Source organism: Ciconia boyciana, chromosome 1 (assembly GCF_034638445.1).
Source record: "Ciconia boyciana chromosome 1, ASM3463844v1, whole genome shotgun sequence".
Taxonomy (NCBI): domain Eukaryota; kingdom Metazoa; phylum Chordata; class Aves; order Ciconiiformes; family Ciconiidae; genus Ciconia; species Ciconia boyciana.
The window spans coordinates 24795037-24939215 of record NC_132934.1 but is presented as its reverse complement, the minus strand read 5'-3'; the positions used below and the strand labels follow the sequence as shown (position 1 = coordinate 24939215).

Sequence of the window (144179 nt, the reverse complement as noted above, 5' to 3'; positions counted from 1 at the left end):
CTTAATACTGTTGCTCCTTTAAAAGCATTGACAGGGATGTTAGTGGGCACCGTGATGCTCCTTTGAGACACTGCATAAACTTTGGTCATTAGCTCACCAGCTGTTAGTCAATTGTGTCAAAACTCATTTGGGGAACTGAGGCCAGAGAGACAACAGTAAACTCATGAAATGCTCAGCGTAATTGCATCAGTTCTTCTCTCCGTCCCTCCAACATACCCATTCCCCTTTCACAAACTTTAGCAATTACCAAAATGTTCCCAGGCCTTCCCTGGCCTGTCCTACTTCTTCTCCTGGCTGTGGTCCCACAGCTCTTGGCCCTGGCCTCTAGGAGGTGAGCCTCTGGCTGACCAGGGAAGCAGCGCAGATGTAGTACGGTGAGCAATGCCAGTGGAAACAAGCCTCTGAATTCTCTCTCACTAATATCTGCTTGACTAGATAAAGGTAATGAAAACAAAACCAGAAACAAGATCAGAAAAGGTGACTTGGGTGAAAAGGTCAATGAAGACCAAATTCTGTGAGTGAATATAAAAGAGAGGTTGCGTCACTCAGTCCAGTAAGATGAAGACCAAGAAGTAATATTGCTGCTATCTACAAAAAAGTCTATCTTGAGATACAAAAGTTAATTAAGCCAAAGGACAGTGAATATAACAGAATGGGAATCAACCAGCCATGAGCAACTTGAGGCTGGAAATGAGAGGGACCATTAATCATCTCAGGCATCATGTTCTTGAGCACGCCTTCTTATGGAGAAGTGAGTGGAAACAACGTAGACTGAGTTTATATGGAAGAAGATAAAATAAAGGAGTTATAAGAAGTGGCTGCTTCTACCAGCTGAAGCTGGATTTTCTAAGACAGAATATATTTTATGTTGATAACAGAGTTTCTTAAACTACATGGCACTCTTCCTTTGTTACAAGGCAGGATGGATATTTGAAACATTTTCCTGTTGTAATAGGAAAGCTGAACTACAGAAAAGGTTGACAACTACTAGCCAAGCCATCTCAGCTCTCAGTGACACCCTGTAGACTCTTTATATCCATTCCTGTTATATCACATAAACAACTAATTTTTTCCCCCAAGCCATTATAGTCTATCATCTTATTATGCCTGTTCTATATCCACATCAAACTTCATAGCTTTAGAGCATGTTAATGCAACATACCATAGCAGGTCCTGCAGACTTGCCTAAGATAAATAAACAAAGTTAGTACAGACTGCAATACTTTTTTTGTGATACTCTACATTTACAGTACAGAGTCCAGTAATAAGACTGGACTACTGCAAAATAAAAGGTCATCCCATTGCAAACAATTATTTAATTGTTTAAGTTTATCTAGATTTCTGGTTTCTGTTCTTTCAATTACCCCCCCCCAAAAAAAAAAAAAAAAAAAAGATCAGTCATTACTATAAAAGAACAAAAATAAATAAATATAATATCTCTATATTTCTTACATGAAATGCTATTAAACATTAATGGCTTTATGCTTTAAAATAGGTAAGGGTCACTCAGTTAAAACACTACTGTGGTGTGGCAGAAGTAATTCAGTAGCTAGGGAGTACTGCAGCCAGGGTACCCCTCTGACATTAGCAATTAGCTTAAGCATCCTGGATGAAAATCTACGTCACCTTAATTATCTACAAGACAAGATGGTAATTCTGGAAACTACTATCATGGAGATGTCCTACACACATGGAACAACACGGTTGTTCCTGTACAATACGGTTGTTTCCTTTGTAGGACTATCAACATTCATATCAGGGAGACGTAGAGCACATGTGCTTTGTGAGTTTCTTATCCTTCTGTATATCTTAAGAGTAACAGTGTTCAGAATCAGAACCCACTTCCAAGAGCTGCTCTTGAATTGTGTTGGAAGCGAAAGCCAACCAGACTGTCAGGGCACCGGAAATACTCACTGGTACACCACATGCTTATCCAGAGGGCTGGAAAAAAAAAAATCACAAAACACAAATGGATTTAATTTTTGTTCATTTTCCTGTTTGCAATCTACCATGCTAGCATATAAGTAAATTTAATTTACTTTTTTTTTTTTTAATAAAGAAATAAGTGGTGTTCTCCACTGAGGATCAAATTCTCATCACACTACACAAGGGACTCCTGCACTAATTCTTAATATTAACAACATGTAACTGCTGCTAAAAATCTGCGTCTTCCTCCTTTGCAGGAAAAATCCTGTCATATGGAGAAATGACATCCCAGTGCTCAGAGCAGAGTCAATGGTGCCGGGATAGCAGATGCTGCCTTTTCCTCTCCACACATATGTAACTTTAATATTACTGACCCAATTTTAAACCTAGTCTGACACAAATTCATTTCCATGCTGAAATGCCACATGCAAAGTTTAAGCCAAAAGCAAATTTTTATGGACAACTCATAAGCCCCTAAGGACAGGGTTTGCAGAGGAAATAAAGACTGACAGAATAGCCAACATGGCAGCTGCTATCATCATGCCGTTAATACCTAAAGGGCAGAGATATATTAACATTTCTGTTTTAAATAATTATTTATTGCACGATAAGTGCTGAAGATATTCTGCTCAGTAAAAGACACATGTAGCCATTGCCCTAGAAAACCCTCAGTATGAAGCTTTGAAACTGCAGACCTCTCTGAGGATCTTTGTCTACAACCCAGAGGACTTACTGGAGGTTCAGGAGCCTACCTCTGACTAGAGTCAAAGAAGAGACATAAAGAAGATGCCGCACAACAAAAGACACAGAAGAGACAGATAATACACAGCTTTTATAAACTCCCATAAAAAATGTATTTGCTTCCCTGAAGTGAAACTTAAAATAAAGATCTCTTCTGACAGCTTTGGAACAGGCAGAGAACAGCCACTTTCTTTGTGCCTCTCACTTGGCTCTACCAAGTAAAAGAGAGGAAGGGGAAAAAGCCTCACCTCAAATTGCCCTGGAGGGTCAGCTCCAGGGAAAGAGAGCAATTCGTATTCCAGGCCAAATCAATCCTTATGCTTTGCACTAAGAATATTAATTGTGATAGCTTTCCTGAGCTGGAAGTTACCCACCAGAAACAGGAGTGATGCCACAAACTGATTGCCAAAAGCACACGCAGAGACTGGGCATCAGATTTCAGAGGCTTTCACTACCAGCCTGCTCCAGAGTCAAGCCAGTCTCATATGCATGATACGGTCCAGATGAGGACACGGCAAACTTCGTCTTTCTCTTCTTTGTGGGGGGTATGAGAAAGGCAGAGTGGCTCACGTTTATTAGCACTGCGCAGGGCTGAGCACCATCACTGACCTCGGCAACTTCTTGCTCTGCACTGGACTGCACAAGACAGAAAATCAGCCTCTGCAAACCCTCATTCTAGACACTTCCCCTCTTCTAAATCCTTACTCTGCTATAAGTAGCTTTTCTCAGTCTGCCAGCATAGAAAGTGATGTTTACTTCCAACAACCTCTCTCAAATTCATCAAGCTTCTAGTGTAACCTCCAAGAGCAGAATGCACACAACTCAAGCAAGCTTCCTTTTAAAGCCCAAAAGAGAGTTTCTAGGCCTAGTTGACACAATCCATTTGTCATTCTTGAGCAAGCTGCTCTGGGCCTTAAACAACTTACTTAACCTCTTCACTATTGGCTTCCAGCATTAAAATAAAAAACAAAAATGCAGCTTCACAGGACTGTTACATTTAACAGCTGTGAAATATTTAGAAGCACAGTAAAACTACTGGTTTTGTCTACATCTACACTTCTTTCTGTTAAGGCCTAGCATAAATCTATAAGTAGGGGAACTGGAACTAAATTGTTCTGTACTCCTTTTTTTTTCTACTCCTTTTGCTGAAAAGACTGGATCTGCTTAAACAAAAAGAAAAGGGTTCCACATTGGCAGGTCTTGTGGAACAGGAATTAGCCAAAGTCATTGTCTTTGTATTGTCATTTACCCTGTATCTCCTGATTCTGAGCAATACTGAGAAAAGTACGTGGAAGACAACATATACACAGTGTGCAGATAAACACTTCAGACATGCATGCCTAAAGCTAGACTCCTGAACCATCTGCAGAAAAGTAGCAAAATTTTAAGAACAGCTGAACAGAGGATTAAAACTCCAAAGGAGAAGCACATCTCCACACATCCTTATGGGCAGAGTAGCTGCCCCAGTTGTTCTCATTCCCTTCTCATTTCCCTCTCAGTGCATTCCAAACTGCTCCTCCAGGACAGCGCCATGATCAGGGTCAAGTGAAGTTCTTGGTGGAGATAATTTCATCCGCTTCTACTAACCACCTGTCTTTCTAGCTTTGTTCTCTAGCAGTTTTACTCTCATCACCTAAAGACCTCGTGAGAAGCACAGAAGAATTAAATTACTGTTTCTTCCTCAGTCATGTGCACAGCATTCCTTATACAAACATAGCCATGACGTAGTTTTAAAACGTAGTTAGAACTGACCAAACTGTGATACAATATATGGCTGAAATGACTGCTTAACGTATTTGGTCACAGCAGATCTTTATTAGGTATGGGAAAACTGCCCTTTAAATTAAATACTGTGGAGACCTTCCACTGCTAGAAGCTCAACATTTACCTATACAAATGTGCTTGAAGATACCATAAAACATTTTCCCCAGACTGTGTGCATGTGTGTTATCACTGGCAACAGATGCTTTGTTGAAATTCTGCACAATACCCATTAAACAGCACAAATAAAAAACAATTGGCCACAAGAGGCTAAGCTAAGAAAACTCAAGGTTCCTCACTGGGATCACTTGAAACCTTCAAACACAATACAAAGCACACTTGAGTTATGTTAAAATGCTGTGATCACCGTATCACTTGCTCTGGATAATCAGACATCCCCTGTTCCCTAGTTCTGAAAGTACAAGCTGGTATGACAGAGGGCTCAGTCCAATAAGAGTCTTTGATGCTTGAAAGTGAGGTATTTCTGGATCTACAGCTCTGGGTGAGACATGTAGCTCCCTAAACAGCATACGAGGAGAACTGGCTTGCAGAAAAGAGATGCAAAGCATGCAACAGAGACACTTAAAAGAAAAAAAACGCTGGGCTAACTTACAGAAAACACAGACAACAGCTTAAAATTTGTCCATCTTCGGGAAGATGCTTCTATTTGTATTCCATGAAGGTGTGGAAACCTCTCCTGAAGATAGCTGTCTACAGCTTTCCTCTCAAGGAGCTAAGAAGACTTCAACCTTCTCCCACTGTGTGAGAAGGGGATGAGCCTGCCCAGGTGAGTTACAACAAGGGAGAAGACGGTGTCGGTCAGCTGTCGGATGAGTGCACTGCTGTGAACAATCCTGGACAGAGCATGGAGCAGCAGCTGCTCACAGGGCAGATCTCATGACATGCTTCACATCTGCATTGCTCCTGGTGGTGTCAGTGCCACTGTATAATGCCTGTGAGGTCAGAACAACACTTGGAAAGTGGTGAGCCTTTGCTCTGACTTCTCCACCTCAGCAGGGTCAAATCCTGATTTGCAGGACTGTGTCCTTCTTGCCAAGCTCGAGGAAAGCTGTGGAGAGTCACAATCCACTAGTGGTATTCAATATCTGCCAGTCGTGGCTACAGTTTACAGAGGGGGAAATCCAGCCTTCTACTTACTGCTCTCAGGGTGATGAATATACTTTACATACATGAGTATTACATTTAATGACTACTGAATGAAAAATATACAATTCTGGGAGCAACACAGAACCCCAAGGCTATATCTTTTTAGATCTGTACCTTAGATATAAATTAATTAAATTTCCTCAGGGACAAGGAGAACGTTTCACTATTAGACCTCAGTAATAATTAAGCCTAAGACAGGCACCATGCTACTGGTCCACCACGACTGGATTGGTGCCAGTTCTTGAATAAGACTTCAATTCTAGACATCTACAGAATTTTAAAGTGAAAAATAAGGTGTCATTAAAGTATAAAGGGGGAATAGCAGGAGCTGAATGTTTTTTGGGATTACAATTTTGAATTTCAGCAGCTACATTTCAGCTAAACTACCTTCAGTTGGACAAACTCTTTAGTGCCCAAAGCTGCACAGCATAAGCAACTAATTTTGAAGAACAGCGTGGCCATGCAAATCATTTCAATTACTGATCTTTAATTAGAATGAGCATTACAAAGAATTATTTCTCTTTGCTATGTGGATGCACCAAAAAAAGACTAGGAAGTGTGAAATGTCACTATAGAAAAGCCCTGAAAACGCTTAAACTACACTACCTACTTTAATGGAAATGGTTACACTTTAACTGAAACAGTACTATTTATTTTATTGGTTAACACAGTAACCCCAGAACCCAATTCAGAAATTGTAAAGGCTCCTAGTACTATCAGATTCTCAACAAATAGTATTTACTCCTTCATGTCTTCTTAAATGCAAATCAATTAAGTCTACTCTGAGTTTTTCAAATGTAGTGGTATACTACTGGCCTTGAATTCATCTAAGCGTAGCACAGCTCCACCCTTTGACCAATACCACCAGTAATAAAGTGTATCGGATACGAAAGAAGTAATGGCAATTTAGTGGCTACACATACATCTTTATAAGCACATTCTTAAAAATATCAGTTGACAGTTAATTACGCATTACTGTGTACCAATGTGCTGTTGAAAACTGATATTCTGTGCATTAATAACAAGTTTTGTTTTTTTTTTTTTTTTCTTTTTCTTAATGTCTCATTCTTAGGACAAGGGAATCAAAAGTTATTTCCTCAGCTTTCAGTTACAGAATAACGTTGAACATAAGGTTTTGGGCATGCAGCAGAGCCAGCCAGAATTACGGGCTACCACCCTACCAACAAGCCTCAGTGTTCAGTTCCAGTAAATAAATAAAGCGGACAACCTGAACGCTGCCGCAGGACTCTGGCCAGCTGGCTGAGAGCTTCTTTGACAGAGCCTCTGAACAACTGCCAAGAAGCTGCGATTTAAATGGAGCTGGGGTCATTTTTTTTAGAGATAAGCTAAATAAGTAAGTGCGAGATTTGAACGCTTAAGTATAAATTAAGAGCACATACATCCCATTGACGGTCCTTTTTACAATCACCTTCTTACAACCTGTCCCCAGTCACCACCTGCATCCGCTTCCCTGACTCACTTCACTTCAGGACGATGACAAACATAAACCAAAAAACTTGAAATCTAATTCGGAGAGGATTCTTCGCCTTTCAGGATCACAAGGAGCAAGGAAAGTTTGGCAGAACTCGCGCGAGTGGAGGGAAGGCAGAGCTAGACGCGCTCAGCCTGAGGCTACAGAAATCCCGATGCTGCTGGACCTGACGCGGCCACAACCTCCTCTGCCACTGCGGGGCCGGGGCCCCGCTCTGCCTCAGGCGTGCCCGGGAAACCCAGACCGCGCCGCACCTGCACGTCCCCGGGCCGGCAGCAGTGAGCGCGGGCAGCGCCCCGTGGACCCCGCGCAGCTCAGGCCGGCGGCGGGGAAGCGCCGGGAGGGTGCTCGGGGGCCCGCGTCCCCTCGGGCGGGGGCTGCCCGGAGGCGCACGGGCCCGCGCATCCCTACCCACCGCTATTACCTCGATGTACGGGACGATTTTGCAGGAGAAGTCTTCTAGGAGCCACTTCTTGGTGAGCTCCTGGAAGATGACCAGCGGCAGGCAGAAGAAGACGATGAGGAAGTCCCAGAAGGCCAGGTTGGCCAGCAGGGAGTTGGAGATGCTCCGCATGTAGTAGTTGTGGCAGACGATGCACATCACTGCCATGTTGCCCATGATGCCGATGCCGAAGATCACCACGGAGAGGCACATGACGGCGTAGGCGCCGTACGACTCCTCGGTCAGCGGGTAGAAGGGGTTGCGGAGGCGGGCGCGGCGCCCCGTGGCGTTGCCGCGGCCCCCGGCGCTGCCCTCGCCGCCGGCCGAGCCGTTCAGGGGCAGCCAGCGGGGGCCGCCCGCCGCGCCCCTCCCCGCCGCCGCGCCGGCTCCGCGCTCGCTGCTCCGCGCCCGCCGCCGCCCGGCCCCCGCCGCCCCGCGGGACGCGCAGCTGCCGCCCGGCCCCGCCGCGCCGCCGGGCGCGGCGTCGGCCCCGCGGGGGAGCGCTCCGCGCCCGGGGAGAGCCGCGGCCGCCAGCCGGCCCGGGGCGAGGGCCGTCGGGGCTGGCGGCGAGCGGGCGCGCTGCGGGGGCGCCGGCAGCCCGGCGGCCGCGGCGGGGGCCAGGGCGCAGGCAGCCCAGGCGCCCAGCACCTGGCAGAGCAGGGCGAGGGGAGCGCGGAGGGGCTGCATGGCCGGGAGGCGGCGGGGCTCGCCCGCTCCCCTTCAGAGGCGGCGGCCGCCCCGCTCGGCGGGGCTGGGAGCGGGAGACATGCCCGCCCGGCTCCCGGGGACAGCCTGCCTCGCCGGGGCGGGGGCAGCCGCGACGCCGCTGCCGCCGGAGCGCGGCTGCCGCCGGGGTCCGCCGCGGGAAGCGGCCGGCGCTGGGGGCGCGGCGAGCGGAGCAGCGGGGACGCTCTTCTCGCCGCCTCGCAGGGCAGACCCAGAAAGTTGTGTCGCCGTCTCCGACGCGCCGAGTTAATGTAGCAAGTGCAGCGCCGGGAGGACCCCCCGCCGGCGCTCCGCCCTTTCCCGGGACCGCTGCCTCCTCGCCAGCAGTCGCACCGGCCTCGTGCTGCCTATTTACGTCCTCCCGCCGCTGCGGGCAGTTGGCGGCTTTATTGGTGAGGAAAGGTCCCTTGTGGAAAACACCTCCCCTCTCCGGATAATCGCAAACACTAATTCCTCTTCTCCAGCAACCTCGGAGAAAGCAGGTTGCCGCGCGCAGCTTAGGGTGTTTAAGAGCTTTGCAAAACTCTTGCCGGGATTAATCACCGCGCCGCCTAAGCGCTCGCGCCGCCTAAGCGCTCGCGCCGCGGCGGAGAGCGGCGAGAACGGCCGGGGCGGCAAAGTTGCTGCCGGCGCCTGGCGGGCGCAGCCCAGGGACCGACCCCTCGGGGCTGCTCCTGCCTCCCGAGCCGTGCGGGCGGGCAGGGGCTGGGCAGGGAGCAGCGAGGCGGCCTGCGGCGGGCTCCGCTCCTGCTCCCGGCTCCCCGCGCCTCCGGCCCGGCCCGGCTCCGCTCCGCGGCGGCTGCCGGGGGCGCGCGGGGGAGGCGGGCGAGCAGCGCGGCGGCCCGCAGTGCGCAAGCGCCGCCCGGCGGCGCTGCAGGGCCGATCCGCCGCCCGGCCGAGGCACCGCCCGCCCGCCGGGGGAGCCGGGCGGCGGGGCGAGGGGAGGGTGCGGCGGCGGGGCGAGCTCTGCCGTCCCCGCCCGCCCGCCGCAGCCGCTCCGTGCGGGGATGCGCCGGCAGAAGCCGCTTCCCCGCCGCCGGCGCCCCCGCAGCCCGGGGCCCGCCGCCCCCGGGCGTCTCTGCAGCCTGCCGGCCCTCCCCACGCTGCTGCCGGCGCCCCGGTCTCAGGGCCTGGCTGCCTGCCTCGGCTCGCAGGTGGCAGCGGGGGCCGCGGGAGCGGTAGGCGAGCGAGGCGCCTTGCTGCGGTACCGCGAGTCTCGCACCCCGGCACGAATCCCGGGCGATGGGACCTGAGGGTGAGAGGCGATGGGGAAGCTGTCGGCATCTGGGTGGAGGAGGAAGAGAGGCTTTGCCAGCCCCCGGGGGCACCTTGCTGTAGGGGCAGAGGGCACAGTCGGGGGGAGAAAGGGGTGTTCCCAGAGGAGAGCGCAAAATGAGGCACAAGGGTGAAGGTGCTGTTGAAGGAGATGTGTTGAAAGCATCACCCCCGCAGCTGAACGGCATCAGAAGCGTCTCCACGTATTTTCAATGCCTGGAGAGGCAGGTCTACGTTTCTTTCCTGTTCTGAACGTTTGTGTGTGGTTTTGTTTCTTGGCTTTGTATAGTCAGATAAACTTCACAGCTCTTTCTCCTTGTTTCTCTGATTATTAGTTAACTCGGGTGACTTCTTAGCTTGCTAAAGTTGGATACAATAAATATTTCACTGTAAATAGCCTTAAGGATCTCTGTCGCCCCTGTTTCCATCTTTAAGAGTTTAGTGTAGCTTATTCCCAACAGGTTTAAAAGTTTAAAACTTTTCCCATAAAGCAATTTGAGAAGCATTCTTCCCCCGAAACTCAACTCATTTGATGTAAAGATCAGAAATTTAGTCAAAGCTACCAGAGCTCCCCATTTTAGGGACTGAAATCAGGACTGTGGATCTAATAGTCCTGTAAATTCTTTTATTGCGGGCCAGTTTTTAACATATTGAGATCCCAAGTACATAGGATGTGCTTGCAGGCTGGGGCCCCGTCTTTTTGTGTTAAAGAACACCATGTAAATCTACAGTAATAGAAAACACACATCACATACACGCATAAAACCAGTCTATCAGCTGCAATAACAGAGACAAGATCAGTACCACTTTTTCTCAAAGGGGTTGAATCAAACTGTAGTGTCAAAAGTATCCTTTGGTATGAATTGTTAATTATTGTTTATATGTAAAAACACAGCTACACAAATTCACCTAGCTGGTGGAAAGGTAGGCTTTACATGAAGGTACTCACTAGGCTGACCTTGCTATCAACAGAGAGAGAAAAGTGCCTTCCTGAGGTCATTTATCTGATATTAATGTCCGATGTGCATGGTATAAATTGCTGTCTGGAGGTGCTGCTCGCACACGTCTACCCTAGAAGGAGCTTAGAAAATTATTTTGGATGAAAAATGTGACCAAAAAATGGCTAAAACTAGTGAGTCCTGTCCTGTCCCATTCAAACCTAGGTGTAGTGCCGTTCCCCTGGCCATGATGGTTACCCAGAAAACACACAAACAAGACAAACGGAAAGCTTTTCCTTTTCCTGAAACCATTCTCTCACCCATGTAGGTGAGGTGTGATTGTGGGAAGGTTAAGGTGTTTCTAAGCTTATGACAACAACTGTAATAAGTTAGGCACTGCTGTGTTGAATGTCCCTTAATATAAGTCAAGCCATTTTATTCTTCTTCTTCCTTAGCAATCTAAGTGTCATCTCATGGAGTTAAATGATCAAGCTAATTTTAAGACTTCCTAATAAATAATAAGTTTTATCTAATAAAGGTATCTATGAATGGAAAATAAAAAACCCTAAACCTACCAGAAAAAGAAGAGAACAGTAAATATATTTTACCTTTTTATTCCTTGTATTTTTCTCCTATTTGTTTCTTCTGAGCTCAGCTGGTGTATAAAAGGAATTAATGATGATAATGAGCTTACATTTACTGCGCCTTTCTTCCTGAAGAGTCCCAAAGGGCATTACAAACAGATATGATAAATTCACTGCTTGTTCTTAAAGGATACTGAGGAATATTGCTTCTGGCTTTTATGTGGAAGGAGCAGACAGCAGTTAGCAGACATATTGCCCTTCTGCATACTTCTGCAAGAAATATGGATCACGAAGAAGAAGGTTAAGCAGTGTTTGGTTTACGTCACTGATCCTTTAATGGTGAGATAAGAACCAAGTCGTGCATAGGTTTTCCAGTGTCAGCATTCCACCTGCTTTGTAATAGAGAAAATTGATTTCTAAACACAAAAATTATCGTAAAGTATTATTCTCTGCTTGTCTTTTGTCACATTTCTCTTACTTCATTAAGTATTTAGCTTGCTGCAAAGAAGAGCACATGCAAAAAAAAAGGATTTTGTAGCTTGTAGCCATATAACCACCCTTCTTGGAATGGAGGAGCTTGTTGTATTTATATAGGCATGATGGAAATGTTCTTCTGCGCTTTTGTCTTGTTGAAACATTTACATCAAAGGGAATCAGAGGAATGATATTTCCTAGAGGTTTCTTATCTCATCGAGATGTAGTTTTGTGTAGAGTTAGGTGTATCTGCACCTCACCATAATTACCTAATTCTGCCAGTCTAAAAAGGCCCTCTTTTGCTGGCTTTAAAAACAGTTAATTTGCCATTATGATAGTCCCCTGTTTACTATTGCTGCCCTGTCAGATGCTGAAAGTTAGTGTCTGAAGGTTGCGTTTTTCCAGTTTCTTTGGTGTCAAACATTTAGTTGAAATTTTGCTGCAGTTCATATAATTTCTGAGTTGATTTTTTTTGGGGGGAGCAGAGGTTGTTGGTTTGTTGTGGGGTTTTTTTTGGGGGGTGGTGCATATGTCGTGTGTCTTTCAAATAATTTGGTGATATCATAAATCTTATGATAAGATCTTCCTTTAGGATAAAGCTCCTACTCTGTCATATTCTGATACAGCCTCCAGTTCAGTCAGGCTTTCACAACTCATAGTGTGCTTCTTTTCTAAAGAGGTTGCACATGTTGTGACAGTCTTTCTACCAATTCATGCATCAGCCTAGAAATAGTCTCACAAACCACAAGCAGACATTTATATTTATAACACATTAAAAAAAAAAAAGGCATTTTTCTCATTTTTTCTCCTTTTTTCTCCTTTTCTCCCTCGTTAGATGAGGGAACTAAAATTCAGAGATGTTTTTGCAGCCAAAATCTATAAAAGGAAAACCAATAAACATGTTCCTACATGAAAAAAACCCCACAATTATGGAATTTGAAAGGTTTCCAAATACATTCATTCTTTTTTGTTGGTGTTCTACGACATTTCAACTATGATAAAGAAATCAATAGGCTTTCAATGCCTGCAATGTTGTTTTTTTGACATCTCCTATATTTGTTATCTGAGTAAGTGATACTCTTAGCCTGAACATGTTACTGTGTTGCAGCAAGAAGGGATTATTGCTGCCCTTTTTACCTCTCCTCAGGGTTCATATTCAACAGTTTGTCAATGAAGAAGAAAAAGAGTATATTTCCCAAAATAACTTCTGTTCTTTTTTGGTTATAAATTATGGCGTGCTCAGCTACCTTATACTCCATTCTCCTTCCTTGTTTAGGCAAATTTAATAGGACAACTTTTTTCCTATAGAAAAAAGACTGATTTGTTTATGCTGTCTTCTTACATCTCACTGGGTTTTGATGTGTATTACCTTGTCATAAAAATCTGAGTTCAGAGAGAACATAATTTCTGTGATGTGGTATAATCGGGATTTTTATTTCAGACTGACCAAAATCTCCTAATCAATGATAGGACTTTTGTTATTGAATTCAGTTCCTCATATGGCTGGTTCAGGCTCTGTACTAATAAATAAATGTTGAAAAGTTTGAAATTGAAATTCAAAAAGGAATTCAAAGTTTAATGATAATATTGGGAATTTCTTGTAATTACTATTCTGATTCTGCATTTATTGACATCCATTAGGAAAGCTTATGGTGACTCCTGATTATAGATTGCTATTCCTGTCTAGTTTCACATTTTAAATTATAATACTTTTCCTTTTAACCATTCTCTTTCGCTGGAGTTTGAGTTCTGTTTTAAGGGTAGGCATCAGTGCTCGTATCAAATAGTCCAAATAGATTTGTTGTTTATGTTTTCCTTGTTTTGAAAGATAAGTACCAGCAACCCTTCTATTACTATTAGTAATAAAAAGACAAGTGATCTATATTACATGGAAAACTAAAATGTGTTTGATACTTGCATTGCTGCTTTTCTGTCCTATTTTATCCAAAAGGCAGAACGATATATAGACTATCTAACAACATCAATCATTGGAGAGAGAAGTCAATACTTTTTTTAAGGTGAATTACTTGGGGAATAAGTTATATTTATATAATGTGGAGCTGTGGAAAAGAGTATCTATTATTAGTGAGTATCCTTGATAGACCATAGATTAAGACAATGAGGGTTAAGTGCTCAAACAGATAAAAGGTCTCAATAATCTACAATACTAGAGGTGAGATGCAAAGACTTTTTTTTTTTTTTTTTCTTTGCCTGGCTATGGATTTCAGATCAGGGAAAAAAATAATAAAACCTTTCCTTTTTAAAAGTTTATCCAAGATTTTCACTCTGTAATCAGTAAGAAATGTAGAAGGGCAATAAGAGTCTTATGGACACAGGTTAAACCTTTACAGGCTTTTGAAATGGTAGCTGGTGTCACCTTTCAACCTAACAGTGATTTTTCGAAAGTGTCCACCATGGTGAAATTCTTTTGATCATTGCATTTCAGAGAATTCTTAGATTTTTTTTGGTTGGTTGGTTGGTATTTTTGTTTTGCTTTTTTGCTAGCTGCTTTATACAAAATATTTTTTCCTGGATGTACTGTATGTACCAGAGTCCTTTTACTTTCCCCATGCAGAAAAATGGCCATGATCCTTCTCACTTTCTTGATCTCCAAGTTTGACTATTTCAACTCATTTGGATTGGAGCCATAAACCCTAAAAAGTACAAACTAGTATTCAGAGCTTCAAGTCAGTCTGCCCTTGTGATACAGATAATCTCCAGAAACATTGTTCCAGTTACTCACTACTTGCCCTAGTTTGTTATTTAATGCAAAACTTAAGTTCAAGGGAAATTAAGACCTGAACCGTAGTGACTTCTAAGCTGTGGTCCATGAACTAAGGAAGATCTGTGAGGCCATAGCAAAGGTTTCACAGCTGGTGTGGAGAACTTGATGGAAGAATGAAAGTCCCACCATTTCCAGTTGAAACTGTGCTGAGAAATTCCAAAGAATTGGCAGTAGTTCATAGATCCAAAAGGTTTTGGAAGCACTGCTGTCCTTGGGATGGCCCAGATTGCCCAGCATAGCAGCACCTCCTCCAACCCCACCTGCAGTCCAGCCTAGACTGGGTGATAACATATATCTCAGACTGGCAGAAGCAGTCGAACGACATCTCAGCTGTTGGGTTTAAGCAGCCAGTGCGGTTAGAAAGAGAAATGAAGAAAATGACAGGAAGGGGAGCTGAGAAAGAGTCTGTGAAGGACAAAGAGGGAGAGGAGTCAAGAAGGCTGACCGAAAAAAACAGTCCTGAGTGAGGAAGAAGGGATTCTCTTGAGAGAATATGAGGAAAAGAACAGCTTAAGGAGTAAAATGGAGAGGGAGAGCCTACGGTGTAGAGGCTGCCTCGCCCCTTGACAGCATGGAGCAGACAACTTGAGATTATTTGTCCCTAGCCCCTGTTGTTATCTCCCAGTGTTGTGGTCTCTGTCTCTCCCTCCTGTGTGCACCTCAAGATTTTTCTCTAGTTTGGAATGCTAAAATGTATTTATTTGTAAACACTTAAAACCTTGTGTTTCCTCCATGCACAGGGGATTTTCTCCCTTCCTGTGCCACATTAAACTACTAAATATGGAGCCCAAACATACACTGGCTTTTGTGTCGGATGAGTGCACTCCAAACCCTCATATGTATGCTGCTCTTCATTCCTAAGGATAAGTGTAGGCCATTGCTTTGCCTATACAAAATATTTGTTTTTCTGCTGTGGGCTGTCCCTTCTCCAATGCAGTAGCTTGCTGCTCTCTTTTTACTTTTTTTTTTAAAGTTAGACCTTGGTTTGTTATTTTCTGCCACTTTAATGTTACTCCCAACTGTAGTTTCATCTGCAGAGCTCATTTACATGCTGTTTACCTTTTCTTCCATCTTATTAATGAAGTTATTAAACCAAGAAACAACTTTATACCTTGCAGTAGACCCACTGCATACTTCCCCACAACTTAGTGCAATCTGCTGCCATTTCTCATCAGCCAGTGTTTGTGATCCTTCAACCTGTTTTCAATTTACATGACAGTGCTTACGTCCAAAGCAATTTGAATTCATTTGGGGAGATTTAGTGAGACACTGTATTAAATCCTTTATTAAAATCATACTGTGTATCTTTCATCCAGGATTTCTGCAGTTCTATCAAGAAAGCAGTCACGTTTCCTTGGCACATGTTCCTTATGAACCCATGCTGCTTATTGCTTATCGTTCCATTATCCTTTGAATGTTTAGAGGAGTGTTTTGGGGTTGGGCTTTTTTCTGTTTATTTTCTTTCCCCCCTCAGCAATTGTTCTGTTCTTTTGCATTACAGAATATGCTTGAAATTAGACTCCTTGTTTAATAAACCACTCTTCTTCCCTTGATTGATGTTTAAGGCTATACTTGGTATGCTATATGACTTTTCAGAAATAATTTTTGAGGGCTTAATATTTTCAGTGTGTACTCAGGGATGCCTTTAACCTGGACTAATTGGCTGGATACAACTGTTTTTCTTACTTGTGTGCTATCAATAGCAATTTTTTATTTCTTGTTTTCTGTCAAACCTTCTGCTTTCAATAAGAACAAATAATAAATACATGTATCTGGAAATCATATGTTTTGCCCACCTCTCTCCTACCAAAGTAGCCCTACTTTTGGACTATGTTTGCATTTATTTTATATCTTTTGACAATCTCCTTTGGTATCATTAACTTGTTCTTGGCTTTATCCTGAAAGCCATTGAGCACTTCGACCATGGTTTAATGAAATCGTAAGAATATATTTACTTTTCATTGCTGAAGTCATCATGCAGCTTTTTGGGGGAATATTCATACACTTAGGTTAAGCACAAGATTTTATGCTTTGCTGTTGCTCATACAAGTTGTCTTCTACGGTTTATCTTTTCCCTGAATACTAGCCCACTCTGTATTTGTTTGCTTTCTTCTTCATAAGTAAATACATCACCCTGGGGAGAAGAGTTATTTAAAACTATATGAAACATTTCATACACATGCTCCCTTTCATGTTATCTTTGTTCTCAGTTAAGCCCAGATCGGGAGTGTGTTAAAGTTGGTGAGAATATTCCAATTCACTGCAATGAATCTGGATTACACCCTTAGTTGTCAAATCTCATATTTTGTTTTAGTTTGGGGTCCTCTTTTCTATTTTTTGTTTTGTTTTGCTTTTTCCTTCTCTTTTATTTTTTTCCTCTCTCCCACTTCTGTATCCCATGATAAATTGATAACTTCTGAAGGTTAACAATGAATAGGGAGATCTACTAACTGCATCTCAGCAGCTGGAGGGTTCTTTTTTGTGCATTTTTGTGTGATGCCCTTGTGAGGGACATATCTGTTATGTCTTTTAGATGTGGCTTGCTTTTCCATATTAGCATAATTTTCCATATTTGTTTTAAAGACTGAAATTCTTGCTTTCTATAGCATTGTTCCAATTTGCCAGCATCTCTTAATGAGGACATAGTATAAAGTCACTTGTAATGTCAGCAGGTCACTGAGGAGAAGAGGCAGTCAGGGGATGCCAGCTCTTTTGTCACTGGTCACAGATGTCCTGGACCACACAAGGCTTCTGAGGGCATTGGTAAAAGCTGCTTGTGGTCATGTTGTATTAGGCTGTGCTTTTTCTACCTAAATAGCATCAGCACTCATGTCTGTTTAGGTGGAAACCTCAGCTTGCTGAATGAGCTAGTATATTCTTCCCTTAAAATCATCGGTGAATACCCTAATTTAAGCAAGCACCATTACTACCAGAATGTCCCTATCAAATGAAATATCATGAAGAGGCACTTGTTAGCCATGCCCATTAATAAATTCTAGGATGCTTTTTACAAGACTGAGGATATCTTGACATTGAGAGTGCAGTCATTTCCCGTACCAGAAATGTCTCCACGGGAGTGGTGGGTGAATGACTTGTAGAGCAGGACAAATTTTTGGCTGTGGCTGTTCTTTGCTAATCAGGCCAGCAAAGATACAGGGACAGAGTTAAAGTAAATTGCCTTTTAGCTACTTTCATTCTAAAGCTTCTAAAAACTGCTTTGGGGTTCAGGAATGCTCACAGAAATAGTGCTCTGGACTGTTATCTGCAGCCATCTTTCCTCCACAGAGCCATCCTAGATGGCGTTTGGCAATCAGGAAAGTCTCACTTGCCTTGTTTTAGCTGATTTTTAATATGTGTACTTCATAGCATAAAGAGACCAGGAAAAAAGGCCAAGGATCCAGTTTGGTCTCTGTAAAGAGCTTTAGAAATGTGTTATTGACCTCTCAAAGAACTTAATTCTATGGGACCCTGAAAAACAGAGAAAGCTACATGTTTTCCAGAAGGAAAATATATTACTGTCTGGAAGAGGTGTTTAAAATTATTAAAAAAAAAGAAAAAAATTCAAAATCCACCAAATAATCTATAATACCTTTTTAAATAACTAAGGTTTGAAAGAAAGCTAATGACATTTGTTTTTCTCTATTTTTACTTACAGGCCGTAAGTTAAGAGTTATTATAGTCTAATTCATGAAATGAATGTTATCTGTTTTGATATGCTTTTTTTTTTTGCTCTTAGCAGCCACTGTCAAACTGTATTTCATTTGGGTGCTGGCAAAATGTTAGCTTACTGTAGAGTGAAACACATATGCATTTCATGTGAAACACACATGCATCATATAGCCTGAGCCTGGCTGAATTGTACCTCACTGTGAGCTAAGGTTTCTGTCACGTCCCCTCCAACATTAAAAGGTAAGGGACAGCAGGAGTGATTTATGTGAAGAATTTAAAAAATATATTTAATTAATATTTTAAATAGGAAAGGGCTGTGCTTTTCTGTTCGTGAAGATCCTTCATTCTGTTTTTGAGACTGAGCCTCTCTGAAAAGCACTCATAATTTAGCTCGAGTCACCCACTTGAGCATTGCTTAAAATGAGGGGCTGCTCCTTCTAACCACTTGCGGGGAAGGCTTTAGCTGGAGCCAGGAAACAGAGCACCGCCCAAGCTGCCAGCTTGTTAGCGCGAGAATCCTGCCTTCATTGAAGTCTGGATTAATGACTTCAGACAGACAGATGTGAGACTCTGAGGCCATGTGTGGGGGAAGGGGTTTTCCATCCGAGGGCCCTGGAGTGTTCTTGGTGGCAGGAGTGCTTTATTCCCTGAAAAATACAGGGTGGTGACTGCGCAACTGTGAAAGCAGGCTGGCAAAATGGAAGGAAAAATATAAATATTGCAGGTATCTTTGTGCTGGGAAGTAATGCACAACAGCTACTCTGAGTCCATCCAAGAAAACCCCATGCTTTCTTTATGTCCACTGTATCAATCTTAAGCTAAAATGAGTTCCCAACATCTGACTACAGTAATGTTACCAATGCATCGTTGCTAATGGAAGTGATCTGAGTTTCCCATGAGCCATCACTGCAGGAGAACTGATTTCTTTGGGGTAGAAGATTTTACAAAACACCAGATCTGTCATAGCAAATCCATCAAGATTATCCCCTGTACACTAGCTTTCCTGCTATGCTATCAAAAATAAATAATATCAAATAAAATCTAAAGACCTTCATCAAGCACTTATAAATTAGAGGATACCCTCTGGGGCACAAGTCACAGTATGTGCATTTTACAATAAAATATTTACATATTGTGTGACATCTGTATAGTACAAGAGAGTATAATCTTCAATAGCATTTGGAATGCAATTGTGCACACAGAAGAGCAAATAGAAATGTTACACAGTATTTCATAGAGTGCTTATAAAATTATTATGGGAATATCAAAATGCATAACACTGATATCCTGAAATCCATGTAATAGATTTTTTTGTACAGATTGCATAGTCCAATTTAATATTAATGACATTTTTATAATGCTGTATGTTGTAAATGCACATATGCACACGTACTTTTCCACACAAACACACGCTCTGTCATACACTTACTAAAGTGTATATGGCACACTTTCTATTTTGTGCTGTAGGTTAATGTTAAAACCAAGAAGGTAGAGGCATATTTTCAGTCTAAATTCATAACACTGGGAATGGATAAATGGGAACAGATGTGATGTAGAAGGAATTTTATTCTGGAGGGCTGTCATAAGAGAATTAAGCTATCCAGCTGACTTCATATTCAATGGTAGAAACTTTCAACAGAGGGTGGTGTATGAGCACAGAGGCACACCAGTTTAGAGCTCAGTGAGTAGTTCTTAAATATAGCCAAAGTAAAGCCTGGTGAAAGATTTAGAAATAATAAGCAGCAGCTGATGCAAAAAATTTGCTGGGTGGACATAAAGTGTCACAATAGCCCATCACATTGAGATAATGTACAGCTGCAATGACGTCAGCTGCCCTATCAAGAGTCCTGTGACGGGGTCTTGGAATAATGCAACAGAATAAAAATAATAAAAAAGGCTCTGTTAGCATACGCAGCATGCTGATAGGCTGGGGACTTTTGAGTACCCTTTTGAGGTGTGTGACCTCTGCCAAGAACATGGATCTTCTCAGGTTTGGGGATGAATAACTCCTGACTCATTCAGTTAACAGTATCTTTCAAAATTTCCCATGGAGCAGACCCTGCAGCTACAAGGCCAGAAAAATATATCTTGCATCATCAGCATAATGGTAATACTCTGTCCTGTGTTTAGTAATGATCTCGCCCAGAGACTTCGTATTTACAGCATGGGAAATGGGAAAGGAAGAGAGCCTTGAAGGGTGCCACATTTCAAATTCCTTTACTCTGACACATAATTACCTAGCAGAGCCAGTTATGTCCCATTTTTTAGACAGCTGGAAAAGGAAGGATGATCTTATGGGTAAGACCTTGGGAGATACAAGCTCAGTAGCTGGCTCTGAGAGAGCTCTTGAGCAAGTGCTTCAACTGGCCACTATTTGGTACCCCTTATTTACAAGAGGATCTCTATTTCTGGTCTTCTAATTGTCTTTATATTTCTAGGCCCTTGGGGATGTGACTGGGTTGCAGCAAAACACCTGTAAAGTGTCAAACACACGACATTCCAATGCTGTTTGGACCTATGTGCGCTACCAAGCTGCAAATAATGAACAGTGAATACAACTACTGGAGAACAGCTTTAGAAACACCAGCCATTTCCTCTGGTTGCTAAAATGAAATATTATGGATTAGAAGTATTATTTATTTAAAAATTCCAGGAAAATCTAAACAATACTGAACTTTTTTAGGGACAGAACAGGTAATGACACCTGTAATTAATGCTGTTATCAATTTAATTCCAGAGTTTTTCCATTTTCCTAGAAATTGGACTGAGTAAGATTATTTGCTTGAGGCTGAATTTTTAGGCTATTTTCTTGGAAAGTTTCAGGGTAGAGTATTAAGGAAACAATCTATTGTTTTGATCACTATGAAATGCTGACACCTGTTTCCTTTGGAAGCTTTCAAGCAGAAGCTTGAAATGTATTGCAGAAGGGCAGATAAAGAGGAGGTTCTCTTTCATTATTTCCCTGAGATGTTATTCCACTCGAGCTGTTTTTTCTCTCTGCAAGATGCCAGGTGTGCATCCTGTTTTCACTGCAGATGCTCCAGCACTCTGACCAAGCCAGACACATGCCGGCACCAGCGTTTGTGCACTGAACATTCACCATCCCAAGGGAAGAGCACCACCTCAGGACTTTGTAATTGCTCATCCCAATTGCTGGTGCTATGGAGATGTATCTGGCTGCAGAGACAGTGAGTCTCTGGAAGGACATTCCTTCTTCTACCACTCATGTTCTTACTAATCCCCCTGCTCTAATCAGAGATCAGAAAAGAATCAGAAAAGAATCTCAGCATCAGAAAAGAAGGGAAGGAAGACAGGAGTTTTGCAGGAGAGGCACCTAGGGAGTGGGAACTGAGTGGAAAGCGACAGGGGTGAGAATGAGGTTGAGGGAGTCACAACTCATAAGTCTGGAAAAGGGGGAAATGGGGCAGGAGACTGGGAGCTGACAGATGAAAGAGGTGATGGAGAAGGCCTGGATGGAGTGGGAAGAGGCTGGGCAAAAAAACTCTAGAATCTGGAGCTGAGCTTAGGAATCCCAAATTTCAGCAGCCCTTTGCTGTCCAAAACATTGCTTTTAAACCCCCTTTTAGTGGAAAAGCTTTACAGAGGATAACAGCCTTCTCTCACTGCCACCCACCCATCAAAGGCCGGAGGACTGTGCCAGGAGCATAGTTATCTCCCATCAAGTGTCTGTCAGGGGAATTCCCCCTCCCTACTCCAAGCATTTTAGTGTCTTAAACATACTGTGGACAGTATTCGGAGAATTTATAAGTTGCATGCTCAGAAAATATTTGAATGAAGGCTACTTCCCCACTCTTAACCACCTACTGCCTGTGCATTATGGGGCTGCTTAATGTATTTACAGAATAGGGAGCAAAACTAACCTGGCTTATTTTGCCAGCAGCCTTCCACGTTTCTCAAACTCTCTTACCTAGAGATTTGAAAAGACTTTCCAAATTGGATGTACACTTAAATGTGCACTTCCAGAAAAGAGCAAACTACCTAAATGATGACTGCCCATCCATGGGTCTACCTGGCCATATGTTCCAACAGTCCATTTCTTATTGTATGTCACTTCTGGAGCTCAGAAGAAGAACCCTTCTAGAAGAGACCCGCTTTGGATATGAAGCTAGTTTATAGCACTTGCATGGTCTTGCTAAAACTTACAAAACTTTGCCTGGCAGCAGCCACACATGTTCATATATTTCAGACTTTTGAAGCAACATTTGAAATGAACTTGTCTTTTAAGGATGAGGAAGACGGAGCCACGTTTAGCATACCTAGCTTCAGCCACGTTTTGGTCAGGCAAGGACAACATTTCTGATCAGGAAATGATGGGACTGTGCATTTTTAGTCTTGCTTGAATCAAAACCTGTTCAACTGATTTTGCTTCAGCTTTCCAGACTTTCTCATGGAGGCAAACCATGCAGATCTGAAATGCCAAGGGAGCTTGAGATAAAGCTCTGAGCAACGCAGGAGACAAGCTTGAACAAAAGCCACATGTCATCCTTAACAAGAAGAATTGTTACAACATACACAGTATGGTGTAGCACAAATGCAAAGCATAGTGGAGAGGCAAACACACCTATGCTGAATGGGAATATGTTCAGAAGAAAGGTATGGTGGTGTAATGCATCATTTGCCACTCACAGACAAGCAAATCATCAGATGATGACAAAGAATTGGGGCCAGGACATCGCTTTCAGTCACCAACACAGGAAAAGGGAGCTAGGACACCAGGTATAGAAAAGAAGTAAGGAAAGAAAAGAAAAATCTGCTGCAGTCCCGTGCAAAACTTATACCAAACCACAGGAGACAAATAGGAGCTCCTAAGTCTTAACGCGTCCTGTGCCTCTGTGGCAACTCTGCATCCTCACTCTCTATTCAGGTCTCTGAATTGCTCAAGAAAGGCACAAGTATTTATGTTAAAAAGGTTCACACAGCAAATGCTCCACTTAGAAATGATTTCAGCCAAAAATATCAGTTGCAGCCTTCCACAGATACAGAAGTATTCCAGAGGCAAATCTCCTCTTGTTTCGGATTATTTACTATCAGTGTGTCAGTGGCAAGAGCCTGCTCTGGGCTTCTGCTGCACAAAAGGGAAGAGAGGAGCAAGAAGGGCCCTGAGAGCTTGTAGGCCATGAATACCTGCTGCAAGCAGGCAGCAACAGACCCCCCAGGAGCGACTGGCAGCTGTCTCGGAGCACCAGCTATCCCTAGAGGAGCTCAGCAGTGCTGGGCTCTGCTGTCAGTAGAGCTGTGCACACGCTGCAGAGGCAGCCTGGGCTCTTCTCTCTTGCTGGTCTAAGGGCAGGACCTTGAGGCACTGTAGGCTCATGGCACTGTAGGCTCATGGCAGGGCTGCTTTAGGAGTCCTCCCCTCGCACACACACGCACACATACACAGGGACACATGCTGTCTTGGGTATCCTGCCCCTGACGTACCCTGTCAGGAAATTACTCGGTATGTCTGCTGGTAATGGTAGCAAAAGTACCAGTCACCAAAGACAGGCAAGGAGGGGATGCAGGTGAAATCAGAAGAGGTGATGCCAGCGAGCACTGCAGCACTGGTAACGTGTGGGCTGTTCTGTGTACCTTGCTGAAACTGAAGGCTCAATTAGCAGCTTCCCCCAAAGGACTGGCAGCCTCTCTAACCCCGTAGCTGCTGCATACAGTGAATACACACTGAAATGGCTTGTGGGTCATGTGAAATATAAGATCTTGCCCATTCTGAGCAAAATGCCTCTCCATCTCAGCCATATATGCTGCTAAAGATCTTTTTCTTGAGTCTCTATGATTGGTATTCACAAAGTGAAAGAGAGGGGAGTGGTCTTGCCTGTCAGCATGAAGGAGGAGCAGCAGGACCTTGGCTGCAATAAGAGGTGTTTAAAAATCTGAATGCTAACACCTCCTGCAGCACTTCCCTGAAACAATACACTGGATAAAATAACAGGAGCCCTGCTAGTATTTTACAGACCAGCCTGTAAAATGAGTGACCACCCTATCAATAATATATTATTGTGTCTGAGTACCACTTTTTGTTATATTTCTATCCACATGTTCTAGAGTGCCTTTTATATCAGACTGACATGGGCTAATAGCTTGGTAGATTATCAGAGCAAGCAGACAACAATTGAGAAAATTATTGGTCCCTATTAATATGAGAATACTAACTATTATGCTAATTGTGTATTCACAAAAGAGCCAGAGGGCAAATGTTTGGTGCTTCCACATAACAAAGTGTTTCAGCTGATGTTATTACTGGTTAAATTTGCATTCATACTTTTTAGAACACTCGTGCTTTTTTACTTTTGTGCTTGACAGCAAATTTCTAAAAATATATTTGTGATGCATCCTGGTACCACCTGTGCAGGTTCTGCAGTAATTTGTTACCCTAGAGAGTCATTGTCAAGTTGGACAGCCCAACTCATTGTGGCAGGACTTTTAGGAATGGTAATGTCATTTCATTAACATGTGCCCTAGTGCTTTATTTTTTAAGGACACTGCTGACTGCACACAAGTACACACACAGAGTTATAAATGATGCATTGCCCCTGTAGAGATATGTCTATCATATTCTAACTGTGACACTGGTGTCACTCATGGGTGCTGGCACATGGCTCTGTATAACTGAGACACCAAGTTCCTAGTTTTTCTTGCTGGCTTCCCCTGCCACATATAATCACAAGAAGTGTAGAAGCAGCTTTTTTTCTCTCCTGTTACCAGAATATTGCTATTTCTGACATCTTAACATCTAGATATTGTAAAGGAAGACTAGACAAAGCAGTGTTGTCCTAAGCTGCCATGGTGGGATACCAGTATAGCATCCTCTTTTCTAGAGCTGGGGACTGGAGAAAGACTTTCAAAAAACCTCATTCTCCAGCAATGAAGTGAGTTAAATAACGACTGTCTCCAGCAGATATTTGTGTAGCACATTTCTAAAATTCTCCAGCAAAGATCTCCCATCCTCTGTGGGAACAGCCTCAGAAAACACAGGATTTTTGCTTTACATTGAGATGTCAAAGAAACCTGATCTGGATTGATTAAAGGTAAAGACCAAGTAAGGAGAGCAGTCCTGAGAGAACATAATACACCTGCAGAAATCTCTTTCCACCCTACATGCATTTTTTTTCTGAGGCTACAATAAGTTGAAAAGATATGACCTCTCTCTTAACAAGCAATCAAGGATGTTCAAGGGCTCCTGTTGAATTTTTCACCTGGCATGATTTGGCATGATTGAAAAAAGAAGTAAAGAAAGAAAATCTGTCATAAAATTGCTATTAAAATGTGAAAGGGAGGGCAACACATTCTTTCTTTCCCTGGGATCACAGCAATTAATTCACAAGGGTTTTTTAAATCCCACAGCAGCTTAGTCAGAATGAGAGTAAGAGTTTTTAGCCATTTCTGCTGAGATGTGCTTTAAAAAGAGAAATGATGTTTCATGGGATACTTTGGCAGTTCTAAAAAAATATACTCACCTCATTGCAAGACTGATGAAGTTTGAGTACCATTAGCAATAACCATCTCTGAATATCCTCTACGGATGCTACTGTTATTACGATTGAAAACTCAGCAATCCTGCTGTAGCGGCATAAAAATTAAACTGATGAGCTGCAACTTAAGTATTTAACAATAAGATATCAAGCAAACTATTCAAATATGCTGCAGCTTATCAATTCATAGCTGTAACTAACGGAGAATGCAACAACAAGCATTAGAGAGATTAGTGAGAAGCAGGCAGTGTGAATGCTGGGGAGGGCATAATGGATAGCAGAAGAAATGAAGCAGCAAAGGTAGATAATTACTGAAGGGATAAGAGATTTTAGTCACTCTGAAGTTGACAGGTAGTAAAGCATTAAATATCTGATCCAAACCGATTGAAGCTGATGATACTGTAGTAGTAGCAGCCAATTTTTCTGTTATATTCTAATGGTTAAGGTGCTTGGCCAGGAAGATGACTTTTTTCACACCAGTGCAGCTTTTTTCTTCCTTTGTGTAGTCAGGAACGTAGGAGTTACAAGAACAAAAAGGAAGGAAGAAAGAGTGGCTCCAGAACTGAGGGTTAGACACTCATCTTTTGCCTAACAGGTTAGTGACTAGTACCTTCCACGGGGAAATAAGAACCTACATTCAGTTCCCTCCTTGGAGTCATTCAGACACCTATCTCCTGCCTACCTCATGTCCTAGGGCTAGGACTTTCCTGGGAAGCAAGCGAACGCAGCCCCCACCTCTGCTCCCCAGGACATTTCTGCATGTTACATTACCTACTCACTGAGAAGTAATCCCGGGCAGCCAGGTGAAAACCTGTGTGTAGAAGCCTGCTGGTCACTGAGCAGGAGTCGAGCAGCTTGCTGCCTGTCCATCCACTAGCAGGAGGAAGTGCCTCTTGAGCATTATTGGCAACAGAAATCTTAATGAGGATGGAAAAGGAAAGCTATTTGGGATGGATTGTATGAGATACTTTGTCAGCTGCACTCCAAAATGGGGAGCTGCAATCCTGGCAGTCCAGAAACCCTAGGAAACCCAGAAACCAGGAGCTCTGCTGAGCTCCTGGTGTTTTCCTGAGGATCTGAAGGCTCCATTCAAAGATTCAGGTATTTGTTTCTGGCTTGAACTCAGGCCAGTACCTCTTCACTCTAAATGGGCATTTCCCAGAGCCAGAAAAACACACAAAAACAAGAAAAGGATTTGACTGCTCAGACACTTGATCTGACACTTGTTTGTTGTTGATATTATTTTTCATTGCCTCCAGGCTATTTTTCCTGTTTTTGCTCAGGCAAGTAATCATGAGTGAAATCAGAGTCAAGCTGTTCAAATTTAGCCAAAAGGATGGGTTTTTGCAATCATATTTAGTTATTTTTCCAGCTTGTGGAACCCCAAAACTGATGTATGCTTATGATTATTTATCATATTGCAGTTATTGCTTTGACTGACAGGAGGGAATAATTAGAACTTCATACTGAGATCAAATAAAAAGTGTCTAGACATATGTATTAGATGGCTTTAAAGCTCCTGAAACTCCTTTTTCTGAGCCAGTAAAAACTACAATACAAAAGTAAAATGCAGAGGAGTTTGTTACAGTATATTTGTCATAAAACTGAGTGAATAACAGCAATACTTGCAGAAAAATACTGTACCAAGAATGGCACATAAATATCACTTTTAAAATGCAAATATTGATCATGAATCTGTCTTATAAGAATATAACACTTTTTTTAAACTCAGTAAAGACCTTAAAATGTAAGGCTATTTCAATATTATTTGTATATAGGTAATAAATAGTATTAGGCGGTGAACAACATTAGGTTCCAAGGCAGAAGCAAGGGACAGCTATTTCTCTAGCCTGAAGAACCTCTCTGTGTAGCAATGAGCACAATTCTCATGTTTTTCTTCAATTTCAATGTATTTAATATAGACACAAATTGAGCTTTAAAGAGGATTTTGCAGGCAATTTATACTGGTGTTTGTAGCTGTTTTTGTAGGAGGAGAATTTGCACAGAAATAAAAAGTCTATTAACATCTGTAAGTACAATTGCCCAAGAGAGAAAAAGGATAGAGAAGAGGAGGACGTCATTCAAAATTGTGACAATGACTGTAAAAATTGTTCTTTCTCTGTGTTCCATAACAACCATCAGTCAATATGAAAGTGAATCTGTTCTTTATTACAATTCTTTTCCTCCAATTTGTGTCCAAGTTGGCTTGCTGTGATAAACTGGTGGGCTTCTGGCACTCACATTTCCCCTTTGGAAGCTAAAGAGAAAAAAAAAAAAGATTAATTTAGAAACAAAAATTACGTTAACATTACAGAGCAAAAATGAGAACAGAGAAAATTACATTTCAGCCCTACCAGTTTCAACAGTGTCTCCCTAATTTGAAATTACCGTGGTTCTATGAACTTGAGTCATGTTTGGTTTTTTGCTTGACCTTTTTTATGAAGAGGCAGGTGTGAGGGAATATTCAGTCCCCTATTAACATGTTATACTAACGAACACAATCTTAGGAAGGGAAGGCGGGGGGGGGGATGCTATAAACCCTAAGAAGTTATTTTCCATTCCCTTGCCTCCCATCCAGAGGATGTTCAGTGCTTTTCAGAAAGTGTTTAGCCGATACAATCTATCCTATTGTGATTTTCAATTTACAGTGCAAGTGATTGACTGATGTTGCTAGTTAATGTAGTGAATATGTCTCTGTATATGTTTCATCTGTGTGGTTCAGGCTGTGTGGAAATTGCATCAATTTGCAGTGTTAACTGTTACACAGCATAAATAGGGCCTGCACGGAAATTTGAATTGGGAACTAAATGAAAGGAGGCAGAGATAATTCCAGCTGTCACTATTGATATTTCCAAATTTATTTTTTTTTAATGCATACTTCTCCCATTTTAAATACTAGTTTGGGGCTACATATGGATAAAACAGGAAATCATGTTTGACTCAGATTTTGCTCCCCCAGGTACCACACAGGTGGATGAACCGATGTACACACGCACACAGCGCAACGAGCATTGCCCATATTCTGACTTGCACAGAAGGCACTTGCTGCCTGCCCTGCAAGAAACACCTGTAATTTGCCCAAAGAGTTGTGTGCTTCTGATACTACAGATAAAGACATTACCAATATACAGACTGCTTCTCCTTCAGCACTTTGTGACTTTCCAACTCATAGTTTAAGGGCCCTTAGTGCAGCCTCCCTGTTGGGACTGACCAGCTGAGAGGGCACAAAGCTGGGATGGTAGTCTTTTGCCAGATGCCAACAAATAGCCAGGATTTGGTAGAAGAATTATATTTATTTTAACAGTATATTTAATTTATATTAGCAAAAAAAAGATTGTGGCATTAACACCATCAAATGTGTGCAGACACATTTACCTATAAACAGACCAGAAGGCTCAGCTAATATTCCTTCCTCCTAGATGAGGTGGGGATGTAGAGGCAAAGCAAGTGGCTGGAACACACTGTTAAGCTGAAGATCTGTGGGAAAGAGCATTTCCTCTGTTCTTATCATCTCTATTTATCTGTTTTAGTCTTGGAGACAGACCAAAACAATATATGTTTCACAGGCATCCCTAGCCTAGCCTACATAGCTGCACTTGCTGTGTGTTTCTCTTTAGCACACTGAATGATTTTACACATCCACATCCTAAAATACGTAGGGAATAGCTCCCTCCCCTGCAAAATAGAAGGCATTGCTGCAAGCCATAGACGACCAATCTTGTACCTATTCCTTAAGTGTTAAAGGGAAAATCAGCTTGTTTAATTGTATTGCAGTGGTAAACTGCACTTGCTGATCCACTTGTACAGTATTTCCTATATTTAGAGCGTGCAATTTGTGAATTATAGTCAGACATCTAGGTTCTAAGGTCATTTACAAATATAATAAGACTCTTTAAGAAACACAATAGAAACAGGTCATTAAGGAAATTCTTTCCTAAGAATAAACAAACTTTGCATCTCTTAGACTTCGCTTCTCTGGTTGGAGGGCTTATATGTTCTTCCAATAAAAAGAAGATAAAAGAAGCATCTGTTTCATAGTCAGCATGTAGACAGCATAATAGTGTAAGAATACAAACACTACAAGAACTGCAGATGCTGGGTCAGTCCATCTATCATAATATTTTGTCTCAAAAAGTATTTGATGTCCAATGCTTCAAGAACAGTGTAAGACTAGTATATACAGAGAGCAATCTTTTCCTAAAAAAAACCCCAAAGAAAACCCACTTTCCTGCAAGGTCAGGGCTTGATGCTTTAGAGTTCATTTTCATGAATTCTAACACGTCATGTGTTTGCAGGAAAATGTATGAAGTAGTTTAACAGATTATGCATCCTCTGTAAGACGTATGGCCTAAGAACTAAATTAATGGATTTACCAAAGATGAGAAATGTTTTAGATAATATTTTCTGCTTGCATTTGCTTAACTGGTGTTTGGAAATATCCATACTAATTGGGACCCCTGGGTGCAACAGCAATACAAATAATAAATATAATGTGAGCATTGATCAAAGTCCCCTTCTTCCCCTAGTGCTAAGATTAGAAGTATGAAATTACAAGAAACACCAGAATGGATTTAAAAAAAATTAAATAATATCTACAATAATAAACTTCTATGTTGTTTTCCAGCAAATTTGTAAAGGTATTTTAATGCTCAGCAAAAGGTGCCAAGGCAGATTCAGACCAGCAGCTGAGGGGAGGCTATTTTCAGAGGTTTGCCGGTCAGAATCTGGCAATTCTTTTCCTATCTGTCCCTTACGTCACAACATATTTCCGCATCTGGTTTTTTAAGGTACATCCGATCTTGGACTGCTGCTGATGTTAATAAACATAGCATTTAGAGTCCATTTCTCCTCCCACATTGATTACACTGTAAGTAGCCCACAGCTAAATTCAGATCCCTAGCATGCAGTCTGGGGTGGCCAAGAAAGCATTTGTAAGCTACTAGCCAACCACTTACCTAAAACTATTCTAGTTCAGTTGTATTCTTGATCCAGGCTTAGTGCCTCATATTAGAGACCTTCCCAGAATTAAGAAATTAAATGAGAAGACTATAATCTTGAGTGTACTCCACTGATACCTAGGGACATTTTGCCATTAGCTTCAAATAACACCAGGATTAAGATCTTAAACAGACAGAGTCCTGGTATAAATGGGCAGGTCTGGCTGTGTGGCATGAAAGCCTGCTCACCCCAGAATCAAAATTGTCTCCTTCTGGTGTAGAGTGGGTAGAAGGAGTGAGACACTTGGATTTTGAAAATGAATAAAGAATTTTATGTGTTGACCTTAGTTAGAAATTAATATGATATTATAAGTTTGCCAGATCCTATGGATTTTGCAGGCCCACAAGCGTAGAAACGACTATTAACCTTGCTATATAGCACCTACTGAAGAATCCTTTGTTTTTACTCCCACTAACACATTTCTTTTGATTCTGAAAGTATGATTGTAAAGAAGTATTTCTTTACCTTTAGAAATTCAAGCACTGGTTCTCAAAACATCCTCCTCAGAGTTACACAAGTGGGAATTGAGTCTGCTTTATTGAAAACGGTTAATAAATGCCAATTTCAGACCTTTTGCTTTATTTTCTAGAGAATCTTCACAGTGTTTATACACATAATTCTCAACATATGCTTAATAACAAATAATGAGCAACCCACTAGTACTAAAAAGGTAGATCCAGATATATGCTATTTTAATAAGAAGCCATTAAAACTGTCTGTCAAATATGAATGTCAATAATTTTCCAGCATCTGATCTGCAAAATACCAAGGCATGTTTACAGCAGAAAAAAACTGCTAAGCTTCTTGGTTTTGACCATGATATATGGCACAAGAGTCCTTGTGAAATCCTCACTCTTGCAATTGGTAAAACATACACATTTATGGAGAAGTTGGCAGAAGGAAATTGACTGTTTTAAGAACAATAAAAAGATGGTGATGAGCTAACAGGTTTCATCACTATTCTCATTCCCATGAGAATTGGCCACTAGGCAGTGTTCAGGATATAAAGCACTTTAGGTCTCCACCTATCACTGCTGACATGTAACATTCTCTGACTTTTCTTCGCTTCCTGACAAATCTTCCCAGATGACAAAGATGCAATAGGAATTAAGATCTAATCACAGTTATTACCAAATTATTACTGGACTAAGAGAAGTAAACCTGGCAGAATTAGTAACATAGAGTTCTTGATGCACTTTTCTTCATTTCCTTTTATTTTTTCATGCAGCAGATATTTTAAAATCCACAATTACTTTTTGGTGTTGTTGATACTATTTTGGTGGGTTGCACTTCACATTTCTGGATTCTAATTTTTCAGCCACAATAAAGGGCATAACCTTACTGAGATTGATTATGCTGTCCCAGTTTCTTTGAAATGACATGCTGGCCCATAGCTGAGGACAGTATGTAAATATATAAATATATATATAGCTTCCAGTGCTGCATATCTGATCTTTCAAAGATATCCCTTTGGCAAAGAAAAATGGTGAGAATAGTTACTGATACAAGAAGCCAGACCCATTTTATAATACAAAGGAAGGCTTTTTTTAAGAAGATTGAATAGATGGATGGCCATTTAGTTTATTAACTGTTGAATAAATACACTATAGTCCTGTAAAAAAAGGACAGTCATATCTCATCATTAAGAATATTATCTTCTTTCGCATTATAAGACCCAATGGTAAACTATAATGGAATATGCTGAGACTTACAAGGAGCAGCTGAGGTCACTTGGTTTGTTCAGCTTGGAGAAGAGCAGGCTGAGGGGTGACCTTATCACAGTCTACAACTTTCTTAAGGAGGGCAGTGGAGGGGAAGGTGCTGGTGATCAGCGACAGGACATGAGGGAATGGAATGAAGCTGCATCAGTGGAAGTTCAGATTGGACATTAGGAAAAGGTTCTTCACTGAGAGGGTGGTTGGTCAGTGAAACAGGCTCCCCAGGGAAGCGGTCATGGCACCAAGCCTGTGCTGTGCTCTTAGTCATATGATTCAGTTTCAGGTAGTCCTGCGAGGAGCAAGGAGTTGGACTCAGTGATCCTTATGGGTCCCGTCCAACTCGAGATATTCTGTGATTCTATGATTGTAAGCAATGTGAGCTAAAGGAACAGCTGGTACACTCATCACAAAGTTACAAGGGGAATTGCAAACTCCCAAACCTTTTCAGGTTTCCTCCAGATGTAATTGCAAGAGAATTTCAAGTCAATTAACTGTAAAAATCTGATAAGATATAGCCCTGTCTCTCCCATCTGACAAAAGCTGAGGAAAGCTAAGAAACAGGGCTGATGAATAATGTCCTTTGATGTGCCTTAGTGGTTTAGGATGTCCTGTGCCAGAGAGTTCATATTTCTAATTAGTCAAGAATAGCCTGGAAGCAGGAACTGCTAAGCAATTAACTGTGGGCATAAATCCCATCAGGAGTTAAGCACAGGCAAACTTTTGGTGAAATCCAGCCCTTCTTGAAATTGAAAGCAAAACACACCTTTTGATTTCAGTAGCATTATCGGCAATGTATTGACTGCATCATTTACCAGTTCATCAACCATTGTGTCCTCGATCTGTTTGCTTTTCTCATCCTTAATGCATCCAGTGTGAAATTCACCTCCCATTTCATGCTAGAAAGGTAGAGTGACCAGCGGCTTTTTGAATTCACAAGAGCAAAATGTGGAGAGTTTCAAGTGATGGCCTGAAACCTGAAGCCTAAATTCATCTAGCGTCTCCTGCAAGGAGGTGGCATGGTTGCAGTAGGGTAACACCAGCCTTGGCTGCGAAGCAATCTTCATTTCTTGTGGCCTTTGGAACTGAAAAAATTTAAAATCAAATTAACAGGGTGAACTTAAGAACGATGTGACCTCCAGTGCATTGCCTGAGAAATCATTCCCTGTGATACTGTGTAGACTTAAGGACCCTGTGCTGGGAATAAAAGGACTGGTGGGCTTGTGTCATGACTGCATTCAACTAAAAGTTGTTGTCTTCTAGTTGTTTTGTTGATGGCAACATCCAGAAAGTCCCTAAATGTTTAAAGGAAAAGTGAAATGTGTTATAGATTTTTCACAGTCTTTAGGAACTGGAAGAGTTATGTGCAACATTAAGCTTAAATTGATTTTCAGTGTTTGAGCACTAGCCTGGACAGTGGGTCTAATTAGTATCTGCAGTTATTTAAATAACAGTATTGAATGTCTGGGTTGCAACAATTCCCATCTTGGTTCAGAATTATGTTTTGTTATGGAAACTCTTATTGTGCTTCCGAGAGATGAACTTACTGGGAAACTTTAAACATTGAACAAAATTTGCTTTTATTATTTAAGCTGTGATAGTTTTGCCCGAGTACTCAGTTTAGAAACAAGCAACGAAAACAGAAGCTGAGCCACAGAGAAACCTGTCTGCCAAAACCCACATCTCATGGGAACCATAAATCTATATTTATAAAGGGCTTGAATTTGCCACGATCCTTTGTTAATAAACTTGGTCTTTTGATGTCTTTTCCACCAGCTTTGTGCAAAGCAGGCAGAAAACTGGCCTGAGTGGTACCTGTGGATCATCAGGAAATGCAAATCCACTGTAGTCTAAATCACAACACCTTTCTCCATCCTCTGTAAAGAAGGTATTTTGTGACAGAAAAACTGCTAAGATGGGGCCTGGGAGGGCTGTGGGTCACTACTTTATGTTCACCCAAGAAAACAGTCCCATGGGAGCTGGCACATGTTAAATGAACCAGTCAAATCAGAGAAGAAAGACACCTGTCTTACCCTGTGTTGCACTCCTTAGCTATGCTGAGTGTTATTTGGCCACTATTTACATTTAGAAAAAAATTGTGCATGGCTATTACATGCTCATTGTCTTTCAGAGTGAGGAAACAAGACAGCTTTATAACTAAATACGTATGACAGACTTTTCAGCTAATCCTTCAGCTTCTGAGTAGCCTCAGTTCCCACTGAAGGCATGTGAAGTACACCTTGCAAATGCACATAAGAAAGAATATTGAGGTGTTGCGAGTTCAACAGAAGCAGTGACAGAGCTTCGGTACAGGGGTAACACCAGGGATGTCACACGTTTTCCTTATGTTGTGGTTACATTTACTTTCTGAAAGAATCATATTTAGATTTTTTTTTTTTCTCTCCACAAATCATTATGGAATTATAATGGTAGAAAAGTGTAATTTCAGCCTCTATGCTTTGAGCGATGTTCCTCTAATTTGCAATCACTTAATTAAGGTCTGACATGGCTCAGCTATTCTTCACACTTATAGTGGTTGGCCATCTGGGCTTCCCTAATAAATAAGCACTTTAATGGCTGAACTGCTTAATAAACTTTCAGTGAGAGAAGAGGGAAATTAAGTCAATTCTTTCATTATGAAAATATGCTGTGCCATCTAATTGTTCAAAAGCAGATGTCACTCAAATTCAATTAAGCTGTTTAATGACCTGCGTGCTTATTACTAACTTGACTGAAGGTTTGACACAGTTAAAGTAAATACAAATGGCTGGTAAAATTTTAGCTTCTCGCATTTCTGATTTTTGCTGCTTCCCTGAAATATCCACTTCAATCTGTGTTTTTTTCTTCTGACACATGACAAAATTGCACTGTCTGGTCTGAAATCAGCATTTATGCAAATTGTTAACAAACATATTTTTCTTATTTTCGCTTCCAAATGTGTAGTTTTGGTCTCACAAAGAATGTGTCAAATGATTCAAATGTGAGGCAATCATGAATGTTGTTGCTTAGATAGACAGCAAAGCTCCCCAAGCAAGATCTTTGTTTTGTGACATAGATTTTTTGTTAGTGACAGACTGGGAGAGATATTAAGGCTGCTTTTTCTCTGTAAACAATTTCTTAGAATATGCCAAATTTTAGAACATGTTAATGAAATCTATATATAAGTTCCTCCTGGATTATTAGACATGCAATATTCACTGATTATTAAAGTGTTATTCAGCACTTCAGTTTTTATAATGTGCTTCCCTCTTCCTTGTTTCCCCCATCCCCCTGACTTTTTTAATTAGCTAATCACTGCTTAGTGCTTCTTACTTACACAAAATTCAGAATGGATTATCTCTGTTACAAACTTAAATCCATGTTGCAGATTTCATGGCCACGTATGCATTGGGAGGTGGCTCACCCAGTCTTTCCCAACAGAAATATGAAGTTGTGTTGATTAGATGTAGGTCATCCTGGCTATGCAGCACTATAGACTTAAAGAAATTCTGCAGATGCTGTGCCTCCCACAACAACGTGTACATGCTAACTGTTGCCGTGCTGCATAACTTCGCCTCACAGTATTCACTGTCCAAGTGCTTTTATTGACCTTGCCATGGGCAGTAAGGTCAGTTACAGCTGGTCAAAGCAAACATTCATAAGAAAGGACTAGGCATAGCTAGCCCTGCCTGGGGGTGGGAAAAGGACTAGATGGCCTTTTAAAATCTGATTTTCTACTGGATCCTGTGCAAGTATCTATTTATTATAAGCAAATTAAGTTTTTCAGATGTGCTGATAATTCCAAAATGGTGACTTAAAAACAAAAATAAATGCTGAAGTAAACCCTAATGCAGTTGCTGTGGATGGATGGCTTCCTGCTAAGGAGCGAGAAGCCTATCCTTCAGATATTCATCTTAGGTCAAGGCTCTCTTGATTTCCAGACTCCATGATGGGAAGCAGATAACCTGGGAGCCCTGGAGGCCCAGAGCCGTCCACATGGTGATGCAGACCTAGAGCAATAGACCCTGAAAAACAAGGCTCTTCAGCATCTGGTGCTGCCAGGCAGCTGGCGGGCCTCCAGCTAAGCATTGTCTATGTTCCAGCAGAAGGGTTTGAACGGGATGTGTTTCTGCAAAATATTTGTGTTTAGACTTAGTTGTCATTTTCCATTTTACAAAGCAATTTTTAGCCTGCTTTTGCCACATCACAACCCACATTTTTGCTGGGTCAACAACCCACAGCAGCACTTCTGTCCATTTCTCTGTCCTTGTGGGAATATGGGGCTACCTGGAAAGCACTGCTCCACCCTCTAATTCTTAAATGTATTCGTGTCTTTCAGAAAATAGCCAAAGGTACTCTTTGAGTAAGGGCTTTGCCACATGGATTTTGAGGCCACTGCAATTATTTTTTTTTTTAAACTGGCTGTAAACAGTTTGGACTGGAACTCACCTCATTTGTGCTTTCCCATGTTCAGAAGTCATCCATCTGTGTTAGGAAGTAGGTATGTTTATTTCCTTATCAATGTACTAAAAGCAAACTTGTTATTGTGAGGACTTTACAGTTCAAACATGGCTAAAACTTGTGATGTGGAAAATGTTTTAAGTTGCTCTGCAGGAAAATACAGATTTTTTAATTTGGAAACATGAAAGAGCATAGCCAAACCCAACTCACTTGACAACCAAGTGCCAGAGATTTGCTAGAAACCCTTATGAACATCTAGAAAATGCAAAAAAAATCAAGAGCAACAAATCCAGTGACTCCATCACTGTATAACATTTTCCTTCACCTTCTCATCTCTGTTGCTACAGTCATCGGCTGCAATTCACAAGCATTTTTGGAAGATGAATCACAAGCCCGTAAAATATAATGTTGTTCTCTTCTCCTCCATCTCCTCTGTTTTCTCTGTTTTGCACAGTTTATACTTCAGTGAGCTTCTCTGATGTTTAGCCAATACAATCCTATTGGATTATTCTGGGACAGAGATGCTCCTTAAGAAAGTTGCTTTTCTTTCCTCGGTTACATTCTCCTTATATGTACTCATCTGGGTGAAGTCTCACTTATATGGACTCATCTGGGTGAAATCTCTGCCTGCTTCAGAGTTCAATGTAACAAGGGTCTTTTCCTAGGGCAAGGCTACTCACATCTTAAAAAAGACGATGCTCTCTGCACTAAGTAAAAACACTCTGTAATTATTCAGCAGAGGAATCAGTCTTTAGGAATCAGTCATAGGAAAGGTAGACGTGTCCTGCCAGTGCTCAGAGCTGAATGAAATCCATGTTGGCATGGCTAGTACAGTTCTGAGCTTGGTCTGATCATTCACTGTACTAACGTATTCCTGTGGCTTTTGGCCAGCTCAGAGTAAGGGTGGTGTATAGCCTGTGAAGCACTGTAAAACACTGTGTTTTTTCAGTCTGAAGAGAAGGGCTGATATTATCTAAGAATATTATTTTTGAAAACCACTCTGAAATTAACAGAGACAATTTTGGAACTTGAACAGATCTCCAAACTTCCTCCAATACAACAGATTTTAAGAACTAACCAGGAGTTAAAACAGAAAATAAGTACAAATACTTTGTGGTACACTACCCAAGGAATGCCCTGTCTACTTGGTCTTTCTAGCTGTGGTTACATGTCACTATATGCTCATCAGCAAACCCAGTTTGAGAAGTTACCTCCACCATTTCTGTTACTTATTCCCACTCCTTCTTAGTTCTGGTAACCCAACTTTTTGTGTGACTGTTTCCACAGCTGCACTTGTGGAATAACATAGACTAAAGTGATGACTTTCTAACATTTCTTTTTAGGGAAATTTTGGGTTAGGCCAAGACATTTAAAAATTGTTTGGAGAGCTGCCGTGCTCAAATCCAGAGGAGATGATAAACTTTTGGAGAGGGGATGTGGGAGAACACAGCTGGGTACAAAGATAAATCTGGAAGTGGATTTGCTGCCAATAAAATAGCGGCTCGTGTGGAGAGAAAGCTGCTTCCCCCTAACTAGTAATTCACTGCAATTTAAAAATTGAAAATTCTCAGTTAAGCTCTCTTTTTGCCAGGTTTTGATGGAGAAATTCTCAAAATTGAGAAAGAATTTGCAGAACAGGACAGCAAGGAAGAGCTGCCAGGCTCTTAATGGTCTCTGGAAGCAAGAAATAGTCCAGCAGGTTCTGCTGATGAATGGACCCAAGGCTTATTAAAGATGAAACCTCTTTCTCTGCATGTTGTCAGGACAACTCTACCTAAATAAGAGTAGGTAAGGAAAAAAAAGTCACATTTTCTATTCAACAATGAAGGAAAGTGCACAGATCTTCTACGTGCTATTTTGCCCTTCACTATGCAGCAAAGAGAGAAGAGGAAGAGGTAGAAAGAAAGAAGATTCAATATGAAGAAGCTAGAAGTCAGAAGGTGAGAACTAGGCTCAGTAAAGAACTTCAGCCCCTCAAGATTAGCCCTGTATAAACACTTGTATTCCCACAATCTCAACTCAAAATGACTCATGGCGGGTGCAGTGTTTGCAGCCAACCCATGAGAACCAGGTTATATGTGACCTCCCACTCTCCTAGTGCAGGACGAAGAGGGTCCTAATCTCTGTTCTCTGGACTGTTTCTGTTTTTTATGTAATAGTTGTTCAATATAGATGCATGCATACTACTAAACTCATTATTGAACTTAGCTGTAAAATATTTGTGTTCCTGTCTGCAGGTCAACGTCTGAATACAAATGTTTTCTCTGAGATTCAGTATGAGGATGTTGAGGGAGTATCTAGCACAGCTTTACTTTTGGCCTACAAGAGGACTCTCTTTTTGTATTGACCAAATTTTCTCTTTATATTGGTGATGATTTTCAGAAGGCTGTTCTTAAGGTATATTGTATATATCTTAAAACATTGTAGAAATTAATTCAGCAATTTCAGTGCTGAATCTCTTGTGGACATCTGTCATCATCAGGAGAAACACCTTAGCTGGTTATGATGTCATGAATGAGCAGCTGGGACGGTAGTAAAAGGTTTGCTGTAGGTTAAAACATCCTTTGCTTTTGAAAAGTGACTGTAAAACTGGAATCTTGAAGCTGTGTGTGTACTGGGAGAGGACTTTAAGAGCACAGATGGCTTTGCAGGTAGCTGCTAAAGCCATTGCAGGACATGGAGTTACTGTGCAATAGCAAGGACAATGCAAGCAGAGTATTCTCCTGCCTCTTATCCTCCAAAATTTACATTCTTCTCCCTACACCCAGAATTAAATCGATGAGAGAGAGAGAGAGAGAGAGATAATAAAGAAAAGAAAATATCTAAAGTCTGCAGTTGGGAAGCAAAAGCAAGATGAATATAAAGCAGCACAGGAATTGCTCCCTCAGTCTGCAGGGAGACAACCTGAAATAACAATCCTGAGACATGTGAGCTGCACTCATCTTCGCTATGACAAGTTAATGAGAGCAATTTATGGTCATCCTCTTAACAACTTTACTGTTGATCAAATCACACTAAAAAGACAAATCAAGTTGCAAAGATTTGCACATTCCACTGTGAATGGCAAATCTTTCCAGCAGCAAGAGGAGGCAAATCTGAGCGTTTTCAAGGAGCTCTGGAGAGCCAACCGTTAGTACTATTTCTCCTGTTATGGCCCCTGGCTGGACTCAGTTTCATAGGTGTCTTAATTGCTTAAGACCTAAGACAGTAATGCTGCCAAAATGGATGGTTGCCCCCTGCATCTACATAGATAGTTTCCCTCCTTTTCTCTCTCCCTGCAATGATTAGTTTTGAGCTACATCAGGGAGCTGATGAGCCAGGTCATGCAACCCTACTACTACCAGCACAAAGGAGGGCTTGGGAACTTATGACCAGAGACAAATGCAGGACTCCTCTTTTTGGTGGCATCATGGACTTGCTGGGGCTTAAGTTATTTATTAAGTTGCATCTTCAGAAAGAATTGTATCTATGCAAAGCCCACTGATGCATAGGGCCTTCCATAGAGATGTTAGAGAGGTCAGCAATTTTTTTCAGGCTCCAGTGGTGATATTTCAAGATATCAGTGGTGGTGTCTGAGCGCAAAGCAGCAAGCTGGATTCACAAAACCCAGATGAAATTCAGAGGACCTACCATATAACATTGTCCTGGTTTCAGCTGAGGTAGAGTTAATTTTCTTTATAGTAGCTGGTATGGGGCTATGTTTTGGATTTGTGCTGAAAACAGTGTCAATAATACAGAGATGTTTTAGTTGTTGCTGCACTAGTCAAGGACTTTTCCGCTTCCCATGCTCTGCCAGGTGCACAAGAAGTTGGGAGGGGACACAGCTGGGACAGCTGACCCCAGCTGACCAAAGGGGCATTCCATACCATATGGCGTCATGCTCAGCATATAAAGCTGGGGAAGAAGAAGGAAGGGGGGGACATTCGGAGTGATGGCGTTTGCCTTCCCAAGTAACCGTTACGTGTGATGAAGCCCTGCTTTCCTGGAGATGGCTGAACACCTGCCTGCCCATGGGAAGGAGTGAATGAATTCCTTGTTTTGCTTTGCTTGCGTGCGCGGCTTTTGCTTTACCTATTAAACTGTCTTTATCTCAACCCAGGAGTTTTCTCACTTTTGCTCTTCTGATTCTCTCCCCCCATCCCACCAGGGGGGAGTGAGTGAGCGGCTGTGTGGTGCTCAGTTGCTGGCTGGGGTTAAACCACGACAAACATTAAGTGTCAACTAAGCACTGTCAGTGTGGGATCCTTGAACCCAAGCTGTCCTTCCCAGACTGGGAAATGAGTGCTACACTTCCACAAAATGAGTTCTCAGAGTCGGGCAGCATTTCAGAATGCAGTCAGGTAAACCAGACACAGAGGCAGCTCCACAAAGCTTGGTATCAAGGCAGGGCTTTCAGCTCCTCTTGCATTCTGATGCACCGATTCCATCCATTTTCTTTGTTACAGATGAAGCAATTTTAAACGAACTCCTGCAGGAGCGCTAAATCTATTAAATATATACACACAAGCTCTTTTTTCTCAGAAAGGTAGAATGTAATGGATAGCTTATCTGTTAAAAGGATAAGTCTATTAGAGGAATTCTTTTCTATGTACCAGACCAACACATAATAAACTAGAGGATTTGAGATATAATAATTGCTTCCTATATTAGAAAGAATTGAGCTCTAGCCTTTTGCCAATGAAATAAGTTTCAAAGTTCTTTTGCCTGTACTGGTATAATAACTATACTTACTTTCCCTGTACTAGTATAATAACTATACTTACTTTCCCATGATGGTTTTGGTAACTGTGCCACTCTAACAAGATTAACAATCATAATCATGAAAGCTTTTCTGTGTGTTCACATAAAGTTTTGTTTTTAAGGCGAAATGTCTGATTAGCAATCAGCTGGAGCAGTCTGAAGCCAACCGTGAATCTTTGCTATAAAGTGCAGTATGTTTAGGTCTTCATTCCATTACCTAGAAAGAGCCATACATTGGGGAATCTGATTCACATAGTCCAACCTATCTGTAGTGCAACAGCTTTGAAATTGCCATAATTATACAAGGGATGAATAAGGCTTATTGAGTTTAAGAAAGCAACAGGAGGACTCATCTCCATATTTCCAAAGATAAAATGTTAAACATAGTGATCACTCATCAGCATTCAAAGAAGGGCTATGTCAATCTCAGCTCAAACTCTAAGAGTGCTGGCATAAGAAGTTGTTTAACTTGCTTGAAAATGAAAACCAGCACTGGATACATTGGGCAAACTTTCAAAAATTGATTCCTGCCTCACTTGGATGTGCAAAAAGAATGATCATGAAGTTGTAAAGATCCAGTTCTTAGCTGCTTTTCATACCCACACAGCATTATGCACAATATCAAAACTGGTGTATAATCTCAGAAGGTAGGAGCTTTTTCTCTTTCTTTTAGAAGCATTAAGTGATGAACTTTAATCAAACTTTTCTCCATATACAGTAGTTTTCCTGCTATAGTTTTAACACAGAGAAAAGATCTATTTCATACTTTGTGCATGATGCCCCATTGCTTTGAGTCTGTTTCCTTAGGAAAAGGAATAATTCACTAGTGTTTCAGACCTCTGAATGAAAGCCTCTAACAAAGTCATTGGGCAAAACCCTTGCCAGCTTTTCAAAAGACAAGCTGAACAGCTCGCAGAAAAGTGCTTTTGAAAACCTAGTTACTTTCTCAAGAGGGAGATGAGCAGTATTTGAAACCTTGACCTGTAGCAAAGCTAAGAAAGGAAACTACATCTCTTGTACTCAGTGGACTTTAAATGGGATGACACCCCTTCCGGGAAAATGGGCACAATGAGCTGGCCTGGAGCTGCTATGCAAGTTTGTTAATTATACTGTTAACCTGACATCCTTTCTTTCACATCCCCCCCATTCATCTGTTTCATTTATGTGTTGCATATGTGTTGCATCTGATCATAAACATACACAATCTACAACAAGGACTGTCTCTATATGCCTGTCTGTGAGGGGCATAGCACACAATTCCCAACTCTGGCTGTGGTTCCTGGCTTGACTGGCTTAAAAATGATGTGTATTAGTCAGGTGTTTTCTGTCCATGGAGATCAAATAGCAAATACTTCAGATGCACTTCTGACAAGGTAACATGATTGCTGAGGCTGAGGTCTTACTCTTTTAAGTAAATTACAATGAAATATGGTTGCTATTATGATTGTCTAAAGGCAATTTTTCTGACTAATCCTTGTTCCCTTTCAGCTCGTTGTGTCAGAATTTATTTTTTCGTTCCTGTTCTGTATTTGAATCTCATGTGATGGTCTCAGCTCAGTTTGAAGTATGACCACAGTGAATTAAAATGCTCCTCTATCACTATGCAGATGCTGGTAAAAAAAAAGACAAGTAAAAATTTTACTTCCCAAATAGTATTATATCTAACACATTTTTCATTCAGAGCTGTCATTGTTTACTTCAGATATTAGCAATTACTTTCGATACTGGGGAATAGTTTCACCTGACAGCTCGTTTCATTCATCTGTCCTGAATGAATATCTGAATTTACTGGTACACCTTGAAGCTTCTTCAGTTTCACAATGCTTTTTGTATCTCAAGTGGCTGCAAAAGATAATAGCTGAATAAGTGGACTGAACTGTCCAGATGATAGCCGCTGCCTCAAGAAATACTGCATAGGTTTTGACTTTGGATTTTGCCTAAGTGGACACATGGCTAGCCAAATGAATGAGCCTGTGGCAAAACTTATTAAAAAAAAAAAAGTCATAGTCTTGTTGGACAGTGCTGCAGAAGGACTCACAAAAGGCTTACTGGGATTGTATCTATGCTTATCTCTTCTCTTCCCTAGAGCTAGCTTTCAGTCATCATCCTCAATTTGTATATCCTTAAAGTGGCTTTCCCTTTGAAAGCATCCTGATGCAACCAGAACAATAAGGGTAAACAAGAAAAGCTTAAACATCCTCCAGATATATGCCAAAGAGATTCCCATTACAGAATAAAAGGAAGAATAAAAGGCTTACGCTAGAGGGTTTGTCATGAAGATCTTATTTACGTGAAAAGCACTTATTATACAATATCTGCAAATAATAATAAAATCCAGATTAAGAGACATCTGTGGAGAATTTCCCAATTCCTTCTTTCACACATTTATAAATGAAACAATATTTTCTTTCAGTGAGTACATACACCTTTGGGGCTGCAGTAGTTCCAGTACCATTAAAAGAAGAGATGTGATAATCATTTGCTCAATTATTTGAAGCCCTTTCCATCCACTTGCATGTCGCTTAGTACTAGATGAGTTAATAGTGCCACCACTTGAAGTACAGCTGGGTAGAAGTGGCAACAGATTGTCTAATTTCTAAGGGGTTGATTTAGCCTTAAAAATATCACTCTGTTTCTGCACTGTACAAGACAGATGGGTTATTTGTACAATTAGGCCTTAAGTGTTAAGTTCTTCCCTTGATGAAAATGCCCAAGTCCTCTCTTGCCAACTACCATTTAAGTTGTGTGCATCTAGTACAGGGAAGGATATGCCCTTAAGTGTTTAATAATGCGTTTTTCAGATAGCTGGGGACAGAAGGGTAGAACACTGCACATTTTTTTCCCACATTATTTCTGCTCTTGATTTGGGAAATCGAGCCATTTATGGATCATAACCAAACGTATTTGTGTTTACCAAAACCTCACATCTCATCAAGAGCCTGGCTCTGCTCCATCAGTGAACAGGCCAGAATTTGTGGATTAAAAACTTTCCACAGTATTTATTATGCTGCCAATTTTCATGCTGTTCTCTTTAACTAAATTGGGACATCTCAACCACCAGCGGCAAGATGTCAGTGTCTTACTGCGCGTGAGACTGCTCCTGTGCCTGCAGAGTTCAGACGCTGTGTGGGGTGGAGGTGCCCAGGTGTTGGTACCAGGGGGCTGCGGGGCGGCCTCTGTGAGGAAAGGTCGGGGCTGCCCCGTGCCGGACACAGCCGGTTCCAGCCGGCTCCAACCGACCCACCGCAGGGCACGGCTGAGCCCCTCGGCCAAGATGGCGGCGCCTCTGGGAAAAGGGAAAGTGCTGCAACGACAATGGGGAGTGAGGAAAAAGTGTGAGAAACAGCCCTGCAAGCACCAAGGTGAGAGAAGAAGGAGGGGAAGAAGGTGCTTCAGGCACCGGAGCAGAGATTCCACTGCAGCCTGTGGAGGAGACCGTGGTGGAGCAGTTATCCACACTGCAGCCTGTGGTGGACCCCCCGCCATAGCAGCTGGATATTTCCTGAAGGAACTGTGGTGCGTGGAGACCCCACGCTGGAGCAGGCTCCTGACAGGAGCTGCAGCCCACGGGAAGGACCCACACTAGACCAGGTTTATCCCAAAGGACTGCAGCCACACTGGAGCAGGGGAAAAGTGTCAGGAGGCAGGAGCAGCAGAGAGGAGCTGTTATGGACTGACCACAGCCCCCATTCCCCATCCCCTGTGCTGCTCAGGAGGGGAGGAGGTTGAGGAGCCAGGAGTGCAGGAGTGAAGTTGAGCCTGGGAAGAAGAGGGTGGGGTGAAGTTGTTTTAGTTTTTTTCTTTATTTCTCACCATCCAACTCTATTTTTAATTGGCAATAAATTAAATTAATTTTCCGCAAGTCAAGTCTGTTTTGCCCATGATAAGTGATCTCCCTGTCTTTATCTTGACCCACAAACTTTTCCATCTTTTCTTCTCCCTTGTCCTGCTGAGGAGGGGGAGTGAGAGAGCAGCTGGGTGGGCCTCTTGCAGCCAGCCAAAGTCAACCCACCGCAGCCAGGCAGGGAAATGGGATCACCCCTCCCCTTCCGCTGGGACATTAGCACAGGTGTAAAGGTGTGGAAATTCATACAGATGCAGATTTGGGTACTCTGTATGCAAAGGTGAATAAACCTCTCCCTAATTTGGTTAAAAAAGCGCCTCATGTCTTCAGAGTAGGGAGGCTGGGCAATCAGGAAATTTGCTCTGATAAAATCTCACTGTCTAAATCAAACAATTCCATGTCTCATTTTCACCTGCCTCTCCAGTCTCCATTGAGCAATAGTCCCAGTCAGACTGCTGTCCTGTTTTCAGGTGCCTTTGTATTTGCTGTCAGTGCTATACCTCTATGCCTTATACACATACACATCTACCACTCCAACTACAAGAAGTTTGAGAAGTTTTGATAGTGGTTTTTTGTCTCGTTGTTTTTTTTTGGGGGGGTTGGGGGTTTTTTTTGTTTTTTAGGTTTTTTTTAAATTTTAACTAAAAAGGGTAACTACAGTGTAGTGTGAGACTGTGGGGAAGCACTTGTTCTTTCAATCAGGACATTACTGTGGGAGACAGGAAGCACTGGTCCATTCCTGGCTTGAAATAAATTTGTTAAAATACGATGAAGTCATAACATTTTTGGGCCTAAGTTTCACTTGTCTGCACTGAGAATGCTGCATGTAGCCCATCCCCCCACTCCAGTCTGCAATGAAATATGGTGGGATACTGGGTGGGCTTATTGAAAATATATCTATTACCACTGATCCCATCTGTTATGGCACCTAGTCATCTACAGTCTTCTAAAAAAAAAAGCTTATCAAGATTCAAACAGCTCCAATTGGCAATTGTTTTCCTCTACTCCCTATGCAAAGATTAGAAATGTAATTTTTTAACCAAGGAAATGGTTTAAAAGTAATTTTTTAACCAAGAGGAAATTTCTTTTACAACAAAATAAATCCTGGAGGTAAGCACAAATTGAAAAGGGCACCGACTTGAGAAAGGCACCGACACTCAAAGCTGGTTAGATGATTTATTAAGAATGGAAATTGTAGAAAAGGTGACAGCAATCTTATGTCCCTCTTGAAGCTGGGAAGCGAAACTGTTGCAGAATCAGACGAACCCCTCCTTGTGGGTCATGGCATGCTGCACAGCATTCCGGTCCATGGTGGGGTTTCCCAGCTCTGTGTTCACTGGCACTCTTAGGTAGAGACTCATCAGTCACTGACAGCTGCCAAGTTTGGAATCTGGACTCAGCTTTGACGAGTCCCTTGGACAGTGCTCTCCGATACTCTTTTCTCAATAAAGGTATGGTTCCCAAAGAGGTGCGTATATTATTTGAAATGCACAAGATAAGGCACTGTACATATAATTATGAATGAATATATATTGAATACATGCAAATTGGTTACTTATGCATTTATTATGCATACCTTGATTAGTTATGCTATTGTATAAAGCAGTTGCATGGTATCCATGGTACAGAGGCATACACATGAGTAATCATGGATTACTCTGTTGGTAAGCACTCACAGGCTAGTCAGAGTGCACCTGTATACATGAGAAGGCAGCAAGCACACAGATCTCTAACTCCTTGTACAATAGTCTTCCAGCTGCCTCACTACAAATAGGAAAGACTGTGTGGAGGACTTGTTAATGAATATTAGTGACATTTCTTATCACCTGATATGTTCAGGATAGCCTCCTAGATCCCAAAGCAATGACAGTCTCCAAGCAATGGTATTTCTATGCTGACATAGATGGTTAGACTTCAGTTCCAGTAAAATAAACTGGAAAATCCAAGGGTTGCTTGGACTGGATTGGGAACCTAAGTATACCAACTATGAGGAGAAATGCCTAAAGAATGAAACACTCAAGGAAGACAAGTTGATCTTCAGTAAGAAAAAAAGCACTTCTCAATACAGTGCCTCTTCTGAGGTCTCTGCTCTATTCGAGCAAGTAGTTTCGTTATACTTTTGATCAGATTAAGCTTTTATTTATTATTTGGTTTAAGTTTCAGACCAGAATTCTTTACCAAAGCTGAATTACCAAAAGCAGAATATATCACTGTCACATCTTTCCTTGTGTCAGTTTCAATTGGAATTGATTCCCAATTCTGATTTGCTTTGCTGCACATGCTCTTGACAGGAGTATTTGCTACAGCTCTGTTTTCCTGGCACATATTAGCCAATGACCTCAATATTTAAAATGAGGCTTGCGTACCTTTGCCATAGCCACTAAATGAGTTAAGAATTCCCTGCCCTATCACATCAGATCAGCCACCTCTTTACCCAGATTGAAAAGTAGGCCAAAGACATTCACATTTTTCCAGGCCTTACAGAAGAGCTAAATGAGCTTTGAAAACTATTGCTATTTTTACAATGCCTTGGTAAGCTTGCTGTGAAAAGGTACACTTACAAGGTATCATTGTGTAATACAGTCCTTGCCAGAAAAAATGATCTCGTGAGCAGGCCCTGGCACTTGGTGAACTGCAAGAATGCATCTAGCTAATGACGATATTGTAATTTTGCCAAGTTTTTTTTCCACACATTCAGTTTTTAAAGGAAAAACAAACTCAGTTCAGATAGAAACAATTTCCAGTAACTGGATCCAGAGAAATTAAACTTGTTTAGAAACATAATTCTGAATTAGTAGCCTAGTTAATCACTTATGTACCGACTGGAATAATATTAAAAAGGTTATTTATTCATAACCAAATCATATAGATCATGGCAGTCAACAGATTTGCATCAAGATTTTCAGGTTACAATATCCGATTTTTAGAATTGCACTGTTAGATATTTAAGGGGCACTCCTCATTCCTAACTGTGCTTTCATGTGTAACTTCTGACCTTTCCCATCCCTTCAAAGGAAGCTTTTCAAGCTTTCTTTTTTGCTGCAAGAAGGCCTCAAGCAGCGGCACATTGCTAAAATGCATTGACTGATCTGTAGGAGAAAAGCAATTCCTCACCTTTCTCTTTACTTTTAACGCTAGTTGGTTTACCCTCGACAAAACACAGAAAGCAGTGGAAGCGTAAAGTAGTTGTCTCCCATTCAGACAACTGTAGCTTTATGAGCAGTGAGACCTTATGCTTATCATTATATGCACCAGGGTACCTATTCACGACGAGAAACCGAAGGGCAGCATGTCAAGATGACCTCTGACATTTCTCTATACTACGGGTTTATGTAAAACTGGATCACTACAACTGCTTCACTTTTTAATGGGATTTTGCACCTTTAGCATAGTAAATGGTGATAGGAAAAGAGCATCCTTCAAGATGGAGTATCATATGAATGTATGCCAGAATAACAGCGTTAACCATTGCTGGCTGGTGCAAGCCCCTTACCCACCCCCCTGTTAATAAAACTCCTCTGGTGATACACATCCTGCCTGTGACTGATCATATTTGTCATTTGAAACCTTGCTTCAGAGGGGCTTTGAGTGGCTTAAGGGGTCATTTGCAGACAGAAGAAGAAAGAAAGAAAGTCTGTACGTAAATCTGTCCGATCAGCAGATTTCAGTGTTCGGTTTTGCCGCTCTTTTAGTCACATAATTCAAGCAGCATTTCTAAACGGCCATCATTCAGAGGTTTCCTTTCCGTAAAGTAACACTTCCATAATTCAAAGCTACCTGATAGCCAGTCTTCAAAATTAGTTTAATATGGACTCAATTATAAAGATGTAGCTTGTATGTAGCTTTTGTGAGCTTTGTAGCTCACAAAACTGTATTTTTTTAACAGTGGTAGTCCACAGGCTGCACACACACAGGAGAAGGTACAGAACAAATTTATGCTCAAAGCTTTGCATGTAATAGAACAGTGATGAGACAAAAAAAATATTTTTTTCCTCTCTGGCACATATTTCCACATTAAGCATATTTCCTCCTAGTTTACTTGCAAAAATTGAAATTAAAACAAGTATCTACTAAATGTAGATTTATTCCTAGACTTTCAATTTGCTCAGTTTATGCAGACAAATGATAACATTGCAGCAGTTTTGCGGAGGTACCTCTGTATGCACATATCGGAGCTGCAGGAGAAAACAAGAAGGAAAAACACATTGTAGCGCTGTTCTGGGGTGGAGTCCATCTACAGCTTTACCACAAATATGAACTCATTAATTATAACATAATTCTGCTATACATTTTTCAAGCACCTCGGATCTGGTAATCCTTCACAAATGGGTGTTTCCACGAACTATAGTTCTTACTGGGAATTTCATGTATAGGAAACGCTGTGAACAGGAGCTGCAGCAACCTGTCTCAAAGACTCTCTACTATCACTTCTTGCCTTTGCTACTGTCCTCTGAAACTGTTCTTCCCTTCTGTCTCCATCTTCTGCTGAATTTCCTAATTTCCAATTCTTAATATTCACTGTTCAGTACACTTGGAATAATGCTTATTTGAAGTAAATTCTTATTTGAATTTTTTTCTCTCCTCCACTGAAGAAAATTTTCGGCATAGCTCCCATGTACGTTTCAATCCAACAAACTATACAAACATTCATTTGGAGCATTTTGTTGGATGAAGGCTACTGATGACAAAGTTTTCACAGTCTTATGAACTAGGAACTAAAAGTCAAGTACAAGAAGAACTCAATATTTGGAAAAATCTTTATTAAGCATTTTAATACAATATTCAACAGTAAAAAAATCAAGTGATGCATATGCAGAGTTTTCTGGCAGGGATCTCAGACAAGGGATGTGGTGAAATTGATTTAGTTTACACCGAAGTTCAAAACATATTCTTATTTATTACTTTACAAAGACTTATTTAGAAAAAATGTACAATATCAATATCTACCAGAGCTGTTAACAAAAATCTAAAAATAAAAACATCTCCTTCCAATGTTTTCATATACTATATATAAGAAAAGCAAAAAAGATTGCCTTCAATTTAACCCCTAACTTCTGAAATCATTTGGATATGGCCAGCGTCTAAAGTTTTATAATATTCATTTAATAACTTGTTATAACTATTTTTTGTTTATGCATCTATTCACAGATTCAGGCAAGCTTTCATAAGTCAGTACTGCTCTTTGGTAAACTGCTTGTTCAATTCCAAAGTTGGTTTTGTTCATACTTTTTAAAGGAAATATCCACTAACCACTTTTAATATTGGTTCTCCCTATACACCAACCAATAAAGAACAATCTCCTGGTCTATGACATATAAATCCAGTATAATTTTTTATAGTACCAGAAAAGTATCAGAAGATATTTAGATGAAATTTTAAGTGACAAATTGCATAATCTACTAAAGAGCCCTGAAAAATTAAAAAATAAAATGTCATCCACTATCAAAATAATAATCTACTTGCAAGAATTCCATCTTGCTTCTGAACTTCCTTAAAAAACAGTTGTTGTAAACATTAAGTAATTTTGCTGTGATGGAAAGCATTTGATTTGACAGGGATTTCTACATTAATTATCCTTGGAGAAACATGTCCTGAATTTGTCCTATGGACTTCTGAATACAAAGTAAAACCACTGAGCAATTTTTGTAGTCCAGCAGTATTTTCAAGCCATGATATCACTAGATCAGTTCTGTATCTCTAAATTTAGTCATATAATCTGATTATGCAAGACAGAAACAGCAGATCTGGGCAGTGTAATCTGACAGTAAATTTAGCCAGATATGTGAGAGCTTTTGAAAACACAGACCCAGCTAAGAAGCATGCTAACAACTTTGGTAGCCAATAGGGCGACCTTAAAAATCGTTACAATCTAGCGAATGTCAATATTAATTTTACAATTTTACACTACCTTACTTTCATGGCTTGACTTTAATTTTAGTGATAATCATTACACAGTCACATTCATAACTCCATTAAAATCCATAGTAACTGGTATACATAGCAGTTACCTGAGTATGATTAACAGGAAGACTTCTGCCTAAATGTATGTATCAGTGCAAAATCAAAGAAATATCTAGAAACGGACAACCTCCCTGTCAAAGTCACTGAGAACAGTAACATATGGCTGCACAAAGTAGTCAGAGAAAGTTTACTGAAGAGCTGCTCTTCCCTATCTCTGCTGACATCGTTATTTTAATACAGAAATTAACAAAGCAGCATCATTCTGACTATTTTCTGAGTAAAACTCACCAGTTTACAGTAACCTCATCACTGCCTTTTTGAAGGACAGATGGATACTAGATTGCTTCCATCAGCCTGAGCCAAGCAGCCTCCAGTGAAAAGCTTAGCACCTCCACTTGCACTCATATCATAAGGCTGTATGCCAGGAAAGTAGTAAATACATCAAAGCATAATTCTCATTCACATTAATATACAAACTAAAACTTCATACATACAGGTTGAATTCCTAAGAAAGGAACAAACATTTTTTTCATACAGTCTCTGATCCCAAAAAGCCCCAAAACTGGATTCTTACTGGATTACTTCCTATTAGCAACACACCACTATACAACATCTTCAGCAACTGTAGTGTCAAAAATTTGGTAATAAACCTGATGTTGCATTGCATCTCTGACATTATAGGACTTGATGAAGCATTCCAGCCATGGCAAGTCATCTACAAACAAAACCCAAGTTATTGTTTAATATTCATTTCTAACTTTTATAGGAGAGAAGTATAACTTGAGCAAGATCTTAACTAGGATATCTAAATATATAAAACAGTTAATAGGAAGAAAAATTAGTTACTAATTTTTAAATTCCAATTTGTATCTTAAAATTTCCCAGACCATCTGAAACAGTGTTCAGTGACAACCTTCCAAGTCTCACCCTCCCCACCCCAGTGCCCCCCTGAAACACTTGGTACCAGTAGCTGTACCACAGTATAGCACATATAAAGACTTTCCAATAATAAAAACTCATCTCCATGTGTCTCAATGAGACAATTTCATTTGTCTCAAAGGGACCATCCTTTACACCCTTTACAATAGGGCCACTTTTTATAAGTATGGTAAAGACTCCAGCATGGTTGTGGTGGTCACTGACATCCATGTACTTAGAGGGAGTAAGCTCTGGAGGTCGGAGCTGCGGCAGAGACATAGCTACCTTGGATGTGTGTAGTTTAGGCAGAGCTACTTTCTGCCACAACAGAAATACTGCACAAAAACCTCTGTGACTGGATTTGGATTAAGTTTTTGCTCAATTTCTATGGATGTGTCCTGTAGCAAGGGATGCTCTAAATCAGCATGTGCATTCAGAAGTAGAATCTCACCCAAAGCACGTGCTGTACGCTGAATTCCCTTTCCATTTTCCCTAATGTGCTGTGACATTCAGTACGAGGGTGTTCTGGTTAACTTCCATATGATTACAAATGACATGTTAGTGCCTGCATAGACATGACTGTATTCACACATCACTGCATGCTACATGAGAATTTACTGAACCCTTACTTTTCTTTCTCAAAAGGGAGTTCTACTATTAAAGAAATGTATCAAAACAAATTAAATGGAACTCTCCTTACAGACTCCTGCATTTCTCTGTTCTGAGTTTTGCCCATGCATAAATTGGATTCTAAGACTTTGCATATGCAATAGCAGATTGAAAGACCCTTTCCCTTCCCATCTCCCTTGTAAAATAATGTCAATCTGACCTAATTTTCTTCCTGGAGGACACAGCGTATTCATGGTCATCTGCATCTTTTGCTGAAGAAAATTATTAGTTAAGATTTCAGAGGCAGGAATTTGGAAAAACTTTTCCTGGAAGAGAACAGAAAAGTATGAGGTGTTGGAAGAGGGGTAAGAAATCATTAGCCAGAACTGTGACTGCATGTTCTTTTATCATTTAAAGAACTTAAAATTATCCAGATAGGTCACACAACAGAACAACAATATTATTTCTCAAACTGTTCAGATACAGAAAAAAACCAAACTGTCTGAAAAAATTAATACTCTGTATTTCAGTACCCCTGAGTATTCAGGGACTACAGCCATCCAGAAAGCACACATGTAGGTCTGTATACATAACTGGCAGATATTCCTCACAAACCTCCACAACCAGACAATGTGATGGCTGGAGAGGATGGTCAGTCCTCCTCAACAGACCCTCACTACAGTGAGCAGAACGTTTTGAGAGGAACAAAGTCACTTGAAAACAAGGGGGCACTGCAACCTGGCTTCATACAAGTGGAATTCCCTTAGTCTGAGTTTCATTTTTTGATAGTTTTAGAAACTATGGAGAAAGGCTTATACTGTGGGATACATTTCTGAATGGAGGAGTAAAATAAAGAATGGAACACTGAAACATTAAATAAACCTCTTCTGTTTATTTTTAGGACATATACAGTAAGCATGACTGACAAAACTCCCATTTTATTCTTTCCAAGTTTGTTACCTGATTTCTTATAAGGTTATAATGTATCTTATACCTTCTCAAAGTGAGCTAAGGTTTTTGATGGCAATTTCTCCTTTTTGTTAAAAGATACAAATACAGAATAATCTGCCTTTGTACAATTCTTGTGTGACACATTTAAGGGAAGTGATCAGAAGTTAGCGGATAATCCAGCAGCAAAATTGACACAGATAACTACTTTTTCCTCTCACTCTTCCAATTCTTCTTTTGGCTATAAAACTTTTTGATTTTTTCTTTCAATGACTTTTCCTATAAAGAGGAGAGGAAAGAAAAGAACTGAGAGCGTTCCTACAGAAGTGCAACTGGACACTAGTGTAAAGTTGCACTTCAGAGTAGCTCAGTTCCTTCCCAGGTGGTGCTGAAGGACCTGAGTTTAGGCTTGGAGGGTATTGGCTTGTCTTTGAAGTACCACCAGCAGGAATGCTAGCAGCTGGCACTTCAGAAGAAATGGTGTTTTTTTTCCTGCTGCTAAACTGTAGTACTGAGCAGTATCTGATAAGAATCTGAGCTACCCTGAAGTAGAGATTTTTGGAATTCTGCATGAAGAGATGGTTTAAAATCTTTTCCCCCACCTTCTTTTTGCAATTTAGTTCCTGATATAAAAAAGGACAGTAGAAGGAAAAGATGACTAGCTGAAATGGGGATTGCAGTCTTTGACCTCCTTTGCAGCTAATACACTGTGTATTTTAAGAAAACACACTTACATTTTTTCCAATGTTATTTTTACTTACAGTCTTAAAATTAAACAAGGAAGAGTATTCCCTTCAAAGTCCCAAAGCCATTTACTACAATGGTGGAAAATATGCAGATATATACACATTAAATAGCATTGCTGTGGGGAAAAAAAAAAAATCCCACTAAATTGTTTCTCTGTCCCATTTTGGACAAAGTTGTAACTCTGAAGTGCCACTACACTGACTATTTTCTACTTGGGTAGATAGATTACTCCAAATGTTTTTTTTTTATTATTTTCCCTTTTCAAAATGATTGACATACCATCTCAAAATTTAGGGTAGTAACTAAAATGGGTATGTGCATGTGTGTATAAAAAACAAAACAACCAAAAAAAACCAAAGAGGTAAAACAAAAGGAAAAAACCCACAAAGTACATAGCAACAGATATTTCTACTGCACAGAAAAACACATGTAAAGGAGTACATTCGTGAAGGAGGATGCTAGACATACAATTCATCTTCAGCCTTAAACTGGAGATGTAGGAAGCAATGACCAGCTCTTGTCAGTCAGAAATCCTCCACCTTCAGCATCACAAAAAATTCTTACTCAAACCATCTTTGTGCATCCAACTGCTAATCTAATAATAAAGCTTATGAATTAGAGTAAAAAGAAAATAAATTTAAAAAATCCTGAAGAGTAATTGGTAGTATACTGTCAAAATGGGAGGTGTCCAAAGTGGATTCTGCAGGGGATTGTCCTAAATCTGGGGATTTTGAGAATTTTCATTAGTGACATGCTTTATGGAATAGCAAATAGGCCCACTATATTTACAGACAAAACCAAGCTGGGGGAGCTGCAAGTACACAGGAGTAAAGAATTAGAATTAATTTTTTACAATCTTGAGAGCTAATAGGACAAAAAACAACCCCCAACCTCCCCCCCCCCACTTTCCACCAGATACATGTATAAAATACTGCTTTTAAGCAAGCCAAATCAACTGTTCGAACAAAGAATGAGGAATATTTTCTTAAAGCCAAGGTTCTACTCAGAGATGAAGGGATTATACCATGAATCAGTAAGCAAGAAATGAAGCGATCACCATACTAGGTTATACATACAGAAGCATTATCTGGCATTGCCTCATGCTAGGGTACTGTTTTAGCACTTTAAGGAAGATATGGGCCACGTGGGAAAAATCCAGAAGAACAACAGTGAGGATGGTCAGAGTTTTAAAAGAACTCTGATATGGAAGAAAAAAACCTCTGATACGAAAAAAACTCTTATATGGAAGAAGATAGCATGAACAGTGTTTTTTTAGCCTTCAGAAGGTAAAATCATTATACAGTGTGTAGTGACAGGAAAACTATCCATTCTTCAGGGTCTCAGGTAGCAGGAATGGTCTTAAGTTGCTTCAGAGAAAACTGAAGATAGGTTAATTCTAAGGTTAGCAAAGTGGTTGAATAAACTGCTTCTGATATCAAAGACAAATATCTGTATAGCTACAGCTGAGTCCTGCCTAGGTTCAGGGGAAGGAAGGCCTCTTCTACCTCATGGTCATATGAAACAAAAAATCAAGAGTTACTGAATGGATAGATTCCACTGAGAGTTAAAAAAAAAGTAATGAGATTTTGAACTAATCCAGAAGTTATCTGCATAAATTCTGAAACACTCCCATCATTCACATAGCATTAAGGCTGCATAATTTAACACTGCCAATAAAAGAGAAATTCAGCCACGGGAATGTATAAAAGTCTATGGAAATACCAAATCATCTATCCACAAGCTTCAGTTTTTTCTTTATGCTTTGATATTCTATACTCTGATATTTTATTGAAAAATTACTAAAAATTACATTCTGTGCATCTTCATTGATGGACAATATTAAAAACATTACAGCACTTGTAACTGTCCCCGCAAAACACTGCAGGTAACATAGAATGAATATTTCTGTACATACATTGCTATTTTAAAAACAAAGAAAATACAAACTTACATAATCTGTAGAGTCTACCTTTACCTAGATTTACTTACATAATCAAAAAGGTATGCATTTAGCGCTCCTGTTCCATCAACCAGTGTAAACTTCATAATAAAAACATACTGGAGTGGCTCAATACCTAAAACTGAAGAAAAAAAATTGATCTGTTTCTTAGATTGAATATGCAAGACAAACTGTAACAACTCAAGCTGACAATATCCTTCCTTTAATAGTAAATTACTTCGAATACTGTCATTAAAAGTATAAATTGACAGGCCAAAAAATAGAGGCTCTGAATAGCAAAATGTGGTTTGTATTTTGAGAGCGCATTGCAAGTTGCATAGACACACTTTAATAGATGAGTCTATAAAAATACAGAAAGATTTTTAAGTATTTTTTCTCATCCTAGTAAAAGAAATGCTAATATTTGATTAGATCTTACATCCTACCTTGGTAGGATCCTCCTACTCCTGTTCTTTTATCCATGGAAGAGTAAAGGAGACTTGCTCTTAATTCAGTGATAATAAGATAGCATTCCACCTGAAAACATATCTTCTGAGGAAAACAATTTGTTTCATATGATGTAGTAAAAGCTACCAGGCAAAGTCTTATTCAGAAAAACTTTGCTGGCAGTTCTGGAAATATTCCAGCATAAGTAAATGACTACAGTCTTCTCTCACTAGCAGCAGTAGCTGTTATGCTGCAAACATACCTTAAACATACAAAGTTACTGCAGCTCTCAAAAATCAGTCTTTTCTGGGTACATCTGCTTAAACTGACTAGTCATTTTATGTTCAACTGATCTATTTGCAGGTTATCATTTAGTCTGAAAACACAGATGATAAAAGAATAATATACCTAAAATAGTTTAAATGCCAGAAAGCATTTCATGAATATTGTTTTCATTTTGAGAATTAAATGTCAATCACAGGTGCTGTAACAATGCCAGTTATATATTACATTTATTTAATAGAATATAATTACGACATTTTATTTAAGAGAACCACTGTATTGCTCAAATAGATTTTTTCTTTTATAAAGTCTTTACCAAGCTTAGATACGGCTAGATATTCCAACTTAAGATGTTAGAACATGAATTGATAAACATGAAAATATTCTTTTTCCTTAATGTGTTGTTAAGTTTTAAGCTCCATTTTACCTCCAGCACGGAGGTAAAATACACACAAAGCATGGAACATACACACAAAACATAGAACACACATACATGTTATGGCATAATTCCTTTCATTTGAGTTTTATTTCTTACAGACTCTCTGGAATACGCTTAGCATGGATAAGGCTTACAGAAGATAAAAGTCTAACTTGTACTAGTCATTAAATAAGACTCTTTCTAGTTCAGGTCAGAAAAACTGTATCTTCAAAAGGAAAAGCAAGACTAGCTTCTAGGACTGCAAGCATATACACAGTTTAAAAATGACATCTGCAACCAAAAATTCATCACATCTGTACTACGATAGTTGTTACTAGTGAGACCTATGGTAGAAGAAACTATTCAACATATAAAATCCTTTAATTCATACTGTAATGGTTTCAAAAGTAAATACGTTATTTCAACTGGTAAAAGGTGAATAAATTTTACAGCTTTGTACTCAAGCATAACCATAAATTACATGCTTTCTGTACAAAACTGCAACCCAGAAACCAAACTATTTCATATAAACACTTCAGAATCAAGGCACAAAAGTATTTCAGGACAATAATCATGTCAGCTTACCTTGTGCTATTTCATTTGGCTCCCATGATGGTCGTTGTGCTGCAATGGAACTTAGACTCTTGATAGGCTTTGGAGTTGAACACTGCTTGCACCTAGCATTTAAAACAAGATACTGAGACTAACCAAAGACCGATTTATTTATAGCAGAAGCTTTCTGCACAGAAAAAGAAAAAAATCTGATTTCCTTACTCAGTGGGAATGCAAAAGTATTTCTATTGCTGTTTAAAATAACTATTTTACCAGACACACAAGCTTTAGACCACATCAAACCCTTAATGCTGCTTTTGAATTATCCCCGAGAAGAAATAAATTATTTTGGTCTGGAAAAAACTACCTCAGTGAAGAGAAAGGAGGACAACTGTACATCAGTACTGAGAGAGTTAGGGTTGTTCAGCCTGGAGAAGAGAAGGCTCCGGGAAGACCTTATTGCAGCCTTCCAGTATATAAAGGGGGCTTATAAGAAAGATGGAGAAAGACTTTTTACCAAGGCCTGTAGTGACAGGACAAGGGCCAATGGTTTTAAACTGAAAGAGGGTCAATTTAGATTGTACAGAAGGAAGAAGTTCTTTATGATGAGGGTGGTGAAACACTGGAACAGGTTGCCCAGAGAAGTTGTGGATGCCCAGTCACTGAAAGTGTTCAAGGTCAGCTTGGATGGGGCTTTGAGCAACCTGATCTAGCGGAAGGTGTCCCTGCCCATGCCAGGGGGGCTGGACTAGATGATCTTTAAACGTCCCTTCCAGCCCAAACCATTCTATGATTTTAAAATCACTACATTGCTAAACATACATTCATATGTCACTGCTAAACATATATTCATATGTCACTGCTTTGTTGTTCAGCAATACAAACAACATCTCACTTTGTAAAAGCAGGAATGAATCTGAACTTGTAGCATGCTCTAAAAACACTACAGGGTTAGAGAAGAAATTTGGCTTTACCTATGTTAAAAAATATTAACTATGAGTTATGAAAACAATTTCTTTTATTACTGGTGTATTTACACCAGTAATTATAAATTTTACACGTCACATAGTAAGCAAATGCTGCAAATGGACAAAAATATTCAAGAACTGTTTTCAAAGTTGCTCTCATTTGCCTCAAGAAATAAAATTACAGAACAATTATTTTTTTCCAAATTAAGCTTCTGTGCTATATTACAGTTAGAAACCAAAATAGACAGTTATTATCTTTTAGAATTACATGCAAAATGTGTCATAAAAAACAATAGCACTAGTTCTGCTCAAGTGATATAAAGCCAAGCTCAATGAAGTTACTTTTTTCCTTTAAAAAAAACCACCCAAACTCCAATAAACTTAGCTGTGAATTTTGTTTTTAATATGGAAGTGTGTGTGTTTATTTTTATATATATATATATATATACAGGTGTTTAAGCTCATTCCTACAGCAAAAATAACTTTGCTTTTCATTCTACCATACAGAATCTTTAATTTTAGACTTTGCTAATTATATGCTACTGATAAAAAAGCGTGTGGAATGAAGCTCTGAAACGTCAACATCGTTGTGAGGTTCCTTTGTATATATCCTATAAACAATCATGGAATATATTATAGAGCGTTGGCTTTTACAACACAGCCATTTAAACACAGAATGATGTCTGAAGGTGAGTTGTGCATAGCTGGGGAAATATATGGATTATGAAAGTGCAAGGGGAAATACTCTGTACTGGTGAAGATCCAGGCCCAGTAGGAATACCCATATATTGCCAATAATTATTTAAAAAAAGCTGTGGACAGCCATATCTGGAAAGGTCAAAACAATATATGACAAAGAGAAATAATTATCTGTATTCATTTTATCAGGCCCTGATGGGAAACTTTAGGGTTCACGTGAAACGTGAAATTTTTTTACTGCCTACAGGACTGAAGTAGTGCAACACAGCACTCTGCTTGAATGATTAGGCTGCTGAAAGGGAGGACTCAATAGTTTGCATGAAGTAGACTGGTATTTCTGAGCTCAGTAACTGCATGCTGCTGTGCAGTACTGGGAGAACATACTGGTGCTAGCTCTCATTGAGCAGGAACATGGTATTGCATGGCATAGCACAGATACCAGACCAAGATGTGTGTACCACATTCCACAGCCTTGGAACTGTGGAATTCAGAAACCCATTGAAGTTGTCTCTACAGCGACTGACATAAGGTAAGGTAAGGCACTTTGCAGTGTCGTGGATCTCAATAAATGGCAAATGGTGAGGAAAGGCTGTCCAAATCCCTTATTTCTTCCAAAAACCAAGCTCTCCCAACACTAGGAATGAGAGAGAGAATGAGATGTGGATTGACAGCCTGAAATTGTTTTCTGGGTCTCTATTTAAATATTATCTGTGCACAAAAAAACCAGCATACTGTTTTAAAGCAACATATGTTTTGACTTTAGTCTAACAAGAAAGAAAATGGTATTTTCTGGCCAGAAAATGGAAGATCTGAACTAAAAGAGGAAGACAGGCATTTTGCAGCCTAAAGAGACTCTCATGTGCATTTCTGTCTCTGTCATATACTGCCCTACCTACACACCACAGGCAAGACTGAACCTGGGGTGCTGTGTAATTAAGGGCATAAGATTTATAGAGCAAGATAAAGCCCAACTCCAACTGAGTCCTTTGATACAAGGTAGTAGTATGGCATTTCATCTCTGATCCCAGCATTGCTGATCATGTTATGTATTTTGCATCAAAGAATCTTTGGGTAAGTTATCCCTTGAGCACTGCGGTTTGAATTACCAAAGAAAATTATATCTATCTATTACTGCAACTACTAAAATAACAACAAATACTTTTAACCTACCCATAATATTTTATATTCCCTTGTAAAAGAAAAGGAGCTGAAAGATCTAATAATTCAAGATCATCTTCTGTGGATCTCACAGGAATAACACATTTAAATCTTTTTGTAAGCTTCCAGACTTCTTTTAGTGTTCCACCTATTAAAAACAGAAAAACATGTTTTTTTAAACTGTAATCAAGAATAAATTGAATAACTTGCATTTCTTGGCTGATTAGATGTTGATTTCAGGACCTTCAATAAAAATTGAGACCCACTATGGAAAACTGAAAAAATGGTCCATAACCTTCGCACTCTTACTCAACAACAGACTCAATAAAGAATCAAAGATGGACATTTATCAGAGCAGATGCCTTTAATACCTTCTCATAGCTATCACTGTAACCATGAAGTTGTATTTAGTTAGCATCAATTTAATACAATTTCTCACATGATTTTCCTAGCAATTATCTTGGGGAAAAAAAAAAAAGAATTAACTGACTTTTTGCAACTGCTCCTAAGTAACTGTTTTTTCAGCTTTTAAGTGGCAAAAATCTATTAATTTTTAACCAGCAGTTTATAAAAAAGTAGTTATTCAACAACGTCATAATGGGTGGTTCTGCGTTTCCTACCAACATGAGGTAGGAAATGCAGAACCACCAAACTTCATGCTAATTTGAGTACTACTAAATTGCGGCTATGCTAGGAACACAGCAGAAATTTAATATATTGCAGCTGGAACCCCGAGATTTTCCAATTCCAGTGACAGGAAAAAGTTCTTTCAAATTTATTATAAATCACGGGATAACCTGCCTTCAGTCCCTGTAGTATGGACTGCAGAACTGATTACGGAATCTTTCTGACACTTCACCAATTCAGTGTAAACATGGTAAATGTATTAATTTAACACACAGAGAACAGTTATTTGGAAATAGTTCAATAAAAATATATTATTTAATCAACTCGTAAACAACAATAAAAAAGTGAACAAACTGTTTTAAAATAAATATATTCTACAACTGTGTTGTTTACCACTAACTATAAATAAGATGTTTCAAAAACTTTATGACAAGTAATTACAACACTGGATTGTAAAATATTTATTGCATATATTTGCTACTTGTATTGCAGAGGTAACTAGAGAAGAAAATAAAATCAATAAAATTGCATTATTACTGGTGATGAAAAAATGCACAACAACATGAAACCTCCTCAATGAACTTAAGTTCTAGTAAAAAAAATAAAGAAAACAGAGGCACAGATATTTGAAATGGCTTCCCAAAAGGTTAGAAAACAAAGGTCCTCCAAGTACAGTGACACAGATAAAGCCTCTCATATACATTTGAACTCTCATTGAAGGAATTAACATACAAAATTCAGGGTAGTTTTAACTGACATTGCTAAAAGGTCTCCAGAATTTCAACTTTACTGTAATACAAAGTTACATCGAGCAAATGTATTCTGGCTTCTAAGAGACTGGCATAAAACACAGAGAATTACCAGGGGCTGACAATAATATAAATCACAGTGATTTCATGTACAAATAATGAGGATATGCAAGGAGCATTAATCTACTTGTTAACCGTAACATTTCACTCTTCAGTTCAACTAATCTGTAGCAATGGTTATGGATTCCCCTCACTCCCTGTGGAGGGTCACGTAAAATTCTGTCCATTATCCAATTATTTCCTCAAGTCCAGCCCAATAGATGCCAAATACTTGCCAAGTCCTTGCTTCAGCATAATGATTATGGGGAAGAATAGAATATTGTGTTGTAGAAGAGCAAATTGCTTGCGTTTAACAAACAAGTAGAATCTAGACCATGTCTGTCTAATAAATGTCATAATGTGTTTGGCCTTTGAGAGTTGCCTATATCTGGAAAAGTGCTGGGAAGATTTCTAGGGAGACTTCAAAATCTCCACCTCCAAAAACTTAAAGATAAAAATTAAAATAGCATGTAGCTTTGGCAATGTTCATGATCAATGTTCTGGGAAAAAAGTGCTAAAACACTGATTATGCCTTTTCATTGTGCTCCAACACGAAGCACATATATCCACATACACACATACTTAGCTGCTGGCACTTTAATGTCTGAAAAAAGATTTACCAAGTTATATTGTCATTTTAGAAAAATAGAGTAGAAATAGATTCTTTTTTCTTTTGTTTTCACAAAGATAAGGTTAGACTGAAGAAAAAAAAAAATCCAGTTTGGAACATGTCAGAAATAAAGCAGCTATAAGAACTAGCTGAATATAAAACAAAGCAGAAAACAGAAGGGGTTTTGTCATTGATCCTTACACAAAGGATCACCTGACTTACATTTGCTTATTCGCACCACTACTTGAGCACAATTGAAGACTTTGTTTTAAACTTGGAATGGTACTATATGCACGTATTTATTACTTTTATTCTATTCAAAACATTCCTTATTAGTGTTCTTGCTAAATTGCTTTGTTTAAAGTTCAGTGGCTATTTCTCTTCCTTGATATCTGAAATCTGATAAAAACCAAACCAAAAAAACCTCACGCTGCGAGAAGCTCTATTAATCTGAAACAACACTGACATCCAGAGGCTGACAAAGTTAATTGTAGGTTTGTATTATCAGAAGCCTTACAAAACTTTTCCACACCAAGACTAAAAATAGGATTTTTAGAAGACTCAGCGAGTTTTCAAAGCAGAACTGAAAAATCAGTAAGCACGGCTAGGAAAAAAACAAACAAACAAACATATTCAGATGTTAATTTTAGCAGAATCAACAACAAACTTGCTGGTATAGTTTTAAAATAGACAGAAGCACCTTACAAGACCTTAACAGATGACTTTTTCCTGTTTGCACAACAGTAACTTAAAGTTCCAGCTGAGTTTTTCTTTTCTTTGAACATGCCTTTATGATCATCACTACTTAGACTGAATACAACTTCAAGGTATCTTAACCTTGTAGATACTCAGAGTGGACACTGTGCCATAAGAAGTGGTATATCTGCAATTTATCTTACCTTCTATCATAAGCAAAGTATCTTCAGGCTGTTGAAGCATTTCATCGTGCTTTACAAAATGGATAGCTATTTTCCTTTGTTTCTGGTCCTGTGTAGTCCACATTACAGAATCATACCAGGATGTATTGTGTAATTCTGGGTTTGGGGCAGTAAGGGCAGAGCCTTGTAAAATAAAGTCAAAGTCATCTCCATCTGGAACTTCTTGCCTAAAACCATTTTGAAAATAAATAAGTAAATTCTAACAGCTTCTCCTTAGGCAATCTAGCAACAAGGATGACAGTATTCCAAATATGTATTAAAATATAGTAATGAGAGTTAAAGTATATACAGGAAAAATAACTTTGTTCTTGTATCAGTTTAAACATTTAGAGTTGTATAGCAAATTATGACAAGATAATTCATTTCCATGTTAATAAATATGCTAAATAATCTAATCTTACCTAGGAGCAGAGGCAGCCTAATAGCTTCATCCACACATATGTAAATCCATGGAAAAACAAATATATCAGCTTTATGTGATTTCAGTTGGGCCTTAAAAGGGCCACACAACTGCATACCATTTCAGTAGAGTGAAAAGACCGAATAAACTCATATAATTTCAAGTTTTACATTCTAGCCTATTTTACTTCGCATATTTTGAGGGGGGAAAAAAAGAAAAAAGGGCAGGAGCAGAATAGCTTCACATATGTACTGTAAAGGGAAAATCTGCAACTCTGCACCACACAGTTTATTTCCTGTCCTGCTAGAGTGCACCATTTGTGCATTTCCAGTTGTCATCCACAGAGAAGTAATGCAGGCCATTCAAATTTTACCAACATTACCAACAACAGGCAAAAAGCCAGTGGTTGGCACACAAATTAAAAATGCATTAGAAGGTCTTCTCCTAAGCAAGACAGACCTGCTGGCTTAAGGGGGAATTTGAACAGTGACCAAAAGGACAATGAAAAAAAGGCAAAAGCTTGGGCTATTTCATAAAACACTGCAAGAAAGTAGGTGCCAAGCTTCAGAGTGGAGTTAAAGAAAAAATACCACCAACTCCTGCAGATTATTCTGACGATTTCTCTTTCAAACCCAAGAGCATCTGCTTCTACCAGCGAATAGAACAATTCCTGCCTATGAAACCAAACTCTGATATTCTTCTGCTATGACTGTAGAACTGGCACACAAGAGGTCTTCCTGAACCTGAACTTTCATTTCATGAACACAGTGCTGTTCACATGAACTCTCTCCACCTGTGTTCCCAGATTACTATTTTAAATGCAAAAGCAATGGACCCAACATAACAGGTCATCTTTGCAGATATACCTATTAAACTCTTCCAGCCTCTGCAGCCCGTCTGTAGATTTCCCGCAGAAGCAGGAACGGAATGAATTGTTTTTGAACTAAGCTACACACGAGGGTTGAAACTTCTGTAATGTTGATGTGTGAATAAAACTACATCCATGTATATCGATATTTTGCTATTTACAGAGAAGCTTCCAGTTGGAGTCTAAAAAACAAAAATACACCTCAAGAATTTTATACCCCAAGCGTTATATGCATCTTACTGCATAAAGTGTTAAAGGACCAAACTTGCATTGAACTTTATTCAGTCAGGCTCTCAGCATAGGCTAAAACATGAAACAACTTCTTCTGCCACAGCGGAACATGTAGGAGAGAAGGATGCCCCTAAATCATGTTTCCTTTCTGGGCCTCTTAACTCACCCAATCCAGGCTGCAGTACAGCTCCACTATATTTCACTGATTCCTTCCACCTGATGCACACAGTTGAGAGAAGAGAAGCTAAATGTCTGGGAAAGCACTGGAGGTAGCCCCATCATTGCAGCAGGATGGTGGTAGTAGTAGTAGGAAATAAGCTAACTAAAGCCTCACAAATCTATCTGGTTAAAAGTCTGCCCTAATTCTGTGGCAAAGAGAAGGCAGCAATATGTGAAAGAGGAGCAGTCTCAAATGAACAGAAATGAAGACATTAACAAGTCAAGAATATATAAAAAGGCTATAGAAAGTCATGGAAAATTGTGGGATAAGGATAAAGTTCATAAGGAACAAACAAAACTATCAATTGTATCTGCTTATTACTATACAGAGGTGGCAAATATATCAAAAGTGACAAAAGTGGCAGAGATAGTTGGTAATTATCTCCTTTTTATACTTGGTAATAAAGACCATGTACTTCTATGTTGTGAAGATGATGAAGCACTTTCTCTTACATTAGCGACCAAAAGAATGTTACAACAACATCTGATAAGGACCAATATTGTTAAAGCTGCAAGTGTGCTACTTGGCATCCAAAAGCTGCAAGAGAAGGATAGTACAGGCATTTTCTTGTCTCAGTGATGTTTGTATCTAATAAGTCTTGATTGTCCAAAAACTTTCAAAAGGCTAGGAGAATGCTAACGTGCCACCATCTAAAGAAAGCAATAGTTTACACCAGTAACAATAAAGCTGTTTGCTTGGGACTGATGCTAAGCTAAGTCAGGCAAAAAAAAGTGATAGAGGATTTAGATGATCATGAATATCACTGTAATGCATGTCATTCAGTAGTTTACTCAAAAATAGGCCATTTTAAACAAACTTTCTTTCATTTTTAGATGAATATACACCAGAAATGGCGTATGACTATTTGACTGAGCATTATTTGATACAATGACAAGTGGCATTAATGAGGAAATAACAATAATAAAATGGTCAGTGAACTCAGGTCACAAAAAGACAAAAATACCAAGGTGAATGGTGTTTCCCTGATATTTTTGGATCCAGAAAAGAGGCCTTCTCTGGAAGATATGCTTTAGTCAAAGATATTTTATTCATTCACTTGGAGACTATCGTTTTGAAAGCACTCAAAGGATTCTGTAAATGGAACTCATCCGATGATTTTAAATTTTCCTACCTATTACCAGTGAGTTTCCAATCTTTGCTCAAAATACATTTACCTTCAGCTCATTTTACACAAAAAAGAGGATGAAAATACACTGAAAATCTAGGCATCCCAAAACATATAGAACAATTCCTAATTACTTTTATTGTGTGAAACACTTACAAACAGTTGCATTTGGAACAATGAAGTTTAATAGACTGATAGAGCTTCTGGGGCTTATAAGTTCTCAGCTTTGCTCTAACACGATACTGTTGAGGAGCCGTGCTGTTCAGAATGGTTTTCAGTTCTGTGTTATTCAAATCCTGATGATCTGTTAATACTGCAAAAAAAATAACACAAAAAAAGCGCCATGCATACCTATTAAACACCATAATATTTGGAATATGGGAAATGGCCATTGCAGATATGCATTTTCCCTTAATTCTCTTAACTTCTCTTAGAAGGAAGCTTCTCTTCCCTTTCCAGTTGCAGCCTCAATTTTATCAATACAACACATTACTACAGTCTTTAAGATAAATCACCACAAGCTGTGGGAGCACGGTGTAATTCAAGGTACAGAAATTTTTTCTACATGTAGAAAAAAACAAATGAAAGTACAATATATAAATATGCTCTATCCCTTTAAAAATGGAATAAAACCAATGTAACATTCATAAACTTATACTCTTAGAATAGCTCTTCCTATAATAAGTAAAAGATATTATTTCAGCCTTTAAGCTGATGTGTCAAAAATATTTTTGTTCTTTAGTAAAAATAAAATTCACCTTGAGGTCAAAATGTTTCCTACCTGTAACAGATAACTGCTGACATCTCTGTAAGTGTGATTCAAGATCTAAAATCAAGAAGAATTTCCTAATTATTTTCCTTCCTTTTCTTCTTTATCATGTGGACACACAAAACCGATAGATAGATAGGCAGATAGATACACAAAACCAAAAGCTGAATAAAGGAAAATGGAAATCCTAATAATGTATGAAAACAATAAAGCAGAAGGAGAAAGCAAAGTAAGCAGGAGACAAACATTAGATATCAAGAGTTAATATATTTGAAGAGAAATTAATGTATACATTAAACAGCAATGCTCATCAAAATTACCACTTTTCAAGTAAATGATACTGCTGACAAACTGTATTCAACCTCCTGTAATCTTTCTGGACAAGAGCATAAATACATTACTCTAAAAACTGCCTGGTCCCTCCTCTGAACAACCTCTAATACACATACACAGTGCGGTAAATATGTGCAAAATTCTTTCTAAATTTGCACTGTTATAGTCTAGACATGAAGTATTTGTTTATTCTTGGCTTTTGCACTCTTTTAGAAATATCCTGTCACAGTATGTTAATAATGGCTAAGTAACATAGGATTTTAAAAGCTAGAAGCAAAGATGCAGACTATGTCCAACCAGCTTTAGAGTTTAATTCACTTTTAGTTATTCTTATTCTGGGCTAAAAATACCATTCAAAGTATAATATGGGATCTGTAGAACTGTCTATAAGATACTACTTTTCCATGGCACTGCACCTTGCAACTCTGCCACTGACACAACTTTCCATCCAACAGTTTTAGAAGGGCTCCTCAGCAAGCAGCTGTTTAGTAGTGTTTTCTGTGTCTGTCTCTGAGGAATCCTCCTTTCGAAGCAGGGAGTTACATCACTCTGCTTTATGATCTAATATAGCATGATTAAGAGCACCATCTGTGTTTAATAATTTATTCACTACCTCCTATGAAAGTATTTTTCCATGTATATGAAAGGCTTCTGCTGCGAGACAGAAGGATAGGGTAATGTCAATTTCCAGTCTAATAATCCAAAATAATTATCTAAGGCTTTGTATGTGAAAGTAAAATTACACACTTAGAGAAGCAGTAACTGTGACCTTATCTTGACCGTATATATGTTAGAAGAAAGAGCAAATCAGCTTTCAATTGCTCTTACCTGTAACATTGTTAAAAGTCCCGTCTAATTCCACTGAAGACATGCTTTCCATATTCTGACTGTCTGCCAGATCCATAGATTCTAAGAATCTAAAAATAAATGACTAAATATTTTATAACCTAGAGAAGTCTTTCACATATATACATATACACGCATATATATATATATATATGGGACTATACATACACTTACATGAAACCTACTGTTCATCAACACACAGGTATAATATTCAGACAAATTTTCCAGGAGAGACATAAAAATCAAGCAAGAAGTTGCAGGATTGTATATTAATGATGCAGATTAATGATGCAGACACTCCTTTCCAAATCACTTCTGGAACTTTAAACACCATATAGTGCCAAAAAAAATCTGTACTACTGGAAACAGAATTCCTGATAAAGGAACGTGGACTTTGGTTACTTAGCCTTTCCTAAGGGGAAAAAAAAGAGAGTTTAAACCTTGGGAAGAAGGGACAGGCAACTCAGGAGGACTACAAGGATGTTGTGAGGTTATGCAGGGAGAAAATTAGAAAGGCCAAAGCCCAACTAGAAATTAATTTGGCTACTACCATAAAAACTAATAGAAAATGTTTCTATAAATACATTAACAACAAAAGGAGGGCTAAGGACAATTTCCATCCTTTATTGGACATGGGGGGAAACATAGTGACAAAGGATGAGGAAAAGGCTGAGGGACTTAATGCCTTCTTTGCCTCAGTCTTTAATAGTCAGACCAGTAGTTCTCTGGGTACCCAGCCCCCTGAGCTGGAAGACAGGGACGGGGACCAGAATGAAGCCCCCATAATCCAAGGGGAAATGGTTAGCAACCTGCTACAGCACTTAGACACACACAGGTCTATGGGGCTGGATGGGATCCACCCAAGGGTACTGAGGAAGCTGGCAGAAGTGCTGACCAAGCCGCTTTCAATCCTTTATCAGCAGTCCTGGCTGACCGGGGAGATCCCAGTCAACTGGAGGTTAGCAAATGTGACGCCCATCTACAGGAAGGGCCAGAAGGAGGATCTGGGGAACTACAGGCCTGTCAGTCTGACCTCAGTACCAGGGAAGGTTATGGAGCAGATCATCTTGAGTGCCATCATGTGGCACATATGGGACAACCAGGTGATGGGGCCCAGTCAGCACCGGTTTAGGAAAGGCAGGTCCTGCTTGACCAACCTGATCTCCTTCTGTGACAAGGTGCCCTGCTTAGTGGATGAGGAAAAGGCTGTGGATGTTGTTTCCCTAGACTTTACTAAAGTCTTTGACACCACTTCCCACAGCATTCTGCTGGAGAAACTGGCTGCTCATGGCTTGGACGGGTGTACTCTTTGCTGGGTAAAAAACTGGCTGGATGGCCAGGCCCAGAGAGTGGTGGTGAATGGAGTTAAATCCAGTTGGCGGCCAGTCACAAGTGGTGTTCCCCAGGGCTCAGTATTGAGGGCAGTTCTGTTTTATCAATATCTTTATCAATATCTTTATCAATATCTTTATCAATATCTTTATCAATGATCTGGATGAGAGGATCGAGTGCACCCTCTGTAAGTTTGCAGACACCAAGTTGGGCGGGAGTGTTGATCTGCTTGAGGGGAGGAAGGCTCTGCAGAGGGATCTGGACAGACTGGATCAATGGGCTGGGGCCAATTGTATGAGGTTCAACAAGGCTAAGTGCAAGGTCCTGCACTTGGGCCACAACAACCCCATGCAACGCTACAGGCTTGGGGAAGAGTGGCTGGAAAGCTGCCTGGCAGAGAAGGACCTGAGGGTGTTGGTTGACAGCCGGCTGAATATGAGCCAGCAATGTGCCCAGGTGGCCAAGAAGGCCAATAACATCCTGGCTTGTATCAGAAATAGCGTGGCCAGCAGGACTAGGGAAGTGATCGTGCCCCTGTACTCGGCACTGGTGAGGCCGCACCTCAAATACTGTGTTCAGTTTTGGGCCCCTCACTACAAGAGAGACATTGAGGTGCTAGAGCGTGTCCAGAGAAGGGTAACAAAGCTGGTGAAGGGTCTAGAGCACAAGTCCGATGAGGAGCAGCTGAGGGAACTGGGGTTGTTTAGCCTGGAGAAAAGGAGGCTGAGGGGAGACCTTATCGCTCTCTACAACTACCTGAAAGGAGGTTGTAGAGAGGTGGGTGTTGGTCTCTTCTCCCAAGTAACAAGCAATAGGACGAGAGAAAATGCCCTCAAGTTGCACCAGGGGAGGTTTAGATTGGATATTAGGAAAAATTTCTTCACCAAAAGGGTTGTCCAGCATTGGAACAGGCTGCCCAGGGAAGTGGTTGAGTCGCCATCCCTGGAGGTGTTCAGAAGATGTGTGGATGTGGTGCTTAGGGACATGGTGTAGTGGTGGACTTGGCAGTGTTAGGTTAACGGTTGGACTTGGTGACCTTAAAGGTCCTTTCCAACCTAAATGATTCTATGATTTCTTATGTATATAATGCAGTTCAGTAAAGCATTTATATTATATGCTTAGTTTTGAACATCTTTAAGTCTCACAGTTTCCAAGTAACACATGCACATGCTTAAAATGTGGTCAATTTATTTGTTTAACCATAGCTTTTATCTTTAAAAGCTTATATGACACTATAAAAAAGAGTAAGTATGTTAATGTGGCCAGGCCTTATTATTACAGCACTATAAAATAGAAATCTTAATCCCTACTGTATTTTAAAATTTGAAAAAATCAGCCTTTATTTACCTGTCCTCCCAAATAGTTACTCTTCATCTTTGAAGAGTAACTAAAGACATATTAGTGGTGCTAAAGTGGTGCTAAAGACATATTGTGTTCCAGAGTTTCTGGTTCTTACATATGTTTACAATTCTAAACTGTACAGTTGTTACATTAGCCTAGAGTTTTCCAGAATCATCTAGAAAAAACCCCTACGCATAGAACTTACGCTTTTAGTTCCTTAACATCCAGGTTACTTTCTGGTAAGACTCCTATTCCTCGACCGTAACAGGTGCCACCATGAAGATGAAATTCTATATGCGAGCCATCTTCACCGTCAGCACTTGCTTGTTTCGTATGAATACTGTAAATTCTCAGAAAACTTCCGATCTTAAAGAAAAAGAAATTGATAACACAAAGTTAGCTATTTACTTGGAAAATTTTAGGCCTCATAAAGCTTCTTCCCTGTTTTCATTGAGTCACAGCAGAGCTGAAGTTGTCAGGGACCTCTGGAGATTGCCTAGTCCAACCCCCATGCCCAAAGTAGAGTCAACTAGAGCAGGTTTCTTCGGGTTGTCTCCAGGTGGGTTTTGAATATTATCAAAGATGGAGACTCTACAACCTCTCTAGTGACCTCTCTGGGTGACCTGTTTGTTTTGCTTTATCAGACAACATTACTGGCAGCAAAGGCTGACTGAGAACCAGCATAACCCTTCTTACTGAATCTGATTCTCAAGCAGACTTCAGAAGACAGATCAAACAAGCCAATATATTCCTTTCCTGAGGGCACAATTTGTCTTCTACATTCACAACACAGCCTTCCAGAGGCTGACATGCTGTGATTTGTCCATGTATGATTGCGCTCAGCAATTGACCTCATGTCCATCATCATGCGTGGCACATTATCTGTTTACATATACGGGCAAACACATCTGCTTACCCAGATTTCTTTATCATATCTTACTCCTGCATTACAGATAACATTTTTTCAGCACCAGGACAAAAGGCAACACGTGTTACAAATGCAAAGATTTTGCCACTGTTCCAGACTTTCTCGTCAGGCATATGGAGAATATGTTTCTTGCTTTGCTTAGAATTATTTTGTGTTCTCTGAAACAGTTTTGTCAAGTTACACAAATGGACTTAGGCTAACTTATACAAGTACCTATTAAGAAAGAAGTTATGGAGTGCTGAATATCGAACACATCTTTATAACTTTGCTTTTATTTCAAAATACCACTCCCATTATCCCTCCTCCCCCCTGCCAAAAAAACCCCCAAACCAAAACCAAAGCTCTAAAGGCAGAAATCTGGAGACTTAATTATGTAGTTAATTTCCCTTTGATGAGTTTTAAAGGCCTTTGAATCAAAATAACTAGCACCCAAATATTTTTTTAAAGTATAACCTAAGATCCAGCTGATAGCTGGCAAGCCACACACATTCAATAACCTGGATTTATGTTCACTCTAAGTATCTTTTAAATAGCCCTATATAAATGATAACTTACTTTAAATTGACTTCAATTAACATTAATATTACAGCAGACAGTCTAAGTCTTATTTCAGCTTCAGCTCCCGCTTTAACCAGTAGAAACCTAAAAAGTATTCCTATTAGACAGGATTGGCCAGGTCTTAGTACAACACTTATAAATGTATGTATATATCCATATAAGCAGACACAGCAGCATCTTGATTCTGAAATCCTCTGTATCAAGGAACAGACTATGACTATATAATGCTGGTATCAAACTGCTCTTTTAAACAATGATCGCACATGAAAAAGGCAGCATATTTTCAAATTCAGGCACCAGGGACATAAAAAGTGCACTTCAGCCTGCACCTATTTTGCTTCTGGCACAGAGCTCTTACCAGAGTTTTAATTGATCTGCACCATTAGGGGGCTGCTCATTTTGTTCGTTCAAAGCATATCAACAGGACAGCTTGTGCATTTAGATGGCAGTTAAGAGGCTTATCTGGAGGCTTTTTTTTTTTTTCTCTTTCCCAATGCTAAATTTCACTTAATTATGTTGAATATCCAAAAATGCAAGGGACAGTCATATTAGAAAACTAATCTAATGACTACGACAAATGCTTTTGGAGAAAGTTTTTTTAAAAGTTCTTAGCTAAGTTCTGCTTGTCAAAGAACTTTATGTCAATATAATAGTGCCAAACTACTTTTTTTTTTTTCAAGAGTAATTTGTACATAAGCAGGAAAAGGTTGATTATAATTGAAGAATTTATTTCTTTCAAAAACAATGTATGAAAAAAAGAAATATTTACTGTATGTACAAAAATAAAACATTAAACATGGGAGAGGAAAACCCAGAAGCCAAGAATACAAAATGCTAGTTTTGCCTTCTAAACTTGTGTGCTGAAATTCATGCAAAAGTCAACCGAATTACATGTTTTAGTGAAGCACTCAACTTCCCAAGATTTATGATCACTACAAAAATATCTTCCTATATACGCATTTTATTAGATTCCTTTTCTGTACATGTTATTATTTTATATATTTCACCATCACTTAGAACTATACTAAAAAGATGCATTATAATCAGCATTGCCAAATACTGGAAAACCCCGGGAGCTTATGAATGTCATCACCGACCACCAGACCTGGCTGTGCGATTTCCCGGAATTCCTTTGGGAGGCAGCATTGCTTCCTCTGAACAGCGGCGAGCAAATGGGGCTGTTATGGCTAAAAATGTTACTGTATTTCTGTTGTTTACAGAATGCCTGCAGGCCGAGCACACTTTATATACTTGAATGAGAAGAAATTATAATCTACATTAAAGTAAACACCATGCTTTACAGAGCCATCACTAAAATCTAGTACAAAACCAACTCCGTGACATTACAGCGGTTGTTTATGAACTACCTACCACATTTAGAGCCAGTTCATTTAAAATGAAATTAAAGCAATAAGAACACATTTCTTGCAGTAATATAAAATATACTAATACCCTATTTGCAGTCTAATTCAAATATGACTATTTTAAAAATACATGTTAAGGCTAAAAAGAATTAAAATTAAGAAGTCACATACGCAGTTCCCTGTAACTAGCCAACTAAACTTTTTAGCATAGCAAATTCTCATAATTATTTCAAAACACATAGGGTTGTGTTCACATTTAAGACACTGATGAATTCAGAATGGTCATTTATCATGGCAGCTAAATGTTCACATTTGGCCAGAAAGACGTTCATGACAAAAGGCTCTCTTTATCTACAGGAATCACTTCACAAAATAATCTGTACTAATTTTTATGCCTATTTTATGGCTGATGATATTCAGTGAGATTTCTTTGTCATCATTTTATCACATCAACAGTCTAATTTTACTGAGTAAATTGTGCACAACTTTTTGCAAATGAGAGGAAGCATATACACAGCATTTGGGTCCTTTGCAATAAAACCCACCAACTTAAAACCATTAAAGGGTTTGGAGGACTTGGGGGTGGGATAGGGGGCTGTTGTCGTTTGGGTTTTTTTCCCTTTTAATGAGTACAAAGACAGAAGTGGGGAAAATACCACTGACAGGTCAAAGGAATGCTACCCAGGCCTGAAAAATATGAAGCTAGGTATTACAGCCATGTAACTCATTTAAGTTGCAAGTTGGAAATGTGACTCAGACACTAGAAAAGCAAGCAAGACTTCTTAGTCCAAACTACTATCAAAAAAGACATGACATTGTATACAGCGGGAGGAACAGCTGAAAATATTCAAATTCTGCATCTGAACATACAGAACAAGAAGCAAATACTGTGAAACTACAGACTAGGACTTGTATGCATGCTCAAGGTTAATTGTTTTAATTGTACTATCCAGAAAACACATGATAACACAAAATTGATGGCATCAAGCCATAAGAGGAATGCACAGTACCACATATTCAATGAATGACAGTACATAAGGAAACCTCCAAGCAGCTCTGGACAGCTAGACCCTTACTATGCACTGACTGACCACTGATGCTCACTCATCTTCATGCTTACCATCTAGCAAAATGCCCCAGATGGAGGAACCCATGTCACAGACCTATTCCCAAGCTATGGCAAGGTCTGAGTGAATCCTGAGAACCTCTGGAAAAACTCAATAAGAAAGGTTGAAGAATAATGAACTACAACCTATGGGGACTAACTGTACTCCGGAGAGTTAGTTGCAGGCTGGGGTTCCTAGAGTAACGACAAAGCCTCATGCAGCCCCGGTAGCCAGAGGAAGAGGGAAATTCCGTAAAAAGCAGTGAACACCATTGTCTTTGCTTAGTTGTAGCTCTTGCTTGTGTCTTTATGCCCCAGGAAATAATCTACTTCACAGATGAGATTTCTGAAAATTCTGTTTGTGTCCTGCTAAGGCAGAAAATGCTGAAAAGCCACAATCTTACCCAGCAGGAAAGGGAGGCCAGTAAATACAGGGGACAAAAAGTCTACTTACAGTATCAACTGTAGCGTACCTTCAATATTACTGAAGTTCTCTCCATTGAAAATTGTAAATATTATTTGACTGTCTCGGAAAATGGGATAAAATGCTCCTATCTTCAGTGTTCTCTGGACAGACAATCCAAACAAGGAGCTTTTAAGAAACTCTTACAGGAATATCCCTGACACTGTGCTCCAGGATTTGCTAAAAATTCACTGTAATACATTACCCACTTTCCCTAGACTGTAGTGCTTACTCAGAGCTTCCTTGTCTGAACATGTGCCTACAGATACAATTTTAAAATAAGAATACTTCCCCCCCCCCCCCAATCTGCCCTTCTTGGTATCAAGGCTGCGTTAAACAGATTGTTCCTACATAAAACATCGTTTCAGAGCTGCAACTGTCATTGCAAATGGTACATGACAACATGGGGAGAGTTTAACCTAACACTTCCATAACAATTTACATTAAAAAAGGCAATTCTAAGCTACTGTCAAATGCAGAAGAGATGGCTGAAAAACAGTGCACTTTATTGTTTCTGAAACCATAAACTGGCAAAACAACTAGTACAGTTTCTGTCCACACTGTTCTTGTGTTCACACTCGGGAAGGTGCACATGCATACACTAAACCCTATCCAGTTTTCTACTTCTACATAAATGATTTTTTTAAAAAAATCTTTGCATAACAAGACCCTGAACTAAATAAAATTTTATACAGATTAATATAGAGTGTTTCAATTATACTTTCTTACAATATGACACGATTTCCACTAGTATTTAAAAACAAACCTTTTATTAAACCTTCCATTTTAGGAAGAGTCCTCCAAAATTTTATTATCTTTAGATTATTCTGTGAAATAAAATTAATTGCATGTATTGCAACCTGAACTTAACAAATCTTCCTGAAGTTTAATTGTTAGGATATCAGCACTTTTTCTTCAATAACTCCACTAAGACAATCCACTAAAAAGCAGTGTTCAAAAATGATCTCACTTAAAACTTCTACAGCTTGCATGAGTGAAACTACTGCAACTTTGGACATAGCCAGAAGGAGAAAACCAGCCCATGTTGCTCAGTAGGTCAAACCTGGTTTCTTAACAGTTTCCGTTGACATTAGACCTTCTGCTACACAGTGCAGTATCCAGCAAAGGCACAGATGCTTTAGACATAAGAAAGAAAGGGCTTATAGGAAGGAATAAGATTGAGAGAGCTGATGAAGACATCCCACATACCACATATTCAATAGGAATTCCTGAATATAAGTGGGACAGAGTAATAAAGGGAGTATCATCAGCTACTCAAGAAAATACATTTTATTAATGTTAAAATATTTTTTCCCTTAATTTTCAAAACATATTGCTTCACTGGAACATGTTTATATCAGTGGAGTACACCAGTTAGCAAGAGAAAATTCCAGAAGAGAACCTGTAAGTAATGAAATACTTCCATGAGTAAGTTTTGTTATGAATTCTCACATAAATGCAACTTATTTTGCTCTCTGTCATTTACTTATGAACAGGCATTAATACATCAAATTGATTTCATGTCTGCTGATAGCCCCAGCCTAACAAATGGCTATCACTTATCTTTATTTTCTGGTAAATACTTTCTTAAAAACGATGCTTGGGTATAGAGGGCAAGGCATAAGATGAAAGATGTATTCTTTGCTAATTTACGGTATTCAGAAGCAAGATGGCAGTATTGCTGAAGATCAAATGTTTAATTATGTTGTTGCTTTCTCTATCTAAGCATAATCAACATTACTGACCCACTAAATGACGATTGCACTGCAAATTGCAGAAGTTCATAGAACAGAAAATCTTTTATTGACTTTAGAATTACAGGCCTTTAATGGCACTACAAGTTTAACCCCACTTTATATAATTTAAAAAACAACTCTAAAGCACAGAATACATTTTCTGAGTGCATTATTTTCACAGGTTTATATATGATATTACAGTGTCTGGAAAGAACTGCTTAATTGGAAGAATTTTTTTCATGGCAATTTTAGGGTAATGAGGCTGTTTCACACGTGTTGAAGGAGTATTGCATTCAAATAAAAGGTATGGGAAATGCAGTGAAAGATAAAGAGGAACATTTCAAACTAATTAACAGCAGAACTGAATTGATACATTCTCTGAAGTGAGTTCTCAGCAGAAAACAGTCCACAAAATGAGAGTTAGAAATACCAAACTGTGCATTACCTTAAGTGATTTTGCCAGTTGTACATGGTTATCATAGACTAGAATGTCCACCGTTAGATTTCGCAGCTGATGAAGAAGACCTTTTTCTCCTTCCAGGTCTCTTGCTTCCACAGGCACCTTCCATGTTGGGTAGGGACATTTTGTGCCATCCCATACCTGCAATGCAAATGAACTATTTCAATATGCTTAGAATACTCTAGATTGAGAATTTAACTAACTTATTTTTTTTAACAAATTTGGTTTTTGATTAAAAAATTTATAACAATATGAAATCTTAATTGGAGTCTCAATCTTGAAGTCCTTAATTTACTTAAATTAGATTTTATGGGATTTTTTAAAATTATTATTCCTTATAGAGTAAAAAAAAACCCCTCTATAGGGAATATGATCAAGTGTTAAGACCTGGGATTTGTTAATATTAAATTAAAAAAAAAAAAATCAGCACTAGCAAAACCTCAACTGTTTATCCAGCAGTTACAACTGTTAGAATTCACCATATGCAGAACTGTCTATATTTAATATTTTAATCCTACTATAGGTTTTTTTAACTACTCCAGCTACAGTATGTGAAGACTGAGTACACAGCATATACTCCCTTAATTACTGATGATCTCCTACATCATTATACACTGCTAGTTATCCAGAACGTATTAGAAAAACATCAGTATTTACATATACTTAATAATGAGGATTCTAAAAATTGTTTGCCTAAAGCTAAGTCCTTGATACACTTAAGTATTGAAATATCAATAGAGTTATATTTGAGCTATCAAAGTTATTGTGAAAAAGTAAGATTACCAACAGAATTAGCACTTTGGAATCGAAATCTTACAACTTAAATGAAACATTAAAATTTCAGTGATAGCTGCTTACAGTATATTCTGTAAACTATGGTTTCCTGAGTTCCTGAAGATATACTCTTCTCAAAGACAACAGAAATAATGGTCTGAAACACTGGCACAGAAAAAGAAAAATCTAGAGGCATTTGGACTATAAGACTGAAATGCTGCATTTCATAGAATTTCATGCATATAGGTTCAACAGAAGCTCATTTTCAGACAGTTTGTGATAGCAAAGCATTTTGTCCCACGAGTTAGGCACTGCAGAGGGGGAGAAAAAAAGACACTAAAGCCTAATTTTTAAAGGGTTTCTACCCCTTATGCTTAACTGCTGTGGATCAAAGGACCCACAGGAAAAGATCTAAGAACCAGCAAAGCCATGGGTAAATACACTGAGAATAACTCATGGTTGAGCTACTCATCCCAAATCAAGAGATAAAAGGGAAAACTGTTCACAGTGAAAATGACCCATAACATCAAATTAATGTTCCCAAATAAGAGTGTATTCTGAAGGATTCAGATAATGAGGTGGTACATGCTGGTGGTACACCACAGATAATGAGGTGGTACACCACAGATTAAAAAAAAAGCCTGTTATCTTCTGATCCTGTACCATGAAATACTTAAAACCACCTTTGAAGGAGAGGTTGCCCATTGCTTGAATTATCAAACCTTTTCCAGAACTGAGCTTGAGAAACATAGATTTAGTGCATATATATAATGAATTTAGTCACTTTGACAAAATAAAGAACCTTAAGTTTGTCAAGTTTCCCATTATTTTTCAACTGGCTTTACTTGGGACACTTGGGTAGTTCTACACTTAAGAGATGGATTTGACAAATGGATTGAAATAATCTGAATGCTCCCTGTCAGATACAAGGATGACTACTTAGCTTTAAAATGTCCTTCGCCAGAGGAACTACCAGGGCTAGCGTCAGGGCACCTTTTGGAGGAATTTGTAAGCCAGTAAGCTTTCTTTACAATAAAAAAACCCCATCCTTAGAGGAGTAGTTGGTTTTGTTTTTTACTGGCACAAATATGAAAACAGATCAAGCTCTCTATGTCTCTATCTCAGGAGCTTGCCAGCTTCACTTTACTCAAATTATGGATGAAAACACAGAAGCTCTGGTTTCAAAAACAAACACTGGTCTAAAAAACAACACTGATTAAATTAATTCTAGGTAAGAAACAGCAAATGGTTCCATTACTAGTCATGAACAGACTGAAGCTAAGGAATAGTTAGTGACAACCTTTGATCACCACGCCTGGCAAAACACTGAAATGGGAGAGACACAATGAAACCTGTTTCTCTCTTCAGCGGAGTATGCTAATTGTATGACATAGCTTAACATAGACAATTTAACTGACAGACAGAAGGAAAGCAAAGAATAATAGTAAAACTCTTACGAAAGGCATAAATGACAGAATAATTTCTAGTGTGAGTTTTTTAGTCTCCATCAGTTCGAATAACAAAATTCTAAGAAAAAGGTAAGCACTAACAAGTTAGTGATACCATCTTTATGCCACGTCAGCCTTAGGTGCTGTGCATATCCCAATTAATTTATCAAGTGTAATATCAAAAGTTATGCTATGGTGATGCACAAAATCACTGAAATTCATTTTAGCTGTCTTTGAAGCAATCCCCACTAATTACATGAGCTTAACGCTTAAAATAATCATTATATTTTATAGTATAATCAACCATGAATATAACTGATATACTTGGAATGACATGATAAATTTAAATCATTATTATAAAATGTATAACCAAAATAATATAATAATAATATTTAAACATCAGTCCATTTGAGCTGGTATTGAATTTGGGGTTTTTTTGTAATCAGAGATCTGTCTACAATTTTTTAAAAAAGCTTCTCTTCTATCACGACCAACATTTCATATGAGAAAGGGATTTCGCCATGCTTGAAAAATGGAGGAAATTAGCAACAGCATACCAATGTTAATCTACCATTTTTAAGCTTGTCTGATGTATTTCAATATGCATTTAAGTATTTAATATTTTATACTACTAAAAAACAATACTGTCAAAGGAATTACATATCAGAAAAATTGATCTACCATTATTTGATTTCAGACTTTTACCTTCCTAAGTCTATCCTAAGTTTTCCCCCTCAAGTCATTATCTTTACTATACAAAACTGCAAAATTGACTCCAGATCTTACAACACAGAAAAGAGTGTAAAGAAATGTTAATAATTTAAGAAAGCACTTGTCTTTGTCCTTGCATAGGATCCTTCAATGCTGAACATATACTTATTAATGAACAACTTAATTACAGTCCACAAAGTTCTGAAATTTTACTGGGTCTCATTTGACATCTATTCACAAGGGATAATTAAATGGAAATATTTGTAACAGCTGCAAAGCATATTACAGGATGACACTTAAGGTTTGTTTCTGTGTAGTGCATGTGTTGTTCTGCATGAGAAAAATCTTTGCTGCTTTAATGAAGGAATAATGCAGTGTGCTGTTTCTAAAAATATTGTAACAATACAGCTTAATACAGCAGAACCAATAAATAATTTTATGAAGTCATAAAATGGAAAATAACAGGCTGTTCATCACTCACATTTTAACAATCAACTTTTAAAAGAAAGAAAAAGAAATACAGAGGAGTTTCAGAATAACACCAGACTGATACATCTGGAGCCAAAACCAGGAAAATTATGCAGACCTCCTTTTTATTTAGCTGATGTTAAAGATCACCCTTAGAAAGTACTCTCCTGTTGTGTGACACTTTGCATTTTGTACTTTCAGTGAGCACTGATCCCCAAAGCACTTATGTATAACTAAAAGACACTACCTAAAAATCCATCAAGATAGATAACATAATCCATTCATTCATTTTCTAGATAGTGCTACTTACTGCATTAATTATATCCAGCAGATCTAGAAAAACGAGCAATAATTGCTGCTAACTAAAAAACAAGGTTAAAATTTAAAACTAACAATATTTTTCAACTTAAAGAAATCTTGCGATATTTATCTACAAATGTTTGTGAAATTATGATCCATACTAATGCCATCTTACAAAACCTCTCTAAAGAAATAAATCAGATGAACAACTTTAAAAGAGAACAGGGATTTCTGTTTTGTTCTCATAGAAATAAAATGGTCAAGGATCATAAATTTTCTTAACTTCGAAATATTTATCTACATAACATTATTTAAATCAATGCATATGTCTGTTGAATCGAAAAATGATTCTCAATATCTTAATAAATAAATCTAACAAATTATTTTAAAAAAATAAATCTACCTTTAGAAGATAAGAAGATCCATCCACTTTTGCTTTTCCTACCAGCTGGCAAGTGAGATCAAAGAACAGCATTGGCTGAACACCAGACAATTTTGCTGCTGGTCCAGAGATGGAAAGATTACTGGCTGCCCAAACACGTAATTCTTCTATTGTTTTCTGTTCTTCATCCATGAAAGTGTACACTTTGCTAGAGGTTCGAGGAACTATTGGCTCTCCTATAGTTCCATCAAATGTCAAGGATGCAAATCCCGCACTGGTAACTCCCTGCATCTGTCCATTGTATTCCCTGATCTGTAACAAAAAATGAAGAAAAAAAATAAATGGTTGCACTGCATCGAAATATACATATGTTTCTGTTTTATCATGTGCATGAAGAATGGACCATTGATCATTTTTGTTCCTGGTGCTATTAGGATAACGGAGTCAAAATAAAAACAAAACAAAAAAAGGAAATTAACATTAACAAGAAAACAAAGTGAATAAGCAGGAAATATAATCTAACACAAAAATTTTTTAAAAGAGGCTGAAAAATACCTACCTGTAAATATACAGCATCAGTGCAGAGTATTTTATTCACAAATCTCAAAATATTTGTGTGGGGAACACATCAGGCTTGCTTTAACAGATGGGGAAACTGAGGCACAAGATAAATTAATTTTTAGGAGTCACACAGCAGAGCAACGGCAGAGCAAAGTTATTATGGGTTCCTGTTTTCTGCCTCTCACAATAGCCCCGTTTCCTGATATTATGGAACTGAAATAAAATATCAGTTCTAGGAGCTATTTTTTTTTCTATAAAGCAGACAGTGACCAGCTTTCATCCCTTGAATTACGAATACAGCTTTCACAATTACTCTTACATCTACTGCCCTGCACATGACACATCCCCTGCATCCTGCTGATTTATCTGTGTATCTGCTACCATATAAAACACAGTGTTCAAAGTCTGAGGCATTCCTTCAAGGATCTAGTCTAGTCTTATTGTTGCCTGCACTTCTCATATATATATATCAAAGCACTGAATGACTTGTTATCCAGAAATCTCAAACCGGCTGTTTTGATCCATCCCTTTTTAATTAAAATTTGCTTACGAAAAAAGCAACAAGACTTCTGAATATAGCATTTGTGAAACAATCTAGTTTAGGATTCCCAGTGCTCAATTTTCAAATGGTTGAAAATCCTACTGATTTAAAAGTGCAGAATCTGAAAGATGTGACAGAAGTTCTAAACAGCAACATTTTTTACCAAAACATTGCCAACGATTTAGGCCCATATTTTATAAACAGATTGAAATTTAAAAAGCACACAAATCAACTATTCCTTGGAAATTCATAAACAAAGCTGTTCAATCTTGGTGACAGGAACTCCTTTAATCTCTGCTACTTTGACATAATGCATAAATGCATTAAGGATCATCTCTAGGATAAACTTTCATTTACTTAAGCATTCTCCAGACCTGACCAAGGGAGAACATCAATTAATTATGTAGTTTTTCTTCATTGTAACACTGAAAAGCTTTAGTCTTTTAACTTTTAGGTTTAAATACTGAAAATACAAGAAAAGCCAATGGACAAATCATGAAAATACATAGTTTCATAATCAATTCGTGCCCATTACCCATGATCTGGAAAAAAATGTTCCACTATAACACTAAGGCGTTATCTAATATAAATACACAGATCTACTTTAGTTGCTGCCACTGGCATTATATTCCATAGTTTCTCAAAATAGGCAACATCCAAAGGGGAGGAAAACTCTCCTTCATCACTTTTACTCATTCCCCTGCTATCAAAAGTATCTTTTGACATGTGTGACATCAAATGTTTCTCAAAGGTACCTACTTATTTATTTATTCACTAATTCTTTTAAATAATCATCAAAATAACTTGACTTCTTTCTTATTAAAAATTCTGTCCTAGACCTCTAGCCTATTTATGAGGACTCTAAACCTTTCAGGAAACCAGTTCAAGAAGCTACTTTGTCTCCCTGGGCTTCCACTAATATTTCACCATAGACAATTTTCCCCATTTCCCAAATCCTTTATGTCATGTTTTGAGCATTCATGAGGCTGTGCTTGAACATACTGTACTTCTGACATCTCCTAGTATCTTAATTTAGTGGATTTGAAATCAGCCTTAATGCAGGGAAAGTGAGTTATAAAATAACAAAAGAAATAAAATATGTAAGAAGGTAAACCTGAAGTGTCATGATGAGAAAATTACCAATGATCTTGAAGCAAAACCAAATATCTTTAGGCATAAGTATGTGGAGAAGCCTCTGAGTGGTCTCAAAGGTAAACAGCATTCAACAACATTATTTAGTGAACATCAGAACAAGCAGGAAAAGTAAATGTAGAATGGGTTACAGAACAAAATATTTCAGAGCTGGCAAATTACTTATGTCAGACCCACAGAACAGATCACGGTCAACAGAAATTCTCTGGTCTTGTCCTTTAAAAACAAATCATTACTAAAGTGATGAGAAATCACTGGAGTGTAAAATGAACAAAATCCATGGGCAAATGCTGTTTCATTATGGCACTCTAAGTAGATCTCAGATCAAGTTAAGCAGTGACACTGTAAACTAGTTATATTTTCCACACACAAACAATTTCAAAATTGAATTAAACTTAGGGAAAAGAGGTAATCTGAGACTTTTGTATATAATGATAATTCCTCCTCAGTAGATTTTGTGTCATTTCTAGAGGCCTTGGGGATTTTTTTAAAAATTGGGGTGGGTGGTGGGGAAGAACAGCGAAGTGGGGCAGATAGCTATCACTTTAAAAATTCCCTGAGAATTTTAAATAAATTCAATAAATAATGGCTGCTAAACAAAAATATCTTCTGGGACAAAACGGAGCAGATACAATGTATTTGACTTGTTCTAAGCAGGCAAGTAAATTCCAATACATATTGCGGAAGTCTTTGGCATAGTTTTTATAAACTAAAGAACAAAAGGTGAAATGTCACCTCAACAAAACTGTGTGGACAATAAACTCTAGTGATTTCTATGGGGTATAACTCTATCCTGAATATGCTCATGGAAAAGAAGCTAATCTTGAAATATTTATAAATAGATTTACAGCAACCTAAACCACCTGAATTAACTTTTTTTTTTTTACTGAAGCTGGTGTTATTCACCACACTCAATGGAAGAGAAAATTGCGATAGTAAGTAGTGTATAAAGCTGGAATAATAGCATCTCTAAGGTAATTTTCCATCAATACTGATTGTTAAATTGCAGAAGCAAAGGACTATTACAAAACCACTGTAGTCACAGATCACCTTAGAATATAAAAAAAAAAGTCTTGTAAAACAACATATACTAAACTAATACACGTTCTTATACTAAGAAGGAAAATTTCCTAAAATAAATTTAACTATTGATTTGTGGAAGGATCAGGAATTTAAGATAATATTTTGAAACATGAGTACATTAAGCTTAAAACTTGATTATTATTTATACATATAAAATTATTTCAAGACATCAAGTTGTGTTGTGGGGTTTGTTGTTTTTTTTTACTTGAATTATTGCATCATCTGAAATGCACTGTCCAAACTTCTATTCCAATATGAGTATACATTCAGCTGAAGACCTCATTGTAAGGTATCTTTTGCCTAAGCAGAAGTCAAAAATTTATGATCCCTGTGATTCACAGTTGACAACAAAATAATAGAAGATCAATGTTGACAGGCTGCTACCCAGTCTTCCCTTAACTGCAGAAATGTAGTACATGCAAGATGCCAGTGAAAAGGAAAGAAAGAGTGCAAAATTGTCTACAGGCAATGTATCTGTAAGAATTATAGTTACTGTGGTAAGCAATGTATTCCCCTCACTTAAACACATGTACATAAGCACATGCTGCTCTGTGTGACACAAACAGGGTTCAGTTGACACAGAAGCAAGATATCTTATACAAATAAGCAGTGATAAAAAAATCCCCTCCTTCTCAAACACAGAATCTGATCACAAGCCTCCAGGAGCAAAAAACTTTATGAAGGTATAGACAGGGTTACAAATGGCTGTACTGAAAAGGGATACTGTCCAAGTACTAGAAGGGTATGGCCCAATCACAGAACCACAGGAATTTTGGTTGGCAGGGACCTCAGGAGATCATGAAGTCCCACTTCTTCCTCAGGTCAGAGCTGTTGTCAGCACCGTGTCACATCAAGCTTTGGCTAATTGAGCCTTGAAAAATTCCAAGCATGGAGATTCCAGAACCTCCCCAGGTAACCCCTTTTAATAACGCACTACTCTCTTAGACCACAACCATCCTTGGAAACATCCCCTTTGCCATACTAAGTCTTATAATCTCTAGATCTACAAGGTTTCCCAGCACTGATTACTAAATATTTTGATTGTATTGAATGTTTAAAAAGATCTGTAGGAACTTGGTGAAAACACCTACACATGGATTATATTTCAAGTCAAACTCCATCCAAAAACCTAGACAGGAACTTGAGATCGTGGGGCAAAAAAAAAAAAAAAACAAAAACAGGAACACAATATACTAGGTGCCACACACTCTTCCACTCTTCTAATTTGTTCTTATAAATGATGGCTATGAAAAAAGAGTTCTTTCTAGAAGATGGATAAAAAATTACTTTATGCTAGGGGATGGGAGTTCCAAGTCACAAAGGGATGCCCTTCAATACTCCCCATTCACTCACCACCTTACACAAAGTTTTAGAGATAGATCACTGCACTTTAACTTGAAAAATGGTCTAGAATAGCTGGAGCAGATACTTGATGGAAAAAACCAAACAAATAAAACAGGTTATCCATTGTGTCAAGACAAAAAATTAGTTCACTTAAGATAGGTATTTAGCTTATTTCCTTGGGTTCTTTCTTTTCTATTTTTGGCTGCACAGGTAGCCAACACAGAATGGAATAGTATCTAAGAGCCGCTGATCCAAGACAGCACGGGTTTCAGACCTGTCTGAACTGAACCACAGAGCTTTTAAAACTTGGAAACACCCCATAAGTATTGCTTGCCATTTGGGCAGTGACGGGTTATAAACAAAGGTCGCCTTCTCCTGTTAAATACTATTACTTTATCAGTGGTTCTGACATTGTAAATAAGAAACGAAGCAGAAGCAGGTTGAGAAGGTGTCTTGTTAAGAAATTATGTTTATATGCCTCAAACTAGCTGAAAAAAAATCCCAAAAGAATTGTCCTGAAGTCTTATAGGGTATGAATGGCCTCAACAATTTCATTCCTAAATGGCCTTTCTATTAAATGGGAGTTGCTCATTTGTGTTATGGACTTCTTAGGAAAAAAAAAAAAAAAAATCAAAGTCCTGGACTTATAATGATTTGTTCATCTCAGAGACTGTAGCCACTGAATACAATACGCTGTATGTCCAGCATCACCTACAAGGATATTAATGACTAATCCCCTTAATTTGTCCCTGTTCCACCACTGCTGAAACTCTTGAGCTTTATTAGGAATTGCACATGGCTAAGAAGAGGCTAAAAGTTAGAGTAAGGCCTTTGGAGATGTTTCTCACTGGCCCTCTCCAGACTTGGCAATATGAGAATGACTTCAGTCCTACAACCTGGAAACCTACATTTTTAAAACTAATCTGGAAATAGGAAATGCTTGCTTTCCATTCTGAGAGTCACGCAGTGCGTGAGGGTGGGATGGGATGGAAGGCTAAAAAAACCACCACGAACACTGAAGACATACTTCCAAGCTAAAACAAAGTTGCAGGTCAAGCATTTGAATGATATACACATCCCAAAACAACAAATACTCCAATACAAAAAAAATTTACTATCATTCGTTAAAATTGTTACTAATTTAACAACTTATTGCTCAAAAATATGCTAGACAACTGAACTTGAGCCTTAATACCATATCAGATCCAGAGATTAATTTCTTTGTAAAGGTTTGATGATTGTCACTGATGCTGTTTATATGAAAAAAAGTTTCCTGTCAAAAAACCACTCGAATGCATTTGGTATACTTCCTTATATATTTTCTAAATGTTTTCTCACATTAAGTAAATTACAGTCTAAACAAGTTTGGATAGTATAGTATACTGATTATATTTTTTTGTATTTTAATAATGTAATCCTAGTGTACATGTACCTCCAGCTGTATGAACAGAGAGGTAATAAATGAAATAGAGAAACAATTTGAAGTAACTCAGTAAATAAACTCTGTCCTTATATAAATTAAACAATTTTGAACATGTTTAAATATAACAACAAGAAAACCGAACTACAAAAACTATCTGCAGGCACCTTCCGAAATAAAGTTAACAAGGCTAATCATATGGAAGTAAAATGAATTTATGAAGACACGAAAAATACACCTAGATATTAGGACCATAAATTATAGCTTATCCTCTACTATTCCTGAGAATTGCTGTCTGCAAAATAAAATTATCAGAAACATCTGCAGCAATGGAAATACAAATTAAAGGAGAAAATGAACAATACATTGTACATTTCATTTACCAGTTCACCTGAACATATTATAACTATTTTGTGGAAAAAAATTGTATGCAAAAAGTATATATACTTAAACCAGCTACAATAATTTCTGTTTTGATAATAATTTAAAAAAAACAACAGACATTGTGATAGTGCTTTAGAAATATTCCTCAGAGAAAGTGGCATAGTATATTTGAGAAAATTCTAGTAAAGTAAAAAATTACTATTTTGGAATATTTGCTACATATTTAAGACATGATCAGGTAACTTGACCAAAAGTACTCAGATGAAAATTTCAGAAAACATATGTGCAAAATTCTAAGACTTCGAATTATGGAGAAACTCTATCACTGCCTACAGTCAATATTTCCTGACATTATTTACTATAGGACAAATACTTGTTTTTAATTTAAATTCCACTGAAACTTCAAAATGAGTTGCATGCCTTACATAATTTTTGAAGGGAAGCCAAAAGCAATAGTAATATTCATATTTCCGAGAAAAATGTTGGCTTCTCTGTGTTAAAAAGAATCTCATAGGTGTTTACTAAAAAAATTCTAATTGCTTCCACTTTTCAGAGCAAGAATTTGAAAACAGGGTTGCAGTGCCACAGACAGCATGTTCTTTGACATCCTTTTTAGCAAAGAGTCTTAAACCTAACTTTGGCCAAGTTTATATATTTGGATCACATTTACTCAGAGGATACTGAGAGTCTGGCAGCTAAACTCTGCCAAAGTTTAATGTTCACTCAGTATGTTTTATATCTAAGCTCCAGACTTCCCGCTCTCATCCTTATCAACCTGACAGCTATGGCCAGAGCTGCCTAGGAATAAGAAGTGAGCAGGTAATTCTCCTGTGTGTCTCTCTCAGTGCCTTCCATATTGCATCAAGTAGAAAGAAAAGAAGGAATCAACTTTCATGGGACAAATTGGATTAAACTAAAGGAGGGAATACACAGAGACAAGGAAACCGCTAGCAAAGTGCAGAAGTAAGACTGCTGCTAGAAATAACAGCACACTGGTTTAAAGATCAGAGTAGGTAACCTAGTGGAACAAATGCTATGTTAAGTATTACTAGGTTAAGGACAGCGATGCACAAGAGAGACAGGACAGAACTAGTAAGGATAACAAAAAAGGGAGTGTGATTCATCCTTCTATGTTTTTATGAAGCCACGCTCCATACACTTGATATTCAGTTTTCCACTCCTCTGTGGGCAGGCAAACAGCTTAGAAAATCACTAGCAAAACATACATCTTATACTGGTCAGTTTACTGACCTATGGAAGGAATAACCATCTGTATCATGGCTATAAAGTCCTTTTGCTCAAAGAAGTAATGCATTTATATTGTAAATCTAAAGAGTTTGAACCAGATGAATATGCAATTGATAGCATGTAAGGAATTTGTTTTTTCTTGCTGGTTTTCTCCATTTTGTTACTCTAAAGATCTAGGATGCTGCATCTAACTGCAAAGCTAAAACATTAGAATTATAAACCATAATTATTCCGAAGTTAGTAGATGACAGTTACTGTTGTCTGTGCAAACACAGTTCAGCTCATGGTGCATTTATATTATGATACCCCATTCCATTACCCTATTTTTCTACAGGACATTTTCCTGTGCAGTGCATGACTTGAGAAGTGCAGTGGTGATGAATTAGTGCTGTGTAATAAAGAAGCTGTCATATTTAAGACTCCTACTTTATTTGTTACAGCAACTGGAGCCTATGTTAAAAGACATGCAGATGTGGTGCTTAGGGACATGGTTTAGTGGTGGCCTCGGCAGTGCTAGGTTAACGGTTGGACTTGATGATCATAAAGGTCTTTTCCAACCTAAACAGTTCTATGATTCTATGTATGGAAACAGTTAAGGCACAAAAGTAAGAGAGGAGAATAGTATCAAGATTACTATAACAAAAAGCTGGAGAATTAAGACTTTGTAATTGCTACAGAGATTGCATTACGCTGAGGAAGTCATATAAGTAAAGTTTATAATGAGAGGTCACCCCTTTGGTCTTCATTCTCTAAGTGTTACACATGAGTCACACATTCATGAGAATGCATCATAAGTAGTCATAAAAATGTACTTCAAGAAATATTAACAGAAATGTAATTAAAACTGGATAATCTTTCAGTTCTGTTACTAAGTCACTTAACATTTTCATTCTCTGCAACAAATACTGAGCAAATAAAATTATTCTCTACCCAGAGTAACCCCAACAGAATCCTCTCCATTAAGTTCTTATTAGCTCTGAGTCATCAGACCTTGCCAACACCTGTGTTACTATGAAGAGAAGTTATTCATTAGCAGCTGAGAGTGTAGCTGGGAACAGTCATTTTTAAAATGTGTTTGCTATCCATGTCAACTTCTTGGAAGTCTCTCAAAAGCATTTCTGGGACAGGGAAATGTGAATACATGCTGTAAAGACTATGTATATCTGTCCTCATTAGTAAGCACAGCTCTGACAGACTATGGCCTCTGCTACCCTCAATTGCTTTCCATTCAGCAGGCTAAGAGAAGGTGGTAAGGCCTGAAGACAAAAGGAGAATAGAGTGAAGGATGAACTGCAGACAGTGCAATTAGAACTCTAATTGGCAATGATTTCTTTTTTTAATTGAAAACTGTGTTGCAGAGCAATCCCACATACTATGGTGGTTGTAGGTGAAAGAGAGGAAGAGGTCACTCCCCTCCCAGTTCACTCCCAGCAGTTGGCACCAGGCTTCTATGTCAGATTTTTACCTGCCCAGCTCAGACATGAAAACTTCCAAAGTAATTGTTTGTTAGCCTGGGGTAGTCAAAACATTCCCATCCAGAAAAGGACAAATTAGTGACTCTAGATCATTCTAAGTTAGAAAGTAATTAAACAAGCTGCTAGCTTATGCATCTAAGGAGATATGGATTGTGAGCAGCTGGAGGTCAGTGAGGGCTGGAAACCACTTAAAACAGCTCAGCTGTGATGGAAAAAAAAAAGTGTATGTGGGGAGGCAATTAACAGACCCTACCTTTAAATACTGAAGCATCATCTTGGAGAATGATGAAGTACCAATTGGTAAGGATTTTGGAATGATCTCCTCAAAAATTTGACACCAAATCAGGAGAATGGTGAGGTTCCTTACATGTGCTATATCAATAGGTTTCCTCAATAAGTTTATATTAAAGGCGAATAGTGGAGCTGAGACACTATTATATTTGCATAAAAGAGGGTGCATACATAACTTCCCTGACAGTGGTCTTGTTTGTTTTTTTTAACCTGTACTTCCCACATCTCAAAAAAATCCAGTATTAGCCTATCACAGACACGCAACTTTCCAATTCTTTTATTTTAATCAGGCTCCTTTCTACTTTCTCTGTTTTCACACATATATTTAAAATATGTATTGTGATTTCAGAAGCAATAAACATGTTTCTACCTCCACTGATTTTCAGAAACGAGTATATCTGTGTAACACTCACCCTGCTGGATTCAGAGAGAATTTGAAATCCAGCATAAGACTTTCCCTTCTGAAGTCAAATCAATGAACTTCCAAGACTAACACCACATGTCAGGTATCGATTAGCAACACAAGCTTCAGAATCTAAATATAGTTTCATTCCGCTCTAATTATACATAAAGATGACTTTAAGGAAGCTTTATACTAACCCAGAATAGGTTAGCTAATTTCTCTCTCAATTGTAAATATTTATAATATATGTGAATAACTGAAGACTGTTTCTGAATCTTAACAAGTTCTTTCTTAATAATCTCAGTGGTACAAATCTCAGTTACTGGATAAATCTTACCATTTTTTACATTTATTGTCATGGTTTTTTTCTTTGTTCTCTTGCTACAGCATATCAAAACATACATGTTTAGTACTACTGATCTGTATCCCTTTCATCATCCTTTTGTACAATCCTAAATTTCCTAGATCTCTCAAGAGTGTTCAAATATGCAAATTGTTTTTTTTTTTTAACTGGCTCTTTCAGGACATTTACTCATTTCTGCTATAATGATTTTAAGCAAACATAAAATATATAATTATGTATGGTTATCTTGCATATTAATACATAACATGGTAAAATAATGTCTTTGGTACTATTCTGCACCTTTTTAAGTATGGTCCTGCATTACAAGACTTCCATTCAGTCTCTGTAGTGTGGTTCCTCTTCCCTATAGAGTTGCAGCAGGCATAAGAAAAACACCCAGCAGAAGCAGTACCAAAGCTATAAACACTGCTTCCTTCATGGCCTTTGATACAGATAAATACGGGGTAAGGCAGGAAAACATCAAAGCAGCTAGAGCATATTGCACACTAACAGCCCCAGACAGATTACATTTACTTGAGTAACTCTCCAGCTGATCTAAACTGCTCCACAACAGAAGCTCTAAAGTAATCCCTCAATTCTATTAGTTTGAAGAGGAATAAATTGTGCACATTTATGTCAGTTAAATTCTGTTCATCTAGAAGTATTACCATGTGATTTTTGTCAACTAGTTTAACAAATATTTAAAAAAGAAAATGCTGTTCTGGAGTCATAACCACATCTAACACTTTTTTAAAGAGAGATATCAGTTCAGTGCTCTGTTGTTGTTTAAAAAATTTCATAGTTTATTTCCAGTTTTGGTCCATACCATAACCATAGCTGTTTTATCAATCAACTGCTTTATCCAGTGTCTCCATGTTAATTTCAATACATGAAGAACTAAATTATTCCTACAGTCTTCCCACTGCAAAACAGCAAGCACATAAACCCCCCACATCCTAATACATACCTTTATTCTGTGAAATCGAACAATATCTCCAACTTTGTAAATTTTTGGTAGGGAATCTAGATTTCCATTAAAAAGAGTGCACGTTAACTTCACATTTGATGGGTCCACAAGTGTTACAACTGAGCAATAATCTGTAAAATATAAAAGTGTTTGAATGAATAATAGGCATTATGGAGTTATTAATACACAGATATTAAACTTGGGATGAACAACCATATGGCCAATTTTTTTCTGCTATGATCTGTGTAACTCTTCCAAAGTCAATTTAGTTACAGTAGCATAACGACTGAAGTGTGGCCCATCTTGCTGATAATTATCCCAAATAAATGGAAATGAAACGGGTGATTAAGCATAGGTCTGTCAGCCAGGAACATGCAAAACTTTTTCTTCTGTCTGCAAAAGGCATGCTATTTTTTCAGGTTTGAATTACTTCCTCTATAAAATGGGGAGCATATGTACAATCTTGTTCAATCCTTTTCTCAGATTTATTTTTGCACTGTCTTCTTAAGATGTGATGAGTTCTACAAGTTCTAAAAGCAAATTGAAGCATAAATTACTTATCTTTCACTTCAACAAAATATGCAAGATATATACTGCAAGGACGCAGTCACACAGTGGTAGTCAGAAGGTATATACCATAGAATCTATGATTCTGTAGTAAAAGTTTGAAATGTGCCTCTTTGAAGTTAAACTACATTAACAGAATTTCATTTCTATTAGTGACGTAAAAAGTAAACTCAAAACAAGATACAAATATGACAGAGCAAAACAACCCAGAATAGAGCAGTAATTGCAGATGACATAAATGAAACCTGTATTTTCCATTTCAGCCTACAGAAGCGCGTGTACTCAGGTATCTTACCAACGTAAAACTGAGTGAGAATACACTTGCTCTTTCACAGCACGATAGTGGGTTAACCTGCCTGAGAACTTTTCAAATACCCAATATCAACTCGGCTGTATGTTTAGAACCTCAAACATGCGCATATCTCGTCCTAGTTGCTTTTAATCAAGACGACAAAGTGCTTTTGTTTTGGATACTTATTATGCTAGCATTTACAGAAACTTACAGTACAAGGCTGAATTACAACTTTTTCAGCAGATCAGTAGAGCAATGACATCATACCCTATTGTTTTTACCTTGATGACAACCTTGATACATTTACATACACAAAATTTTGGCTTTTAGAAAGAGTTAGCAAGATCCTCAAGCAAAAAGCACAAATTTTAGGCATTAAATTAACAGTACTCAATGATTTATGATTTAAAATTTCTGAAGTTTGAACACTTGCAATGGTGAACTCTCCATCAGTTTTCCATTTGAGCATACCATTCTTAAATGTCAGAATGAGAAAGCACAAAACCAGTATTAGTAAGAGTGACAAAAAATTTTAAATCAAATAATTTTGTACTTTTCCACACTGGTATAGCACTGATTTACTATTTCTCTTAGCATTTTTCTGTACTCTGAAAAGAATGGATATATCTAAACCATTTGCAGCGTGCACGGTGCTTTCAGTCTGGAATCATGAATGAAATTATTCTGCTATTATTCATTCTGACTAAAAAAGTATAAAACACTAGGTTTGAATTACCCAAAATGCTTGGGCAACTCTCCAATTTTCTAATGCCATCTACTTTAACTCATATTTTTGTTTTCACAATCCTATTTTAAGAATGTAAGTTTTCATTGTAAAAGTTAGTTTATTCATACTGCTGACCTGCATATAAAATGCACACATACCCTCCAGAAGCAGGAACAGTTCCTCTATGTACAGAACCCATTTACTCCTGCTATAATCTTACTATTGTGGATATTTAAACTAAAAGTTCAATTTTTATGTTGCATTTTGGTAACAGCCAACAACAGAATCTCAACACTGTAAAAAGAAAGTAGCTGTAACTCCTAGAAACACACTTGCATGAAGACTTACATCCATTCTCTTGAGGTACCAAGAATGGGAACACTGTTCAAGATATAAAACTCTCTAAACAAAGTAACACACAAAGACATGATCATCATATTGATGATGATCATCATAATCAGCAGGCATCAAGTCAACAGTAAAGAAGCAAAATTAACAAACAACGAATAAACCTATTTATGAATTCTATTGCTGATATTCAAACAAACTACAGAAACTGACTATATAAAACTGAAATTTGAAACAACTGACCAGAAGCTTCTTGTTTGACGGTGTAAGCTTTCTCAACTTTTATAAAGGTGAAGTTAAACACCGGAAGACTGTAAATGAAGTTCAAGGTCAACGTGACTGTGGCTTGTGGGTAAGGCCACGCCACAGCAGAGAGGCCCACAAAAGGACTGAGGCCCACAAAAGGACTGAGGCCCACAAAAGGACTGAGGCCCACGGAGGAACCCACATTGGAGCAGAGGACACCCCTAAGAAGGAAGGTACAGTGTGGGGGGAGAGTAAGGAACAAGTAGCAGCAGAAAGAAACTGCTATGTACTAATCCCAGTCTGCTGTGCCACCCTTTGCCCCCCTACGAGACACAGTGCAACCTGCAACAATCACAAGGGTGGAGACTGGGAAGGGGGAAGCAGAGGTGTCTGGAGTGAAGCTGAGCCCAGGAAAGGCGGAGGAAAGGTGTTTTCCCTAAGAGTTTAAATGTTTCTTTTCTTTGTTTCTCAATACCTGAATCAGTTATTAAACGTTTATGTCAACAAGCAATGAATGAAATTCCCGAAATCAAATCTGTTTTGCTGTGACAGACACCTTTTCAACTCTCAAAAATAAAACCCCAAACAAAATGCAAAAAATCCATACAAAACAAAAACCCCAACTTCCCTTAGCTATAGTTCTACCAGGCAGCTAGTGATAATGACACTAAACCAGAGTTTACATATCTGGGAACCGAACAAAGGTGTCATAAGGCAAAACCAGAGTCAATAAAATCTCCATCATGCATTTTATAAAGATACAGACACACAAATTGTTGCTTGACAGCTTTGAAAGAGAATACTATCAGTCTACTGAAAACGACAGATTTGCCTTATATAAAAACTATACGAAGGTAGTCAAAAGACGACAATTGTCATATGAAAACTCTGTGATCAGATTCCCCAAAAATGAAGACAGATACGTTAGACTGGATTAAAATACATGCTTGTACATGCACTGCCTATGTCTTCAAAAGAAATACACTACTATTTCCAGCAAATAAACCCTTAAATTTTACTATCATTTAAACTAAAAAGTTTAAATTCTCTAACTATTTGAGTGACTGAAATGTTGAAAGAAGAAATTCAGTGAAGGCTTACCAAGAAAAATAAAACTACTTTTCCTACAGATATAAAACCCTATAGTATTTCTATAAAAGCACTACTCTTCTTCCTCCCCAAGATTTTTACACGGACTCAATAATGATAAATTCTCATCTATCACAACATCTCAGAAGTTGCATTCTTGTGCACACTCCCACCAAAGGCACAAGGGCAATGGTCATGCAGCACCTATTCTGACATTCTGTGCTAGGATAAGCAGACATGAATAAAGTCTAGTCAGTGGCTGACAAAACTGCAAGTATTTACTGCTGTAATCCAAAGATGGATTGCTGTATTTCTTTGGGTATGAATTCTAGAGGTTAACTTAACAGGTCAGCTGCAAAGCGATATGAGCAAAATGAGAAATTAAGAAGAAAAAAACCCATATGATTCACAGATTTACAAACCTTTGGGGATACAGGATAACATGTTACAGTGCATTGATATAATCCAATGTAGGAATCAAGAGTGAAAAAACAAAAACATTCCACAATAAAATTGTGGTTACTCTTTGGATTATATAACCTAGTCAGCTTCATACCTGTGCAGCTGCCTATTTAAGGGGGAAAAAGTTAACACGCTCCCTCCATTTTCTGTGCAATTAGCATACTCAAAAGACTAATAATCATCCTACTCAAAGTAGTATAAAATATTATACTAGCTTTATACAGTCAGGGAACACCTCCTACATAATATAGGTTCTCTGTCTCTGTGATTTTAGACTTCCATTCTTTAGTATCACCTCTAAACATCACTTCTACAATAAACCTAATTAAAATAGAGCTCTTCAAGAACTAAGCCTAAAGACTGATTTTCTTTTAAAGAAATCCTCATGCAGAAAGTCCTTTTTGAAGGTTAAAAATAAAAAGCCACCTGTCTTTCCCTCTCCAGCTGGAATCTGAAAATTGCTTTCCGCTTTCCATAGCAGCATTATGGTTCAGTGATTGAATTCACTTTTCTGCACAAATAATGAGTCAAACTCTAAACAGAATTGCTGAATTTAAATAATGTCCCAGCGTTACAGGAAACAATATAATAAATGTCATTGCTCAAACTTTTGATTTTTCACAATATACTTCCAATGACACAAAATCCCTCAGTTACCAAGCTAAAAAAAAATAAAATAAAATTAAAAAATTAATGAAATTTTACATATTGGAGTCAGTTTTCCCTTACTAGATAAATTGACTCCACTGATTAACATTTCCTAAAGAAAAGAGATTTTACCACTGGTAATTTTTACTCGTGATAATCTGGCTTAAAAATATGACAAAATAGATGCACAGTTCAGCAAATTTATATACTATAAAAGAAGGTTTTTACTTTCATACTAGATTGACTCAGTAAAAGCATTAGTTTTAGGCTGATACTACACAGAACTCCAAACTGCACCTATGTTTTTTTTAATATACTTAATTATGATGAAGAGGTATTCCCACTTGGGCTTAACATCATGTGAGGGACCACCTGCAATGGACAGCTATCTGTAAGGATGCTTGTAACACCTCAGAATTGGTGTTTATGGAAACCACAAGGAGAGAGAAGTGATGTTTGGTTTAAATGGAAGTACAGAGGCATGCATCTGTCTTACATGCTTCTTTTATCCTTTCAGACTAGTCCTTACTGTTCTTTAAAAATACAATTACTTTAACTTGTTACTTAGTTTTTTATTTCATCTCATAAAAAAACTACAACTATTTGGTGAAGCAGCTTTTTAGAAAAGGAATTTATGCAACAAAAGGAATTCATTATTATTGCAAGGACTATCCTAAAATCAATAAAATTCCAAGTCAAGATCAGTAGAAGGTTACATTAACTACATGGAGAACGCTGATCTCCAAGCTTCTAGGTCCTGACTTTAAATAGTTTGAAATATGAATGTTTTGTAGCCCTGTAACAGACACTGAAAAGCTAAAGTTTCCTCCACTGTGATGACGGTTTAGGTTCATTCTTCAGGTTATAGCTTTCTTTTTATAAATGCCACAGCATTTCCACTCTTTTATGGACTGTTATGTCAGTCATTAGCATGCTCAGAAAGTCAGCATCTCTCCACAGTGTACAGATATATATATATAAAAAAAAAAACACAACAAAAACCTGAAAACCCACAGCTTCACTTACTTACAAATTTATTTTTCAGTCATCGTAAGAAAGCCAGAATTGCTACAAAAGCTTTCCAGATCAGTACTTACTGATGTTGTAGGAAGGCATTTAATACTTACTGATTAAACATTTATTTTAGTTTTACTGAGGACTTCAGCAGTTCCTAACAAATATGCTTGCATAAATTTTTAAGGTAGAAAGCATCGATCTAATTACGAATACCCTTTTGGGCAATCACATATGTATTCCTGACTAACATTTAAGTAGAAAACCCACCATCCTGAATCAATAACTTCCCCCTGTAAAGAGATAAAAAGGTTTTTGGCAATGTTGTTGGCAATAAGGGACTCTAAATAGAGATTGCCTTCTGTTTCTTATATTTCAATACACACAAAAAAGGAGAGAGAGATTATTGTAGCAAATCATTCTCTCTTCAAAACCACACCAAACATTAATACTGTTTTCAAGAATTACTGAGGCCATTCAATACACAAGTGTCTTTGTACTAAAACCAAGCAGTTGAACCAGTTAACTTATTCAATATGTTCAACAAAACACAGGAAGAAAAATAACACAAATGTACACACACTCCTCTGTGTGTGTGTGTATATATGAGTACATATGAACACAGATATTGCAGAAGCCCAAAACAAAACCTCTAAAGAATCAAATTGAAGATGTTTTACTACAGCTTGTTATTCCTAACATGGTGATACACTTAAGAGATACAAACATTCAGTAACTACCAGAAGCATCTGGCTAAACAGCTGCTTTAATGCCATCATTTGTAAATTGTAGATCAAAGTAACTGTCTTGAGATTTCTTTCTATTAAGTATTTATTCAACTGTTTAATTTTTAATTTCCTTTTAAATTTTTTTTTTAAACTTTTATTTATCTTCAATATTAGATGATAGGAAACAGTGATTATTTACAAAAGAAACACATACAAACCACTGTGAACAGAAGGGAAAAGAACATTACTCTCATCTTTAGGCTCCAGAAATGAAACCGCTACCTTTACCTCTGCAACAGTTTTTATTCTGTTCTTCAAAATTTAAATACATCCTCAATATTTTGATTTGGAAAAAACAAAACTGAACACAATACTTTAAAGAACAAAACTACTGCAGATTTAACTCTGAGTCTGCTTCCTCACAAATAGACCATCAGATACCACAACAGTCTGCAGTTGGTTTGTTTTGCACTCTAAAGTTGGTTTGCTATTACGTACTAAAAATTGATTATTTTAATTGAAGTTGCACACATGCTATTTTTTAAAGTAATGTTTTTTCAGCTACATAGTTTTAAACAAATTCTGGTCTAAGAATGTTGATGAACTTGGCTGAAGATCAAATAAAAACTGAACATAAAATTTAGACCTTCAAAATACCTTTAAGAATCTGATTTATGGTTCTTAAGCTGTATTTGGGGCATGTAGAACTGCTGACCTGGAACTGTTCAAGGTTTTTAGAAGTGTACTTTCTGAAAATGCTACCCTTTATTAATTTTGATTCTAAGAAATATTTTGTAAAAATGAAATAGTTACCATCCACATGCATGTCAAGGTAGGCTAAAATGAGATTTTAATTCAACATGTGACATATGAACATACTGCATATATCTAAGAGAACAAGCTAGGTGGAGGTTTCCCCAGGAAAATAGGACATTACTCTTATGACTTATTGTTAACCAGCAGCAAGGATTCTTCTTGCCATAATATTTCCCTGCATTATGGAAAACACTGACTAATATCTGCAGGAAAAAAAGAGAAAGAGTTGGGGAAGCAGTAGCGTCACATTGTAATGTCCCAAAAGTCTGATGGTCAAGCACATAATGTCTGTAACTGGACACTACAAAGACAGAGGCTCTTTTTCTTTTATATTTACTGTTTTTACTCAGGCTAAATACTTGAGATGTCCTTGGGCTTAAGGGAGGGGAGAGAGGAGAGAATCACCTTTGTTAAAAAATTTTAAATATCTAAGACTCTCAAACTATTTCAGAAGGAAAGCTAGAATATAATTTTGAACACTTCCATAAGACCTTCTAGCAGAGAGAAACCCACCTGCCCGTTGTACCAAGCAGGACCTGAAATACTTCCTTGGACAGTTTTCAGAACACATAAAATTCTCATGTATAGGCATTCCAAACTACACACCCTGAGCTGAAGCATGCTCAGTTAAAGCAACTTTCTCTGGAATAAATAATAATTTATGATTATACTGTAAACTCATTTCATTCATCAGTGTTTTAACATTCGTCTAATGCAATAATGGTGATTGAAATGATGAACATTTAATTATAGATTATATAAACTGACAAGGCTAAATTAGGTACCACTTGCTTTCAGTGGGAACACAGTGCAAAGCTCCAGCCTTAGGCTTTAATATATGTAAGAAGGAGCAGTATCTCATATCTAGGGGCATAGCTATATAGTGAATAAAGACCCATATGGATTAAAAAGACCCACATGGATTAAGTACAGTGGCTCCACTGCCCATGCTTCCAGCAGGTACCAGCTTAAAGCTATATGATTCTATTAACACAGTGTCAGAAAGAGAATGTATTAGTCCAGGACTGTGCCAGATCTAAAGCGACTAAAGAATCTTCTGACAAGAGACATTTCATGCCTTGGCAATTCAGAACAATCATTGAGCATTTTGCACCCTCTCAAGCAGACATAACTCTGGACTGTGTAAAAAAACAAAAACCAACACTGAAATATTTAACTGAGTAGTGAATATTTTTACACTGAAACCCAAATTAATTAAAACTGTTTTAGAGATTTTCATGATAAAGTAGCAAGTGAATCACAACTATCTTCATAAATAAGGAACTTTTCAAATTGTGTCCCTGCTCTCCACTGATATTGTTGTGTTGGTTTTTTTAATATTACAAACTGAAAATAGACAGGGAAGATATATGAGGAAGTTATTAATGACATCTAGGCATGGACCAGTTGTTAAGTAAATCATCATTTTCCCTATTAAATTTCTACTACTTATGAAAGTGAAGTGATTAACTTGTCAAATAACTCAGTTGCAAAAATCTGTCCGAGTTGTTTCAGAGACATATTACCTTGAAAGTCAGTGCATTTAACTTTATTGTTTTTACGTATCTGGAAAGAATGGCTGTCTTAATAATTTCCAGCAATCAGTGCTTGTCTAAGTAAGACGTTCAGAGTCCTCAGGTCCCCAAAGTCTTATTAAAGCAGCTGGACAAATGACAAATCTAGACCATGTGATCCTTCAAGAACTGCCCTTCCATGATTTACTCAAAGAGTAAAAGTAGTACTTTCTACATTTGATTAATTTCCTTCTTACTCTTTTTGTTGTCCGCAACGTGAACAAAGGAAACAAAACCTTTAAAAGACTTGTGGGGTTTGTTGTATTTGTTACTTTGCTTTTAAGCCTGAGTTTTAAACCTACAATATTTTTCCAGAGGAAAGTACCTCCATTCACCACTGGCAATATCCTGAATTATTACAGATAAAGTGAATCTTTTCATTTCCTTATAAACACAGCTTAGAATGTATTTCTATATATCTATATGTATTCTATACATATAGATGTATTCTATATATCTATATACTATATAGATATTGTAAGACTGATAGCATTTGAACAGGTCCAGCATAAGCAAGCAATCACCAGACACCACCACAAAATGAAGATTTTCAGAAGCTCACTACAGTGACAGACAGATGTTGTTTGGCAGCCTGTGCAGAAAAGACCAAACAGAGTAAATCAATACTGAAATAATTTATCAGTCTTTTACATTAAAAATGAAATACTGTTCTCTGCTCTGTACAGGTCTAGATCATACTTGCACATTTACAATGAAGTCTTTTACAGATTTTAGTGGCACGTCAAGCAGGAAAGAATATCAGTGATGAGATCTCCTATCCAAAGGAATTGTTTTGTAAACTTTTAAATTTGGTCCTTCCATTTGAGAAAGCATAAAGACTATGTTATTATTGTCCTTCTTTCTAAGCTAAAGAGATTTTTCATTTCCCTGAGACTCTTATGTTCAAAGGAAACTTGTTTCTCAAGATCCCTCCTCCAGATTTATCCTCATTTTATTATAACCCAAAGAACAGGAAAGTCTGAAAAACCTGGAGAGTTCCAGCATGTGTGCTGGGTTGACCTTGGCTGGCTGCTAGGCACCCACCCAGCTGCTCTCTCACTCCCCCTCCTCAACAGGACAGAGGAGAAAATAAGGTAGAAAAGCTCGTGGGTTGAGATAAAGACAGGGAGATCACTTACCAGTTACCATCCTGGGCAAAACAGACTCAGCTTGGGGAAGATTAATTTAATTTATGGCCAATAAAAATAGGGTAGGATGGTGAGAATCAAATACGAAAATACCTTTCCCCGCCACTCCTTTTTCCCAGGCTTAACTTCTTCATTCCCAGCATTTCTACCACCCCTCTCTTTCCCTCGAGTGGCACAGGGAGGATGGGGAGGGAATGGGGGGGTGTGGTCAGCCCATAACAGCTCCCTTTCTCTCCTGTTCCTTCCTTCTCACACTTTTTTCCTGCTCCAGCGTAGGTCCTTCCATAGGCTGCAGTGCTTTGGGATAACCCTGCTCAAGTGTGAGACCTCCACGGGTTCCAGTGTAGGTCAATCTGCTCACCCGAGGTCCCTTCCCCAGGCTGCAGGGGAATCTCTGCTCCAGCACCTGGAGCACCTCCTCCCCTCCAGCTTCTCTCACCTTGGTGTCACAGGGCTGTTTCTCACATTTTTTTTCCTCACTCCTCACTGCCATGCAGTGTTTTGCCCTTTCTTAACTTTGTTTTCCCAGAGGTGCCACCACCGTGGCCGAGGGGCTCAGCCGTGCCCTGCGGTGGGTCGGTTGGAGCCGGCTGGAACCGGCTGTGTCCGGCACGGGGCAGCCCCAGCCTCTCCTCACAGAGGCCGCCCCGCAGCCCCCCTAGTACCAACACCTGGGCACCTCCACCCAGCACAATTTGCTTTCCCATTTTCGATCCTTTTTCATAACTGGCAGCCCCAAATCCTTCTCCTTAAGCCCCCAGCAACCTAACACCACCCATTCATGGCTATCTGGGAATCTATCTCCAACCTTTGCAGAGCTCCCTCTGGAGTCTTTCTTTTAATTAATACTTTTAAAATATTAAGTATTATTTAAGTATTAACTGTAGCTAAATCATACTAGAGTTCCATAAGTATTCAGCTCTAGGGGCAGAATAATTTTTATTACTATTACTTCTAAGCTAGCAGTATACCTTGATTTGCTATGCACACAGCAAACACACACACGCTTAATTTAGTATTTTATGAATGTCTGCATTTCTAATTAGATGCCAGAACATTTTTCTGCTTCCAGTCTAAATGCATTAAGTTCCTGCAGATACTTCCACTTACCATTATTCCTCATTTACATCTAGGAATATCTGTTGTGTTGTAACACTCATAATGTAAAACAATTGGAATTTGTACTTCTCCACTTTAACTGGGCTACAGTATTATCAAAACCCAATTATTTTCTGAAAAAACAGTGACATCCAGCTTTTCCACAGCTTTCTCTAACAACTACCATTTCCTTTTTATATATTCCTATATAAAACAATCAAAACAATATTTCATCTTAAAGATCTGCAATTTTTTGTTTAGCAAAATAACTTTAGTGTATCAATGACTATGTAGAATTTGATAATATTCATTTTAATTTAGTCTCAAGAGGAAAAAAAAACCCAAACATACACTATATTTGCTACAAAAACAGATGCACCGTTACTGGCTCAGTTCCCAACTTAATGACTACATCTATTTTTGAATGTTAACATTTAGATTAGATTATCCCATATTCTTCAGACTTGTTTACTGTTTATGTTTCAGAGTTATTTTGGGAACGCTACTGCCTCCTCAACATTGAGTAAGAATGTAGAGAGGAAAGGTTTTCTAGGAGCTAGCCTTGTCACCTGCTATAATAATAAACACCAACGGGAATACGTTTCAACAACTTATGGCATGGGAAGCATGGAACTGCTCTCCTGCAGACACCAGGGCAATGAGCCCTAGTGCTGAGGATACACTGTTTCTTCTGTTGACATGGTCAACTGTATGTAAAAATGCTGTTGAATTCCCAAGAGCTATTCATTAGCTTGTGGACCTAGTTCATCTAACATATTCTTGCAAAATCCTATGTTGCTCTGCATAACTTAACTACGACTGCTGACTGGGCCAGTGGCTGCCACTGGCTGCCACCGCCAGTACGGCTGACACTTAGTGTCCGATAGCCCAGAGAGCAGCACGTGCATGTCTTGGCTTTTCTGTGGACAAGCGTTAGACCACACTTTAGCTACAAGTACAGTGAAGCCACACTTTAGCTACAAGTACAGTGAAGCCACACTTTAGCTACAAGTGAGAGCAAAAATTTCCTGTCAATAGGGTCTTTCATACCAGTATATCTGTTTATCTAGAAGAATACTACATGCACCAAATGGAAGTAGTTAAGCATGCCCAACAACAGAGATTATATCAGTATAGTTCAGTTGAACATACTGAAGCCAGCATACACACATTTGCACAGACCTCCAGATGTTCTGCCCACTCACACACTCTAAACTGATACAAACAAAGGCTGAAGATTGCTTAGTCTTCAAAAAGTGAAGCCATTAGTTGAACCTTAGTTGGGCTTGGAACTTTTTTGTGTGTGCCACCACGCTAGCACAGCTTTCAGCTATTTCATCTATGTTTCAAGCTATCTAACTGTAAACAAACCTCATTCTGGAAGCTGCAGTACTGCAGGTATAGCACTGTGCTCTCACAAAGGCATTTATTGACTTATCTTGAGTGCATCACCTTCAGACTGCTGCTGGAAGGTTTTGAGCAAGCAAGATCACTCAGATCTGTTTGCAAAAGGTCTGCAATCAGAACTCTTGGTTCTGATTTAATGCTCACTTCTTAAAGTTCTGTATTTAGAAGCCAAATTCATGGCTATTGACATTATTCAAGAAACTTGTATGCATAATTAAGACCATAAAAGTCAACAGTCACCATCATAATCTGTTCTTTTTTGTTCAATTAGAAATATATTTAAAAGGGAAAAAAAACCCGCAACTTTAAAATGCACAGTAAATTTATAATAAGCAGAAAACACTTTGATTAATTCTGAATCAAATAAGAAATTCTACTGCTTAATTGAATTCAGTAGGGATATCACCTAGCTGTGTACTTACCGAGCACCTAGTGAAATGGTACAATCTTTTAGCAAAACTAGCACAATCAGTAAGTGTTCCCCTCAAAGAGAGAAAAAACGATTCAGCTGTTGCACAGCTTCTACAAGTAACAAATATGCTGGCACCCCATTTATAGCATCTCATAACACTTACTGTGAAAATCTGAAGGAAGAATTGCACAGTTACACAACAATCCTTTCCCACAAGGACAGGTGTAGGGCTTTTGCACTTTTTTTTCTGTACAGGTCCATTTCCTTGTTTTGTACTGACAGTATTACCTTGATAAATACATTCTTCATTTGCTATCTCCACCAGTCTGCCTAAACCAACTCTGACATCCCTTACGTATTTGTTGTTCTGTTTCCTTGATGTTAGCTGAGAAGCACGGTGAAAGGATCACCTGAATTTGTTGTTCTGGTTGACTTTTAACAAACATAGTAAGAACAGTTCTGTTTGGAGGAGGAGATTTTAAATCTCTTGAATACAGTACATACCAGTTCCTTTGCTTACATACGGAGGCTTGAAGAATTTCACAACGCCATACAAATTCACTATAGTTCCATCTTTAAGACAATTCAGAGGAGTATACACATATTTTGGTGCAACAGACTGGAAAGGCATGATAAAATTAGGGAACAGAAGAAAAAAATTATTCAAACATTCACGCAGAATTTTGTGTTTTAACACCATCCAGCCTCAGATATGCTTTATTTAATCTTAAAAAAAAGGTTATCTCTTTCTTTCTATCTTATTCACTTTAGACTCTCCAAAGATAAATATATATACATATATGTACGTACATTCACAGGCAATACAGTGCACAAGACTTATTTCCACTTCTTCTTGTGATTGCATCTTCCTTACAATAAACTAACCAGTCAGTTCAAGTAAGTTTCAATACATGAAATAGGTGAATAAAAGTCACTATAATAAAGAATGATAAAAATCGGTTGATTAAAAAAATTACTTATTGATTTACTGATTTAACATGTCCATCCAAAGGGCTTTTTAAAGCACATATTTAAATAATTTTGCAATTCTTATTGGCAGTGTCACTGCACAGAATCACTGTCTTGGGGAAGGGGCGAGTGTTTACCTCTCACAGCCATTGTGTAAGTCTTCCTATTAAAACAAGACACTTGTTGGAGGATTAAAGAAATTAAGGACTACCTTCTACTATTTAAGGACTACTCTCCTCTCATCTTAAGGTTACATTATATGCTGATTAGTCTCTTTTAAAGAATACAAGTTCTGCCAAACTGACTGAAAACTGTGGTTTTCAATTACTATATCAGGGGAAAAAATGAAACTCTTCATAAAATTAAGACAAAGTCAAGCTGTATTGTCTTTGGTAGTAAATCTTTAACCTTATGATAAAGAACAATAAAATTTCATACACCAATTTATATGCCTTTAAAATATTATTTCCTGTAGAATTTTAATTTAGACACATAAATGCTTGTTGCAAATGGTAATCAAAAGAAATGTTAAGACCAGTACATGAAGTCTGATTTTAAAATCAAAGGAAGATCCATATTTCCATTTTTTTAAAGCAGAAGCATACCATCTTCTTTAGAACGTAAGTTATCTTTCTAGTTCAATATTTCCTAAACCAACATGCAGCCTATTTTGAGATTGAGATGGGAACTATACTGCAAGTATAGAAAAAGTACTACTTTTTCATATTTTATTCTGTTTTCCAGGCACTTTATTTGCAAAATTAAAAGCTAAACAAATGACCGCTGGGATGAGAGTATGGAATTAAAATAAACAGGAAAGAAAAAGAATTCCACACATTCTCATTTACATGCAGTTAGTCTCACGTGGTTTAAAAACATCCCAAATATAAACTCACCACAGATGCAGTTTCTGAAGCAGCAGCTGTTCTTGGTATAGTATAAATCTAAGGAGAAAAAAAAAGCAAACTCTCCGATTACAAAATTGAAGGCATTGCAAATATAACAAGATTTGATAACGCTATAACAAATATAATGCTATAAGCAAGTACAAAACAGCACTATAGACGCTTTTGCTATGTGAATCACGTCTGAAACTAGTAAAATTTTATCCTGCAGAAAAAAGAAAATAATATTTACTCCAATTACACTCAGACAAAAGCTACTTTAAATAACACATACATTTTCTAAGATAGAAACGCACTTGGTTGAATATAAGTCAGGTCACATTAGTAGAGTCAGCATTTGAAAGTCGGAGACCACAAATTTAAAACTGTACTTTCTAATAGTGACTTGCTTAACAGAGAACTTCTATGGGTTTAGGTTTTGTACATTTCAATGCTTAGAGCAGGTCTACTCTCAGTGACTTGTTATTCTCCTTTGGGGAAAAAAAAATAATAATAAAAAAAAGATGGTCAAGGAAAATTCACCAGAATGGGATAAATTCTATTTAAAGGTAGTTTTAAGCTTTTAGAGCCATGCTTATAAGCTAGACTTATCTTCAGTGTAAGGTCTTTTAAAGAACTAATTGTGGTGATTTGACATAATGCCAACACATACCCACCCTATAATGAGAAACGCAGGGCTCAGCTGCAATCCTGATGCAACACCACAGCCTGTCTGCCAGACACAGGGTCCCATATCACAGCTGCACATCGCCTCAGTGGTGCAGACTCCCACTAGGGATCTGGTTTTGCTTTCCACCCTCAACTGAATTCCTGAAGCTAGTTTTACTTCCATTTATTTATTTTAAATAGTCAGGTGAACAGTTATAATTGAGAAAGTGAAGCACACAAAAAATTCAGATAATTTGTATTAATTTTAAGCATTCAATGAGTGTGTCAGTAAATTAAGTGCCACAAGCTCCGTTCTGTGGTCAGTGATGAGGCAGACACCTCCTCAGCACAACCTACACGTTCAGTGAGCTGCACATCTTCCTTGGGATTAGACTGCACGTCACGAGGTCCTGCCAATACTCAACTGCGTGCCTCACATAGTCCCTAAAATTTAGGCATGTTTAGTTTAGATACATTCGCCCAGACTCCGGGCACAGTTTTGCCATCCATTATCTTCAATGAAACATACTTTTTCTACCTATATATCATCATTATCAACAGATGTCATGAAACAGTCTGCACTGTAATTTTAATTCATTTTGTTTCTCATGGGCTGCACACCAAGCTTTAATTATCTAGAGGTCAATTCTGGAAAAAAATACCTTTCTGAAATAAAAAAAATATATTTTCTTAAATTTAAAATTATTGTCAGACAACAATTATACAAACGTCAAACCTTGACATTGGCACACAATTTATTTTAGTAAGTCTCTTTTATATGTGATTTTGTGTTTAAGTTTTTATAATTATTTCTAAGTTTGTTTCAAAATCTCATGGATAGGCTCAAAGGAATCACCATATAGTGTGATGCTATATTGTTTTCCAGTGAAGGTGCCTTTTCCTTTTCACTGACTACAGAATGGAGTTTGCAGCATTGTCACTGAGAGTTTAGTACAATGCTATCATCCTTCTTTTTAACAGTAGTAGACAATTACAGTGATCAAAACTGTGCAACACTTTCTCACCAGAAGCCCGTAACTGTTGGGATAACTTTCATAAGAAATATTAGAAATATCCCACTGAAGTGTTCAACAAAGTTTTTGAAACCTTAGTTTCATTCCACACCCAATCCATCTCCCCCCAGCTACAGGTTTCCAAATGTAGAATAATATCCTAAATCTTCTGTAATTTTTGTAAGTCCTATACTTTTAAAAATACTAATGCTTAGGCTTAAAAAGGGTAGCAAATGTTTCTTGAAGCAAAGACACAGTGGCCACAACAAGCATGCACTGCTGATGTATTACCACAGACAAATAAAAGCAGCAGCAGAACATTCCCATATCTCCACTCCCATATCACAACAGATGGAAGCATTTAAGATTAACAGTATTGATGTGAGAATAGTACAAAAGAACAAGTATTTTCCTCAGAAAAAGGGGTGTAATTCTCTTTTAAAAATTAAGAATCTAGGAATTCATGTATTTCAAAGGCAAAGTGTAATGATGTGAGCTAAAGCAGTACAAACTTATAGCCCAGAGAAAACTAAAAATGATAGACTACTCTTGCACCCTCTACCTTGTCTGCATTACTGAATTGCATTATGCACAAGAATGGCGTAAACAGCTCTAGGGATCTATCTAAAGCCAACTAAGGTCAAATTTCTGCACTCAGCAAGCTGAAATTTACCTGGGAGGCCTGAGATAATTTGGGTCTTGCATGGATAGGGGTATTATAAAATTGTATGCACACACACACAAATGTGTTCTGATTGTTTCCTGATGGACACGATAAAATAAACTGTAGTACTTCAGATTCTAATAGATTTTATTGTTTTTTCTACTGTAAAGCAGAATGTTCATGTCGGTATTTGGGGGGGAAAAAAAAAAAAAGGTAAAAAAAGTTGGGTACCCACGTACATAAATGGCTGATCCAGCTTCTTCAGACACCTCCAGGTGGCAACCATGTCTACCATCCTCTCTCGCTGTAGGCGATTTTGCCAACTTAAATCCTGCAACTACAAAGGTGTCCTATGGGGACAGGGTGATAAACAGATGATTACATAGGCTGTATCATGCACTCTATTTTAAGAGTATGTGATGTGAAATTTCCCCCTAAGTCTCAAGACATTCAAGAAACAAAAATCCTGAAAAAATTCTAAACACTGCCTTTATCTGTTTAGTTCTTCCACCCAAGGAATTAATATTTCCAACCAATGTCAGCAAGCATTTTTTTTCAAATTCTGCTAAAATTTTCGCACTCTTGATGCTACTGTGACTGAGTGCTAATTTTGACAAGGGCTAGAGGGCAAAAGTCACACTGAATAAAGTAAAAGAATCATTCCCCTTCGAATATACTGAAGACCGACTCCTTTCTGGGTAAGCTTAACTAAGCTAGAAAAGGAATCATACATCAGATCAGCAGTGACAAAACACTCTCTTCTCAGAGCTTATTTCTTATTGAGTTACAGCTGCACTTTGAAGAGACTCTCCTTGTAGACATTTCCTGTTTTAGTTGGATCGACATCTTCCAATTTCTTCCTTAAGGGTCAAACAGGTAGGTCAATCAATAGGCAGGTTTCTGGTAGCAAAAGAGACATTACAAACTTCTCTGGCATCACTCCTGAGATTCTGGCACAGGAAGCAACTGCATTTGCAACTGCACTTTCACTTTGGTATAAAGTTTCTCAGACACCACAAAGTGAACAAGAAAAGGATGATTTAAGGGGTAAATGATTTAAGTCCCTGCAGCAGCTCACCTTTTTAGTAGCAACCTTACCAAAAAAAAAAAAAAAGGAAGATAGAAAATACATTTAGGAGACAGAGATGATAAGAACAGTATCTGACCAAACAAAGATAATGCTGGGAACTCTGATACAATGTAAAGATCCTTTATAGTCAGCTCCTTTGGTACCAGAACTGTATAGCAGGGCTGTACCAGTGTGATCCATTCCAATAAACATATTAGACTCTGAACCCTATTTCTATTTGACCATCTACTAAAAGCACTTCCATAAGCTTTTACTGAATTACTTTTGTTCATGTGTTTACTTGATTACAACAAATGAGAGTTTTCTGATTGAAGTTGACAGTTTTAGCCAAATATTGCACTATGATGGCTCTTTTTTGCTATTTCAGCAATCTGACAATGCTACTTTAAATGATTTAAGATCCAAAACCTTAATGTTTTGTGCAAGAAAAAGAAAGGCTGCTAGCTTAAGTGACAGTGATATATTTAGTTATTAAAGGATTTGCTAAAAAAAAAAAAAAATTACTGCAGAAAACATAAGTTTAATCAGTTTAATACACAACAAAACTACTTAGGGCATGGTGATTTTCAGGTAGTGTCGTAAATGGGAATACAATGTGTATTTTGACTAAAAGGTAATATGTAAGTCATCTAGGTGTAAGCCATACTCAGAGCTAAGTAAGTTAAAATGGGTCAAAACAATTAGACAACTCAATATTCCTTGCACCTGGAACACACCGCCCTGCTAACATACATTAAAGTTGTTTCATTCTTTCCAGATACAAACACACACAAACACAAGTTTCAGGAAACTCAGCTATTTTGCAGAAACCAGGTGTTAGCATGTGTCTTTCCTTTCACTGTTGCTGATGCTACTCGTGGTGTTCCTTCAACAGTGGAATCAACCTTCAGCTAAAAAGCTATGCCCTGCTATACATTATTCCCATTTCAGCACTTTATTAGATTGCAGGCTGCACAAGATTCTGGGTTGCTGAGTCAGGATTGGTGCTCTGTATAGCTGACTTGACTTGTCTTGTTCTCCTGTGTCAGAAGGAACTTTAGAATTACACAGACTCAAGCCTTTACATGAGTTGATAATAAATGGAAACTTTTTTTGTGAATAACATTAGATCACTGGTGATTACTCTCATGTAATATGTCATGTGCAACATGACATTCAAAAAACACCTGTGAAGGGACTGTGCAATTTCAATGAGGAAAAAAGACAGCACTAACCTCAAAATCTAGTTTAACAAGTAGAAAGAACAGGTATATTCTCAGATTTGTTACAAATTCATGGTCAACTTTGACAGGTTGTGACTTGCAATTTCTAAACATGCAAAAAATGTACATAAGGTTTGCACAGTGCTTTGAAATTTAATGCTATATCAGTCTTCAAAATAGATTAGTTTCCATTTCACCTTTAGCTAAGAGTAATTATTAGAAGTTCTCTTATAATTGGCTTGGAAATCAAAGCCATTTACATAAATTGGTGGATTTTCACATCAACAGAAGAGTATTATATTGTGTATATATACAAACTATAAGATTCAACCAACATTTTTAAACAACAAAAAGAAATCCTACTCCCCTCATTCAAAAGAAGTGAGAAATAAAGGAGAAACAATATTTTCCCTGATGGTTATTCTGTTACAGAACCAGAAGACTCTCAGGAGACAAGAACAAGATAGTTATTCATGTTTTTGGGAATAGCCTCCTCCTCCTCCCCTCCCCCCAGGCTAATTAGCTAAAGCTGTTGCAGTATGGGAAGCATGATATGGAAATCTACAAAACTGTAAAGTTTGAAATTGTAAGCAGCAAACAAAAAGTACTGGACCTTACTGAAGTAATTCTTTAATGGCTAAAACTTTGTTTTTTTCAAAATTAAATCTATTTCATAACTGCTGAATTGCAACTCTGCTAGTTTCAGAAATCATTCTATTCCCTCAGATTCAGATTCTTCCAAAATTAAAATCTCATTTGCAACACGTAGAAAGTACCATGAAGGTTCAGTTCACTGGGGAAGACCGCACACTGGTTTTAGTGCTGGCTGGCTAAGGGTTGTTGCCTGTGGGTTGTGGTTTCCTACTCGGCTCTTTAGTACTGATCTTTCTATCTTCTAATTGTTGCTCAGGGCCTTGTTCAAGATTTATATTTTTAACAGAAAAATAAAATTGATTTGTTCTTTAAATTTAAAATGATTCTGCAGCTTGTATATTTAGCAAATTAGTTTAGGAACTTCCCATCCTGGACTCACTGTCAAAATTCTGTGGAATCAAGAAATTTGTATAAAGACTGACACTTCTTATTTTATACATATCTGATGGCTGTAAAAGATTTTTCTGCCCTAAACAGACTGAACTGATTTTGCTGATCTTCAAGGCATGTTTCTCTCTTTAGCATGGCATATGACAAACATTAAAACAAGGCTTTGATTCACAGCAGAATCCAATGTAAAAGCAAATGCTCTCTGACCTGCACACCTTACCACTCAGCCCAAAGCCCCTCCATGTTGTTCCCTCAAGCTCACACATATTAAAGGGCTGAAAAGGGCCATGCACCAATTTCGAGGTCAAATTAATAGCACAATCTCTAAACAGGTCCTACTAAAAGGATCTAGGTAATTTTTATTCCTTAACACTAAATTCATTTGAAAGAATTCTACCTGTGAAATCCTTCGTTCACAATCACTAGGTGTTACTAACTTTTCCTTCCCATAACCTGTGCTGGTTGGAAGAGAGATACTAGATGTAAATAGAGGAAGATGTCCTATGGAAATTTTTTTTGCTCTCACCCAGGCTTTTATTTAATAGGCTACACACTACAGATAATGTACACTTCCCAAGACCTACCACCATGCTATCTGTCAGAGCAAGCACCTTGTGCTGGAAAATGTTTCTTAGACTCAGTGATTTCTTCAAAAATGAAGTTTTAACCCATTCAGTTCATGACACAAGCTCGACTATCTGATGATGGAAGCCTTATGGTAAATGATGTCAGAAAAAAATCCTCAAAGTACAAGGAATCACATTGCTAAGCAAGAATTCTGAAGTATTTTATAGATTCATTAAAAATACAGTAAGCATTTTAAATAATATTATTAATATTATTTATAATTATTAATATTAATTTAGTATTTAATAAAACAAATTATGTGACTGGAAATAAGGCAAAGTAAGAGTGACAGAGAGAAGGGTCTGTAAAGATATATGCCAGCATCTTTCATTTCCATGGGAAGTTTTTGCCTATACATGATCCTGCAATTTTTATTTTTTTTTAAATGCTGCACTAGGTCACAACTATAGCTTCAAATAAATGTCTTCAACTATTCACTAAACATTTGTAAAACTGGTATTTTTTTTAGCCTTGCTTTCTACAAAGATAAATTTCACTGTCACGGCAGTCTGTCCTACATGTTCTGTAACTTCCAAACCTCTTCACTGACTTCAACTGAAATTTGAAAAGTGTTAAAAATCTCAAAACAGTTACAACTCTGTTGAAAAAAAGAGAAACACTAAACTTTTTCTTGGGCAAGATACTTTTTTTTTTTACCCGTTTGAAGAGGCAGCCAGCATATGTCACCTGCTGTTTGAGGATTGTTTACATGATAAAAGCAATAATTAAACATTTAGTTCCTTCTCTCTAATGTATACGTATTCACCAAATCCATATTTAGTCAGCTTAACAATGCTGAAAACACAGGGATTCAAAAGTTTTCAGTGTCTGAATATTTATAAGCACATAATTATATAAAAATTATAATATAGGTCACTATACATTATATAAACGCCTCAGCTGTAATTATAGGTGTAATTCTTGAAATTAGCAGCTTTGGTCCCATATATCTCATGAACTGATGCATGCACCTTTGAAGCTGATACAATTCATGGTGTAAGCTACTACCCAGAAACAGCAAGATCACTCTCAAGGAATTTAAATAGATCTTTCCCTCTCAAAAAAGAAAAAAACAAAAAAACAAACAAGAGAGCTGGGAACCAAGCAAAAGTCATCCTTCGGTAGAGTTACATAAAAAGAATATGCATGTCTGAACTGAAATTAAGATGTTCTATAAATTCAGAGCAACTTGGACTTTAAGTGATATTTTGATGTCATGCCCTAAGGTCTGCTATAATTTTTACCCTTTTTCAACACACAGATCACCAGAGTTCAGGTATACTAGTCCATTTGAGCTGAAAAACCCTGACAGAATTCTAACTAAGCCATTGCTATTTCCATATTTGAGAAAACCCTTAACTTTTGTGCATAACAAATATTTCTAAGAACATGAAAACAAAGCCCTATTTTCTTCACTAAATAACTTTCCATCTTTTTGGAGAAAGACTTTTTACCAAGGCCCGTAATGACAGGACGAGGGGCAATGGTTTTAAACTGAAAGAGAGTAGGTTTAGATTGGACATAAGGAAGAAATTCTTTGAGCGTGGTGAGACACTGGAACAAGTTGCCCAGAGAAGTTGTGGCTGCCCCATCATTGGAAGTGTTCAAGGTCAGGTCGGATGGGGCTTTGAGCTACCCGATCTAGTGAAAGATGTCCCTGCCCATGGCAGGGGGGTCGGAACTGGATGATCTTTAAAGATCCCTTCCAGCCCAAACCATTCTATGATTTGGTGTGAATTTATAATCACAAATGAAAAAGCACTAACACGAGCTCTAAAAGTATTGTACACTAATTTTAATTTGATATCTGGCTAATATTGAAATGTCAGCAAACTGACAGGCAATCTAATAAAAAATACTAAGTTGAGGTAATTGTTTTCAGCTTGTTTTCCTTCTTTAGTTGCAACACTCCGTCTCACAAACTTGTAGGCTGACTTGCCAATGTCCTTTACCCTGGAGCTAATCAAAGCAAGCTTTTATCTCTGACAAAGCAAGACATCAGCACCCAGCCAATACAGAAAACCATGCATGTAGTTTTGAATTAGTTTTTTTTTTTTAAAAAAAGCTTTTAGTGTTACTGTCTTTTAGATTTTAGAATTGATTTATCTTATCAAATGACAATAGACATTCAAATTATGAACATAAATGGATGACTCCTCTATCATCCATATTCATGATCCTTTACTTGCTAGATAAACAGAACTGACAAAAAGAATTGCTCTATTTCCATATTATTTAGAAAGAATTTACATAAGCAAATACTTTTTGTTTTTTCTAGTTCATATTTGTAAGATTTGAACTGACTGAATGGACTATTTCTTATCTTGTCTTTGTCACCAAAATTAGAAGTCAACATACATCTGTGGAAAACAATTCCTAAAATAAGAAAATATAGATATAATTTTTACCCCATGGCGTATAACTTTTGCACAGTCCTCTGCCATTTTTCCATATATTAAAATATTGATGCTGTTGATCCGTGAACATGAGTTATCCGAATCTAGAGAAAAAAAAAAGCAGAAGTGATTCCAATCACCATACCTTCTCTAAAACAAAACAGCAATGGGAAGAGATTTCCAAAATAAGTTAATCTACAGAGTCTAACAGTTTTAATTCCAATTAATCTACAAACAGAAAACCCCTTCAAATAGTTATACAACTGCTTTTATGTGCTAGCTATACATATATCAAGCAGAATATTCTTTATAAGAGGACCATTTAAAATGTGCACACGTTGTACATCAGTGTACATTAAACAGAAATGACAAAGATTTCCACTTGGACAATTCAGTGTATAGTGTTAGAGAGGAAATATTATCCAGTCACACAGATTGTATTGTAGAACTTTATAAACTGGAGATATTCCAGGACATAGACATATCAATAAATAGCCTTCCAGGAGGACTGAAGCAGAAATTACATTGTTATTTTAAAAGAGTTTTCTCCCTTTTACTGTTTCAGAAACAATGCTAAGGATTTAGATGTGCAAAGTTTTTTTTGAGGCTGTGGAGAATATGCAGAAACTCTCGGCCCTCCTGAACAGCCACATGAAATTAGCAAGACTCAAGGAAGTTTTGTGTCCCTCTTTGGGAACCCTGAAGCCAGCAGGGAAACTGACTCAGGTCCCATCAACTTCATTCACCTCTGCTAACACCAGTCACAAGCAGTATCACCAGGTAGGATCTGCACCCCCCAGCCTACTGTTCGGTCACAGTGACAGAATTTGTAGAATCTGGAAGGCTCAGAGGGAGCAAGTGATGATCCTCTAACCAGTGTAAGGAACGAGCTGAGAAGGAAATGGAAAGAAATGGAAAGTTCCTTGAATCCAACATAGACTCCCGACTAATGACATCCTCCTCCTTCCTGGCTGGAGGAGGTGACGAGCTTTGGACTTAAAAGGGACACATTATTTTTTAGCATCATTTATTACATGATGAACAACTTAAGTCTTTCAATGCATTAATGTGTCTACTGATACTTGAATACCTGAGTAATCTGGTGAAATTCCATTTTTTTAACTGCTTAAATTAAAACAGAATGAAATACAAGTATTTTGCCGCTAATCAACATACTGTCCTACATTAAATGTGCACTTACACAGCATATACTATGTATATTATATGGTAACTATTAAGTGTGCATTTTTCTTAGTCCTTCTTTATGACAAGCAGTTTAAAAATATACTATTAAAGCTGTACCTATAGCTAATGCATTTCCAGAACAGTATTTTAAAAGATTCTGCAATAAGAAGTCTACTGAAATATAAAGACTGTATTGCTTCCATTAACTTACCTGGCATAAGTTTAAAATAATCTATTTCTGTAGAAAACTAACACTTTTAGAGAGTATTTTAAATAACGTTTTAAATAACGTTTTACTGAACACTAAAAAAAGCAGGTATTAGTGTTGTAATAGCATAATGTCAAAAAAAAGTGTCAAGAAGTTCAACAAAACAAATTTTAAATGTATACTTAAATGCAGTACCTTGAAGAACAACCTTGAAAAAGTCTGTCCCATCTCTGAGTTTCGTTAATGGGTAGGAAAGAATAACTATTCCCTAAAAAGTAAAAAAACACAAACAAAAAACAAATGTTGTGAACTAAGACTATATGCCTCTAAGTTACTGAAACACTGATAACAGCTGAAACATCTGTAAGCTAAAAAAGGTAAAATTGAAGTTATAAGTGCAAATTACCATCTGAATTCTTAAAAAAAAAAAATAAAAACTGCTAAAGACAGCATTGAAGAGCAATACTCTTGGGATATAACAAAGGAAATATTACATGTCAATACTACTTAGATGCTACTGACTAGATGACAAGCTTAGACTAAACAATGAAATAGTAGCTATGGAAGTATCTTTTACTAGTTACAATAATAGCACAAAGGCTACAGTTTTAGCAGAAAACCTGAAAGGCGGCTAAAAAGGTAGGGTGATCAAAATCTTAGAAGATACAGAATTTCTCCAAAAATATTGGCAAAGGATTACAACATAAATATCAAAACAAAATCACAGTCAAGAGATAAAAGTTGTATATGAAGATAAATAATCTTCTGTGAAAAATAAAGAAACTGTACAGCTGGGAAAACAGTATTACAAAGTTTTGAAACTGTAGTGACCTATTAATTTGTCAATAATATAAATGCTCTAAAAGATGCAAAGGTTCTATTAATTATGTAAAAATACTCTATAGTGAAGTCGAAGTTACAATGAAGCAAAAATCACAGACCAGCAACTTCAGTGATGACAACATCTCTTTGGAACAAATGCGTTTTGTTAGAAAGATGATATCTCATAAAAAAAAGTTCTCCTTCAACAGTAGCAAAAACATCAGTCAAATGTATTCTTCCACAGTATGGCAGGTAAAGTGCTGTATCCTTCTCAAGGATAAAAACACAGAAATTGGTTCAATAAGAAAAAATACAAAAATATGAAAACAGACTCTATAAAGTGTTTAAGAGAGAACTACACAAACAGCACAGGAAAGAAAATAAAAGGTTCCTTGTAAAGAGACAGCAGGGGCAATCTGTCTATAAATGCACAAAAACAACATTAAGAGGACAGTCAGCTAAATGATAATGATTTTACGGTACACATATTCAGTGGGAAGCTTGACTTAAATGTTAGTAAACACTTCTTAAACCAAATTAGGATAAAATACATAGCAGTGAATTGTTACTGTAGAGGCTTTTCAGAGTAAAATTAGTCCTACAACATGTTAACTGAGGAGGAATCAAAATCAAATTCAACAATTCATTTTACTATCTGTTTTATAAAGAAATGCTAAGACTCCACAAATCATCCTTTTCCAACCCAACATATATTTCAATTTTATTACACTAAAAAAATAGCCTCTTTGAATTAGATTTAACATGTACCATGTTGCTTTATTGCTTTTGAGACAGTAGTAATGCTTCATTTAAGACCAAAATGAAGGTCAAAAATCTATGACCATATGTTTTTAACAGGTAAGTTCCTACTTTTCACGGGGAAGACTAATGAGTTTTGTAAGGAGACTTAAGTATCAAATACTTACTTTAACAGTCAGCATCTTCAAAATAGTGTGCTGAGATTTGTCTATGAATACTTAGAGAAAGGTTTGCCACTTGTTTTCAAAATTACAACTTTGTTTAAAATTTCAAGTATTATATGTAATTGTTCTTGCCAACATTGTCTTGAACTGTACTCACAGGTAAATAAAATATTACAGAATTTTTCTTGTAATAAAGTCTTTGCAATGAAACAAAGTTACCTCAGGAACACCTCAGAAATACATATGTATTTACATATATTTTTTTTTTTTAACTAAAGAAATTTCAATCTGCACAAGCATGCTATTTAAAAGCAGAATACATTGATGAGAGAGAGACTGCTTTCTGACCATTTTTAATTTTTATTTTTCCTTTTACATCCCTGTATCTTCCAATGAGTTTTCAAACTCTGGGACCACATTCTTTGCTATAATAGGCTGGCCCCACCACTTTCCTTTGTATCCCAAACACTAAACCTCTAGTTCTCTCCTTCAGAAATACTACCCACTGCTTTCTCAACATGCCTGAAACTCTTGGGCTTCAAACTTCAACAGAATCTGCCTTAGCAAAACCTACTCAATTTCAGTCTTCCCCCACAAATTCTGCACTGCTTATTGAGCCCGTAGACAAACTTCTTCCAAAATCCTCCCCATTCCATATGCCACTAGACTCGCTCTCAAACTGACTATGTGCAATTCCTCTAGTGAATCTGCCTCCTTCCTTGCTGCAGCCTCATTCCTCAGTCTGGTCCAGCTGATTTTCAGGTTTGGTTCAGCTTTGCCACAGCAAAATCCAGAGGATGATGAATTAACGGCAGAAGGCATCAGGTTCAGTTAATGCATATCATGACTGAGGATGTACGGACATTGCTTGTGCTGTGTTCCCACAAGTTTAAATTAAAATTTGTATTGTTAAGAGGGACACCAGCAAGCAAAAAAGTTTCAGAAGAATGAAATGACTGAGACACACAAGCCAGACAGAAGCATCCTGGATGGTTTTTTGTTGCTTCTTCCCAGAACACACCTCAGAAAAATCCTCCTTTCCCCTTCTTCCCTCCTCAAAGCAGGACCTGATCCCTGTTTTGGCAGGTCTAGAGTGACAGTGTGCTGTGCCACTGTTAAGATGACCTAACATCAGTGCATTCTAAGGTTCGCTTCAAGTTCAGCCTGCAGAACTGGATTTTCCTACATATTTAATGGTGCATTAGCGCCAGCTTTATCAGCTCTCCAGTTGCACTGTTTTTATGCCAAGCTGTTTTAGTCACCTACTAATCCATGTTGGCAGCAGCATGAAGTTCTCTTAATATACGGCAGAAGTCTGAGAAAGAGATTCTATACACTCTCTCTTTCAGCAATCAGCTATAACATTGCACATATGCTTTAAATCGTAGTCTGGTAATAATTGTTCTGCTTTCCTAATGGAAACATTTATTTTGGCAGAAACATCTTCTAATTTATAATCTGGTTTTGTCTGCTTCAACACTTTGTTTGTCAACAAGAATTCCTGTTCTTCCATGTCAGGGGTGCTTGCAGATATACCTCTTAAAAGCAGGAAAGCCTGTATCTCCTGCAGGTGAATGGGGACAGAAAACTACACCCTGAGGAATAAAACCCCTGTTTACTAGCAGCATTGGTTATTGATGTTTCCATTTGTTCCTTTATAAGACCTAGGGGAGGTTGGATCATTCCAAATCAAATCACCTCCTATCACACTATACTGCTGCCTGTTTCCAAAAAGGACAGTTTTGCTCCTTTGCTTTATCTAATTGTACTACTCCTTGCATCTCTTTGACACCATAATGAACCAGTCCAGAGGGTGAGAGCAGCAGAAAACTACCCTCTCTCCACCAATACGGATAGTCTTCTGCCAGTTTATTTCTCATGAATGGACTCAATCACAGGGTCAGATAAGCACTAGAGCTGGAACTGGGAATATACAGCTGGGGAAGCAAAAATAGTTTTTGGATACGGAAAATCTTTAGGCCAGTTCAGCTCATATTTTTTAAATATTTGTGCCATTTTTTAAGGATTCAAGCCACCTAAGGTTTTCTACAGAATTAGCTTGCTTCCCCGCCCCCCTCCCCCCCCTTTTTTTTTTTGTAACAGACTGAAGGCAAGCCTGGGATTATACTAATTCCTGCCACTTAAGCGTCAGGGATGATAAAAACAATTTTCAGAACCATTCACAAAAAAAAGATAAACAGGTTCAAAAAGAAAACTCTCAAGAATTGACACTGCATTTTACAGAGTATACTTGTTTTAGGGATGAAAAAAAGTATTTCTGCATTTCACTAGTACACTAGGATTGTACTTCCAATCTGAAATATATTTGGGACTACTGTAAAATATAAATGCACACTTGCTAATGATAGAAAACCTAATGGTATTTTGATGCAGGTAGTTGCTAGAGTCCTCTTTTTGTAAAACTGGATATTGCATTGCTCCATAGAAGAAAGGAAAACTGCTTTAGAAGTCATTACTCTGAAATCTGATCTTTAGCAGGATGGTGGTACTTATTACTATCTTTTTAAAACCAAAATACCACTTAACCTCCCCCAGTTCCTCCATTTTCAGCACAGCCTTCTGCATATCAATGTGTTTTTAAATGGGTCCACAGTTTAGAAACTAAGAAAACCTCTTAAATTTTAAGTCTGACAATGTAAGAGGAAAGGGCAGAACTGTGAATCCATGAAGTCAATAGCAACATGCAACAAAGTTCAACAGGGTCATAATTTTGTGTTGCTTAAAGTTATGCAACAGATGCACACAAAGACACACAGCTGCAGCAAGTTACCAACTGAGCCGGAATATGGAGGTCCCTTATAAGTATACCAGGAGCTATTTCAAAGTAAGTCAAAATTCTTTCATTAGTAAGTTACCTGAAAGTATTTGTTGGTATGATCAAAGCCTTCTTGCAAATGTTTCAAATCCTCCCTCTGCAAATGGCTTGGTAGTGGAGTCTCAGATTTTCCTTTAATGATCTTCAGCAATTGAACAGGCATAGCTGCTTTATCTAAAAAAAATGATAAATAGACTCCTGAAGATACTCATCTTGTTCAAATTAAGAGTCACTAGAACTTGCAATTTACTCAGAAGGGGAATATTTATCTATTTCATAATAAGAAAGTTTAATTACGCAAGACTAAAAATCTTCAGAGGGATTGGCCTCATCTCTTAGTACCATGAATAGCAGGAAGAGAGGAAGTAACATGTCCTTGGCAATAGACAGCCATCCAAATTACTTTATTTTGCAAACATTCCAGAACACTGCAAATGGCAACAAAATATTACTTTATATATGAATGCAAAGGGTAATGTATACAATGTGAATATTTTATGTACAGAAATGCACATTAAAAACCAAGCAGAGACTTTGAATTACTCCTTCCCCAGCATAGGTCATGGATAAACAGTCTATATTCAACTGTTTCCCTATAAGACAATTTGACTACATTAAAGTAAAATGTCTATCATTTTAACTTATAGTGAACAAAAAATGCTTATGTACAGATTAAAAAATTTTGATCTATATATCAAGTAAAGAAAAAATAATAAAGAAAATAAGATGGGCATCTACAAATGCTAAACACTGAATGCACTGGAAAAAAGCTAAGAAATGTATGACTTGTCTATTGTTTGTTCTCACTGTGCTAAAAGTCAATGAAATAAATTCTTGGTGACTTCACTGATAATATTGAGAATGGCGGAGAGGAAGAGTATTATAGTGAAGTTACACATATGAGAAACATAAGAAAGTGATCTAGCAATAAGCAGTTATTGCTATATTTTCTCGTTACATGGTCATCTCTTTCTTCTTGGGGTATCTTTGGTTTTTTGCTGTACAATTTTTATTTAAAGTGAGTATCTACAAAATGTCACAGCATTATCAATCTTCTGTTTTCAGTAAGTTTTAATAAACTAAGCAAAAAATGCTTTCTATTTTCTAAAAACCCAGCTGGCAGTATTATAGCCACAGTCCTAATTTCAGACAAAGTTTTAGCAATTTTTATATGACAGTGAAGAACAACAACAACAAAAAAGTATTTCCTATATTTTCAGATGGACACAAAAACTTGGTATTCTACTAAGTAAAAGCTTAAACTACGTTTTCATTTCAGTTCAGAAGTGCTTTTTCAGTGCTAGGCAGACTGAATTCTTACAAAATATTCACTTACTATTAAATGGAAATGGGAAGCCATTGCAAAATAGAAAGACCACTGGATCCTAAGTTATAAACGTAAGTCAATGCATATAGGTGCAGACACTCAGCAGTATTATAGACATTCTTTAAAAAAACCCCTTATTATGCAGAAAAATCAAAATTCCACCTTACTGTCACTCCAGTATCCAAAGATATCTGACTTATTACTCATGACTATTTCTCTAGTTGTGAATGACCATCCTTTCTCTTTCCCCATTTTTCCAGGAAACTCCCCAGCAATGTTATTCTTGTCTAACAGATATTATCAAGAATTCAGATTCACTAATGAAAATTCTATAAAATAAAATACTTTGGTTCAAGGATCTCTCAGCCAAAATGACTGTACATAGGATGACTGGCTTTTGTTTTTCTCCTCACTTCGAATTTACATACCTCTCTCTTGTCGCTTGTCCCAGACTGCACCTTTTACTTTACCATATACAGTAGTAAGTGAAAAGTTGGCCATAATATACATTAATTTTAAATCTGCAATTCTTAGAAGACTAGTTAACCTTTCACTAGCAATATCAGCTTTTTTTTCTTAACATTTAAGAGTTAAAAAGCAGTAATAGCAAAAGAACCTCTGGTTTCTTAAGCTGTTGTATCTAGGCAATAAAGTACACATTTAAAAGCAAAATACATTCAAGTAATTCTGATAAATATCATATTTCAAATAGGAAAAATATTAGTGCCTGACTTGAGGGTCTTATTTTAAATTGTAGCTCAGACTTTGAAAACCATTCCTCATCTACTCCAAAATACTAAGCAGTCCCAAGAACTCAGGAGACTCAGGAGCAGGAGAATAACACTGCCATGCATCTTCCCTGCTTACAATATATATTCCGCTACTTTACAATGTAAGGCAGCAAGCAACTTGTTTCTCTGTAACTTCCTCCCCAGTGTGCATGAAATAAGGAGGCCTTACAACATTCAGAAGACACAGAGCTTCCAGGAGGCACTGTTACTCAAACGCCATAGATTTTAAGCAACTGACATCGCTTACCAAATACAGATGAATAAATTTAAGAGCTTGGCTACTAAGGAGAGACAACTCAAAAAGTTTATTACCTGGGATATGTGCAGAAAGAATTTATATAGAGACAGGTAACTGGACAAGAATTAGCTACAGTTACAAATTACCAACCTTCACCTCAGTAATTATCTGTGTACGATGTTAACCTGTCCCAATTGCAAAGTAGAACACATTAGCTTACACCTCAAACAAACAAATGACAAATTTAAGACTAATTACTTTTGAGAGTCTCTTGCCTCAGAGAGTTTTACTTTTCTGAAAGGAACCCAGAAGACAAACAAGATCAACAACTACCTGGAATGGACAGCAGGGCAGGGAGCTTCAACACATCATAGGACAGAAACAAAATCTCACTCTTTTACTGGGGTAAAACTGAAGTATTATTAAATGTCAGTTACTTGATATGAAACAGTAGATAGTAAATTCTTACAAGGGTTCACAAAAGTCTAATTAGAATCTCAATACCCTTCTCCTTCGTAATATCCAATGGCCAAGGAGCTAGAAAGACATAATAACATCCACAAAACTCACCAGTAATGGTGTTGACCAATTTTGGTTTCAATGCTGGGGCTTTTTTTTTTTTTATTTGGGGGGTGGACGGGGGGTGGACAGGGGATGGACAGGGCCATAACACATTAATCAAGGGTGAAGTGTCAACATGCACGGCACATTTTTTATTCCTGCCGTAACCTCACCAGTGAGCTGTAGGAAGCATTGAACAAGAGTTCTGCCTTCTGACTGTCTGTGCTACTGTTGTGGGTTGACCCTGGCCAGCCCATAGGCACCCATAGAGCCACTCACTCATCTCCCCGCAGCGGGACAGGAGAGAGAATAGGAATAGTAAAAGCAAAAAAATTCATGGGTCAAGATAAAGACAGTTTAATAAATGAAGGAAACAGGAGGGGGGAAAAAAAATACCCCCCAGAAAACACAAAACAAGCAATGCAAGGCAATCACTCACCACCTCCCACAAGCAGACCAGTGCCCTGACAGTCTCTGACCAACAGGTCCCTTGGAAGACCCAGTTTTTATTGTTCAGCATGACTCTATATGGTATGGAATGTCCTTTTGACCAATTTATGTTAGCTGTCCTGGCTGTGTCGCCTCCGAACTTCTTGTCCAACCTCAGCCTACTCACTGGGGGAAGCAGAGGGAGAAAGAGAGAAAGCCTTGGGCCTGCACAAGCACTGTTCAGCCACAGCTGAAATACTAGTGTGTTATCAACACTGGTTTAGTCACAAATCCAAAACACAGCACCATGCATGCTGCTATGAAGACAGTTAACCCCATCCCAGACAGACCCAGTATATATCTCTAAAATGTATCTGATAGGATCCAGTGACAACCCATGGAAAGCACGCATACTGGAGCAGTTCATGAAGAACTGCTGCCTGTGGGAAGAACCTGCGTCAGAGAAGTTCATGAAGGACTATCTCTCATGGGTGGGACTCCACGCTGGAGCAGGGAAAAAGCGTGAGGAGGAAGGATTGGCAGAGATGAAGCATTATGAACTCTCCACAACCCCCATTCTCCATCACCCTGCGTCACTCAGGGGGAGAAGGTAGAGAAGCTGGGAGTGAAGCTAAGCCTGGGAAGAAGGGAGGGGTGGGGGAAAGGTGGTTTTAGATTTGATCACCAATAAATTAAATTAATTTCCCCAAATTCACATCTCTTTTGCCCATGATGGTAATCGGAGAGTGATCTCCCTGTCCTTATCTTGATCCATGAGCTTTTCATCGTATTTTCTCCCCCTGTCCTGTTGAGGCACCTGGGAACCAGCTAAGGTCAACCCATCACAGCACAGAGCTGGGAGGTACAACGCCAGACAGGTTTCAATTTCTACTTGAGCAGAAGAAGAGGCAAAGGCCTGGTGCAGAGATACAGATGCTGTTCCGTCTCTGTTGACTGCTTTAACTAGTGAAGTATTAGGAGTTAGAATTTCTATAAAATATCACTAACTGATGCTAAAAATGATGCCTTTATCTGCATGTTTTCAGACATGAACCAGGACAGCATTGTCATTAGCTTACTAGGATTTCAAGTCACTAGTGAAAAGAGCAACTAGAAGTCTTACAAAGCTGTTCAGTTCAAAGTATCTACTTCACACTATATTCTAGCAGGCTGAGAAGCTCATCTATTCCACGTAGAAACAGTCAACTTCAAAGTTAATCAGCAATATTGATCTTCATCCAGCAACACTACAACATAACAGATTAACTTTTTAAAAAAATATATATTTCTCTCTGTTACGATACTTGAGCAATTAAATACATTTTTCTGGGTTTTTTTCCCCCACAAAGATGTCTAACAGCAAGATGCATTTTGTTACAATTCAAACATCATTGCTAAAACAAAACAAAGAAAGGAACTGAGGTTTAAAAACTCATCTCTCTCTGATGACTACCCTCGAATTTTGCAGGTCCCTTGCTTTAATTTAAAAAAAGCCTTTGCCATTTATTTCAATGGGACAAATATTCCACATGTGCCTTGAAGGTTAGAAAGGAAAATTTCTAAAAAGGAGACATATGTAGGCTGATGCAGTGGGACCTGCCCATATTATTTACCTACTGTATACTCCTACAATTTAGATTATTTATGTAAATAACATTCAAGTAGAAAACAAGATTTTTTTTTTTCAGATATTAAACTTCTGTACATATAGAACTAAGGCCATGTATTTTAACTGCTAACCACTGAAGCTCCCAGATTCTTGTTCTCTGCAGTTAAAAAACAAAGACATGAGTATCCAGCTCTAAGAGCTATAAAAGTAAATTTTCAAAAACAAACTGATACAGCACTGGCTTCCCAAATCTACATGAAGATATCTTTAGTGCTGCCCTTGGTGTTCACAGCTCTCCTGAATAGCAACTAAGTGAAAATAAGTCTGCCAAGTATCTTTGTTGTTCTCAAAAGGCTGGCTTCTTAACACTGACAAGAATCATCCCAACTTGAGTTCTGCTGCTCAAGAAGTCTGTAAGTATCATAAACAGAGCTATTCATAAGGATGGCTGCTTAAAAAAAAAAGAGGCTGCAAGAAAGGTAGACAGCATCATGGAACACTCCTGGAACACGAGGGACGCACAACACACACACAGCAGAAGAAAGAAGGTAGTGAACTATGAACACCTTTTGCCTTCCAATAGCTGAAAGTGACAAAAAAATGGAGAGAGTGTGACCAAAAAGCTTAATATTTTTAACAAGCAAAGAATTAAATGAAAGGATTTACACTGTATGAGAACCCAGAAGTAACACCCTGGAAGAGAGCGTGATATATATCACTTGCTTAAACAAGTAATATGTAACACTCAGGATGGCTATGGGCTGAACTTTTGTGCTGCTCTGCCCTATCCTTGATTTTCTACCTACTAATTTTCTAGACCTTAAATTTCTGACAGTGGAACAATGTACTACAACCCACTAGTTCTGTCTTAATTGCCTACGGAATATTAACATGTATTCCAAAAGCATAAAAACCATCTTAAACTACAATACACCAGAAAACAATTGCCTAGTAGAAATGGCTTTGAGCAAGGGTTAACCTTCAACAGAAATAAGCAGTCATTTTAGATTTTTTTTCTTCTGGAATGAGGACATTAGTCCACCAAAATATTGCAGTCACAGAACGCCTCTATCTCTAGGTCCAGAAGCAGGAGAAAAATTCCTGTAATACATCTGAAGGACTTTACCTCATCCTTCTCACTTTCAGCTTGAGAGTTTAAACATCCACAGACCTGAACTAGGCAGTTACGTATGGTCTGGGGTGCATGCACAAGAAACAAGAAAAGCTTTCAGGCTCACAGTCTTTTCATCAGTTCACACAGAAAGCAAAATAATCAGCATTTCCTTTTAGGTGCAGCACATCCCAGATACAAGCTCTGAGAGCCTGGTAACTTCAGTGTTTAAGACGAAGTATATACCCAAAGGCTTATGCACTTATAGAATCAGACAGCGGCTCTACAAGAGGTTTAAAGACTGTAATTTTTGAGCTTTGCACTGCAAAATAGGGTGGTAGGAAGAACCTGACCATTTAAGTCTTTTTGTGAAAGCCTTACATATTTTTTCTCTAGGCTTTTTAAACTTCCATTATAATTAAAAAAAATAAATCTTGAATTATGTTTGGAAAAACACCAGGATTTAAACTCTCAGATTAGTTATATCACCCTTCAGTGCACACTGAAAATCATTAAGAAACCACAAGCTGCAGTTGCAAGTGAAGTTAACACCACACAGCCACAAACAATACACAACTGTTGACATGAACACTAGTGCAACATGACTGAAAGACAGGAACAAAAGAAAAATAAGCCACATAGGAAAGGCAAATTTGTTATTATCATCAAGATAATTCATCATTGTTTCTCCCATTCCTCCATGCCTCTCTAAGCAACACGAAAAAGCCAAATTTTGTATAGCAATTAACATAGTAAAGCAGTACAAAGTTTCTAAAAGATTTCAGCACAAAAAGCTGTAGGTAGCAAGCTCAGTATACAAAAATGTTCTCATACACTGTCAATGTTAAACTAAAGGTACCAACATGCCTTATAATAGTCTGAAGCCCCAGGAAACAGTGGAAAACATCTTATTAGCCATAACAGACAGATCAAGTCAACCTCCTGTCAGAACTAGAAATCACTCTATGTACATTCTGAATATACGAGTTGCTGAATTCTTTTGAGCAAGGAGAACCTCTAGGATTCAGTGAAGATCAACTGAACTTTCACAGATTATAACAAATCAGAAGAAAACTCATTTCACTAGTAATGGAATGATGTCCCATAGACCTCATATCTGAGGACATATGAAGAACAAGTAATATAAGGAAAATAGGGTAATGACAGTCAGAGTTAATATCTTGTTTTCTTCCTCCCAGATCAAGAGAAACAAGCATTTTCTGGAAGAGGACAAAGAGATCACAAAGCAAGACTTTTCCCCATTGTCTTTATTTGATGAGTAAGTCCATCACATTTGTGTTCCACGTCTAGTTCTCTAAAACATTACAATTCTGCTATTTCCTTCAGTAAAAAGTCATCAAGACATATTTTAAAAAAGTCAAACTGAGCTCCTATTAGCACCCTAAATTATATTTAAGATGCAAGACAAGCTTTACCACTTTTAGTTCATACTGCCAAAAATTCAAAATATAAATGAAATATTATAGAAAATAGAAAAATTGCATTGTAACTCCATTGTAAAAACTGAAAGCCCTTAATCCTGAAAAAAACAAGAATGAAAAATAAGCATATTATTATTCTCCATCTTGACTCCAGAATTAACTTCAGGGAGGAGGAAGTCAAAAGTTGCATCTGTTCTTCTGTTATGGTTTATCATCATAGTACATCAATCCACTTCACAGGATATAGCAAGTAATTAACACCTCTTTGCTTGGATTACTCAGATCCACCCAACATTTGAGCCTTTCCTCAAGCCAGAGATACACACTACTGCATCCTGACTCTAGCTCTCACTACAACAAATGGACTATTCCTCTGTAGCCTCCTCTACAACAGAACTTTTCTTCAAGAACTAATGAGAGATTAGCTTTGGAGCAGAAAAGCAAAGAAAACACAAGAAGTGAGAGGTAAATTGGAAAGATTACTCCCTTCTCTACAACCAAAAAATACTTCAGTGATACATGAAAATGACATAAAGGGGATTAATGTCATTTTGGGAAAAGGAAGCTGTGGCAGTCAGAGGCATGAGGAGATTTCTTATCTGTCAAAGCAGATGCTACTTGCAGAGAGAAACGTAAACTTATTCTCCAAATCAGAGAATAAAACACATGAGTTTGTGGACCTCTGGAGGAAACGTCACCAAAGTTTCATGAAGAATGAAGGAACAGCCAAGAGCATCAGCATCTTATTGATGTGGTCAGTCAAAATGGTAGGTATCTGAAGCCCCTGTAAACACGAACACTAGTCAGTGCAATACGTGGGCTAGTCGTGCAAAAGTTAAAACAATGATGAAATAGGTAATGCCTACTTTGAATGCACACACATATATAGACACAGCCATACACTCATATAGTTTATGCAAAATTTCCTCATAAAAATGAACATTTACAGCACTGAACAAAGCAGACAGTACAGAACTACCATAAACTAAACCTGCAGTCAGTCACAAGAGAAATTTTTTGTCACACAGCAGCCTTCATGAAATCAAGAGGCCCATTCATGAAGCAAAAAGTCTGCAGCCTAAAATTTTTCTAATAGTCTAATCTTGTAACTTGTGATTTCCTTGAGAACTCTCAGGAGGAGAAAACGCCAAGTCAGCTAACTAAAACAGAAGGAGAAACCAAGTCAGCAGTGTGACACACCTTATTCCCTTAGCTGCAAGGCTTCAGCTTGCTATTGCTGCAGATCTTCAGACACTTATCTTCTGGAAGTAAGTCCTAGGCTATTCTTACTCTTCATAACACAATTGTAACTTACTTACACTAGAATACAACTAGAATTCCCCCTCAAAAAAAAACCAAACCCCCAAACAAAATCTGTTTTATTGATTTCAGATTAAAATTTACTATCTGATATTGTGCAAAAGAGGCCACAATCAAATGCCACCTGCAGAAAATTCTTACACTGCCATTTATCTCAACAATATTTCACCTCTAAAAAGCAGCCACCCACTGCAAAACAAACAGACCTCAAGGAGACAGGCCTGTAAAGCAGATCCCTTCAGGATGTGAACTGTAATCAGTTCAGAGTCAATTCAGCAATTGCAAGAAGCTGAGATCTTTAAAACCAAGAGCTTAGATGTATTAGCATAGGCTATTAACAACAAAAACTTTTTTCAGTATCTTCAGTGCCTACGCAGAGGGAAAAGAAAAGGGAACAGAAAAAAGAAAAGAACTTCTAATCCGTAAAGCACTGTGTTTGTCAAAGCGGGGACTTAATTCCCATAGCAGAGACCGTGTGCAGGGTAGCTCAGGGAGGGAGGGATAGCGCAAGGTCGCTGTAGGTCTCAGTGGAAAGCAAAGCCTAGCAAAGCGCCAGGCACAAGGCAAAGGCACGGGCTCTGCCCCGCCGAGGTGGCGGCCCAGAGGCCACGTCGAGGCGGCGGGGTCTCCGGGCTACGAGAGACCGCTCTTCCACTGCCAAGCCGCCCACTCCCCTCAGCCCTACGGAGGGGGCAGAGCATCCCACCACGCCTTGCTGCCGCACAGCAGCCGCCGGGGGCGGGGAGGGCGGCCCGCTGGCCCGCCGGTACCTGTCTCCGAGCGCGGGGCGACAGCGCCCGCCGCGGCAGCCGACAACCCCACTTCCGCCCTCACCGCTCGCCTGCCGCCCACCGAGCATGCCCGGACGCACAGCGCATGCGTACCGGCGGCTCCGGCCACCCCTTCCGCCCTCACAGCCATTGGCCCCACTAGAGGGCGGTGCGAGCATGCGCTGTGCGGAGGCTGGAAGGCGCTGCCCTTACCGGCTGCGCGGGCAGGGGTCGGGCGGGGGACGGAGAGAGGCAGGATGGCAGCGCGGGCAAGGCTGGCGGAGGGGACCGTGGCAGCAGAGGGAAAGGCGGAGGAAACATAGTGTCCCCTCCGCCCGGGCCCGCCGGCCTGGCCCTGTGCCCTGCGCCCTGCGGTGGGGCGGCAAGGCCCACCAGCGGCCATGTCGGTGCAGGCCCGCTTGCAGGAGCTGCGCCGGCCCTGAGGGCGGCCTCCTCCCGGCCTTCCCTCACCTCTGCTCCGGCTGCCGGCGGGTTCGGGAAGGCCCGAGGCAGCGCCGTCTCTCAGAAGGGGGTGCCCAGTGCCGGCAGGGACCAGCCCAATGTTGGGTGGCCGGTAAATCGTGGATGCCACGGCCCGGTTCAGGCGCACTTAAAAGCTGTCACCTGCAGAAGGTTAAAAAATATGGGGGGGGAAAAAAAACCCTGGTGTTTGCTGGTGTTTGTTTATTGTTGTTTAAATGGCAGGAGGCATCAGGCCAGGCTTTGAAAAGCAGTATTCATCGTCGTCAGAGACACAGGGTCCCTTAGGCTTGCTGATGTTTGGATGCTGCAAGTTGACGCCTGCCAAGATCCTATTTGCATTGCTTGCCAATTCAAAATTAGAGCATACGTGGCTCAACATCACAACAGCAAGGCTTCTTCCTTTAGAGATTTCAGCTTTTTCTCTCCAGTACCTCAGATATATGTCTTGTGCCAGCCTGTGCTCTCTCTGTCCCCTTTCTCATCTCTGCAGTCCTGGATATCTGGGACAGCTTTTCTTTTTTTGTTTCTCATCACTTAGTGACTTTAAAAAGGTCCCACTGGAAATAATTTTCTCCTTTCTCTACCTTTAAATCTTTTCCTTCACAACCCTCCCCCTATTTTGGAACTGTTTTAGTTAAGTCTCTGAAGAGTTTTAGTTACACTTTGAATTAAAATTCAATTCAAAAATTGGAACTTAAATCCATCCATGTTCAGGAAGCCTCTGGAGGTGGATTCACTGACATTTATGTTTTGTACTCATTTTCATTGCTGACAACCTTTTCTGGAACAGGTTTCTTTTCTTTGATCATCACTGTTCTCAATAAATTTTAATCCTATACCTTCCATTGGGTATTAATGTAGCATGCCTGGTTATAAGCAAAAATAATATTAAGACCTTGTTATACATGCATGATAAAAATAGCCCACAGTCGGAGCTAAGATGGAGCTGGGAATTTAAGCACACCTGGTTACCTGGAGGACTAATGATCTGGCCATCTGAAGAGCGATCTACAGCAGAGCAGATAGGCTGAGAAGATTGGTGTCACTTGCCCATGTCCTTTGTTTCCATCAAAAGGTTTGGAGAAATCAACCTTATTTTTAGACTACTAAGTTCTGTCAAGTGAGTGTTTCTGGTGGAATACTGTCTGTCCTCTCAGGACTGTCAGACCTGTCTGACCTCTATTTTTAAATCTACATTTTGAAAACAATAGTTTTGATCACAATTAAAAATTTATCAGCAAAAATGTTGATAAAGTGGTGAAGGATATAATCACGAATGAAACATTTTTAGAGTCCCTTATCACTGAGTAAAAAAAACTGTGGAAAATTTGAAAGAGTGCGAAGTGGGGGAATTCTGCTTTAACCCAGTGATGTGCTTCTCTTTTCTGTTCTGTTTCTTTTTTCATGTCTTTAAAAGATCTGCTTAACAATTATAATTATGGTGAAGTGAAATCATGGAAAGCTTATACATTATAGATGAATTAAATTAAAATCATTTGGAAACAGCAAGTTGCACTCCTGAGTAATTTAAATGGTTATTTGATCTTCTCATCTTACTTCTCTCATCTTTTGCTGCTTCTGTTCCCAGCTACCTTTTCTAAATTTACTATTAAATTCTTTTATAAACTCATCTCACACCTAGAGGAATCTGAGTTTTGTATGTGCTGTCCTGTATATAATCAAAAGAAAAAAATGAAGGAGAAGCTGTATATAAGCAGAATTTTGATAAAAGAAGGTAGATCCCAGTTTTATGTGTCAACAGAACAGTTGTTGGATCTGTTTAGCCTGAAATCTGGTTTTCTTTGATTTCTAATACTGTTTTTTAATGATACTTGTCTTCCTCTTCAGTTACTTATTTTTCTTCAAGAAATTATCCAGTTTCTGCCAGTAGAATATTACAGTCAATATGAGAAGTTAGATGAACAATATATTGAATTACATTACATCAGAAGGTGATTTTTAATATTCCAGTAAGTATGTTCTTATTCTGCTTGCAGTAATCTTGAAATGGGCTGCAATTTATATGTATCACAGTAGAAAATAATACCTCTGCAGAGGGGGAAAAAAAACCAAAAAACAAAAAACAGAATTCTGATCTTGACATTGGTGTGCTGTATGACTTTCAATAAATCATGTTTAAAGCTTTCACTACTAAATGAAAGTTCATAAATAACTAACAACATGGTAGTCCTATTTCTTGAACTTGTGTTTTGAAATGGGGGGTTGCGAAGAGGGTCTACAGGTAACTGATGCCCATGCTCCTAACCAGTTTAGGAATTCTTGAAAGCCCCAAATACAACTGAAATTCTCATCCCACTGAAAATAATGAAAACTTTCCGTTCACTTCAACAAGACCAAAACTTCCCCCTGTGCATTGAAAATATATGTAACATAAGACATTGAATCAAAGCTTTCAGAAATAGAAGCCTTCTACATTAAATCAATACCTAGTCACAGGAGTTCCTGAAGACTGTTCTCTTAATGAGGAAGGAAACTAAATAGGAGTTTGGGAAACTAGCCTCTGGCTCATGTTTTTTTCAAATTTTTTGAGCCATTTGAAAATACTGGGCAAGATTTTCAAATGTGTTTTGAAAAACACGCTGCAATGGCAGTCAAGTCCATAAACAATATTGAAAATTCTATCTGTTCGACCTTATCTTCCTCCGATACCTTAATAAACAACAGCAAGAGAATTGTCCTATAGGAATACAGACTATCTCCATTAGCAGGTGTCTCGGTATAAAGTTTTCTAAGTTCAGCATGAGACATTTCATAGGCTGCTGATACAATGTTAAATGTGAAGTATAGACTCAGATTCTAAATAATGCACTCTTAAAGAGCATCAGCTTTCATTTCATTTGAGAGCTATTGTAAAACTATTTCCAAATACCTCCACAGCGAAAGGAAGCGCTTTTCTACTCCTTTAACTTTGCTTTGATTACAGCACTTGATATTTTAGTAGACTTTTATGGATACAGGCCAAATTCAGTCAGTTATGGGGCAGAGATCCTTTGCAGTACATCTGAAATGATGTGTTGCTTGTTGGAGTTGCTAGGCTAATAGAAGTTAAAAATCCAGATATAATAAAATTACTGAAAAGATTACAGTATAAATGTTTAATAATTTCTAGATGATTTCCAAGAATGCATTTTGGCTAACTGCATTTTTATAGACATAGTTCATGTGCACTGAATCAATAAGAAATCATATTATAGCATGCTTCTCACTACAAAGTGCTGTGCTTAAATGATTTTCCTTCTGTAAAGGACAGTCAGATCCATAAGCTTTTGTTATCACTGCTGGCAAACCTGAAATGCAGAGGCCAGAATTAGTCCTTTGAAATAAGTATTGAAGTACTGAAATAAGTAATTCTTCATTATTTGCATTATATTAGTGGTTTATGTAATTGAAGTTCACTTACATGGATATAGCTTATGTGGATGTAAAAATAAATAGAACATACATTTAATAGGTATTTAATGGGTACATTATAATAATTTAAGAAGCAAGATTTGCAGAGGAGGATAAACACTTTATTAGACCAAATTGTATAGGTTCTAGATTATACATGTTATATGATAGCAGTGGTTTCACTTTCACAGACTATTGCTGGTATTTCAGTAGCTCAGTCACAGAGCAGATTCATGACTGGCTCCCTGACCAGAAGAAGCCAGCTTTAAATAACTCACTAATGGAGTAGTGGGTGAAGAAAGACTCATTTGGGCAGGAGACAATTTTCTCCTATATTTAGGGGATAAGGAAAACAAAGAGGAGAGGATCCAGGGAAAAGCAAGAGACTGAATGTAGGCAGGGGTGTGAAGAAGGTCTCCACTATTGTGATTCTGGAGACATCTCTGCTTGTGGTTCAGCAACTCTAAAATATGCCTGAAAATCTCCAAGTTTTCTTGTAAAGAAGGTGATATATGATATGTGGAGTCTCCCACAAAGGAATAGTTCTTATGCCTACTGGCTACTTCAAAACTTACTGGGGTTTTGAGCATTAATGAGATAGATGTTAATAGAATATAAAGAGTTATTACAGTCAGTGTAAATTTTGGAACCTGACCCAAAGCTGTTTGAAGTCGATGTTAGTGTTTCCATTGATTTCAAGGGTTTCCTATTCATCGAATCATCACCGATACTGCAGATTAGGTTTTTGTTTGCCAGTATTAAGTCTACTTCTTTGTTTAAAATGAGACATTTTTCTTTTCTAAATTTAATACACTCATTAGGTTTGCTTGCTCTGTGGTTGTGTTCTTAGCTAATTTGCTTAGCAATAGGATTTTATTTTCTAATGAGGCAGCTACCCAAAAGCCTTCCGTAGAAATGACCAATAATGGATATTTGTTATCTCTTTGCATAGTAGTTTTTCTATATTTTAAATGAAATGCTCCCTAGCTCTAAGAATGTTGAAATATTGTTCTTTATTCTAAAACCTCAGCTGTCTGACTAGCTGTAGAAGTTTGTGCTTCCTTCACTGATGCTTGTAAGCTTATACTGGCTAAGAAGTCTACTGCAAAAATAAATCTAATTTATATCATTTCCCAAGGAGTTGATGTGTTAGGGTGACACATATCCTGGGAGTAAGATAATGAAAAGAAGCCCCAGCGTTTCAGAAGCACTAGATCTTTTCTTTTGTTGCAAACACAGGAATAAAATCAGGAGTATCTTAAGATATTTCTGCAAGAAGAGTACAACATTCATAGGTACAAAGTAATTAAAACCAAAATGGTATCACTGAGGTGTTTAATCTATTAAGTGCTTGTACTTAATGTTGGAGCATTTGTTTGTATGTCCATTCATTGCATGTGAATTTTGGTAAGTGTGCTTCAGTTGTAGAAAACAGTGGACAGCAACCTAGGCATGTATTTTCAAGGAAGTCATTAAAAGAGCTTATTAAAGGGTGCAATTGTGTAAGCACAGATAAATAGAACTATTTCTGTAAAAGCTATTTAAGTATTACTTGTAAAATAGTAAAGTGTTTCTTGGTCTGTTATATTCATTAACTGAAGCAATTGCTTTTCTATGATATATACTAAAGCCTGTGAATTTTTTTTCTGATTTTTTAAATAGAATTCTTTATGAACCAGTTTATTTGGAAAATTCAAGTTCTTCAGTTTCAGGAATGAAAGTCAAACTATGGTTATTATCACAGGCATCATTGTCCTCCCTTTGGAAATCTATAGATGCCATAATGAACTGGAATCCTTTTGTGTTTAACAATGCGATGGTGAACAAAAAAGCCAGTCTCCACCCCGCTAGGTTTACAGTCAGAGACACTGAGACAGAACTGGAGTTAATTTATAAAGTAGTGAGATACTTACTCTGAAACAAAAAATACAGCAGGAAGGTAGAGGAGACTTGGGAAGAGATGTTACTGGGAAGCCTATTCCTATTAAGTTACTTAGCTTTCACTAGTGTGATAATGGTGCCACTTTCCTAGACATCATTGCGTTCTCCAGCCTGGAGAAAACTTCAGTACATAAAATGAATTATAATTTAAGAAAATCCAGACTTTTTGGTATATATCAAATGCCCCAAAAGCACAAAAAGCATTTGTTCTTTTTCTTGAAAAATCTTTAGCTCTCAAGACTCAACTCTGATAATTCTACCTTCATGGACTGTAGTAGGATTATTTAAAATATATATCTATTTTTTTCCCTGCTTTTTTACATTTAATTCTCACTTTGGCTTTGCATCAATGTATTTTTTAAAATTATATATTTCTTTTGGCTTTCAGTGAGATAAAAGGAAAATTAAATGAAGATCAAAATTAAGTAAATAAAGGAGGGGAAGGACCTGTGGCTTAAATAGAATGACTTTATCACTAGTCATGTTCACCTGAGATATCCTGAATGTTTTGTAAGAGGTCCTTAATTCAGGTTTTAACTTAAAGGGCCTTAAGTGGTTTTGGGTACTCTGAACCTAAAGCATCGCACATCCAGTGCTCTTAACCTCTTTAGCTTCAGTGTTCTGTGAAAAACTGAACAGAAGTTTTAATGACAGACCACCTTATTTTAAAACTTTTATAACTTCAAAGACGTTTGTCTTTAATCTTCCAAACATTTTCATGTGTTTATTTTCTTAGGCTAGATGATTATTTTTTGAAGCTTCTGTATTACAGAAAAACAGAAACAGCATTTTCCAAAACGTGGTAAACATAAACATTTTTTTACATTTGGAAACAGCCAAAATATTCAAGCTGAGGCAAAATATGCCATTTGTTTTTCGACCATGACTGAAATGAAAAAGTGTCCCTCAGCAATTGAATAAGGGGGAAGCACAGGAAAAACTTCTGACCTCTGTGATAGTATCTGATATAACAGTTTAGTGATGATTTTGCACTCATCTTTACTTCTAGAGTTTGCTTAACTCAAGAGTGCTTGCGATTTCATCCATTACTGGCCACATTTTTTTGAGTACACCTGTGTGGTACTCAGATGTCTTACCTTCTTGTGGACTTCAATGGGACTTAAAGCCACATGGAATTTTGCAGAAATAAGGTTTCTTCAGCTGTGTTAAGACCTTATTTAACAGACTACTGAGCTCTTGAGAGGTACTGCATGAGCTCAATTTCCGTAAAAGTGTCAGAACAGATATTCAAGACCTCCAGAATGATGAGAATATGCTGGTATGTTCTTACAACCTTGGCAATGGAGTTATTGCTGTGGTCTCTAAAATATAGCACACCTGGGAAACATGGTAATCCGAAGAAAGATTCTTAAATAATATCAGATACTGAGGGTGTCTATTCTTTGTTGTATTACAAAAACATTTTGTCAAGTTGAAGAAAATGGTTCTAAAAAATAAGATGCAGTCAACAGGGAAAAGCAAAAGATACTGCACTTAAGCAGAAATAGTCAACTGCATAAATACATGACGGTAAACAACAGGCTAAGTGGCAGTTCTTTGGAGAAAAAAGGAATGAATCACAAGCTGATTGTGAGTCAGCCATGTCATTCTATTCTGAAAAAGAACAAATGACATAAATAACCTGTGAGATACATAAAATAACCTTTCTGTTCAAGAGCTCTGATAAGCTGAAGTAATGTGTTCAGTTTCTGTCATAAAACTTCAAGAAAAACGTAGGTCAGTTGGAGAGGTTCTGAAGGACATCAGGAAGAAAGATGAAAGGCTTAGGAAACATGACCTCTGAAGATGGATGGAAAGACCTGAGGTTATTTAGCCTAAAGTCAAGAGTATGTTTTTCTCATGTGGAGTCATGTGTTATATAAAAAATAGAAACAAAGAGGAAATAATTGTTTCTGTGTGTCCATGGTACATAGACGAAGAAGTAATAACCTTAAATTCTGAAATGAATTATTCATATTAGACAATAGGACAGACTTTCTGACCAAAAAAAAAAAAAAAAATGTTGAGGCATGGAATAATTTTCCTGAAATCTGCATTACTGAATGGATTTTTTTGGACCAGGTTAATAAAATATTTAGTTTAACTAGCTGATCTGTCTCACTGTAGATGGATGGATAAGATACATTCTGAAGGTCATTTCAACTCTATTTTCTGATGGTTCTATATGATTTGGTATGAAACTTTTACCTGAAATTTATTCGCTTCTTAAAGCTGTATTTTTCTTAGTTAGATGGTATTATTCTAAGCTGTTTACATGAACCCAAAGCAGTCACTAGCCAAGGATGGAAGTCTGTTCATATGCAGACTGCGAAATAAATATTTACAGTTTGTTGCTTTTTTGTGGCTTAGTATATGTTCATTGTATTTGATTCGATGTGGTTAATACATGCTTAAAAGCTGTCATTTGGTTGTGTTTTACACAATCTTGCATGATTGTTCATTGCCACATTTTCATGCCGCATTAGTTCTTTGTTCTTTTTTGTATATTGTCAGTGTCATTCGGTTTTGTGGTTTGTGTGTTTTAATGTTATTGGTTTAATTGTCGTCTTTTAGATAACTCATAAAAATCTAAGAAGAAGTGCTAAGTGGTTTTAAAAACAAATTTTAAAATTTGATAATTTGATTAGTAGCAAAAAGGAGTAAACACTGTAAACAGTGTTTTCTGATGTATCATAATTACACATGCGTTCAACTGAATTGACTAAAACTAGGTGCTCAACCAAGCATCTAATTATTTTGAAAAATTGCAGTTGGATGCTGCATTTGCACTAAATATAGACAAGGGTTCCCGATACTGATTTCTGCATCTTTAAGAAAGCAGTCAAGCATGAAGTAGCATAATAGCACACCAAATTTGAACCTTGCAACTCTTGCTAATAAAAATAGTATTTTCTTAGAGGACAAGGTCAATTTATTTGCATATGTGAGAGACTGAAAGAGTTCATGTCTCAAACATTGTGGTGAGGCGAGGCGCTATTTACATGGCGGCGGCAGGTTGGCGAGCACGGGGTGGGACGTAGGGGACGTGGGGAGCGCGTCAGAGGATGCACAGTTCTGGGTTCCGCCAGACCTTACCAGCTATGGCCAGAGATCACACAGGGTTGATCTGAGGAAGGGGCTTGCAACCGCCCGAGAGACCCCTTGCAACCACCCCCCTCTCCCAGCGCCTGTGCAGATCATTGAGAACTTTCTAGAACAAGAACCATGTAGGTCCTGAAGGGGCGTACCTGGAGGCGGGGATTAGTTTATAAAAGACACGCCCCCCCCCGGGAACCGCGCGCGCCCACCACTGGAGAATTGCCACGTCTGTCATCGTCATCGCGGGATCTAAGGGTGGTGATACTTTATCTTTCCTCCTCTCTTCTCCTTTCCTTTTCTCACTTCTCTCTTCCTCTACTCTTCCAATATATGTAAGTTTGGGATAAATTGTGATGGGTTGCCCGGAAAATTGCTCCATTGCCAAATCGCCTCTGTTCATTCATTGAGCTTGCCAGTTCGTTAAGTTTGTCCGTTTGTCGAATTCGCCACTTAATAAAGTTGCTGGCCAGCCTGTTCCTCTGAGTCATTGTTGTGACTCTACCGACCACGTGGCTCTGCCGAGCAGAGATCGGCCTTTGTCGGTATGCAAACCGTTGGGGAATCAAAAAGATTCACTCATCTCACAACCCACCGAGTGGGACGAGACAGCATATGATTATTAATGTTGATATAATTTATAGCTGTAGACAAGATGTCTAACATGACATTTTCTAAGAGAACAGGACATTTTTCCAAGAAGACACATTAGGAAGAGTCATATAGATCACGTTTGTCTCAACCTTGGTGAATATGAGTATTTCTTTGCTAGTTCCATGTGAATCTTTTGTGTGATTCTGTTCACAGGACAACATTACAATTGATCAAACACTAGGTATCTGAATATGTCTTCTCAAATGTGAAGCTATCTCTGAAGTTTTTACAACAGTGAGGACTGCAGGAGTTTTAGCTTCTCTGTGGCTTAGACAGGTGGATTCTTCGAAACAAGGTTCATTTCTTTTTAAGAATAGGGACTGCTGGAGAGGTCAGCAACATTACCAAAAAGATAATTACCAAAAGTCTGTGGTGGGTTGGCCCTGGCTGGCAGCCAAGCACCCACCCAGATGCTCACTCACTCTCCCCACCCCCAGCAAGACAGGGGAGAAGACAGAACAGGAACGAGACAGCTCATGGGTCAAGATAAAGACAAGGAGGTCACTTACCAATTACTGTGTCAGGCAGAGTACACTCGACTTGGGGAAATTAATTTATTGCAAATTAATACAAATATTTAATTACTCTTTCAGGTATTGAGAAACAAAAACCAAAACAAGAAAGAAGCATTAAAACATTTAGGGAAAACACCACTCCTTTTCCCAGCCTTGACTTCACATCAGACACCTCTCCCCCTACCTTGTTATGGCTGCAGGTTACACTCAGTGAAGCAAGGAATAGCAATGGTGGAGGGGTGGTGGTGTTTGCTGTCAGGACATAGTGGTTTCTGTTTGTTGCTCCTCCTTTGCTCTTTTCCTCTGCTCTGGTGTGGGTCTTCCATGGGCTCTGTCCCTTCGGGAATATCTGCTCTGCCATGGAGCACCTCCTGACCCTCTGACCTTGGTGTTCTCTTGCTGTTTCCCTCTGATTCCCTCCTCCTATCTCTGTTCCCTTGTTCTCTCCATGTTCCCTCCTCCTCCCTCTGGAGTTTTCTGTGCTTTCTTAAATATATTTTCACAGAGGCAACACTGACGTCACTGATGGGCTCAGCTTTGGCCTGCGATGGGTCCAGAGCCATCTGGAACTGACTGTGTCCAGCACAGGACAGCCTCTGACCTTCTTCCACAGAGGACACCCTGGCAACTCCCCACTACCAAAACCTTGCCACACCAACACAGAAACTTTTATCCACACTGCCTTTTCAGACAGAAAATCCATATCCCATCATCACTCTTTAAGAACTGAATAGAATCATCAGAAATTTGAAGTTCTGCATGCTCTAATCAGCTTTCATCATTTCTTCTCAACCTGCCCCATGGCTTTTAATTTAAGCAAATAATATATACAATGGGTGTTTTATAGCTATTAGCCTGACTTATGTGATCTTCCACAGATACTGCTATGCATTGACAAAGATAATTTATCATTTGTATTGACATCCAGCTCTCAATTTCTGTCAGGGTGGGCAAATTTTATTCTTATTTATTAGGTTTATTACTGTAGCAAGTAGGAGCTTTATCAGGAACCAACACTACATTGTCCTGAAGAGAACAACAGCTGCTGACAGTAAGTGCTTTCAACTGGTAGAAGACAAGAGAAGGCCAGCGAGGTAATAAGGTCAGCCCGATGAGAGGTAGTTTTAGCACAGCAGCAAATTAAGCCTTGCCAAGGTCAGCAGTCCAATTTCTTAGTGAGTCATCTGTCCATTTTCCTGTTGGTCTGACAGAAGCCAGTCTCCACGTGTGAGAAAAAGACAAGAAGGAAAAAAAGCCAGAAGGCATGAACTGTGGTGGACCAGATTTTAAAAAAAGGATCATAATGAACAGTGTAGGTCATTACCTTCATTGGACAACTATCCAATAACCATTCGAGAGGATTCAAATATCCCACAGCTAGTGTATTTGGCTAAATGATAGTAGTTAAATCACAAACAGAGATAATTAAAAAAAAAACGGGCAAAAAAGGAGTGCAGTAGTGATTAAAGATAATTACTCTCTTAAACTCTGAAAATGCCATCACTACCTATTAAGTCTGCCTTTTTTCTCACCTACCCTTCTTCATAGTAGTTTCATGAAACTCTTGGGATCAGAAGAAGAAAACAAGGAGATGAGGGTTTCTGTATTCTGTGGGTTAGCACCTCTGGCCTCTATGGAGAGGGCTTTCTACAGAGTTTTCTTAGGACAGTGGTACTGCAGTTTGGCACATATCACAAGTGGGAAGATGCAGAGATGACAATCATGAAGTTCATAGGGGATAATAGGAAGACATTGATTAATTGGTAGTCTGTTTACTACCATAATCTCACTCTAAACTTAATAATCACTGAAATATGGAGTGATTTCCCACATGATGTGCTTGCAAAACAAAGCATCACACACTGTTCAGAATACTAAAAATCTTCCTTTCTTATATAGATGTCAGGAATCAGATTGTTCTGGAAATGTTTATCAGGTGGTACTGGTAAAATGGAAATTTTATCAGTACTGCCTCAAATGATAATGTATGACAGAGCACAGTTTCCACTGGTATCAATAGGTGTTGCATGTAACCACCTGAGAATTGATGTGGACTCTCTATATAGAGTGACATTCTGGAAATCAGTGGATATTTATGGAAAGTCATGAACAATCTTTATAT

At 38.3% G+C, this 144179-nt stretch overlaps 2 protein-coding genes across 5 annotated transcripts in view; both read right to left on the bottom strand.

Moving 5' to 3' along the window:
- Positions 1-8216, bottom strand: part of GPR37 (G protein-coupled receptor 37) — a 13268-nt gene extending 5052 nt beyond the window's left edge. Inside the window, exon 1 of the mRNA XM_072869177.1 lies at positions 7512-8216. Coding sequence (XP_072725278.1) covers positions 7512-8216 — 705 coding nt within the window. The remainder of the gene's footprint in view (positions 1-7511) is intronic.
- Positions 8217-49964: 41748 nt separating this feature from the next.
- On the bottom strand, positions 49965-132039 carry POT1 (protection of telomeres 1). 4 transcript variants are annotated; one of them, XM_072860909.1, is made up of 21 exons: positions 131958-132007; positions 130548-130651; positions 122400-122533; positions 117974-118046; positions 116398-116489; positions 110266-110376; positions 107693-107740; positions 106332-106446; positions 93252-93382; positions 82061-82351; positions 77942-78097; positions 71548-71708; positions 68652-68740; positions 67503-67547; positions 66878-67034; positions 63838-64043; positions 60866-61001; positions 58062-58153; positions 56380-56471; positions 52916-53021; positions 49965-51883 (listed from the first exon to the last, which is right to left on the bottom strand). In XM_072860909.1, exons 3-21 carry the CDS (start codon positions 122520-122522, stop codon positions 51771-51773), a joined length of 2337 nt encoding a protein of 778 aa, XP_072717010.1. In that variant the 5' UTR covers positions 122523-122533; positions 130548-130651; positions 131958-132007; the 3' UTR covers positions 49965-51770. The 4 variants fall into 4 exon arrangements, with proteins under 4 accessions (XP_072717010.1, XP_072717005.1, XP_072717015.1 ...); XM_072860904.1 differs by lacking the exon at positions 130548-130651 and having other exon boundaries at positions 131958-132039; XM_072860914.1 differs by lacking the exons at positions 130548-130651; positions 131958-132007 and adding an exon at positions 131068-131177.
- Positions 132040-144179: the final 12140 nt, after the last annotated feature.

Bases quoted from the DNA above. Each gene is read 5' to 3' on its own strand.
- POT1 (XM_072860904.1), bottom strand. From the start codon at position 122,522: ATGCCTGTTCAATTGCTGAAGATCATTAAAGGAAAATCTGAGACTCCA. The intron at 82,352-93,251 runs GTATGTATTAGG...TTTTTGTTACAG, and splicing joins TTCGATTTCACAGAATAAAG to ATCAGGGAATACAATGGACA. The intron at 51,884-52,915 runs GTCAGATTGACA...TTTTGTTTGTAG, and splicing joins TCCTCCAGGAAGAAAATTAG to ATGACTTGCCATGGCTGGAA.